Genomic DNA, 115366 nt, shown 5'->3' on the forward strand with positions numbered 1-115366 from the left:
CGTACACACTTGAGCCACAGGGGGGTAGCTATTTGCAGAATGAATTAATGAATGGATATGATACACACTCAGGGGTCTCAACCATTTTTTTTTTTATTTTACCACTTCACAGACTCAAAGGTTACCATCGATGAAAAACAGGAAAAAGAAGTTAAATGCAAAAAGAGCCAGAGACCATGCTCCCCATTGGATCTTGAGAATGAAGCTTGAAACCTCGTGGGCAATGGAGGGAAGTAGGAGCTAATGGAGGGATAGTGTCCGGGGAGGGATGGAGTCCTTAACACAAGGGACGAAGGCTCAGGGGCCCACCACCCAGACTGCCAGCAGTGTTTCTGAGCTTCCAAGTGACAAAGACCCATGATGGATGACTGATACTTCCACCCCAGCCCTTCCCCTAAATCTGGTGATATGTGATGGCACACCATCCAGGTGTGATGCCAGCATACCCCTCGATGGGGACTGATGTGTGTGAACCTGGCTTGGACAACATGCTGCACCTCTGAACATCACTACTGATGATGAGATGTGCATCCTCACGAGCATGCCATTCTCCGCACGACTGTCCTAACAGATTTGCATGAGCCTGCCGTGTCACTGGAAGCTGATGAAGGTGTCCTAATTCTTCTTCAGCGGAGGGAAGTGTACGCACCTAGAACATCAGGGCTTCTGCACGTCATGATGTGAACACGAAGATCTCAACGAAGCCCTTTGCAAACTGCCACATATAAGCATGCATCTCTGTCGCCTTGTGCGTGCATGTGCGTGTGTGTGTGCAGGGCCCTACATTGGGGACGTGCTTCTTGACGTAGAAGAGTCATTGTTTATTTCAAGGAGGAAGAGTTGATGCTTTCAGTTCATTTCGAGTCTTTAGGACACAAAGCAGGAGGTCCTCTGCCACAAAGCACTTTTACCGCAAAGTTAAAGCAAGCTCTCACATCAAAGCAGTTAAAACACTTTGTAAGGACGTTACAGTTGGCAAATTTCTACAAAAAAAAAAAAAAAACCCACAGAACAAGAGGGCAGTACCTGAATGCAGGGTGGTATCTGATGCAGGGGAGAATCTGAATCTACAGGAGTATCTGATGAAGAGGACTATCTGAATGTAGGGGAGTATCTGGATGCAGGGCAATAACGGATACTGGGAAGTATCTGATGTAGGTGAGTAGCTGAATTGCAGAGGAGTATCTGATGTAGCGGAGTGTCTGGAGGCAGAGAAGTATCTGAAACAGTGGAGTATCTAAGTATAGAGAAATATCTAATGCAGGGGAGTATCCGAATGTAGGGGGGGTATCTGAATACAGACAAGTATGCAATACAGGTGAGTATCTGAATGTACAGGAGTATCTGATCCAAGGGAATATATGAATGCATGGGAGTATCTAGACATGAGGGAGTATCTGAATACAGAGAAGGATGTAACCCAGGGGAGTATCTGAATGTCCTTGGTGTACCAGACCAGAGGAGGCAAATAGGCAGAGAAAGAAAATCCCGAAAATGCAGGGGGATGCTTCGGTCAATCAACTGTCTTACAGTCCCAGAAAAGGCACCACGGGGTCTATTCCACTACTCTCCACAGCCTCCTTTAAAGGTCACCCCATGGCAAGACATTTAAGTAAAAAGTACTTGGTTTTTTATTTTTTTATTAGTGTGGTGTGAAAAAAAATCTTACCCAATGAAGGAGGTTCTGAGGACACTAACTGAAGGCTTATGTCACTGTATCCAAGGGTCAATGCCAGGGGACGGTTGTGTTTAATTCACACGTTGTTGGTCACACGACCCAGAGTTCCGGGTGGGGGAACTTTGTGGGGTCAGCGTTGGATTGATGGGCTGACTGTGATGGACGATCGGCCTTTCACACCCCACGGGGAAACGCCTAACGGCCACGGATAGCGTGAGCGCCATTCCCCTCGGGATGCAACCCGCGGCACGAGTATCCCTCATCTACCCAGCGTGGTGCAAACAGGCACAACGCATGTCAAGGTCAAAAGAAAGAGTCTCAGCGTGAACAAAGGCATGGACAGGATGGGGCTGGATCCCGGCGTGGCTGGCTCTGCCCTGGTGCCTGCGTTTGTCGGGAGGACGCAGCAGGCCAGACTCGTCCTCCTGCGGGGATTGTCACAGAGTCGCATTTGTGGCCAAGCTTTTATTTTTCCAGAAGAGTCCACTGAACTGTCAAGGACAAACAGACAAGGAATGACTTCACACGGCATGCCCAGGTCTCCCGAAAACCCGCATGTCACCATCTGCGCCTCAAACACTTCAGACGCAGGTGACTCCCTCGCTGCGGAAGACGAATGCAGGCCAAACACATTGCCGACAGAAAGCAAACACCGACTCTAACCTCCCAGGGGAAACAGATTCAACAAATTTCAGAGTATGATCAACTCTAGCTAGAAAAAAAAAAAAAAAAAAAAAAAGATACCCCAGGAAAAGTAGGGAAAAAAATAGGAGAAAGCAATTTCTCCCAGCGACTTCTCTGACACGGCCAAAAACATCTGTGATCTGCCAAATCTCACCACACACAATTTTCTTAATCAGGTGCCGTGGTTTTTATTAATTTAAAATGATTTGGGACTACCATTTTTCTCATCAAGTCATTTACGGTGTAGAGGTCTACTGTGCATTTTTGGGGACTTTAACAATGATGCCTTGTGTGACACATCTCTCCCCATTTTGAAGTTGCCGCAAGTAAGACACGCACTTCCTAAAAGTGCCTATTTTTCAAATTCAAAATAAGTAAAAATCTCATGGAAAATTCATTTGCACACCAGCCGGCCTACCTCCCGAGCATGTAGTAGCCACGAGGGGGGCACCGCGGGCCAAGTCTCATCATTGATCGTTAAAGAGAGTCGGAGACAACAGTGGATGTCATCTGAAAGCCTCAAGCCCCAGAGCATCTACACAGCATCACTGGAGCCCGTCCCCTCAGAAACGTGGGTACAGAGAGGAACTCATGCAATGCCCTGCAGTGCGCCATGGAGCTGCGCAGAAGCACGGCGGGAGGACAGAAGATACAAGGGCTGGTGCCCGGCTGCTCACCTGGTTGCTCGGCGTTGGTGCTCTGCTGGTTTTTCGTGCTGGTGTCACCTTGGTCGGCTGAAAGGAAGCACAAAAGATGCCCCAAGGGGATGAATACTAAGAATGCACCCTAATGTCACTGTGATTGGAACCAGCTCCCCGCCCTCCTATCCACCCCCCACTATCAGTGGGGCCAGGAGGGACGGAGATGCAGACCCGCTCAGTGCAGCCCCATCCACAGGGAATCGAAGATTAACAGGACATCACAGGGTCCCGTTGGCTTGCTTTTGGGTTTTCTTGTTGTTATCTGTTGCTTTTTTTTTTTTAATTCTTAATTCTATTTTGAAATCTGCCAAACACACATCAGAGCAGACACGACCAAGGCCCCTAATCGTCCCTCCACCCCCAAGATCTACAGCACGAGTTGACCGAATTCAAGACAGCGGACAGATTTCACAGGCAAAGAGGCGTTTATTTCTCCATAGTGGTGTCGCTCAGGAACAGCGGCCGCAAAGGGGCCCGAGCAAACGACATCCAAGACCGTTCACAAAGCTCAAACTGTTATACAAAATACATTGCTTTTAGCGGGGTGGCGGGTGGGGGGAGAATCCTGTCATGAAAAGACACACCATGTGACTTCTGCTCCAGGTCACACAAGAACGGGTCCCAGTGGGCGTGCGAGAAAGCCCGTAATCTGTCCCCCGTCCCCCAGCCTCCAAAAAAGGAGACCCAGACGGTTGTAAGAGAGCCGTAAGTGCACACATGTTGGGTCTCGTGCTGGCAGGGCAGGTGGCGGCCATGGGAACACACAAAGTGTAGAGCGAGCACATGGCAACAGGACAGCTCATCCGGTGGCGACTGAGAACACAGCGGTACACGCCCGCGAGGAGCGACAAGATGGACTAATGGCCACATCCGTTGTGGCGGCAACACGTCAAAGGGCATCTTCTGATGCTTCTTGATGTTGCCGTCACACACCGCCAGCTTCCGAGGAGAACCTTCTGGAGGCAGCGGTGTAGGGAGGGTGCCGCGGAGCGAGCAGGTGGATGCTGCATGGTCCACGACCCGTGTACGTGCCCTCTGGGGAGAAGGACACAACCTGCGCTCCCCGGAATCAGCGTGCACGGGGGACAGAGCACTAACGCCAGCACCGTCGGGGTCAGTTGGCTGTGATTCAGACGTGGCTTTGCCCCCCAGGCGGTTCTCCCAGATTCTGCTGGTAATGCTGTTTGCTGGAGCGCCACACGGCCATTGGCAAGCGCCAACTCTTGAGAAGGACCCCAGCTGAGGTGCCCACCAGGGATACACAGCCAGATTCCCCGTCTCCCCAGAGGAGACCCATGCAAGCCCTCGAGACCCAACCACCCGTAGCCCCGTTGTGCCACAGGCTCTTACAGGGAGACCGGCCAGGTTCTGGGGAATCCACTCTGCATCCAAATGTAAAAACCCAAGCACACCGCATCTCAACATACACACAAAGGCAATGCGCGTGCTTTCCTGCGGCCCTAGGGACCACGTGTGGCTGCTAGAGCGGTTATGGAATTTGTAGCTTTCGCGGCTCTCCGTGCCTGGGGATTATTTAAGTATACACACAGCATGCATTTGGAGGCAAAACCATGGCCCTGGGGGACCACTGACCAGCAGCACCTCATCGTAGGCCACACTGAGGACTTGCTTCTCGGGGGCACACGGGTCCAAGTGCTAACCTGAGAGCAAGCGTCCTTTTATAAGAACTAAAACACACACACGCACATCATCCAAAGCACCAGTCAATGGCCACGGTGACAACTGAGGGGTGACCAGACTCAAGAAAAAACCATGCAGGGCCCCCATGACAGCTCACCTCCCCATCCACCAGCCATGCTAACCCCAGAGCCGGCCAGCAATCCAGCCCCGACATCACCACCACCCACCCCACCCCAGGCCGGAGGCGATGCCAAGTCTCTGCATGAGGTTGAGATGAGAAAAGCGATTTATATGCCCGAGGGAAGGAGATGCCCAGATGTACGCAGGGGTAGAAAAAACCTTTAGGAAAAAAAAATAATAAAGAAAAAGAAAAAACCTATAGGTGATTTTACGTTTACGGGGATTTCCAAGATGCACGGATTCTCACGTGTCGGCACAGCCACCCTGATGTCACCTAACTTCAAAATTCTCAGATCGTGACGTTTGTGGGTCATTCCTAAATAAGTGGATATTTTTCTTCCCCCCCTGGAGAAGTGGGATAGTCACCCATTTAATTAAAAAAAAACTGGTCAGAGAGACAGCAAGGACCTGCTTCGTGGGATGCGGCGTGTGGCGGGGAAGTCAGACGTTAAGGGCTGCGCTGCAGGATGAAACGGAGTAAGCGGTGGGCTTTGCGTCAGGAGGACGCGGCCAAGGCTCGCGGCTCCGGCGGCCCATTTGCGGAAACACGAACGCGGCAGCCAGGCGGGAACTCGAGGAACGCGGGGAAGCGCCCCACGTGCGCCACCCGCCACCATCTCTCTTCCCTTGGCTTTAAGTTTACTAGAAAATATTCTGCATTCCTCTTGGTGTCCTGAAGCTACGTATGCGTGAACGCCGTACGCGGGTAGGAGCTTCCGTGCATGTGGAAGGGGGACACGGTCGGCTGGGAGGCGTCCCAGCGCCACGGCAACAGCTAGCCACGGGGACGAGGGCAAGGGCCAGGCTTTGCTTTAGACTCTGCGTCTCAGCGGACAAGCCCTGATCGCACAGGAGCGGCTCCGGGCTTGCACACGGCTTTCTGCTTGTCCCTACATCTTCGGCTCATCTGAAACGAAAGGTTGAAAAATGAACAAAAAAAAAGAAAGAAAGAAAAGAAGAAAAGAAAAGAAAAGAAAGAAAAGAGAAGAGAAGAGAAGAGAAAAGAAGAGAAAAGAAAAGAAAAAAGAAAGAGAAAAGAGAAAAAAAGAAAAGGAAAAGAAAAAGAAAAAGGAAAAAAAGAAGAAAAAGAAAAAAAGAAAAAGAAAAAAGAAAAAACAAAAAGAAAGAAAAAAGAAAAAAGATAAAAGATAAAAGAAAAAGAAAACAAAACAGAAAGGAGGTAAACTTCGGAGAGGTCCACACATGTCCAAAGCCCAAGGCAGCAGCCGCCGCTGTTACAAAGGCACTCTTCGGGCAGGAGCAGAGCATGATTTTAGGATTTTCTCTTTTTTTCTTTTTTTTTTTTTTTTAAGCGATGCTGAAAGCCCGAAGTGCCATGGAGGAGCCAAGGAGAGATGAAAGCAAAATCAAGGAGGACAGGGAGGTGGAGATGGGGATGGATGCAGCTCACGCCAGCAACGCCTCAAGCATCCGCTGCGGACATCAGGCGGACAAGCCCGCAAGCAGCCAGAACCAGCCGAGACGACAGCGTCGTGCCCGCCAGGTGACAGCTCTGTGAAAGCAGGTCACCACCCACGCCATTTGCCGCTCAAACCGGTCACGTGGAGCCAGCACAGCAAACCACGCATCACGTCGGTGGGGAGCCCACGCCCCCAAACGGCTCTAACAGGCCAGCACGCGTCATTTGCAACAAAACCACGTTACACTCTTGGGGACACATCCAGACCTCCAGGAAGACAGGACACATCTACCAAATCCCATCGGCCACGGATGCCGGGCATCAGCTCGGAACGAGATACTCAAAGCGCTTCAGTACATTTACAGCAGGTCGGCTCGTATTTGCCGGATGCGTCTCGGGGCTGAGAGCGCGCCCCCGTTTGCGCCCAGTTGATGGCGCCCGGGTTAACAGACACCACAAAATTCAACGCAGTGACAAGGTCCTGGAAAACCACCCTCTTTATAAATAATCACTCTTCCAGAACAATGGTTTTCCCCCCAAAACCATGGTTCCTTCAAGCAGTGGGATGCGCCGTGGCCACACCCTTTTTAGGAAACGTCCAAGCTCGCAGCTACCCGTGGATGCGCACTTCTTGACCCCCATGAAGAAAACCCATCAATATTCCTATACAGATGCCCCGAAAGCTCTAGGATCTTCCAGGGCCCAATGCCCAGACCCAACACTTCATTTCTACCTCTGTTCATAACAACGCATCACGGAGACAAACACCGAGTTCCCCACTAACACAGGTCGAAAACACCAAAATATCAATTCCTGGACTCCAAAGAGATACTCACTGTCCCGCGTTAGCGTCTTGGGGTTTATAGAAAAAGAGCACCCGGTTTTCTTTATCTTAACGCTGGGCATTTTATGGCTACAGATAAAGGTCCTTAACAACTGATATCGGAACTACCAGCCTACTTACTTCCCTTCTTCCAATCCACCTCTTTTTTCCCACCAATTTTTTTTTTTTTTACTTTTTCTTTGTGTGTCTAAATCAGCTGAGATCCCCAACTCCAATAAAACCAGAAAGCAAATCGAGCTTATAAAGTTGGCCCCAATATCCAATTGGCTTATGCAGGAGAAACTGTACGAAATCCTGGGTAAATGAAGACTTTAGCTCGCTGCTCAGTAAGCATGTGTTGAGTTCCAGAGTGCCCTGAGCACATTCTTTTGGGAAGATGCTTTTATTTTTGAAATTTGTTAATTCGACTATTTCTACCTGGGGAATTTTCCGTTTTCACCCCATGTTAAGAACACGAATGCTTCAAAGACCAAAATACAGGAATGGGGTACAGGGGGATGGAGAACACTTGCTTTCCCAAGTTCCTAACCCCACTCCAAGTATCGGACAATGTCAAGTCCATTAAGATTTTTGGGTCCTTCCCCCAAACCGCTGTGACTTGGCATAGTGCCTTGGCATATGAATGTCAAATTGGCACCATAACATCCAAGGGGGGGGGGTGCGTATATCCCAAACACAAGGTGATATAAATGCCTTACAACTCCAGAATCCAACTGGATTTGGAGATCCAAATTGGGTTTGAAGTCACCTACAGATTTTCAGAAAATCATTGTGCCTGGACTTCCCATACCTCCTTCCCTAGCAGACGTGCCTTCCCCCTCTCTGGGCTGGGCATCATGCTCTGAGCTGAGCATCTTCAGAGAGGGGGCAGAAAAGAAGTCCATTTTGACACGTCCTTGACCTTGGTCATCTATTTGGGCACGTCCTTGACCTTGGTCATCTGTCCATTGGGCACGTCCTTGACCTTGGTCATCTGTCCATTTGGGCACGTCCTTGACCTTGGACATCTGTCCATTTGGGCACGTCCTTGACCTTGGTCATCTGTCCATTTGGACACATCCTTGACCTTGGACATCTGTCCATTTGGGCACGTCCTTGACCTTGGACATCTGTCCATTTGGGCACGTCCTTGACCTTGGTCATCTGTCCATTTGGGCACATCCTTGACCTTGGTCATCTGTCCATTGGGCACGTCCTTGACCTTGGTCATCTGTCCATTTGGACATGCTGGACGCTCAACATTCAGACAACCAAGCATGGTTTCCCAAGCAACTCTGATGGAAGGCACCCGGTCACATGTGGGAAATAGACATAATGAAGCACCCTTACCCTCAAAACAGCAGCTTATGTTAAATCTCTGAACCCATAAGCTCTTTGGGTTCAGGCTACAGATGGAGTCTGTGCATCTAAAAATCTCTAAAGATGGGACATTAAGGGCAGACTCCCTGCCTATAGTCAAATTTTGTATCACCATCTATTCAAATCTTTTTTTTCCCTAAGATTTCATTTATTTACTCATGAGAGGCAGAGGCAAAGGCAGAAGGAGATGCAGCCTCCCTGCAGGGAGCCCGATGCAGAACTCGATCCCAGGACCCCGGGATCACAACCTGAGCCAAAGGCAGACACTCAACTGCTGAGGCATCCAGGTGCCCCATCTTTTGTGTATTTCCCTAGAGTCCTCGGGCAGTGATCCATGAGAATGGAGCTCAATGGCTGAGTATGAATCTGGACTTGAAACCACAGGTAGGTTGAGACGTTCAGACACTGTGAGACTCCACCCACAGCCCAATAGGACCCCCATCGGAGTCCACCCCTCGTGTTCACCTTACAAGAGGAAAGTCAAAACTTTGAGCAACCCAGAGATGCATGAACACGAGCTATGTTCAAAATACAGCTAACTGACACCATGGCAAATCCTATGTAATCCAGGAACTCTTGCCTATCTTGTCTCAAAACAGCCAACGATGGAGTTCCAACCCCTATGTTGTTGGGTGTGACATCCTCCATATTCCCCTATAAATTTTATATCCTACCCAAAAACCCTCCCAAGCACTAGTGAGTACGGGGTTATACCAGAAAGGGAATCAGCTGCCCCACATTTTAATTCCCTTGGTTGGGGTATCCCGGGGTGGCTCAGCAGTTTACCACCTGCCTTCAGCCCAGGGTGTGATCCTGGGGACGCGGGATCGAGTCCCACGTCGGGCTCCCTGCACAGGGCCTGCTTCTCCCTCTGCCTGTGTCTCTGCCTCTCTCTCTCTGTGTGTGTCTCTCATGAATAAATAAATAAAATCTTAAAAAGAAAATTCCCTTGGTTGAGGCAAACAATATGGCGGCCATCCCAGCCATCACTCTTGTCATAAGGGTGATGAGGAATGACAGCGATTATAAATAAGGATGAATTAACATTTCCATGAGCTAACATTTCTTCAACCAACCTGTCAAAACTTTCACACACAACCTATGGATCCTCACAAAAGTCCTATGGTGTGTAGATGATCATCTCTCCCTTTATAGATGGAAACCCCAAAGACAGGGGTGGTTAGTGACTTGCAAAATCCACACAACTCCACCTGGGCGGCGCTGGAATGGAAGCTACAAACTCTGGTTCTAGTATTTCAGCGATCTCTTGGACTATCAGCGGCCTCACACAGGTCTCACGCCAATCAGACTTCTGGTGTGTTTTAGTTTTGAGAAAGCACAGATTTCAAGTTAGTAAGGCACAAACGAAAGGAAGCAGCCCCCAAAACCTTACCGTTTTCTTTGAAGCACAACTTTTTCTTCTGGTAGGCGATAAAGCTAGAAATCGCTCCGGCCACGGCCACCACGACAGCCCCAATGATGCCAGGGACTACCCCAGGGGAGTCAGCTGTGGGAAGAAGCACACGGCACCATGACTGGGGACACTCGTGGACAGCAGACCAGGCACAGGGCAGGTGGCTGGAGGCCCCGCTCACGGGAAAAAGGTGGGATTGAGTGTCAAGACATAGGGTCACAGGGTGACCGTGGAAGAAACCCCACTCCTGAGCCGTGTCCAACTCCCAACACCACATCCAATCCGTTTGCATGATACGAAGGGCCAGCCATACTGCTCCCCGAAAGTCACATCTGGAATCAGAATTCATTTGACTACGTGCGTGCACCGCTTCCAATGCAAAACTGGTTTCCCGTGGACGACACACCCTGCCTCCTCCGATCCCTATGGCCAGTGCAGGGGCCCTAACAGGTTGAGGTGGAAGCTCTGAGGCGAGGCAACATGGCCCACAGTGTGTGGTACCCACCTGGGACTACTCAGAGGCTGTGTGGCATCATTCTCACCATGTATTTTCTGAAAGCGAAAGCCGCTGACCCCCTTCGGTACTTTTGTTTGATTTACGCCACGATGGAGTTTCCATGCACCATCAGTAACTCTCACGCTAGGTGTAGCTGTGCCACGTTGACTTGACAGCTAGCAATTTCTCGGCATGGTGGGTACACAAGACGTCCCGCTCCATGAGTCGGTCAAGGATGGTGTGGTGGTTAATTGTGTCTACTTGACTGGGCTAAGTGGTGTCGCATGGCTAGAAAAACATGCCTTCCGGATGTGTCCGTAGGGATGCTCTCAGAAAAGCTAAATGTTTGTATCTACAGACTACGTGAAGCAGGTGGTCTTCACCAGTGAGGATGGGCAATGACCAATCCATAGGGGGCCTGAACAGAACAGAGTGCAGAGATGGGACATCCATCTTCGGCTGCCCTTGTGCACAGGCACTCCTGGTTCTTGGGATCTGAGACTCGGGCGGAGACTTGCACTCCTGGCTCTTCTGGTTTCCAGTCCAAAGTACTGGGACTGAACCACACCAGTGCCTCTCCTGGGTCTCCAGCTTGCAGGCAGCAGACCACGGGACTTCTCAGCCTCATAGTTATGTAGGACAATTCCGTATAATCAATCTCTTTCTGTACATCTATACCTATGTGTATCTATAGATAGATCCCGATGGTTCTGTTTCTCTGGGCAACCCAGGGTAATATAGATGGTATTCCTTCTTAGGGCACTATGGGAAGATGAGTCAACGTAACCTGTGGGTCACATCAAGACTCCCTTGCTGAGTCTCTTAAAGAACGTCAACCAGATACTCCAGCAGAGCGCTTGGGACATGGCCTGGCACAGAGCAATCGCACTTTGATGCTTCTCGCCATCATCTTTAGGATGACAGAGCCAATGCTACAGGTTTGGTCCTGACCACTGCATTCCACTTCTTCTCAACAGTGCATATAAGAAACCCAAGGCATCAGAAACCACGTGTACGTACCCTGCTCCTCCCCGTCGGGCCTTTGGCTTCCGCCGCCACCACCGCCACCGCCTCCTGCAAGGGAGGAACAGGCTTGCAGCAAGTTGCATTGGGAAGATTTTTGGTAAAGGAAATCTCGTAGCAAAGATCAACTCCTGGGACCTTGAGTTGTGAAGGGAGTCACAGAGTCCTTTGTTCCCTTTGTTGAGTCCCTGCTTTGCTAAACGTAATCATCGGACTTGTTCCCATTTACCTGACAGAGGGGCTCAGCTCCTGAGTCAGAGCACCCGTCCCATGGTAGGCTGCAGGAGACCCAGTAAGTCCTGGGTGCCTCAGGGATCCTGACTGCTCTTGGGAAGAATCCCATCCAGGGCCTTGGAACCCACCCATGGAGACGCGGCCCATGGCTATGAGGTGATCCGAGGGACATTCCTGTTGACTCTGAGGATATATACAAGTGACCCTTAAACAACAGAAGAGGATTAGGGGAGGCAACACCATACAGAGTCGAAAATCCAACTTTTGATTCCTCCCAAAACTTTACTACTTACTAAGAGCCTCTAAACTGCAAGGCTTCCCGATAACATAAATAGTTGATAACATATACGTGATGTGTTCTATGTGTTCTACGCTGTATTACTGTATTCTTACAATAAATTAAGCTAGAGAAAAGAAAACGTCATTAAGAAAATCGTAAGGGGGAGGCCTGGGTGGCTCAGCGGTTGAGCATCTGCTTTCGGCTCATTTCATGATCCAGGGATCTGGGGATCGAGGCCCACATCGGGCTCCCCGCAGGGAGCCTGCTTCTCCCTCTGCGTGTGTCTCTCATGAATAAATATATAAATCTTAAAAGAAAATCATAAGGAAGGGAAAATACATTGACAGGAGTGCATTGCATTCATTGAAATAAATGCACACGTAAGTGGACCCACGCAGACCAAATCTGTTTTGTTCAACGGTCAACTGCAATATACGTTAAGACAAATTATAAGTAAATATAATAAATAAATATAAATATATTCTAACTTCCATAAACACAGAAATCATTACATTTATCTTATGTGTATATTTTTATTGACTTATATTCTATGTATTATATGTAGCTTTGGACCCTAGTCTAACCTAAGATTTTAAAGAGAGAGTTAGGAAATCTGCTTTTTGAACTGTAATGCTGCCAACGAGGGTCACATGAGCTCATTCTCAGGGCTTTGATTTCTATGTTCATTAAATAATAGGACACGCCATTGGAGACACCCAACAGTCACTGAAAAAAACAAACAGGTGATCAGCAGTTCAGATGTCTGAGAAGTGCCCGATCAGCTGACCTCCAGCCCCATGGACATGGTGGGTAACTGAACCATTAACACAGCTCCTAGGGACCAGCCTCTCTGGGGCAGGTCTTACGGTCCCCACCCTTGATGCGTTTACAAATGCTGGAGATCCCAAGCGAATTCCAAGCAGCTGACTGTAACTTTGCTGACGGCTAAGGGTGTAGACCCTAATGTCATTGTGTTCAGCAGGCGGGTGATAGGGAGAAAAGAGAAGAAGTAGTAACTTTACCTCCATCTGAAGCTCCATCGACGAGATCGGAATCTGAAAAGCCACCTAGAAGATAAAAACACAGCATCATCTGCCATATTGGGGCTCTCGGGAGGGTCTCGATGTCTCGGAACGAAGAAAAACACTATCGGAATCTAAAGCAGATCTGTGGCAGGGGGAATCCAAGAGGGGCTCTACTTTATAGAAAAAAAAAATATTTCAAATATACAATGACAACTGAATTCCCAATTCTACTTTAAAACTCCTAAAATTGGGGATCCCTGGGTGGCTCAGTGGTTTAGCGCCTGCCTTTGGCCCAGGGCGCCGTCCTGGAGTCCCAGGATCGAGTCTCACATCGAGCTCCCGGCATGGAGCCTGCTTCTCCCTCTGCCTGTGTCTCTGCCTCTCTCTCTCTCTCTCTATGTCTATCATGAGTAAATAAATAAAATATTTTTTAAAAATAAAAAATAAAAAAAATAAATAAAACTCCTAAAATTAGTCTTACCGAAGACTTTGCTAGAAAACCTGAAAAAGATACCAAAAGAAATGGAAAGCATCCAGCAGTCTTTTGGGTGGAAAAAAATAAAATAACCTCCAAGGGACCTGTCTGGTATAGATTCAATGCCCTAAGGGCCCTCAGTCTTCACTCTCCTCATCTTGGTGGCATGTCGATTGCAAATGATTTTTTTTTTTTTGCAAATGATTTTTAAATCAGATGTATATGGATCTTTATATTCATATTTTTCTTTCCAGTTTTCTTGTATTTGAATCATTTTGCCTTGGCTAGAAGACCCATATTAAATTTCACCTGTCGATTCTGGACTCAGCCACGTGACTTACTCTGGACAATGGTAAGTCGGCAAAATGGGAGCCAGGTCAGCATCTTAAATTAGCCTCTGTTGGGGGTTGATGCTCTTGCCTCTTGAGAGGGACTCATTTAAAAGCTGGTAGTGGGGTGAAGGAGACACATAACGGTGACCTTAGTCATCCCAGCTGAGGTGACCCAAAAAAGCCAACCCCAGAAGACCCACCAGGTGACCACAGACACCTGACAGCCATGCCAAGGTCAACCAAGGCTCGCCTAGACTCGTGACACATACTAAACAAACTTTTTAAAATATTTTATTTATTTATTTTAGAGACTGAGAGAGAAAGAGAGCATGAGCGGAGGGTGGGGGGGAACACAGAGGGGGAAGGAGAGAGAATGTCAAGCAGACTCCATGTTGAGCACAGAGCCCCACGTGGGGCTTGATGTCACAACCCTGAGGCCCTGACTTCCGCTAAAACCAAAAGTCAGGTGCTCAACTGACTGAGCCACCCAGGCACCCTAAGACATAACAAGTTAAAAAATTTTAAACTACATTGGAAAAAAGAAAAAAGAAACTACATTGGGTTCAGGCACAGTGTATTAAGCAGCAGTAGGTAGCTGATACACGTCAGACTTAATCCGTCAGTTTAATAAAACCTATCATGACCCAGTATGATTTATTCCAGCAAGTCAAGGGTGTATTTTATAGTGAGACATCCTTCCATATACTTTGTCATATTCACGAGTTAAAAGAAAAAAATTGCTCATATGCATTGATGAGGACATGCACTTGATGAAATTTAATATGGGTCTTCTGGCCAAGGCAAAATGATTTAAATACAAGAAAACTGGAAAGAGAAAAATATAAAGATACATATACATATACATCTGATTAAAAATATATGAAAAATAATATCATAGTCTTTTCATAAATGCTGAACGAGGAACGTAAAATAATTAACAGGTAATAAGGATTCGTCGTTCAGCGGCTAGTGAGGAAAGATGGACGAAATTCACTTCTGTATCACAGAAAGAAGCAGGAAAAATAAAGGGCTTACAATGTGTTCACAGACAGAAATACAGACAGGGAAGAGCAAATCCAGAAATATGCTTATAGGAATAGCAACATGAAAGAAGCACAGAAAACTGAATCCAAAAGAAAAAAAAAAAAAAAAAAAGCTCCATTTTGCAGATAGTCGGTGCTCTCCAAATTGATTTCTTGTTGGAAAGCATTCAAATGAGAATAAAGACAGGGTTTTACTTCTTCCGAGAAGGATGAGGGACAATGAGTAAGCGATTGTTACATTAAAAGGAAAAATCAAAGAGCCGCAAAGAAGCGGGGGAAGCTGTTCAAGCATAAAAGACCCCAGGGGAAAACACACACATATACACACGCATTAAAAGACTCACTTGCCAAAAATCAAATAAATAAAAATAATCACTGCCAAAAATACTGAAATGCTAAAATGGGGGGGGGAATGTTTTCATAATAAAAGAATGAAAATAGGATCTCCAAGTGGATGAAGCAGGCTTCTCAATCAGGAAGGAGAGGCTGGTTATCCTCAAACGTAACCCAGAAGTGGAGACAGAAGCAACCACAAAAGAGAAACCATACGAGGCCAACAGAGACACCGAATTTATTTTCCTTAATTTGAGAAAGAAAGTCATGAAATAAGGGCCTGGGGCCATGCAGCTTTTCACATGATCCGTCTGGCAACCGTTTTCAGGCTCGGTGATGGTGTGCAGGAGGGATGCCCGTTTGCACAAACAGGTGGACCAGGGTGAACTGGTACAATTTGGACAATTTGGAGAAAAAAAGGTCAAAAACCAGAGCACACACTGACCTGAATATTTTGACTTCCAGAATCTCTTTTAAAAAATAAGAAACAGGGACACCTGGGTGGCTCAGTGGTTGAGCGTCTGCCTTCGGCTCAGGTCGTGACCCCGGGGTCCCAGGATCGAGTCCTGCATCGAGCTCCTTGCAGGGAGCCTGCTTCTCGCTCTGCCTGTGTCTCTGCCTCTCTCTGTCTCTCTCATGAATAGACTAATAAAATCTTAAAAAAATTAAAAATAAGAAACAAAATGTATTTTAACTTTATCCTTAAGAAAGAAGGCGTCTTAAGTTTGCTTTGGGAATCATCATTCTCCAGCATCAGAAGAAACCAACATTTTCGACATGAAGCATGTTCCAACAGTATGACCGTCATTAAAAGTCACACGATAAAAACGGCCAAACAGAATGGAACAAATTCTTATGAAATTTAATAAACAAACAACAAAATTAGGACAATACGAACAAAAGATTGACATTGGGACTTAGAATTCGGGGCATTTAAATTTACGCCTGAAACACTGGCGACCCAAACCACCAAAATCTTGGCGGTGGTATACAACATGGAGAATATGTGTATTTTTTCCATGTTAAAAATTAAACAAATCTGGGCAGCCCAGGTGGCTCGGCGGCTTAGTGCCGCCTTTGTCCCAGGGCCTGATCCTGGAGACCCGGGATCGAGTCCCATATTGGGCTCTCTGCATGGAGCCTGCCTCTCCCTCTGCCGGTGTCTCTGCCTCTCTCTCTCTCTCTCTCTCTGTGTCTCTCATGAATAGATAAATAAAATCTTTAAAAAAAAAAAAATTAAACAAATCTAAAGGAAGAAATGCACTCGGAATCGGAAGTCTTGACAGTCATTCAATTCAGAAAGCAGGTGGTAGTCAGATTATTCCAAGTATATCAGGATGTGTCAAAAAAAGGCAAAAGGGCTGAAAATCCACTAGCTACTCTAGAGAGAAACCAGGACCTCATACTTCTCTCCAAATCCATTCTATACACTGAGGGGCGCCTGGGTGGCTCAGGCGGTTGGGCGTCTCTGGATTTCGGCGCAGGTCATGATCTGCAGGTGGCGGGATCCAGCCCCACGTGGGGCTGTGCGCTCAGCGTGGAGTCTGCTTGGGATGCTCCCTCTCCTCTACCCCTCCCCGTGCTAAGCATGCTCGCTCCATCAAAAAAAATTATTTTTAACTGAAAAAATAAAATAAAATCTTCCATCGCATTTTTGAAAGAGTTCATGAGACCTCGCACGTCGATCGCAGGAAACCAAAAGGTCAAATCCTAACCAGAAATATCGTTTGGAAAACTGGTCTCCTGCTCCTGGAAAACCACCATGGCCTTGTGCCAGAGAGACCCCCACCCCCACCCCATGAAGCCCACGCTAATCTGAAATGACCTCTTCTTGACTGTAGCGTGAGACACGCACAGCACACCTCGCAGGGTAGGGGGTCTTACCAGAAGATCCAGGCTGGTTGGGGTTGGGATTAGGCTTCGGTTTGGGTGGATTAGGTGGCACTGGGTCATCTATTGGTAAAACACAAGCATTACCATGTATGTGTACTTTGCAGTCAGCAAAAAAGACCCTCAAAAAAACAAAAAACGAGCCAAAAAACCCAAAAACCCGCATCGGTTTGCCTACGGATGGTTTAGCAGACAGTAGACGTCGGTGGGAAGCCGTACACGGCCACTGCCCATTCTACGTGCCATGGCCCAGCTGCCCTACTTACACTTACCTTTGAGAAAATGGAACCTTTCTAATACTTCCACGCATTTCCGACAGAAATGAAAGCAGGTGTCTGGACCAGAATTGGAGGGACCCGGCTCCAAACCAAAACGCGGGGCCCCTCGTTCCAAGCGCACAGAGCATTTCAAGATGGCGGCAACAACACCCAAGGGAGCGACGGGCTCCTTGTGGGAGAGGGCACGGGTCCCACGGGCGGGGAAGGGTGCTCCCATTGACCTAATAAGTGGTTGCAAGGCCGACAAGCCTGGTTCTTTGTTGTTTTTTTTTTTTTTTTTAAATAAAAGCAAAAGCAGACCTGCAAAAGCCAGAAAGCCAACCACGGCCAACAAGACGCCACTCCCTCCGTGCGCGTGGTGGCCGCTAGCTCTTACTTCACACCTGCAAGGCTCTTGGGGATGATGACAGTCTGGTGATCACCAGCAGCTCAGCCACCCAGGAGACTTCCGAGAGGTACTTACTGTTTCCTCCGCCGCCGAGGGCGTCCTCCAGACTGAACCCGTCATCGTCTGCAAGGGAAGCAGGCCGTGAACACCCAGGAAAGGATTCGGGGCCCTAGACAGATGGAGGAGACCCTGCATCCCTGCCTCCCTAAACACTTCTCCGAGTATCTGACCCAAGTCCCAACACAAGAGTCAAGTCCCTGAAAGGAGCAATGGAGCAAAACAAAACCCACAAAACAGAAGGTCCCAATCCACGGCGCCATGCCTGCGGGCTGAGCTGCAGTTCCACGCTCCGCCTGCCAAGAATGTTATGGAAAAAAACCTATTAAATTAAGAACAAATTTTTTAAAAAAGCCAACAGTGGTAGATGTCCATGGTTTGGGCATCAGTTTTTGTCTGGGTGGCAAAGCAGGAGCGGATCAGACCCCCATTCCAGATTCCTGGCTTTCCTGAGAAAGACACGGGGACAAGGACTGGCAGGTGTGTCCTCGCAGTCGGCAATGGGGTTCACTCACGGGTTCTACGGGCATCTCAGCCCCGAAAATCGCTTCTCCTAGGAAACGAATATCCAAAAGCAGAGCGAAAGCAGGCAGAGGTGCTGCACAAGGGACCCGCGAAAGCATCCCCGAGGCACGTCAGCCCTGTGTTGCACAGAAGTCATGGGACTCTATGACCGGGTCACAATGTCCGTCCAGTAGGAACCAGTCTGCGTCCAGAGCCCCCGAAACCGCTCGTCTCTGTGCTTGTCTACGACTCGGGGCGAACAGGAGGGCACGCACCGCCGGGATCTCTCCCGTCCGTGCCACCCGCGTGTGCTTCTTACCAGGGCTGGGTTTCTTGGGGGGCGCCGTGGGCTTCTTGTCATTGTCTGCAGAGAAGAGACACAGAATCAGCAAGTCCTGCGGGTGGGAAGCGGTGCCAACTCTCAAGGAGTTGCTCAGATTGCTGCATGCAATTTGTAGAGTCGGCAAACGTCCAAAACACCACTTTCCCTGATTGCTCAGGCGGTGGCAGCGGTTGGAGCATGAATTCCGAGCCCGCCAGGACCCCCCATGGACAGGTGCGCAGGCGGACGTTGGCCCCGGTTTTCACTGAGACCAGGAGCGTGGGTGGGGGTTATCCCACCAGGAGGGTTAATATCTCCCACCCAGAGCGTCCGGATTTTCCTCGCCCTGTGTGACTCCATGAACTCCAGCACACGCGTCGCTATACCATGTTCTGATAAAACACTCATCCTCTGTTTTAAGTCAAGACTGTAACGGTTCACCTCCCATCTTATAAATAAATATTAAATTTTAAGAGGACTCACCGCCAAGGGCATCCGACAAATCGAAATCTTGACCTACGAGGACAAAGAGTGCAGTTAGAAATCGAGGACGTAAGAATGTAAAAATCAAGAAGAAAACACCCCAGAAAAGGGCCTAGGTTTCGTGATGCGTGTGGCATTGAGTCGCTCTTTAAAATGTATGGCGCAAAAAAAATAAATAAATAAAAATTAAAAATAAAAAAATAAAAAATAAAATGTATGACGCTTTCTAAAATATAGAGAATGTGTAATAGAACTCGTCATCTATCCGAGAGGCTCACGTCGACGGCGAAAATAAGACGCTAGTTCACGTCTGAATGATCTGGAAGTTCAGCAGCAGTGACGACAGTAGGAGAACGTGGTGATTTTGCCCGAGCGTCATTCGCGAGCAGCTGACGCTCTGAGATCATGAGTAACAATTTTCCATACGTGGTGGAAAAGACACACGAGCAGAAAAATCCCCTTTTACGACTGACTTCCCTGACTACACAACTAACACAGGTTCCTGCAGAACCACTAGACGACCCAAGAAATTTGGAGGAGTGTGCACGGGCTGTCTGGTCAGCGGCGAGGGCAGTGACCGCAGGCCGGACAGTAGCCGAGAGGACCAGACCCCAAGGGGGCAGCTTCCCCACCTCAGGGAGCGCTAGACGTTCAATACCCCACAAACGTGCCATGGGGCCACCTCCATGTGTTCAGGAAGGAACGTGCATGGGGCACGTTTCCGTGAGGCAGCAGGTGGAGAGTTTATCAACACCAAAGACCTCACTGGGCATGTGCATATACATGCGCGTGCACTGTGTGTGGGACTCCGTATGTGCCGTGGGTGTGAGCGTGTGCGTGCACTGCATGTGCGCATGCCTGTATATGTGCACACTGCACGTGAACCCTGCGTGTGTCTGCACTATGCACGTGCATCCATTTGCACTACAAGGGAGCACATACGTGTGCACTGCTGCATATGGGTGTGTGCACTGCACATGAGCCTGTTTGTGTGCATTGCCTACCAACACTATGTATGTACACTGCACTGAGCACACGTGTATACATGTGCACTTCACACGAGCATGTGTTTGTGTGTACTACATGAGCACATGTATGTGCACTGCACGTGAGCATGTGTGTACATGTGAACACTGTGTGCACTGCACGTAAGCACATGCGTATGTGTACATGTGAACACTATGTATGTGCACTGTGCGTGAACACATGTGCACGCATGTGCACTGCACGTGAGTACGTATGTGTGCACTCCACTGAGCACATGTGTATGTGTACTATGTGTGAACACTATGTATGTGCACTGCACATGAGCACACATGTATGCATGTGAACCGCATGTGAGCATGTATGTGTACATGTTAACACTGTGTATGCACTGCATGTGAGCACGTATATGTGTACATGTGAACACTTGTGTGTGCACTGCACGTGAACACGTGTGCACTGCACGTGAGCATGTGTGTGTGCACTGTACTGAGCATGTATGTGTACTGCATGTGAACACTGCACTGCACATGAGCATGTGTATGTGTACTACATGTGAACACTTGTGTGTGCACTGCATGTGAACACGTGTGAGCACTGAACGTGAGCATGCGTCTGTGCACTGTACTGAGAACATGTGTATGTGTACTACACGTGAACACTATGCACTGCACATGAGCACGTGTGTATGCGTACATGTGAACACTGTGTGTACACTGCACGTGAGCATGTGTGTACTACATGTGAACACCGTGTGCACTGCATGTAAGCACATGTGTATGTGTACATGTGAACACTATGTATGTGCACTGCAGTGAACACATGTGTATGTGTCTGCACTGCATGTGAGTACGTGTGTGTGCACTCCACTGAGCACATGTGTATGTGTATTACATGTGAGCACTGTGTGCACTGCACATGAGCACGTGTGTATGTGCGCTGCACTAAGCCCGAGTGTATGCGTACTACATGTGAACACTGTGTGTACACTGCACGTGAGCATGTATGTGTACATGTGAGCACTGTGTGCACTGTACGTGAGCACGTGTACACTGCACATGAGCATTTGTGTATGTGTACTACATGTGAACACTGCACGAGAGCACATGTGCATGCATGTTCACTGCATGTGAGCACGTGTGTGTGCACTGCACTGAACACGTGTGTGTGCACCACACATGAGCATGTGCACGTGGGCTGACCATGACCACTGACCTGGGACTCACTCTCCCTAAAACGTCCCCCTTGAGTCACCACAAGCAACCCGGAGCCCACTGTTCCCAGGACCCCCAGGTCAGCCAAGGGCAGCAGTGTCAGTGGCCCCCTCCTTCCCAGCCTCGTCCCCAACGCCTGCGTGACCCCGGAGGACGCGCTCGGCCCCACAGCAAGGGCTTGGCTTGCAGCCTGACCTGGGGGCTGGCGCCCCTGCAAGGTGGCCGTGGGCCGAGGTCACCATGCAAGACCCTGAAGCCTTCAGCTGGCATCATTGCAGCCTGGACCCCATGTCTCAGGATTCTCCCTGCCCCGTGCCCCTGGGGACCCCTGTGTCCTGGTCACGAAGCCACACCCTCATCACGTGCTCCCCACGAGGCTACAAAATCCCACCGCACCCTGCCCGTTGTGCGGATACCCGGAGGCCAGCTGCTCCAAGGCTGTGCCGACGTTTGCACCAGGGGTGCGCCACATCCTCATCAGCTGAAACCCCCCAGGGACAGTCAGGAAATCCAGTGATCCGACAGCAGGAAGCCCTCCCAATCTAGTTCTATCCGAATGCAACCTATCCGTCTACACAACTGGTCTACCCGTTGCAAGCCCAGACTGCTGACTCTGTGACATCAGGGGCGACCACGTCAGGGGACTCCCGGCTCCCCTGTACCCGCTGCTGCCCACACTGCCTCCTGGGGCCAACAGAGCCAGAGAAAACAGCACCAAACCACCCGGTTTGTCTGCCACCACCCAGACCCGGAGCCTGGGCCCCGTGTCCAGTGTGCAAGGCACGTAGCTCCCTGGTCCGGCTGCAAGTGGAGCCCTGTGCGCGGAAGCCTGTCCAGCCCCGTGGCTCCAACAGCCCTCCAAGCTGCAGATGTTCACGGGAACTCAGCGGTGAGTCACGCAGGGCGAGGCTCCCCCAGCCGAGCGGACACATGAGTCACCCTGATGGCACCACCTCTCCAGCAGCCCCTCCCGCCGTCTATCACCCAGTCATGCGGGGACACAGGCTGCGCCACGTGCCGTCCCCAAAACCCCCAGGGCGGGCGTGTGGGCGGGTACTCCGGACTGCAGATGCAGCCCTGCCTGGATCTCCATCCCCCCTGGATCCCTGTCTCCCCTGAACCCCCATCCCCCATGGATCCTCATACTTGCTGGATCCTCATACCCCCAATTTCCTTCCCCCTTGGATACCCATCCCCCTGAACCCCATTCCCCCCAATCTCCATCCTCCCAGATACCTGTCCCCCCTGAACCCCCATCGCCCCTGATCTCCATCCCTTCCTGGATCCCCATGCATGCTGGATCCCCATCCCCCCTGATCTCCATCCCCTCCTGGATCCCCATGCATGCTGGATCCCCATCCCCCCTGAATATCCATCCCCCCTGAACCTCCATCCCACCAATCTCCATCCCCCTGGATACCTGTCCCCCATGAACCCCCAACCCCCAATCTCCATCCCCCCAGATACCTGTCGCCTCTGAACCCGCATCCCCCCTGATCTCCATCCCCCTGGATACCTGTCGCCCCTAATCTCCATCCCTCCCAATCTCCATCCCCCCAATCTCCATCCTGCCAGATACCTGTCCCCCCTGAACCCCCGTCTACCCCGATCTCCATCCCCCCAGATACCCGTCCCCCCTGAACCCTCGTCCCCCCCGATCTCCATCCCCCCTGCATCTCCATCCCTCCTGGATCTCCACTCACCAGATCTCCATCCCCCTTGGATACCCATCCCCCCAGTTCCCCATCCCCCCACTCCGCACCTCCATCCTCCCCAGTCTCCGTCCCGCGAACCCAGCCAGAGTCGAGTCTCTCTGAAATTCTATCAGGACGGCGCACCATTGCAAACACAAAGCAGGACAGAGATAGTCGTAATAATAAATGACAGAAATGACAAATGACAGGATTCATATGAGGAACTTATGTGAATAATAATAGAAATAAACTATAGGTGTATATTCAGAAGAAATTATGTCTGTTTCATATATACAGAACAGAATCCTATATAGAACATGGAATAAAGAATAAAAATAAATAAATAAATAAATAAATAAATAAATAAATAAATAGGAAAAAAGAACATGGAATAAATGGTAGATATATATTTGGAATAAATAATATTTTTTCATATATAGAAAATATAATATTGTATGTAAAATATGGAATGAATTATAGACATACACGTAGATTATATTATGCATATTACATCTGATTATGATGTGCAGGATATTTATAATATGAACTCAGAAAACATCAGGTATGTAATGTTTTATAAGACTTATAATGTTTTAAAATAAATTGTGCAAATTGCTAATTATATAACTTACACAGGTCTTCTAAATCCTATAGATAAATTATAAGTCATAGAAATAAAATTTGAATAGGAACAAAATATCGGTGATGAATTATAGAAACTGTAAATCAGGTTATTTATGATCATACACAGAACTTACACATTTATAAATAATATGTAAAATGAAATACAAGTAATAGAAGTAAAATCAGAATACAAGTGAAACAAAGTATAACAGTTTCTGAAAGTCACTAATTATGCAACTTATAACCTATACACGGAATTCATAAACCATGTGAGAAACAAGTCATAGGATTAAAATATGATCATTTCTGATAAAGCACAGACGCTGGTTGCACGCGATCACGTGTTATCATTTGCACAGAGCTTATTAATTACATAAATACGTGAATAGAAATGAATTCCAGAAATACAAGGAGGACAAAACTCCACGACACATATTCACCGTAAAGGCTAGAAAGCGCCGATCGTGTCATTTGCGGACGTCACCCGTCCATGTAGACACAGACACCCAAGTCAGGGAAGGTGACGGGAGCAACAGCAAGGACGCAGGGAGGGGCTGCTCAGGTTTTCGCGCATTTCCTGGGAGGAGCAGCGTCGGTGAGTGTGCACAGTCGGTGGGTGTGCACAGACGGCCGCGGAGCCTCCTACAGGGAGGGGGGCCTCCCGGGTGACCACAGGGGCACAGGGAAGGCCCCAGGAGCGCAGACACCCCCCGAGTGCGCCCGTGTGAGCCCCGCAGCTCATGAGGGCGCAGGGCGTTGTGCCCCCGAACGGCACACGGTGTCACTTGACCTTCCCGCCTCGGGGACGCCCGGTCCCCCGGGCAGCGAAAGGCGCATCGCTTCGGAAACACCTCGGCGCACATCCCGCCCGTCCACCTGTCCTCAAGTATTCGCTGCAGACAGAAGGACAGCACGAGCGGGTGACGGCGGGTGACGGCGGGTGACGGCGGGCAGCGGGCAGCTCCCTCCCACGGCGTGAGCCAGCCCGTCCCCCGGGCGGAAAGCAACACTCGGGCGCTGAACCCACGGCGTCTCCCCGGCGCCCCCCACGCCGCCCCTACGGATCTATGAGTCCAGCTTCCCAGAGACACTCGAATTCACGACACCGCATGAACCGTCTTGCACAATGACTCAGTTGGCGGCCGCTGGCCGGTGAGCGATGAAGACCAAGGCGACCGGATACGGGCGACACCCCGACAGCGGCACGTGGGGCCCTGAGCACCCCGCGTGGCGCCGCTCAGCCGTGTCACCTCGCCGGCCGCACAGAAGCACCTGCCTCAGGACCCCCTGGCTCATCGTCTTGGGGACCCTCACAGCCCCGGGGGCCGGGCCGTGGCGGCTGTGCCAACATAGTCCTGATACGTGGGGCCGCCACCTGTGCACCTGCTTTTCTCACCATCTGGATGCCGCTGGCCCTGCCGGCCGGGACCCTCTGTGCCTGACACCCCAAAACACACCCGAACCTTCCGTTCACTCATTGCTGTGCCTCGTCATCGGTCACGGAAGGCACGTTCTACACATTGTCGGGATTGCTGCACACGGATGCTCCGCCGTCGCTCCTACGGGTACGGAGACATACGGGGTAAGGACCCCGCAGCCGTGGGTCGGTGCCCACCGGCGACTCGACCACAGCGCCTGGTTTTCTGCGTGTTCCGGCTTCATCACACCTCACTGATCGCTGTTGTTGACTCCTCGGCTCTGCCAAGCCCAGGGCACAAAAATGCAAAAGACGTGGCGCTGCGCAGACAATGGAGAGGACGCTCGTTGACGGCCCAGAGGCTGGGCGGTGACTTAGATACTCTGCACTTTCTGTGCCCGTCCCCGAACCCGGAGGGTCCTCATTTGGGAGCTCCAAATAAAGGTTAGCGGGCGGGCGAATTCACAAGGGTCGAATCCATCACTATGGAGGAAGCCCTGTCCGAACTTCTGTGACACCCAACACGTGTTGCTGTGTGTTCCTCAAACCTTTAAGCCCTACCCCCAACAAAGCCTGCCAGGACTCTGTGGGTCTGGAGTGAGAACCATAGCCTGAGATCACCTACAGTCCTCATTCGGATCCTCCCCTGCCCATACACGCCAATCCCTTCTTTGCATGCCAGGAAAACTCCTATTCATACCTCAAAGCCCCGGGGAAAATGCTGCCTCCTCTGGGAAGCCCTCTGTCATGCCTGCTGGACACCGAACCACGGACTTGCACGTCTAGCTTTGCTTTACAAAATCAACACCCCCAGCCTGAGAAGTCCTCTCTCCACTTTGTCAGGCTTCCACTGCTATGAAGGGCTGTCTATACATGGAAACTTGGTGGCCTTGGAGGTCCCACCTGCGAGGAGCCCTCTCTGACCCCCTGGGGGAGGGTGGTCGCTGCTCCCCTTCACCACAGTGCAGCAGAACAGATGTCTTGCTTGTTACTGCCCAGGAAGAGAAGAGAGGATGGGGGCCAGGTATCTCCTCCCCGGGCCCCCAGCACACAGCATGCAGAGAATTCAGATACCACCAGGAGTTCAATCTATGCTGCCTGAAGGCATGCGTGAGAGCCAGGGCCTGGGTGTGGGCATAAGCGCACAGATGGACAGGTGAGTGGGCTTGTGCGTAGATGCGAGAGTGGGTGGATGGATAGAGAGTAGACAGGCACATAAAGCTAGATAAAACAAAAAAAATGGTGTTAGTTATGAATAAATGATGGAGGATAGATGAAGCATGGGTGGACGGATAAATTAATAGATGGACAGGTAGGCAGATGGATGGGTGGGCAGATGGGTGGGTAGGTGGAAAATGGGTGGATGGATAGATGGATGGATGGATGGACTAATGGACAGATGGGTGGATGGATGGACAGATGGGTGGAGGGAGGGACAGGTGGATGGAAGGAGGAATGAATGGATGGATGGATGTGTGGATGGACTAATGGACAGATGGGTGGAGGGATGGATGGACAGATGGATGGATGGATGTGTGGATGGATGGATGGACTAATGGACAGATGGGTGGGTGGGTGGATGGATGGATGGATGGACGGATGGATGGATGGGTGGATGGATGGATGGAATAATGGACAGATGGGTGGAGGGATGGACGGATGGATGGATGGATGGATGGATGGATGGATGGATGGATGAGCTGATGGATGAGTGGGTGGATGGGTGGATGGATGGATGGATGGATGGATGGATTAATGCATGCACAGAGGGATGGATGGACAGAGCATGGAATCCATGAGGAGGTGAAGAAGCCTCAGTGACTGGTCTTGGGTACGCTGGCTACTAGGATTCAGAGTTCTGTTCCACGTGCAGTGCAGTTCCACTAAACATACAACAATCTCCTGTCTCCTCGTCAAGCCACATTACTGAGCGAGGCAGCTCCCTCTGTGGTCTACACAGCCCCACGTGGAGAGCTCCAAGCAGGTGCCAATGCCGGAGCCCAGTGGCCCCAAGGCCCAGGTCTGGCCATCCAACATAAATCTGACATCACAGGTAGGCCCGGGCAAGAGTGACTTCTCCAAGCTCCCAGGGGTCCCTGCTGTGGGGCCAGGCCCCAGAACTCGGATATAAGCCTCCAGTGGCCACTGAGGGCTCCTGAGCAGGTCTGCAATGGCAGCCATCGCCCAGGCAGCAGGACAGAGAGCAGAGGAGGGAGGCAGGCAGGGGGAGGATGAACAGCCCTGAGCCCAGGATCTTCTTCACCTGAACACTCAATAATTGGTTTAATATAACCAGTTTCCCCCACAACTTTATGCATTTTATCTTGAGCATTAAAAAACATGAAGTATTGTGAGGAGTAGTCCCCACAGCCGTCCTAAAAGCGCCTGATTTAAGTCCAGGGAAGACACTAGTTAAGGGCTGTTTCATTTATCTGAGAAAAAATGTCAGGGGTAGGGGTGTGAGTCTTGAAATAAAGAAAAGGGAAGGGGAAGGGAAAGAAATTACAAAGAAAAGGAAGAACGAAGAAAAAGAAAAAGGAGAGAAAGAAAAAAAAGAAAAGAAAACAAGGCAGAAATAGAGAAAGGAGCATGCATCGAGACTCAAAAAAAAAAAAAAAAAGAGAGACTCAGAAGATGAAATCAATAGGATCTGCTAATGGATGGACAGGGGGCGACGGAGCTGGCAGGACTGAAGGGTGGCTCTTCCTTCTGAGAGTCTGGGCAAATGGCCACATCAAAAAGACAGGAATGAAGGAGGAGGCGTAAGCCGAGGACAAAATAACGAGAAGTTCCAGATACAGAACATTGGAGACACCACGGGTGCAACCACATAGACCTGGATTAGGGGCTAACCTGGGGACAGTCAGGGCCGGGGCCTCAGGGGAGGGCGCACTGGCAGCCCAGGAGGTGGACGGGGAAGCTTCCTGACCTGTGGCAGGACACAGGGTGCCCAGCTAAGGCTCATCCTCCTCTCTGTCATGCCCGCTCCCCGACCCCTTCCCCGACTCCAGGCCAACTCCCTCTTGTCGGGAGGCAGAGAATCTGACCCACGCGTCACTCGGTGCTATGCTCATGACTCGCCAGGATGAGCCCAGCTGCTTTCAGAGCAAGGAGACATGTCCACCTCCTGGGGGCCATCTGGGACAGGCTGGGGCATCTGTCTCAGCTATGTGTCTAGCACCTGAGTCTCTGTCTGTCCATCCATCCTGTCTATGTATCGTCCATCCATCCATCGCTCCAATCTATTTATCATCTATCCATCTATTCATCATATCTATCATCCATCCACCTACCCACTCACCCATCCATCCTTCCAATCTATTTATCTATTATCCCTCTCTCCATCTACCCATCCACCCATTCTATCAATCAATCGATCATCTATCATCCATCCACCCACTCACCCATCTACCTACTTATCCACTCATCATATCTGTCTGTCCATCTATCTATCTATCCATCCATCCATCCCTACATCTATGTATCTATCCATCCATCCATCCATCTACCCGAACATCCATCTATCATATCTATCTGCGCATCTATCTAGGTAGCTAGCGATCCACTGTACCACCCATCTACCCATCTTATCTATCTATCCATGCATCCATTTCCCCATCTATGTATCTGTCCATCCATCCATCCACCAACCCATCCACCCATCCATCCACCATATCATCTATCTACCTGTGTACCTACCTATCCATTCTATCCATCCATCCATCTACCTACTTGCCTATTCATCTATTTATGAATCCATCCATCCATCCATCCATCCATCCATCCATCCATCTACCATCTATCTATTCCATCTATCACCTATCTCTCAGCATGTATTATCAACCTATCCATCCATCCACCCATCAAGTGTACTATCTCGATCACTTATCATCGACCTATCAGTCATCAGTCAATCCATCCTCTATCTCACCCTTCAAGTGCTACCTCTCTCCAGCCAGGCCACAAGTCCTCACGCAAGCCCCCCAGCAGGAAGGAGGAAGGGGCCACGGCCTCATCTTTCACGCAGCGTCCAGCCTGGATCTGAGCAAGAGTCAGCTGTTCACGATGACCTCCCGCTCGCTGGGACCCCAGCGTGTTGTTCCTTTCCTGCCACATCATGTGGTGCTGCCTCACATAGCCGACTCTTCCCCTTCCCATCTCCCTTCCTCCTGCTGGGGTGCCCTGGGCTACACTCTGTGCTGAGTTTGGGCCAAACACCACAGTTTCCATTCACACTGAGCACAGAACCCACACCTTCCTCTAAGAGAAGACAGCTAACAGCCTCAGAAGGAAACTGGCAATACCAACGTTCTTCCTTCATACTGACGAAATGGACCTGCCTCCAAGACCCTCTGCCCCCAAGACAACGTAATCTGTTTATTCTTTGTCCATGCATAACACGGGTCCACGGTGCACCCCGGCAGATGGATGCATCCTCCATTCTGCAGCCCTTACGCTTGCCAGGGAGCAGCAGACCAGCACTCAGAGCCTGTGGTAAATGCAGCAGCAAAGGGAAGCAGCCAGAAATCTCTGGCCGCATAGTCTCAGGATGAGTAATGCCTTGCAAAGCATCGGAATGCAGCCTCTCCTCCGGTACTTCAGCCGCCCTTCTCAGGGACGGCAGTTCATTTGAGAACTTAAAATCACTATTTCAGAAAGCACTTGCTTGGAGTGACTGTGTTGCCCCTCACGCAGATCCTGATACGCTGCAGTGTGAAGGCGCCTCTTGAAAACAGAGGGGACCATCCAGAACGTCCAAAGCAGAGGGGACCTACCCGAAACTTGCAGAACGGAGGGGAACCATCCAAAACTTGCAAAACAGTGGGGACCTGTCCAACACTTGCAAAACAGAGGAGACCTGTCCAAAATTTGCAAAATGGAGGGAACCTATGCAAAACTTCCCAAATGGAGGGGGCCTACCCAAAACTCCCAAAATAGACGAGACCTATCCAAGACCTCTAAAGCAGAGGGAACCTATCCAAAATGTCCAAGCAGAGAAAGGAACACGATTTGGAGGGGCTCTGGGTTGGCACGGGCGTTGAAGCACTGCTGCCTGCCCTCCAGGGCCACAAACGCAGGTGGTGTCTTGGCCCAGCCCACATGGACCCAGAGGAAAAACAAAAGCCTCAGAGATGCTTACTGGGCGGGGCCTGGGCGGGAACACACAGGTGCTTTCACCTCCAGGGAGTTTTCTTCATTTCAACGGTCTCAGGCCACACAGGGAACTCTTGCCCCGTTCCCCCACCCCCAACCCCCCGTGGGTCCCAAGGTGCCACCGGAGAAAACACCCTGGTTTGATGGCTCGCATCTGCCTCTCTCTGCCTCGGAGGTGGGGGGGGGGGGGTGCAGGAAAAAGGAAGTCTCTGGTTTCCTGCGTAGGGGATTTTAATAACCCCACTAGCCAGCGAGCAAGTGTGAGCACACCAGGGATAATAGCAGGGCTGAGTCATTCCGAGACAAAGCTGAAACACTCCCAGGTGCCATCTCCCCAAACTGGTCTAACGACCAGGCAACGGAAAAACAAGAAACTCGACAAAGACAAGTGCTCCGTCCCCCTTTGAATTCACTCAGTGTAATCAGGAACTTTGGAGAGTGACCATCTCTCATCCAACACACCCGCACACACGGGGAAGGGCGTCGCGTGTTGGGTGGCGAGCCACGTGAGGCGCCCAGAGCAACGCGGCGGGCCTCCCAACCTGGCCCGTCGCCCCCAGCGGGGCTTCCTGCCCCTCGTACCTCTGTCACAAAGCCGTCCCCGTGGGGAGAAGGCTTGTCGCCTCGTGACCACCACCCACGACACGTTTCCTGCCCCCTCACAGATTTCCCAACGGATGCCACCAGCAGGAAAGAGTGGGCAGGCACTTGTTCCGCGTGGACTTAACATGCTCCCTGGTAGCAATCCTGACTCGCGGTAGGCGTCCTCCCGAGACCTTTAAAAAACCATCCCTTGCAAGAATCAAAGGACGCCCCAGTGTCTGAACCAAGCACATGCAGACGCAGGGACATGTCTTGTGCCCCGTGTGTCTTTCCGACCCCCACAAAGGCCGGGCATCCTAAAAAGCACTCCTCCCACGTCTGGGCATCCAAATAATCCCACTTCGAGCCGAAATGATGACTTTTTAATTTTTAATTTTTTTTGAGGTAGGCCTTCTGTGGGTCGGATCTCAAACTCAGCCCTCCCCCTCCACCCCGATCGAGACCTGATTGCAGATCAAGAGTCAGATGCTCAACCAATGGAGCCAGCCAGGTGCCCCTGGGATGCTGAGTTAATTCTGTAGGAGTCTTGGGGCTCGCCGTATGTACCAATCTTTTCCCCCTTAAAGAAGCCACAGAGCGTTGGAAAAGCTCAGTAGGTGGAAACACTGCGACGCCCACGTGCGTGGGCTGCTCAGTGTCCCGCGGGGAAGACTTCTGCTGACAAAAGCGCCGGATTCCATGCGTGAAAACCAGCTCAGGTGGCATTGGTCACACGGCTCCCCGAGCCACATCCACTCCTGAACGAGACCAGGTGGCCAAGAGACAACCCAGATGAAGGGGGAAAATATCTACCAAGGTCAAGTGTTTGCATAGCTCGACATGCAAAAAAAATAAAACATAATAATAAAAGGAGGCGCCAGCCTCGTACACCGAGAACGGGAAAAGAGCCCAAGCACGGAGGCCAACAAAGCGCAATTAAAAGTTTTATCAGAGCCCAAAGGGCAGGCCCCTGCGGGCAAATAGGCGGACCCGAGGAACCCCATTTCCTGTGCCCGAGGGAGGGAGGGCAGAAATGGGCATGCAGGCTGCGGAGACCGGAGCCACCAGGACACTGCCGACGCCAAGGCCACGGCGTCCTGGGCGCTGCGGGCTGCTGAGCGGAGTCCCTGTCTCGGCTACCACAGGCCACTGGCAGCCCGCCCCCAGCTGTCCTAACTCAAAAAAATAAATAAAAAAATACATAAACAAGAAATAAAAATCCAAAAATAAATAAAATTAAACGACCCTAGGCACGTCCAAGTGAAACGTGAAATTGCCTCTTCCGGGTCGTTCCCTCTGGATCCCGCCTCCCATTCCCATGGGAATCTCTTGAGCAAGCCAGGAATCTCGGCCTGGGGGGTGGTGGGTCCCGAGGACTTTGAAATGCGCTCCTCCTGCTCCGGGCTGTTAAAAGCCAAGGTCTGTCCCCAGGCTCCAGAGGGCAGCATGCAAAGCGAGCCAAACACCTATTTCTGTAGGAAAGTGTGCTCGGAATTGAGCCGAGAACACACTTCCCTAATGGAAACCCGTTGGCATCCTTAGGGCACCTGATTCCTACCCCCCAGCCCCCCCAGGAGCACCAGGATGGTGGGTGAGCGGATGGCGTGTGCATCACCGCGTACTAAAGCTCCATCCTAAAAAAAATAAAAAATAAAAAATAAAAAATAAAGCTCCATCCTCCCACATTTCTCTGCTTTTTTTTGGGGGGGGGGGATGGCGTGTGCATCACCGCGTACTAAAGCTCCATCCTAAAAAAAAATAAAAAATAAAAAATAAAGCTCCATCCTCCCACATTTCTCTGCTTTTTTGGGGGGGACGAGGCTGGCTCGCCTCTCCTCCTGCCCTCACCCCACGGCCCCCAGCAATGTCACCCGTGTTGCACTATCTGCATAGAAATCAGGTAATTCCGGGATAACCAAGCTGCGGGTTTTTCTAAAATAATAATAATCATCATAATAATAATATAATAAAATCACGAAATGACTTCTGGGGCCCCCAAGGATATAGGGCTGCCCCAGATCTGTGATGCTTTTCCCTGGAACCCCGGCACACGAGTGGGGGGGGGGGGACGTGCTCAAAGAAAACCGCAGGAACAGACACCCAGACCGATGGGCGAAGGCGCATTGCAAAGAAAGCAGCACCGAGACCGCCTTACCAGGGACCAAAAAATTAATTAAGTTGTAATACGGTAAAATAAAAAGCAGCCAGGGCCAAAGGAAAAAGGGTATTTGCATAGGAGGAAAGAGGGAAACCGCAGAGCCAGCCGGGGTCCCCCCCGACAAGCGCCCTCCCCAGCAGCTGTGAAGTGCTGCAAGATGCTCCCCCCAGACCCACCACAGCGCGCGGGGCGTCCTGCGCATCCACACACCCTCCCTGCAACACCCAGGGAGCCAAGGGCGCCAAAGTCCAGGCCTCCCCCCGCGCCCCGCGCCCCGCCCTGACCTGGAGGTCCCCCAGAGCAGGAGCATGCCCAGCACCACCGGGCCTCCCGTCGGGGTGCGCGGCGGCACCATGTGTCCAGGTCCCAGCAAAGCTGTCCTGAAGCTCCCGCGCGCTGCGCAGCGCACCGTGTGGCCTGAGTCAGCGGGTGGGTGGCTGGCTGGGTGCACGGGGGGGGGGGGGGGGGGGTAGCGGGGGGGGGGGACAGAAGCCAACCCAGGGGCGGGGGCGGCTTGAGCCTTGCCACGCCCCGCACAATCTGAGCTTTCCTTTAGAGACGACAGAGAGAGAGGGAGAAAGGGGACGCCAACTTCCACTTAAAAAGGAGAGCGAGTGGACGAGGCGCAAGGCTCAGAAGCAGGCCCGGCTGCTGCGTGCGCAACGGGGGGGCCTCCCCTGCGCCTGGGGCGGGGGGGTCTGTGCCGGGGGCGGGGGCGCACGGGCAGGGCGGCCGCTCAGGACGCGGGTGTGCCCCGCGCGCGCACGGAGCCTCCCCCCCCCTCCCGCGGCCCCCGGCTCGGGCACCCGCCTGCGAGAACGTGCCCGGCGCTCGCGGCTGCCCCAGTCCCCCACCCCGCTGCCCGCTGCCCGCTCCCCGCTGCCAGGCCGCACAGCCTCGGCCAAATTTAGGCCGGGAACGCAGGGCGTGGCTGCGCGCGCTCCAACCCGGCCGGGGCGCGCGGAAGGGGGGCGCCGGGGGACGGGGGGCGCACCCGGGCCGCTGCAGGGGCGCCGAGGGGCGCGCGCGGGTCCCGGGGCCTCACTAGCACCAGCGCCCACGCGCGGCCCCAGCGCCGCCAGCTGTCGGAGCTGGCGACTTCGCAAAGACCCGCCCAGGAAAAAGTTGGAGGAGAGTTTAGGCCGCGTCCCCGGGGCGTTGGCTGCCCGCGGGCACGCGCGTCCCGGCCGCCCGGCCGCCGAGGGGAGGGCCCGGGGGTCCCCGGGCGCCCCCGGCCGCCCCCCCAGCGCGCCCCCGCGGCCCTCCCCGCCGAGCGCTGGCGCCGCGCGCGTCCCGAAGCGGGTCCCCGGGCCCCGCGCCCGCCCACGTGCGCCCCCAGACGCTCACCCCGGGCGGGCCGCAGGGTGCCCAGCAGGCCGAGCAGCAGCAGCGCCACGGCGGCCCGACGAGCCATGGTGCGCCCGGCGCCGCGCAGGACCGTCCCGGGAGTGGGGCGAGCGCTGGGCGGCGGCGGGAGGGCCCGCGGGGCGGGGCGGGGCCGGGCCGGCGGGGGGGCTGTGGGTCCCGCGGCCCCGCCCCCGGACGGCGCCGGGCGGGCCCCTCGGGGGAGGGGCGAGCGCGGGGGCGCGGCTACCCCGGGCGGCGCGGGGGCGGCCCGGGATCCCCTCCCCGCTCGCGCCCCAGGGCGGCCCGGGAGACGCCAAGACTCTGCTTCCTCCCTGCTGGGACACCGGGGGCCCCCCACCGACCCCAAGGACCCCACAGGGCCGGGCGGGGGCACGGGACCCCTCCCCGCTTGGAGAGTGCGGGTCCCCCCACCGCCCCAAACACCCCAGGGCGGCATGGGGAGGCCAAGACTTTCCTTCCTCCCTGCTGGGACACCGGGCCGCCTACCGCCCCCAAGGACCCCACAGGGCTGGGCGGGAGCACGGGCCCCCTCCCTGCTCAGGAGGTGGGGTCCCTGCCTGTGTCCACCTCCAGCGCCTGACGCTTCCCCCCCGCGTGGAAGAAGCAAAGAGAAAGGACACTGGGAGGACTTCCTCCCTGCTCCTAAGGGGTGGGGACAACGTGAAAGGCTCTCCTTTGCCGGGAAAGCTGCTCCCCTGCCCCCCCCCCCCCGTCGGTCCCCCCTCCCCTACCCCAACCCCAGTCTGACGGCACAGAGCCTGGAGCTCGGGTGGGGGCTTCGGGCCGGGGCAGTGGCCCACTCCCCAGCGTCAGGGGGGCTTCCCTGGGGGGCGTCCCAGAGCCTGTCCCCACCCGACCTGGGGTAGGTGGGGGTACGGAGGGGGGCCAGGAAGCCCCTCCCTTTCCCGTTGGGAGCAGCTGGCATGCAGAGGGACTCTGGCGGGGCCTGGCCGTGTCCACTATCCACGTTCTCCCGAGGCGTTGGCTCAGGTTGTGTCCGTGGGCCCTCAGGGTACAGAACGTGCCAGACCCAGGGGGCCATAGCCCAGACGGTTCCCGCGGGCCACCCTGCGCCCTACCCGCCTCCCCTCATGGCCGCCTGGCTGCACCCCGCAGGACCCCGGACCCCTGCTCTCCCCGGGCCTCCCCGCACCTGTCCAGCTGTGACCCACGGCCACCTACAAGGCGGCAGGCATCCTGCACCCCCCTGGGGCAACCACACGGACACTTACCTTTAAAGGGTGGCTGTCGGACCCTAGGCACCTGGCACCCGGAGGCCTTCTGACCCTATGAACCTGGGGGCCTTGGCCTTACACACCTGGAGGCCTTCTGACCACACACCTGGAGGCCTTCTGACCACACACCTAGAGGCCTTCTGACCACACACCTGGAGGCCGCCTGACCACACACACCTGGACTGGAGGCCTTCTGACTGTAGGCACTTGGAGGCCTTCTGCCCCACACCCGGAGGCCTTCTGACCCTATGAACCTGGGGGCCTTGGCCTTACACACCTGGAGGCCTTCTGACCACACACTTGTGGAATCCTTTTGACCGTACACACCTGGAGGCCTTCTGACCACACACCTGGAGGCCTTCTACCATACACACCTGGAGGCCGCCTGACCACACATACCTGGACTGGAGGCCTTCTGACTATAGGCACTTGGAGGCCTTCTGCCCCACACCTGGAGGCCTTCTAACCACACACTTGTGGAGGCCTTCTGACCACACACACCTGTAGGCCTTCTGGCCATACGCACCTGGAGGCCTTCAGGCCGTACGCACCTGGAGGCCTTCTGCCCCACACCTGGAGGCCTTCTGACCACACACCTGCGGAGGCCTTCTGACCGTAGACACCTAGAGGCCTTCTGACCACACACACCTGGAGGCACGGAGGTATCCTGTTTTCTAACAGCCAACGGAAACCCGGTGATAAGATTGTGCTTTCAGAACCATGAAGACAATGGAATCATTTCTCAGGAAAACCCAATAATCTGCCTCTGAAGTCAACCTGAGTTGACGCCCAGCCAGAGACCACCTGCCCTCAGCCCCCACGCCTGCCGTCTAGACACCTCTCTGCACCTGCCCCTCCATGCAGCCTGGACTCTGCCAGCGCGCACCTCCCTCCTCCCTGGCCACAGCCTTGGGACCCGTAGAGACTGTGTGGACCCCGGGCCACGGCAAACAGGAGGGTCTTCTGGAGCAGCAAGGGGCTGCTGGGGCTGCTGCAGCCATTCTGTCACCTTGAGGAGGGCAGCAGCATGAAGGAAACCACATGCTTTGTGCCAAAGTCAAAATCCAAAGAGCCCTCCCCAACCCAGGGAAGTTTCCAGTTCAGCCCTGTCACCTTCAGAATAGAACCTCAACCTGAACAATCTTTCACCTCTGTCCCTCGGGCCGCACCGCGGCTACAGCTGCCCTGTTCGCACCACCCTTAATGTTCCGGCACATTCTGCAGGCTGAGCGTCCGTTTTATCCCGGAGAGACTCGATCCCCATCACCAGCGAGAATAAATATGCTTTGTCACTTGCGCAGTGAATGCCAGGCCTTGACTTCCTTTCTTTCTTTTTTTTTTCATTAATTTATGTTCATACCCACAGGCATTCTGAAGACTTCTCTTTCTAATTCATGCAGTTGACTTTTGCCTTTTTTTTTTTTTTTAAGGGCTACCTTCCTTGGCTCAAAATAAAAATTTCCATCATTTTTTGCAGTTGCTCTGACATCCAGAAGCTCGAAGCTCCAGAATAAAGATGACATTGATTGAAGCGGCCTCGGGAGCTGTATGCAAGCACCACAGAGCACGTCTTTGAAGGTCGTAAGGTGTGATCTAGAGAGGGAGGGGGAGAGGGAGCGCCTTTGGAACGGGCTTCTTGCTCTGCCGAATGTGTCCTACTGATTCCAACTCGGGACAGGATGGAGGTCTTAGCATTTTGACAGTCCCCGTGCACACGCCTACGGACTAGCCCGTCTCCCACCTTCTAGGGAGGATCCTTTGCTGAGCACGGGGCTCTGTTTACTGACATGGAAAATGGGTCTCAACGGGACCCCAAGCACCCAACAGACGGAGAAAAGGAAACTTACAAAAGCAGAGCAGCAAAGACGGGATGCACGGAGGGCGTGAGGGCGGCAGAGAACCTCTGCGGTCAGAAGAAAAGTTTGCAGAAAGGGAAATCTGTCTAGGGAGGAGTCCCTAAAGGAGGCCTTTCTGGGGTTGCAGGAGACTGGGGGCTGTCCCCATCTCCTGGAGGGGGGAGACTCTGTCCCCACTGCAACCCAACATGGGGTGGTGCCTCCTTGGGGCCCAAGGAGCCAAAAGACACCACCAAGCCAAAGAACAGGAAAAGGAAGGGTTTTACTTGCAATTTCCCCAAGTGGTGTCTTCTCCAAACCCCAAACCCAAAACCCAAAACCCCAAAGCCAGGTGACTTTGAAGCTGGAGGTGCATGGATGATCACAGAAGGGATGAGGACCCGCTCACAAATGGGTTGTCGAGGGAGGGTCCCGGAAAGTGTGGACCGGGGAACGCAAGAGAAGGAGCTAAGCCAGGCGTTTGTGTTAGCTGGGGATGACTCTTAACCTCACCCCGCCAGACACTCTAGGGTGTGGACCGTACCTCTCAGAACCAAGAGGGCCAGCAGCTCTTTGTCCACTTGTGCCGCTCGCTCATTGGCCATAGCCCACATTGCACCCTAGGGAGTGGATATGGAGATACAGGTATAAATTTTTTTTAATTTTTATTTATTTATGATAGTCACACACAGAGAGAGAGACAGGCAGAGACATAAGCAGAGGGAGAAGCAGGCTCCATGCACCGGGAGCCCGATGTGGGATTCGATCCCGGGTCTCCAGGATCGTGCCCTGGGCCAAAGGCAGGTGCCAAACTGCTGCTGATCCCTTTTTTTTTTAATTTTTTTAAAATTTCTATTTATGAGATACAGGTATAATTGTTAGGGTTGGCAGCTCGCTTCCAGCCGGGAGACTTGTTTGGATGGGGCAGTTGTGAACTGTTAACAGCAGTGGGTGGATATTAGCAAAGCATTCAGGGTGTCCACCGCAAGACATCAAGGGACACCCGAGTGTGGTCACTAGCAAGCTGGGCTCCTTCAGAGCGAGGGGTTGCTCATCAAACTGTACTGTGCTGTTACTTAACTCATCTTGGACCTTTCCCAGTCTGTGAGCTGACACCGTGTGTTATGGGTTGTGGATTCCCCCCCAAAAGATATGTTGAAACCCCAGCACCTGGACATAATCCAGAGTACCTGTGAATAAGATGGAAAGAAAGAAGGATGCATATATGGATGGATGGGTGGTTGGATGGATGGATGGATGGATGGATGGTTGGATGGATGGATAGAAGGATGGATGGATGGATGGATGGATGGATGGATGGATGGATGGATGATGCACAGATGGATGGATGAATAGATGGAAGGATAGAGGGATGGATGGATGGAAGGATGGATGGATGAAGGATGGATGGATGGATGATGCACAGATGGATGAATGAATAGATGGAAGGATTTAGGGATGGATGGATGGATGGATGGATGGATGAATGGATAGAAGGATGGATGGATGGATGGATGGATGGATAGAAGGATGGATGGATGGATGGATGATGCACAGATGGATGAATGAATAGATGGAAGGATTTAGGGATGGATGGGTGGATGGATGGATGGATGATGCACAGATGGATGGATGAATAGATGGAAGGATAGAGGGATGGATGGATGGAAGGATGGATGGATGAAGGATGGATGGATGGATGATGCACAGATGGATGAATGAATAGATGGAAGGATTTAGGGATGGATGGATGGATGGATGGATGAATGGATAGAAGGATGGATGGATGGATGGATGGATGGATGGATGGATGATGCACAGATGGATGAATGAATAGATGGAAGGATTTAGGGATGGATGGGTGGATGGATGGATGGATGATGCACAGATGGATGGATGAATAGATGGAAGGATAGAGGGATGGATGGATGGATGATGGATGGGTGAATGGATGGATCTTCTTAGCTTCTAGTCACACCAAATCTTATCCACCAGACTATCTCCTAATATGTGAATTATTCCCGGTTAGTCAGTGAAAATCACACATTTGCAATCTGGTGCCTATAGATTACCCTGAATCACATCAGCTCCACTGCACTTTCAAACTTTAATTTTTGATCTCTGAGCCTGGGCAGCACTAGACCTTTGGGCCAGGTGCATTCACCAGGGCAAAGCCCCTCAGCATGTCCCTCCTCTGAATCCCCACCTACACAACTCCTGCTCCCGTCCTCAGCCTCGTCTCCCCCAAGCTCCTTGGGAGCCCTCTTCTCATTGATTCCTTAGCACACTCAGCCCCTCAACAACCACCTGAGGGCCCTCTCTAAGAGATGCAGCCGTGAAATCAAGCAGCTATGGCCCTGCCTCAGAGAGCAGTGTTTAGTTTTAATAGCCCTTGATTTACGTGTATTTATTTATGTTTATCAGAGTCTCCCCAAAGTCTTTGAGCAGTCTCATTTTTTATTCTATCTCAGCACCTGGCTGAGAGCCCAACACACAGAGGCTGCCTTTCAGATGCTTAATTACGTGATTGAATGCAAGCAAAACAAAAATGAGCTTGCCACGAGGGGCTGAGCATTTAGATAATGAAGCTTTCTTATCATTACCTTTATCCTACAAGGGCACATGCGCACACACAGACACGTGCACAGAGTACACATGGCTATAAATGTCCACACGTACGTTTGTATGTACACCTCCATCCATCCATCCATTGATCCATTCACCTTCTATACATGCAAGACTACACATTGTCCTTCCCATATCCCTTCTACATTTTTCCATAAGGGACTTTGATTTTATTGATGTTGGCAATATGGTAGCTAAAAGACAATTTCCTCATTCTCCCTTGCAGCTGGATATAGCCAAAAAGTAAGTTCTGCTCAAAAAAATAAATGTAAGCAGAAATTGTTGGAGAAAATGTCTGAAAAGTTCCTTAAAAGATGGATGGATGGATGGATGGATGGATGGATGGATGGATGGATGGCAAGGGGCCCTTTTAGTTCTCTCCCTGCTTTGTCTTGTCCTTGCCTGGAATACTAAAATGATACCTGTAGCCCCAGCAGCCAGCCTGGAGAAGGAGGTAACCTAGAAGATGGGAGCCCCTCTTGAAGGATGATACAACATAGAGGGAAAAAACAGCTGTGGTTGTTGGTCGCACTGCAGAATGGCCATACCAGCCCTAATCTGACTCTCTTGACTGCATTTATGGGAAAGAGAAGCAAATTCTCATCGTATCTTTTTTTAAAAGTCATATTTGCTTCAGTCTTATTTAAACCATTTTTTTTTCTTTCTGGCCTTTGTTACCAGAGGTCGAGCCCAGTCTATAGTGGAGACCTGCTATGAGTTCCTTACGGGCAAACAGCTAAGAGGTGTCTGGGCATCATACTTGGTACCTGTTGAACACATGTTCAAGAGAAATTTCCTGAGTCAGTAGAATGGTAGGTGGGAAGATGGGTAGATGGATGAGTGAGTGGATAGATGGGTGGGGGAATGGATGGATGGATGGATTGATGCATAAGTAGATGGATGGATAGATAGTTAAAGTGGATGGATGGATGGATGGATGGATGGATGGATGGATGGATGGCTCGATGGATTGATTGATGGATGGATGGCAAATGAAGGTAGTTGGTTGGGTGGATTGAACAATAGTTGGATGGATGGATGGATGGATGGATGGATGGATGGATGGAAGGCTCGATGGATTGATTGATGGATGGATGGCAAATGAAGGTGGTTGGGTAGATTGAACAGTCGATGGATGGATGGATGGATGGATGGATGGATGGATGGATGGATGACAAATGAAGATAGCTGGTTGGGTGGATTGAGCAGTGGTTGGTTGGATGGATGGATGGATGGATGGATGGATGGATGGAAGGCTCGATGGATCGATGGATGGACAAACAAGTGTACCTTTTACCAGACATCCTTGTGCCATATATATTATTACTTCCACACCAGGAAACAATGAAGTAGGGATATTGGACTGAATAGCCCACTTCAGTTGATGAGGAAACTGCCTGGGCCGGTGGAGCTCATGAGCGGTAGACTGGGATTAGAACCAAGACTTTTTGATTCTGAGTCCAGGCTGTTTGTACCTCACTACCTCTTGGCTGCCTCCAAACCACTGGCATTTTGCTCAGAATGTTCACAGCAGCCAAAGATAAACGATGTGTTGTAAACCAGAGTTTTTACGTTAGAAACTTCACGGTCTGTGCCCGTCCGTGGTCCATTCTATTTTAAAAACAGCAATTTAATTAATTTGGCAAAAAGTTCATGTGTGATCCTTAGGTGTATACACATTTTTCCCCTCTTAAATGTAGCGTAAGTTGGGTCCTCTGCAAAAATCAAAAGATGTAGTGAAGCTGCATAATGTAACAAACTTTGTCGAAGGAGCTAAAGCTCGTGGTTAGTCCATCTGGCTTAGAATAAAGAGCAAATCAATCTTCCGGAGGGGGGGGGCGGAGTATCCTCTCATCCCCAGGGGACACATTGCAAGGCTCCAAATGCATGCCTGAAACTGCAGATGGCACCAAACCCTACCGATGCTATATTTTTCCCTAAACATAACACCTTTGGTAAAGTTTATTGTATCGATCAGGCACAGTCTGAGGTTGAGAGGAACTAATCGGGGGCACCTAGGTGGCTCTATCCAACTCTTGAACTCAGCTCAGGTCCTAATCTGAGGATCGTGAATTCAAGCCCTCTGTTGAGCTCCACGCTGTGCGTACAACCGACTTAAAAAGCAAACAAAGGAAAAACGACGACAACAACAAAACCCAATAACTAATCCTAAAATAGGACAATTAGAACACCATGATAACAGGTAGGTGAACGTGGTCTTTCTCCCTCAAAATATCTTACTCTTCTGTACTCACCCTTCTCCTTCTAGGGATGACGTCAGAGGATACAATGTCCACGTGATGAAGTGATGTGGTCGACACAGGCGCTGTGACCTAGCGTCAGGCTACTGCTGACCTTCTGGTGATCCCTCCAGAAGATTATCTGCTTCCCAAAGTACAGATAAGGGGACAGTACTGAACTGCAGTGGAAGCATGAATCCTGTTTGTTTGTAGGTCTCATTCCGTGTGAGCTGCTAGCACTGCGTCTGGGACCTGGAGTGGGCTGTTCCCCATGACAAACATAGGCCATGATGGTCATGGGGATGGGCCAGACGGAGTTGTCCGACAGTTTCCCGAAACACAGACCATGGCACAAGAGCTGTTTGATTTAGGTCTCTTTATTTGTGTGTCTCCGAGTCTCTCCTAATAGGCTGTGAGCAGTGTCAATTATTATTGATATTTATTCTATGTCATGAATAAATAAATAAAATCTTAAAAAAAAAAAAAGAATTTCAAAAATGGCGGCAACCGAGCATTAAGCCAAGCATGGAGCCCCCTTCTGACAACAGGTCCAAGTGGACGGATTGCCAGCCCGTGCAATCGGCCCCAGCTGAGAAGTGTGAGGAGACGGTCACAGAGAGCACCTCCACGTGGCTTCCTCGCATGGTGACGGCTGGGTTCCAACAGTGAGCTTCTGGAAGGAGAGAGAGAAAACCAAGTCATCCCTTACACGGTGTCTCTTTGTGAAAGTAGCCACGAATACATGGCCAATTTCAAGAGATGGGGAATGGTAAGGTTCTGTAAGCGGACACGGGACAGAGACATCCGTAGCGTGTGCGGCACAGTGGCACGGCCGGCCCAAGCATGCTCCAGCATCTAATGCGAGACTGTGTGAAAGTTAGGTCCGTTTATCCAGCACACGTTAGTTGAGCACGTGGCACGTTGAGGATCTTGTTCTAGATCCTGAATATGTAAAGGTGAATTAATTACTTCACCTATCAGTAGATAACCCATTGGGCCTCTTGAAGGACACTAGACAACCCTCTACAGTCTACGCAATATGATGTTCTACAGATGGTGAGCACAGAGCATCACGGAAAGGAAGAGAAATTGAAGGCCGTGTCCGAGGGATTGGAAACGGCTCACCAAGGAGGTCACGTGTAAGCCATGTCTTGGAAGACTCTTGCGGGATTTCCAGATAAAGAAAGGGTGGGGATGCATTCTACAGAGTTTCCCTGCTTGAGCAACGACGTGGATGCTGGGGGGAGAAAAATCTATGGCACGCGATGAGTAGGAGAAAGGGTAGGAAGGTCTGGCTGGGAACGTAGCCGGGAACCAGATAGGGATGGACGTTGCATGTTTACCAAGCAGTGTCATCTTCATCTAGAAGCAAATGGAAACCCCAGAGACATTGTAAGGCAGATAAACGTCGGCTCGAATTTGGCTCAGACGGGTAGCTAACCGAAGGCAGAAAATAGGGGTGAGGGCTCGGGAACAGGAGGAAATTCTGGGAATCCCCCAGGTCTCTGCAGAGGGTGATTCTGAGAGCCTTCACTTGCAGCGTGGACAGAAGGGGATCCTTCCCAGAGAGCTTGAGAAGGGAGGAATTAAGTATCTCTTGTTCAGATCAGCATTCTTTGCGAGCCAAGTAAAGAACGTATTTCCAACTTTTTGCAATGTTTACGTCGTCCCTCTACCCCCTGAAACTAAAATCCTCATTTCTTCCTGACGGTTTTCTTGGTTTTTCCAGAATTCAGTAAAGCAATCGGCCTGGGATTGGTGTGTGTGTGGTCAGGGATGATGGCTGGTGAGAGCGGGCGGTTGTTGGTTGGAAGACCCTTCTACACCACAGGATGGCCATAAATCATTGATAAACCGGGTGGTTTCCTGCGATATGTCTTGTGGACAGGAAGGTTTTGACATGAGTACACAGGGAAAAACAACCCCTCTCGCCTTCTAACGGTGTCCTTCTGGGGTGTTCCTGGCTGGGGGGTACCAAGACCACACAAGTCTCTCTCCATCTCGCCGATAAACTCGTAAGAGTAAGACCAGCTGCTTACTGCAGATAAAGACATCCACAAGGATTGAGTGGACATTTACCTGAATATAAGCCACATCTTTCTCTTTTCCTGTTGTACTGGCAAATCCAAGTGGGATCCTGTCCAACTACACATTTGCGGTGCTTTTATTTTGGTCTTTTCACCAAATTAATTCCCCTATTATAAAAACCAAGAAAAGGGACCCACGGTGGTCGACTTGTAACTTGACGCTGAAAAAGCTCTTTTCTGAATGCACGTCTCCTCCTGGACAGTGAGCTGCTGACGCCTGGACATTCTGCTTCTGTGCTCTTTTGATCAGCGAGTCAATAAATGGCGATTCTAGCCATGAGTTCTGAGCTGTAAGTGTATTTACACACCCATTTGTTTATCCCAATCCCCTCATGGATTCTAGTAAATGGTTAACCCCGCTTTCAAAAAAACCAGGAAGCTCGCTACACACTGTTGTAGAACTGCCTCTTTTCTACAACCAATCGCTCTAAATCGACCTCAAAGATACACACACACACGGTGCTTTTTGGTGGCAGAGACGCGATTTCATGATTCCAAAGGGAGTTTCGATTCTCAAATCTACCACAAAATATAAAACATACTCCTTTTCCATCGTTTTCTGTGCAATGAAACACACACACACACACACACACACACACACAAAATACAACACTTTCTGTTTTAAAATAATTATGGACTCATGGAAAATTTGCAAGGACTGACGACTGGTGCCGGTCATCCTGTTTAAGCCAGCTGCCCCTCAACGGAGCCGTTTACCTTGAAGCTACAGTATAAAATCAAAACCAGGACATCAACACGTCTGCTCATGCAACAACGCGTCCCACCCGACTCCACACTCACCAAGTCAACGCACGGTGACGCGTGTCCGTCAACTCCTGTCTATGTGCAGCATGGCTGAGGGTTTATCGTCTACGCGCCAACCAAGAGATAGTTACGGAACGCCTGTTCTATACTAAGTTTTGTGACAAATACTGGATGGGTTCACGGTCCCCAATTCCCCCATGGCACTGGATGAATGAGCCCTTTGAGATTGATGCTCAAGAGTCTTCTTGCTTCATACCACACGGGGTAGGAATCCCAGCGCTGGCTTTCTAGGAATCCTTGAGGGACGAGAAGGGCTTCCATTGTTTCGGTTCATCTATGGGGTCAGAAAATGAGGGTGGATGTGAAAGCATTGAAGGCATCAAACCGGCCCCATCAGAACCACCCCATACCTGAAAATGTGTGAGGAATTGCTCTTAAGGATGAAGGTCCCCAGGAAAAAGAAGGAGCCAGGCCACGTAGCAGGAAACGTGTGGTCTACCAGTCGCCTCCCGTGGGGACAGAGATAAGGGAACGCAGCCAAGCGCCCCAGGTGTTAGCAGGGCTAGAAGACGCCGTGCAAGGATGGGGAAGCCAGGGATGGGCGCCTTGAGCCAGAGTGGCTGCAGGGGAGTGGACTCCAGGTCAGGAACTATGGCTGATGGGCCGAGGGTGGAAATGCAGCAGCCTGAGGCCTCAGGGAAGAGAGCACAGTTATATATGAGCTTCCTTGGGCAACGGTGACAAATTCCCACCAACTGGGGACTTACGATGACAGGAATCCATCCTCCCCCAGCTCTGGAGACCAGAGTCTAAGGTCGAGACTAAGGGCTGCTGAGCTCCAGATTGGGCAGGGCTGCGCTCTTTCCCGAGGCTCCGGGGAGGGTTCCTCCTGCGTCTTCCAGTGTCCCGGGCTGGTGGCCGTGTCCCTCCCGTGTCTGCCTCCATCCTCACATGGCTCCTCTGTGTCTGCATCTCCTCTTCTGTCTCTTACGAGGGAGGACCCCTGTCGTTGGACGTACGGCCACCTGGTCCAGGATGAGCTCAGCTCAGATCGTTCCCCTAATCCCATCTGCAAAGATCCTATTTCCAAACAAGGTCTCATCCTGGGTTCCGCCGGAGAGCACTGCTGGGGCGACACTGTATAACCCATAACGTGACTTTTGAAACTCCCCCAGGTTGGTCAACTTCTCCCAGAAGCCAGCAGGCCCAGGAGCACCTGACATAACCCCTACACGTCAATACCCAGAACAGACTGGAGGGTACAGAAGGTTAGAAGCAAAGTCTGGGGACCTGGGACATAGACTCAGCACACAAGCTACACCTGCCGGTCAGTGGGTGGCCTCGGAAGCCACAGGATGGTAACAGAAACCCCTTCCCCTGGGGCTTGCCCTTCAGACTTGTTGCATGAAGAAAACTCAACTCTTGACAATAGACGACTACTGGGGCCCCCGGGGGGCTCAGTCAGTGAAGCGTCTGCCTTTAGCTCAAGTTATGACCTCCAGGTCCTGGGATCGAGTCCCGCATCAGCCTCCCTGCTCAGCGGGGAATCTGCTTGTCCCACTGCTCCTCCCCATGCTCATGCTCTCTTGCACGTGCCCTCTTTCTCTCAAACAAATAAAATCTTAACAAAAAAATAGATGCCTATTAAAAAACCCACTTATTTCTTGTACTGATTTATACAATGTTGCTATTTTTTCTTTAAAAAATGTCAAATAAATAAATAAATAAATAAATAAATAAATAAAAATTAAAAATGTCAAACTAAAGCACTGACGGGGGCACTTGACGGGATGAGCACTGGGTGTTATTCTGTATGTTGGCAAATTGAACCCCGATAAAAAATAAATTTATTATTAAAAAATTTAAAAAATAAATAAAAATAAAACCATTACTTCAAGCCCTCTCAAATACTTTTGTGGAATAAGTAGGGCAGGAGTAGAGAACTATATGAATAAATAAAACATGACGTTAGCAGCAGGCGTGCTACACTTCAAGCTATGCTCAGGAGGAGTGAACACAAAACATGGAGAATTTGCAGGAATATTTCCCTCCCAAGTCAGGTTTTAGTGATTTTGCTATTTTTCTTTCTTTCTTTCTTTTTTTTGCTATTTTTCAACTGCACAGGGGAACTTGACAGGAACACAAACAACTTGATTTTCTTAGGCTCCGCGCTTCCTGTCGCTGCCAGTCCCTCCTTCCCCGCCTCTCTGCAGTGGAGCTGATGTCGTAAGCGTTACTTCTGGAAAAACTGAGCTTTAAAAAACAAATTGCAAAACAAAAACAAGAACAAAAAAGCAAAACAAACCCAAAAAGCCAAACTGCACGGGCGTTGGAAATATCCCATAAATACCTGAAATATTATCTTTTCTCAGCGGGTGGGGAGGGAGTGGTCGTGGGCAGATGTCACGGGAACGCCTTATGCAGGGACCTGTTTTGAGGACAGAACCGTCATTCTGTCCCGTTGGATGACACTGGCGGGGAGCGGAGATGGTCTTGGTTCTATATCTGAAAAGGCGCTTTGGGAAGATAAAGGCGTTTGATGTGACTTTTTGACGTTTTGAGAGACAGCGGAAAGCAAAAACAGGGATGCTCAGCTGGAGGCCTAGAGTGAGGCCCATGGGGTGGTGGTGGGGGCAGGTCCAGGCTTTTGGGAAGGCTCATGCAGCACCCCCGAACCTCCCCTGAGGTCTCCTGCAGCCTCGCCTGGTCCCCAGCATGCCACTTGGAGGTCCCGTCATCACTGCATTGCGCACTGATTAAACCACATGGCCCTGCTCCATGCAGGGGGGCCTCACCTCACGTGTTGAGGGCCGGACTTGAACCGAAAACGGTGGAGAATCAGGGATTTGCCATCTGTCTCGGCTGCAGCAGATCCATTTGTCTGGTCTTGTCACCCTTGCACGCGGAGCTCCGGGTCCTCAGGCCTTTGGATTCAGAGCAAATAACACCACTGGCTTTCCTGGGTCTCCATCTTCTGGATGCAGATGGTGGCAAGTGGTCTGCCTGCAGTATCACAGGAGCCGATATCGGCCTCTACCGACTGTCCTCTTGCATGAACTTACATGTCCTGTGTCCCGTGCAGAGCCCTGACTTAGGGGGTGCGGGTGTCGGCTAGCAGGTGCTCCAAGAAGACGTCTCCGAACACACGGGTGGTCTCCGAGGCCACAGGAATGGAGCAGAGCCCGTGGCATGGACGTATCGACCCCGAGAACCTCCATCCGTCCCCACGGATCCCTCCATTTCGGACTTGCGACTGCCAGCGCTCCGAGACAATAAATATCCGCTGTCTTGAGACCGTCCTCCGACCCCCAGCGCCGGTGTATGGTCCTGAGAAACAGACGCAAGAGACAAGCGGACAAGGACATCCCGTCTGCGCCCACCTGTTTCCTCCCATCACAGATGCTTCTGTGCAGGGTCAACGGGGAGGATGGAGCGGGTGGCCTGGGTGGAGAAAGCTCCCGAGTGCCGTTCCCGCTGGCTCGGCTGCGCGGTTGGCTCCTTCAGCAGCCATCCTGCAGCATCCATCACGTCTCTTCGTCGCAAGCGACGACACAATTTGCAATCGGGGTGCAAAAGCCACCTGTTATTTATTGCAAGGAGGTCTGGGTACTGGGGGATTTGCAAAGAGCGGGTGTGGCGCGCACAGATCGAGAGCGTGGGCGCTCGTGTCCGACCCCCCTGCGCTTGTGGGCGGGACCTGAGACGATTCTGCTTCTCATCCACACAATACGGCGGCCGGGATGGGAACCCACTGCCACGCGGGGCACAGGTGCCTCCCCGTGGGGCCTGTTCTGTGTCCTTCAGCAACGCCAGTCGAATTTCAATATCCGTGGACTAGAGTGTGAGAGGAGCACGGCCACACCCGTTCCTTTCTGTGCTGGGCCCCAGGGCTGGTTTGGTGAGTCATTGCAACAGATGGCCTGGCTGTCCCCTTGCACGTGTGGCCCCCCTCCTGCCCCCTGGCCTGGGGGGGAGGGACGAAGGGCACAGTCTTTCCAAGGAACAGAAGCAGACGCTCGGACGAGCTCACCCTTTTGCAAACCAGGCCACCTACTTGCACTTGTGGCAATTGCCCGCCTGTGACACTGTGATTTGTGCTAAGTGCATACCATTGGCGCCTACTCCCCGCAGCCTGGCCCTGGAGCTCCCCGAACCCTGCGTTGTCCTAAGGGCTGGGTCTTTGTATCGTTGTGTGGAGGAGGTGACTTTGGGGGAAGCCCTATGGGTGGCCGCTGGTTGCCTTATGCCTGGACGTTCGCAGCTTTCAGTCACTCCCGCAGGCCGTCGAATCCATCCCCCGATGGCCAGCGACGACTTCCTCGATCACGCCTGTGCTATGGAGCCTCCCCCACAAAAAAAAAAAAATCCCAAAGAAAAGGGGTTCAGAGGGACTGGAAAGACAGGAGGATCTGGGGAGGGAGGCCCACCAGGTGTGCATGCTCGGGTGCTTTGCGGGCCGGACCCCTGACTGTCCCCAGGGAGGGAGGGGTTACTGGCACCAGACTGGCGTCACCTGCTTTGGGGGCAGCCCAGCGCTGCCGGGAGGAGGGTCTGAGCAGCTCTAAGGCCTGACTCATCCTCCAGGGCCCCCCACGGGCCAGTTTCTAACACCCAGGATGACCTCGCTGTAGGCCAGACCCCGAGGGTCCACGTTGGGGGAACGTCACCCAAAATACCTCCTTCCTTCTTGCTCCAGAGCCCAGACCTTGTGGAGGGTGTGCAGCCGTGCTGTGCCCCAGAAGATGCGTCTGCACGGCAAAGTCACCCGCTCACCCCCGTTTCCTTCCTCCTGCTGGGCTGCCCGGGATGACTCACAGGGCGTGCACCCCACCCAGAGAGCACGCCCGCCCCAATTTCACACCCCGTCCCCAGCCAAACATCCCAGCTGCAGAATTCCTACAACACAAAGTCCTTGTTGGAGGATGAAAATCAGTGAGCAAGCGTCTCTGGGGCGGGGAGGGCGGGGGAAACCCTGTGCTTCCTCTTTCTTCTCCAGACTCTGTGTTGACAAGGGGGCGAGCATCCTCCCCTGGGTCGCACCGTCGCGCGGCGGGGGTTTTGCTTGTGTGCTCCACCACCACCAGCAAACGCCCCCAAGTCACCGAAAAGCAGGAAAACAGGAGGAACCACACCCAGATGTGACCCGCTGGGCCCCCCTCCAACGCCCTCACCCCGCCCGGCTCACGGGGTTTCTCTGCCTTGGTCTTGGGCCTCCCGGTGGAGACATTGCTCTGCGATTCTGGGAACCCGCTTCTTTAACCACAAAGCACGAGGCGCTGACGAGCAGCCCCGAGACGCACGGGTCTCTGGGAGGTTTTGCAAAAGCAAACGGTAATGGACCTAAAACTTGAAAAGGTATTTTCTTTGCAACATGTGTCTTTAGAAACTCTGCAATGCATGCTTTTAAGAAGTTTGCAACGCGTGTTTTTAAAGAAGCCAAGACAAGAGTCACTGGGCCAAGAGAAGCCTTCTGCGTGTCGTGTCGGCGGTGGAGACCACTTCATCTCCACCCCACTGGTCCGCGGGAGGACGACATGGCTGGTTCCTATTCCCAAGGGGACGGCCTCCCAGTAGACGAGACACACTCGGGAGTGGAAGGCTCTGTGAGTCTCCACGCCCACATCTCAAACCTCCGTGAAGTCGGACACAATCCGGGGCCTTGTGGGGCGTCAGGAGGAATCACAGGGACAGGGCGGCCCAGGTGGATGGGTTCGGGAATTCCGCGGGACAAGCTTGCTCAACTGCAGGCTCCGATTTCACCCATGTGGGACGTGGGGGCCATTTGGTGTCTCCAGCAAGCACCCCGGAGATGCAGCGGCCGCTGGCCGCAGGACCCCACCCGAGACAGCAACGTGGAGAAGATGGACCCCAAGAACCTGGTGAGGAGGGTCTGAACGTGCTCAGGAGCAGGGAGGCTGGATGTGTCGCAACCTGACGGATGTTGGAGTTTGCTCCCTGGAACGATGGACCGTGGCTGGTCCCGCGTGCGCCATGCTTACGTCACAGCAGAACTGCACGTGCAAAGAGGAAAGGTCATCGTGTCTGCTTGCTTGGTCCTCACCGTGTCTCCGAATGAGCAGCCGCCTCTGCAAACCACAGACACACTGAGGTGTGGACATCCTGAACGTTGATTCCAGCGACTTTGTCCGAGCAAGTGCTGGCACCGCAAGGCCTCAGCTGAGCTGTTTGCAGAGCCTGCTCCCATGGATAGACCCCATCTAGTTGGGGGTCCCCTGCCGTCCATCTGTACCCAGCTCCCCAGCTCCTGACTTGGTGGCGCTATGAGCTTCCCTTGACCTTGATGCCACGATTTTTTTTCAGCCAGCCGCCTGGCTCAGCTGGAGGCTCTGTGCTCTCCTCCCACATGAGGCCACGATGAATGGACAAAGACGGCCCTTGGTTATTTTCCATAGCCTTGCACCAGGTCCTACTGGTTGGTTCATCACCATAAGGGTCCCTTGTCACTTTGACACGCTCCAGTCCTCCAAGGAAATAACAAAACCTTGAGAGTTTTGGAATCTTCCTCTCTGGGCTGAGTCCGGTCTCTGACTCCTCCTCCATCATCAATGCTCCCTTGTTCCAAGGCCCCCCCTCCTGCTCAGGTCGGGCACCATGACCAAGCTCAATAGGCAAAGGGAGTTCATTGTGAGTTTCTGCACTAGACGCTCTTCTTTGCCTGAGTCATCCAGGGAGAGGATTTCCTACAGGTGTGCAGAGCTCCACCCCCAACACAGGGCATAAGACCCCCCCACACACTGCTTCTCACCTTAGCTGAGAAAATTGCGATGACCCAGAGAACGTTTACCTCAAGGACGCCAGCTGAAATCCAGGCATGATTAACGTGCCAAGAAAACACTACACCCTGGGGACTGTGAGTGGTGCCCCCTTGCAAAATGCGTGAGTGCCAGCCTCCACCTGTGGGCAACACGGAGCTGGACCATCCATCCCTGACCCCCATAGTGCTTGACAACCATCCGGAGAACAATGCATCATCTTCACAATATGGAAAACCCTCATTTCCATCATGCACCTCCACCAAACTGACGATGAACCGTTGGGGGAATCAGAGATGCCCCGGTAGGCGGGGGTGCCCACATTCTCACCAGAGAAGCTGACAGGTTAAGCAGAAGTGAGCTCAACAATGCATTCCTGTCTTCTCCACCCATTTTGTCCATCTTCTAATTTTTCTCCCCGCTGACAACCATCAGTGTGTTCTCTGCATTTATGGGTCTGTTTCTGCTTTTTTGTCTGTTTATTTGTTTTTAGATTCCACGTAAGAGTGAAACCATATAGTATCTGTCCTTCTCTGACTTATTTCAAGAAGGATAATACCCTCTAGGTCCATCCGTGTTGTCTCAAATAGCAAAATTTCATCCCTTTTTATGGCTGAATAATATTCCATTATATTGGAGAACCAAGGTGGCTCAGGTGGTTAAGCACCACCCTTCGGCTCAGGTCATGACCTCAGGGTCCTGGAATCAAACCCCACATCGGGCTCTCTGCTCAGTGGGGGTCTGCTTCTCACTCTGCCCCTCCCCCTGCTCATGCTCTCTTTCTCTCCCATTAATTAATTAATTAATTAGTTAATTAATAAATAAAATCTTTTCAAAAATTCCATTGTGTGCGTACACCATCTCTTCTTTATCCAGTCGTCTATGGATGGACACTTGGGTTGCTTCTATATTCTATATTTCTTTTTTTTTATTATAAATTTATTTTTTATTGGTGTTCAATTTGAGATCCTGCATTTCTGGCTCACAGGTAATCAATAGCATTTCTCTCCTATGGATATCCTGTGTGAAGCAGAAATAGAGATGCTCAGATAAATTTCTTTCTTTTTTTTTAAGACTTTATTTATTTATTTGAGAGAGAGCATATGAGAGAGCACAAGCGGGGAAACAGAGAGGAAGAAGCAGACTCCCCGCTCATCAGGAAGCCCGATGCGAGGCTCCATCCCAGAACCCCAGGATCATGACCTGAGCCAAGGGCAGGTGTTTAACAAACTGAGCCACCCAGGTGCCCCCTCAGATAGGTTTCTAATTTCTAAGAAGTGTTTTGATTTGATTATATTTTTGTGGGGGGACTTTTGACTGTAGATTTGGTTTTAATATGCCACATGGGTTTCCAGTGATTTGAGATCACAGTGTCAAGAGCACCGTCTCCACATATGCGCTAGGGTAAACTGGCTCTTCACAAAAGGTGATTCTATTTTAATGTATTTTGGTTCGTTCTTGAATTCAGACTGGTGTGTCCCCCTCAGGTCCAGCCAGATGGTTCCGGGTTGATTAGAGACTTTGGGTCAGTGAACAGTATCGATGATTCTCCCTCATTTGTAAAACAACACGTTAGTGCCTGTTAGAAACAGATATAAAATAAAGCAGAGGTGTAGACCTTGCAAAAGCAGCACCCAATGCTTCCATTCCTCCTCCAGTTTCACTGAGCATAGCAAAGAATTGCAAATTTTCACACGTACCCACACCCATTTACACAAACCCCTTGCCAAGACCATACATGTTTTGCCCCATTGTAAGATCCACCGACTGCTGGAAACCCATGTGATGTATTAAAACCAAATCTACGGTCAAAAGTCCCCCCACAAAAATACATGCGTCCTCTAAAAATCTGATAGAAGACCCGACTGGATTAACCCTCATGCGTAAAATGGCTTCTAAAAATCACAAATGACCTGCTCCGGCTGTCAGAAGTGATTCAATTCTCCCGGGCAATTGCTAAGTCAGTCCTTTATCTGGTGTCTGGCAAACACTACTATGCATTTAGATACATATCACATCAAAGGATCTGGAGGCAGGTCTCATGCTACCTTCTGGTAACTTTTAAATGAGGACGACCACACACGACGTTTAACGATATTTTCAGTGCCATGAAGAAAAACCCAACATGCCACGTAGGCACACAAGGGACAGGCGAGTAGCCATGTTCCTTTGGAAAGAGTATTTAAAAGCTAAATAAATGTATGGCAGAAACAATTGACACGAATCCTTTTTGATTCACCCCCACATGAGCGCAGACCTCACGTTTGCAGACCCTGGGTTGGAAGGGATCTGGCTTTGGATGAAAATGTCTATCAGATTGCGAGTGAATTGCAGGTAAAAACAGGAAAATGGTGTCTTCTGCGCTGAGGAAAGCCTCGGACTTTATGTCCGTCCCAGATGCGCATCCAGACCTATGTCGGTGAGATGCACCTGGAACCTGGATTCTTTCAGAGTTAAGCACGCTCTTTCTGCAAGATGCCATTAGTCCACGTCGATGGTGGGATGATTTGCTCCATCTTAGAATTGCTGGTCCAACCAAACTTGGCTCAATTTCTTCCTTCTTTTTAAAATTTAATTTAATTTAATTTAATTTAATGTTTCAATTTCTTTCTCGGAAGAGCACCGTTCTGTGCACATCCAAGGGCAGGCGTGAAATAAAATGTATTGAACAGAGCCTTTGACTGAGGCAGCTTGGATGTCGCCATAACTCTGATTCCACTGGAGCCATAATCACGTGGAGGAAACACCTATAGATGGATTGTTCTCTGCTGAAAACAATTAGGATTATCACAGCGAATGTGGTCCGTGCATCTTCTTTATGTTGCCTGAGTATCCATATGTTACGGTGAAGATAGTCAACGCCATGGAGTCCAGGTTGGAACAAGAGCAAACCAGAGCACGCGTTTGACGAAGGTCCCCATTCCAGTGTTTTAAATTCTAACCCACCTCTCTATCCTGTACTTTTCCCTTGTGTGAGGCCGCCTGGGGTGAGGTGGGAAGAGTATGAGCATGGTGACCTTCGACACAGATCTGGGCTCACCCCCAGTTCACACCAGTCCCCTGCACGGGTGATTCTGGAAGCAGAGGGTCTTCCTACCCAAGTGTCTCCAGCCCTTAGGGTCCTGACCCCACAATAAAGAAGCTGCTCCCAGACCTAACTGGAGGGGAGGGATGTGAGAGTGAAGGCAACACAGGCTGGTGTGGGGACCTGGGGAGACAAGAAGCGAGGCCCAAGATGGTGGTCAGAGATAGCATCTTCCAGAAGTTTCCAGAAGGCTTTGGAAGGTGACAGGTGGTAGAGACAGGGATGGTTCCCTGGAGAAGCTTCTAGGGAAGAGAGGGGCAGAAAGCAGCCATGGGTGGAGTTGTGCGGATGAAGGCGTGAGGTTGAGCACAATGAGCACGATGGGCCAGCAGCGTGGAGACAAAGCCAACGGTCAACGTCCTGCAAGCAAACAGCCTTTACCAAGAGTGTTGTGGATCACGAGCATGGCTCCACGGAGCTTGGGAGAGGCTGGGTCCACCATGCGCCTGACTTGTAAGCGGGCATGCCTGGGTGTTAGGATCTATTCTTTATTGGCGTAAAATTCACGTACTGTGACGTTCGGTATTTTGAAGTACACAATTAGCACATTCACCATGTCGTGCAGCCCCCACCGCGACCTGGTTCCAGAACATTCTCATCCCCCTGTCTCCATGAGCAAGCAGTCCCTCCCCATCCCCTCCTGCAGCTCTTGGGACCCACCAATCTACTTTCTGTCTGTGGACACACCTGGCATATAAGCAGAGTCTCACACAATGTGGCCTTTTGCGCGTCTGCTTCCTCCCTCACCGTCACGTCCTCAAGATCCATCCACATGGTAGCCGGTGTCAGAGCTCCGTTCCTTCTCATGGATGAGTAACATTCCCCTGTAAGGGGGAAAAGCACATTTTGCTCATGCCTTCACCCACTGATGGACACCTGTGTTGTTTCCACCTTTGTCATGCACGGTTCTGTGAACATGCGGGTGAAGGTATTTGAGTGAACACCCGTCTGTTGTTCCTTTGAGTTAACACACGTACGAGTGGGATGATGGGATCATAAGGACCATAGGGTAACTCTATGGGCATCTGTATGAGGAGCTGCCAAACTGATTCCTACAGCGGCTGCACCGTGTGACCTGCCCACCAGCAATGCAGGACGGTGCTTTCTCCACAACCTCGCCTCTATTCTTACTTTCCCTCTTCTTTTTTTTTTTTTTTTTTTACTTTCCCTCTTCTTTAAACGTTAACACCACCCTAGTGATACGTTAAAGCCTGAAAAGCTGCTCAGAACTCTGGTCCTGTACATCTAGAAGTGTAGAAAACAAAATTCAGCTATTTTTTTTTGTTTCTTTTCTTTTTTTTTTTTTTTTTCGGTCATATAATGAAGACTCAAAACATTGCACCATTACCAGACAGTGGAATGTATTTTTTCTCTTGCTAAATTTATACATCTTGCTAACATGCAACCCAAAGGCCTTGACAGGTAGGAGGAGACTGGTGCCCCGGGTTTGCAGTCAGCTGGAAGAAAGCCTGGTTCGAGCGTGACGAGAAAGACCCTATAGTTGGCAATTTATGCCTTCTCACACTTTTATGACCAGGTCTACAGATGGCGCATCCATCACGGCTGAAATTATAAGGCCGACAAGTAGACAAATCCGATAATGAGGACATGATTTCTGCAACCACCTCTGCAGCGAAATCCTTGTGGCTCATCGATCCTCCTGTTGTAATTATGCTTCTTTCAATGGTGAGCATCACTGGGGGAAAGAATACATATACAGCCAAAAGTGCTGAGTCTCCTGGTCCATGGATTGCCTTTGTCAGTGCGAGGTAGCTGATGCCCTGGGGACCAGCCAGAGGCAAATACATCCCACTTCCCCAGGGAAGAGGAAAGAACCAGAGTGCTCCAGAGAACCGGGTCATGAAAATGCCACCCATTGGGGTAGGAAGATGGCACCCAGTCCCTAACTATCCCTGTCCTTATAGCCTTGGGTCCAGCTCTGTTTCCCTGATGGTCAGTCCACGAATCAGCTGGCTGTAGCCCGAAGCACCAACTATCTAGCTTCCAGGAGTTGCCAAAGTCCCTGAGTCCTCCTTTTGGAGGAGGCATGTTTCCTGCCACCCCGTAGGCAGCATACACAGCCTTCCCACTGTGGCTGTAAAAAGGTCAAGACGGCATGTGCCCCATGGAGAGGAGGGAATGTATGAATGCATTTGCAGACAGGATGTGAAGGACCAAGAATTTCCATGACTTTTGAAAATATGCCCTGCAGTCATCTGTGCCCGGCCGGGTTCCCACTCAGGAGACGGTGCCTACTCAGCAAACCCCGAACAAGGCTTCTGTGTCAGGGAACAGCTGCTGCTGACCAGAGGCGGCTCACTGGGCATGAAGGACAACACAACATGGTGAGAGAAGGCATCGGCGGAGTGAAGGGTCCCACAAATGGTCCCAATAGAGGCAAACAAGCCCATTCTGGGGTTTCCAGCATGGTCCAGAGAGGCTTGGGTTGCCCAGCTGGGTGCCAGAGGACCATATATTACCAAGAAGGAGAAGACTAGAAGGTGCTGGTTGACAAAGGAGGAAAGAGAGACCCGGGACACTTCGAGGATTTGGTAAAGGTCACTGTGCAGAAGAGGCAGCTGGGCTCAGTGCCCAGGGCTACCCTACATCTGCACTGGGGTTTTCTCTGGACACCAAGACACTGGGAGGAGGGCACACCCTGACTCAAATGACACACGGCTGGGGATGTAATTCTCCCTTTCTGACCCCAAGAGGAAATCCTACCAGTCATTTTCTTCAACCTACCTTTCTCTCTTTATGTATCCATCCATCCATCCATCCATCCATCCATCCATCCATCCACTCAAACATCCATCCATCCATCCATCCATCCATCCATCCATCCACTCAAACATCCATCCATCCATCCATCCATCCATCCATCCATCCATCCATCCATCCACTCAAACATCCATCCATCCATCCATCCATCCATCCATCCATCCACTCAAACATCCATCCATCCATCCATCCATCCATCCATCCATCCATCCACTCAAACATCCATCCATCCATCCATCCATCCATCCATCCATCCATCCATCCACTCAGCCAGCCAGCCACCCAGCCACCCATCCATCCACTCAAACATCCATCCATCCATCCATCCATCCACCCAACCATCCATTCATTTAGGCACCTATCTACCCACCCATACATGTACTCAAACATCCCTCCGTCCATCCATGACTCCATCCATCCATCCATCCATCCATCCATCCATCCATCCACCCATATACTTGTTGCTGCCTATTTTTTCTTGTAATTTAAAAAGCACGACAGTCCAAAGCAGACGAGCTAAAATGGTGTGTGTGGCAGGTGAACAGCTCGCCTCGCACCTAGGATAGGCTGTCCCCAACACAATAGAGGGGCCAATGAAGCCTGTGTCCTTCATTTCAGACCTAGGAGAGTGGATGTAAGAGGTTTTTAGATTGCACCAAGCAGAATCCAGTCGCCCAAGAAAGGGAGCTTAAACGGTGTGAAGTCTATGCAGGGCTGCCAGGAAGGTAAACTGAGGCTGGCTCACCACCAGGATATCCTGGTTGCAAGCACAGACTTTAGAAGCATCAAGAAGGAAAATCCTTGGTATTGAAACTTGCTTCTGCCTTCAAAAAAAAAAAAAAATCATGCTATTGGAGACGCCCTGAGCTTCTTGGATTGAGAGTAACAAGCTACACACCCACTTTGTCCATGTCTGCGTCTGATAAACATCACACTCAAACAGTCTTAATCCGGACGAAATTCTCAGTAGGCTCAGCTCGTGCCGTTCACCCACAACAGACCCTGTCAGGCAGTTTGAGATCTTGCATGATTTCCTGGTCCGTGATGAATGCTCCTGACATTCGCACTGACAGGTCTTGGCGTGACGCCTTCACGGTGGAGAAGAAGGCGGATGAACATCCAACTATCGCTCTCAGCTTCTCTCCACACCCCGGGTTCCTTCTGCTTCTTTTGCTGATGCTGGAGCCATGTTCCCTCCTCAAGGAACACACCCGGGTCACTTCTCCGTGCACCCACAAGACTTCATCTGGTCACATCTGGTCACGCCGGCCCTGTCACACCTACTTAGTCCCTCAGGCTTTGGGGTCCTGCTCTGGGGGGGGGGTCCCGAACACTGATTCAAGCAGATCTCCTCAAGAAGGCGGCAGTGATTTGCAAGATCCAGCGGGCAGAGTTCCAGACACCTGTGGTCGGCACAATAATGAAATCGTAATAATGACAGAAATAATAATGTTGACACAAACAACAGCTTGTTCAACCTAATTAAGGGGGTGGGAGAAAACACACCCACTCATGGGACTGCGGCAGGCTGAATAATGCCCTCCCCCCCAAGAGTGTGCTGGGCAGTGGAGTCAAGATGAGCACAGCGAGGCCACGGCCAGTCACCAATCCTGAAAACGTCCCTTTGGCTGTCCCCAGGGGGCCATCGTTGCCTTCCATTCTGATTGCCTTCCCCCAGCTGCTCCCTGGGAGCTCCCTCCTGCCCCCAGCTGCCCATCTCTCTGCCTCTAGCTTGGGCTCTCACGTGGCTGCTCTGTCCCCGTTGCTAACGCCCTTCCCTGGACCCTTGAAGTGCAAAGTTCATTTTCCCATCACGAAAGGAGGCTCTGCTCAGTGTTGACAACCAGGACAACCAAAAGAGGGTGGTGGATGGAGAAACAGCACTGTGAATTCTCCGTGGAAGGAATCCAGTGACGCCGCTCTCAGCCAGCATCCTGAAGGCAACTTGTCCGTCGTGATCCTACTGTAGGGCATAGCTTTCCCTTCTGTGTGGATGGTGGGTTGGAGGCTCCCAGTCCTCTCTCTAAGCTCCTCAATGCACTGTGAAGATGCAGTAAGTGTCCACCAACCAACCAAGGCAGATGGCTTCTGGACACTGCAAAAGCCATGGAATTTCTTCCTCACCGGCAACGGCCCCACCAACAACCTATTTGACCTGGTAAAACCCAGACCCTACCTCTGGCCCCCAGAAATGCGAGATCATATATTCCCATCGTTTTAAGCTCTGGGAATAGTTAACAGAAGCAAAGAGAAACGAATGCACTCCACATACTCCACCCCTCCTCCTCCATCTGTGTGACATAAATCTGCAGAGTCTCCCTCTGGTTGGCAAGAATAGTGGAAGCCACAGAGCCCAGCCCTGACCTGGGAGCCAAAGGTCAAGCCCGGCCCTGCAATCACACCTGCTGATTTGCAATCTTATGCATCGGTAGCTCCTTACAAAAGGTGGAACACCTGGGGCAGGCAGGGTTTGGCCTTGGTTTTGGTTGTGTTAGGAACTGACTGCCCTGTCTGTTGAGCCTCCATGTGACCTCGGGAGCCTCCAAACCCCCACAAGGACAAGCAGAGACGGTGCATGGTTGGTTGGGCTTCCGGCAAGGCTTCATTGGAACGTGATGACAGATCCACATCACCGTGCTCACTGCTTCTGTTATTCCAAATGCAGAGTGTGGGTCTCTTAAAAAGTGCAAGGAAGGAAAAAAGTTTAAGTTGATGAAAAAAATAAGAGAAATGAGCTACAACATCAAGGTACCTTGGGACGAGGTGAGCATTTGCGCTAAATGCCATGAGATGCTTCCACTCACACCCACGAGGGACCGCGCCATGGAAGGCATTCCCGGTTTGCTCCCCTTAAGCCCACCGTGTCCTCCATCTGAGATTCCCCAGGGCGTTCTTCTAGCATTGCATCTGCTATGGCCTCTCATCTCTCCAGAAATTGAAGTCTGACCAACTCAAAGATGTGATTATTTGCTCTAAAGGCTTACAAATGAAGATAGTGGGAGGGATCTAATTTTAGCTAAGGATGCTAAGGAAAAAAAAAAACAAAAACCTTCTCCATCTGATGGGGAAAAATGTCTTAACAATAACACAGATGTGTCATCAAGGAAATCTTGCAGATTTATATCAGCTTGGCCCACGGTCACTCCCAGCCCTGCCCGGTTTTGACAGAATCACCTGGAGAGCTTGAAAAACACCAAAGCTGGGGTCACTCCTTGGCCTGGGACACGGATGCATTTGGTCTTGGGTGCAACTTCTTCACCAAACCTCCAGGGGTGGGATGTGTGAAATTTGGGAACTACAGTCTGGTTTAGGGCTAATTAATCAGCGTCCTGAGCTGACTGGCATTGGGGCTTAATTGCCATGCAGGCCAGTAAGGATGAATATTGGCTAATGATGGGGTGCAAAGACATCTTTCCTGTTTAGGGTCGTGGCTCTGGTGATACTTAATATTCCTAGTGAGTCATCAGAGGACCAACAAGATGGTGGGGGGAACAGCAAGCCCAGAAAAGCCCAACAGGATGGCGGCGGGGACAGCGCTCAGATTTGTCTGCTCGGGGTCTTCATGTACCTGAACGACTTGACCAGTTAATAGCCCCTCCCAGTGGACCATGGATTCCAACCCGATGATTCTGAACAGCTTTGCTTAACCTCTTGAACTTCTGGTGCCTCTGACAAGGGACGTGGCCGATGCAATCTCATTGTGCCTGGGGAGGATTCGATTGGATCTGTGTAAAGAGCCTGGTACTCTGGTGGCCTATTATGAACGTCAAGTATCACTCCTCTCTGGGCGCAATGTTCCCACTGTATGAGCTGGTGTCCTGAAGATGCACCTGATTTATCTCCCTACTTACACACCAAGGGGTGCAACACCTTGATTCACTTGCAAAGGGAATGACACACATCACAGAATTCTAAAAATTCTTGGTCACTGCAACGGTCTTGAGCGGGAGATGAGAAATGTATATGCTCCCAGTGCCCGACTCCTTCTCTGACTGTGGAGGGTATTAGCCCCAGGCCTTGAGAGTTTCTGACGTAGATCACAAAAATGTATCTCCTCAAGGCTTCCCGTTTAATTCCCCTGGGACCTGTGATCTACACTTTAATTTTAACCGTTATTGAATCTACATCTCTACCAGTGTGTTCATCTATTATCTACCCTCTGTCCATCTATCATCTATCCATCCATCTGACCGTTTATCTATCATCTATCCATCCATCCACCCATCTATCCATCCATCATCTATCTATACATCCATCCTATCTATCTAGTCATCCATCCTATGTATCCATTGTATCTACCCATCCAATCTATCTATCCATCCATCATGTCTAACTATCATCTATCATCTATCATATTCATCTATTCATCCATCCATCTATGTCATATCTCTCATATTTATCCATCCAGCAACCATCCAACCATCCATCCATCCATCCATCCATCCATCCATCTATCCCTATGTCATATCTATCACATTTATCCATCCAGCATCCATCCATCCAACTCAATGTCCTATCTATCTATCTATCTATCTATCTATCTATCTATCTATCATATTCATCCATCCATCCATCCATACATCCATCCCTATATCATATCTATCATATTTATTCATCCAGCAACCATCCATCCATCTCTATGTCCTATCTATCTATCTATCTATCTATCTATCTATCTATCTATCATCTATCTATACAAACATCTATCGATATTTAATAATTTACTGACTGTAGACAACACAGGCATGATTAACTCACACGTTTTCTGAGAGCAAATCTCAACTTGTCCCCCACAGCTGGCTGTCAGAATAAGGAAGAGAGTCTGAAACAGCAATGAAGAAAAAAGAACCCCTCTCTTCTGATGAGAGACCGCCCGGGCAGGGCAAAGTGCCTCAGGGCTGGAGACCGTCCCTGTGGTGAAGGCGAGGAGGCAGCAAGAGCATTGGCTTACCGGGGGATCCTTAAGTCACTCCACTGAGCACGTGGTCCTTCTTGTCCAATGTTCTCTGCACCTGCTTATCCTTGAAGGGTCACAACCAGAATCTCACTCAAGATGAACCGAATGAGGACGTTCTGTGGAGTCCCCTGTGTGGGAGCCGCCCCTGGGACAGGTGCCCTGTTTAGTTGGGTTTCTCCCCGATAGACCACACAGCCGCCCCAAAGACTCAACGGCCTGAAGCCAGCACTGAATATGAATTTCACCATTTACTTAATACATTACTTGAAAGCTTTAAAAATAAAATTCAATCAACAACCTGGCCAGAGGCAAACAAAACCACGGTTGTCTCTTCCTCCCCCAGATGCATCCCTTCAAAGTTTGTGTTTTTAATATAATGGAAATCATGACCATATTTCTAGAGGCTAATGAGGAGTCATGAGTTTCTTTATATTTTTAATATAAAAGGGAACATTCTTTGCCCCTGGGAAAATATTTATGAGAGACGTAACCGAATGAAGAATCCGCTTTCCCTTTTTATTTTCCTTTGGAGTCGTAGATTCTCCTGTTTGTTCGGAGAACTAATTAAATATTTAACGCAGTCATCCTGTAGAGATTTATCTTCGTAAATTGTTTCCATAAGCTGGGGGAAAAGTGGAGGGTGGGCTGCTACCTTCACGAGTCCACGGAGGAAGGACGTCTGCTAGGGTTGGAGGCACTTTGACGTGGTTGGCTTCATAGACGCTGGTAGTATCAGTGAGAAAATATGGAATTTCTAGGTTTATATTATCCAACTGCGCCTCGCCGCTGGCTCCCCGTGGTGTCCTGGGCCCTCAGAGCGCTCACCTGAGCAGGCCATGTTTCTTGCACGTGACCAAGGTGGCATCTCCTGTGGGCCGAGGAGCGGACAGGCCCCCTTCGAATGTGTTAAGAACGAAGCACTAAAAAGCACATTGTTGCTGCTAAGTACGACCTTCCCTTGAAAACGTGGTTCCGATATCTCCACCGCAGATCCCACCAGGAACACGACGCAACGTTCTTATCGACCACATGTCCCTCACCCACGTTTTCCTTCGGGTGGCTCAGATAGCCATGGTCAGCTGACCCTGAGATACGAAGCATTCTTCTCAGGAACGCGGCCAGTAAAATTCCATAGATCCCAACTCAGGGTCACAGGCCGCAGACAGAGTCAGGAGCGGGTCTCCCCCCCACACAGCTCCCGAGAGCCGTCGGCCAGCCTCCCTGCACAGCGAAAACACAGAATTGCTTATTCCAACGGACCAGTCTCTTTTTTTTTTTTTTTAAAGAATTTTTATTGATTTATTTTTTTTGAGAGAGAGAGAAAGCGAGAGCATGAGCACGGGGGGAGGCGGAGAAGCAGACTCCCCGCTGAGCTGTCAGTGTGGACCTTTTGTGCCTCCCAAAGACAAGAGCTGGAAATACACAGACGGCCCAAATCAGAGCTTGCCTGTGTCCCTCCCATCCTGCTCACACCCAGGAAAAGTGCAAGGGTCTGATGGGCAGGTGGGCGTAGAGCTCACAGGGGAGCTTGCATGGTGAACTGCGTCCCTGGAGCTGCCCACCAAACGACATTCCAGAAGGTGGATCCTATACACCAGGGACAAACTCCTCACCCAGTCCCTAAATGAAATGTGATTCGTTTCTTCATTTATAGCTTGTGCACATTCCTAATGGCTTAAAACGGGAATCTAGGCTTGTCTGGCTCTGGAGACCAGAAGTCTGTGCTCCCTCCAGAGGCTCTGGGGAGGGTCCCTCCCGCCTCTTCCGGTGTCTGAGGCCCCAGGCGTCCCCGGGCTGGTGGCCGCATCCCTCCCATCTCCGCCTCCATCCTCCTTTGCATCTGCGTCTCCTCCTCTGTCTCTTATGAGGACCCCTGTCATTGCCTGTAGGGCTCATCCTCATCCCGGATGAGCTCATCACTAGATCCTTACCTAATTACACCTGTAAAGACCCCATTTCCAAGTAACCCCCCCCCACCCTAGTTGGGATTAGGATAGGGCGGATCTGCCCTGAGGGCTGCTATTCACCCCCCGCGGGCGGGCGCTGATTGCATATTCACAGTATGCAGGCTCCTAGGCCATCCCTGCAGGCAAACAAGTGGCCGGTGATGTTTGCAGGCTGATGCAGCAAGAGGAGAAAAGGTAGGAAAGCAGGTCATCCTCATCCAGGAGGAGCTCATCTCAGCTCCTTCAAGTCATCCCATCTGCAAAGACCCTATTTCCAAATAAGGTCTGGACCACAGGCACCCCCCCCCACGTCACCTCCTTCCACATGCAAGCTCCGTTTAGGGTCTGTTTGTGGGAAAAGCAAAAAACGATGACACCTCTCCCTCCTCTGGAAAGCTCTGCTGGGCAGTGACTTCTAAGAGGCACAGAATGATTCACAACGTGCACTGGCAACATGTTCCCTTTCCCCGCTGGGCCTCTGCCGTCAGGCACCACAGATGCGTGACTAAGAAGGCATAAAACTGTGCCCCCACAGGGTTGACGAGGGCGAAACGAGCCAGAAAGTTTAAAACCTGTCTTTCAAAGAATTGCGTCTCCTGCATCAGCTATCGTGTCTCTCTGGGGCCCCACTAACCAACCCACGGGCTGTCTCTGCAGAAGCCTGGATTCGAGGTCAACTGATAGGGACACAGCTTAGGAACATTCCTTACCCGAGATAAGCAGCCCGAGCCCCCATCCAGTTGATACTAGTTCTGGGAGCGCGCCCAACACCGGTTCTTCTCTGTCCTAAGATAACCTCATGACTCAGCGGCTGAATTTTGCCTCATTCTGGGGTTAAGCGTCCGCCCCACGCGGACCACGGGATGTATGTTCCATGCACGTTAGCCCAATGCACATGCTCCACGTTTGCTCGTCAACAGTACACTTTCCTGCCCTGTTCATCAGTACGTGTGCAATCTCAACCCCCTACGATCATAAAACACTTGTTCTCGACCCCTTTGGGGACGTGGATTCAAGGTTTGCCCTCCCGGCTCCTCATCTGCCCGCCTCTCCAACAAACCCTTTGCTTCCTCTGCAAACCTCACGCCTCAATGATTGATTGTCATGCACACATGGACTTGGGTTTGCAAAAACCGCCTCACCTGCCCAGGTGGGCAGCACACGCAACGCCATCCCCATGACTGGATCTCAAGCTCCAGGCAGCTCCCGGTAGACTCACCAAGGGTGTCCCCAACGGCCACATTGGCCCACCCTCTTGCAAAAACAGGGGCCAGCTCCTTGCACCGTTGACTTTGCACGCTCGCAGGAAGCATCTACCAGGCTTCTTGTAAAGGAGACCGTGGGAAGCCCTGCACATCTCACTTTACGGCTCACAGAGAATCCCAGCAAGGGCCTGGAGATGGGGAGCTGGACTCGGACCAGTCACCCTCTCCTCTTAAACCCAACACCTCCATTCTCACGAGTCTCCTTCTCACAAATCCCTAGACGACAGGCATGGGGAAGGAACTCCCGGGAAGCACCGTCGTGCATTTTTATTCCGGGGGCTCCGCGTGGAAGCCCAGATAACGCACTCACCGTGTATGAATTCCAGAAGAGCGCGTTTCCCAATCTCCCGAACTCACTCAACCGCGACCAGGGGCAGCATCCAGTGATCCCGCAGCTCAGCACAGAAGTATCCATTCACAGCTCCCCCAACAGGACAGGTGCATGTCGTTTTGGAGATAAAGTTAATGCCGCTCCTTTCTGTTAGAGGCTCCGAATGCTTTGCTCAAAGGAGGGTCATTGTCACTCCTTATAATTCCTCTAAGGAAGAGGGAAGCGAGTCTGGTGAAATATAGTCTTGAATCCTCTCTAAAATCAGAACATCTCAGGGCCGTGGGGATTTTAGGGCTGAGCCCTGATTTTTCCTTGATGTCCAACTTGTGGGGTGTATTTGTGACCAAAGGGCATGTGCAGAAGGCGGCTCTGTAGCTCATCTCCCCGGGAGCATGAACATAAGGTCCCGACTTCGGACGGGGAAGCGCAGAATACCAAAGGGGTGCCTGTGAAGCAGAAGAGCAAGCATAGGTTAGACCCCAAGGGGTGGGGCCCTCGAGACCGCAGGAAACACAGAGTCAGGAAGCCACACCACGTGTCCGGGGAAAAAGGTGATGACCGTGACCATGGGGTCCTGACCCATTTGGGAACGTGCCAGGTGACGTGGAAATTCCAGGCGACTGTCAGGAAACCAACCCAAGGGTCATGGGCACCGAGGGATCCCAGGATGACACCTACCAGACAGTGGCGGGTGGCAGTGCCTGCTGGGCAAGTGGACATGGGTCCACCCTTCAAGAGACCAAGCCGTCCGCCTTGTCCCACAGAAGGTGACGCTCTTTATTTTCAACGGTGCTTCTGCCCCGCGTAGATCGCCGTTTGGCCAACGACGTGAGGGGTGGGAAATAAATTAGAGCTTAGGACCCGTTGCTTGCGTGGAGATGTCCTGAGGGAGACCGTGGTTTCTTTTAAGGCTGCTAAGGAAAGGGTTGCGTTGCTCTAGAGCGACATTCTCAACCAAGGGCAGAAGACGGGTGGGCCCTCTCCTGTTTGATGCTGGCCTGGAAATAGGTCAGGACAGGTCCAATGGGGCAGAGCCCCAAAACAAAGGGGATTTCTGGAGTTACTGTCTTTAGGGACAAGTAGAAACTACGTAGAAGGTGGGCCGGAAATTGTCAAGAGTCCCCCCCTGAGCCACTTTCCAAAAATCTTAAATCTATGGTTGCTGGGGTCATGGGGCAGCCGTAACCAAGTATGATAAACCCAGCGGCTGAGAACGGTTCATATCTATCAGCTCTGGAGACCAGAAGTCTGAGATCCATGTGGGGCAGGGCTGGGCTCCCTCTGGAAGCTCCATGGGACGGTCCTTCCTGGCTCTTCTGTGTCTCCTCCTCTGTCTCTTACAAGGACACTTGTCATTGGATTTAGGGTCACCTTCATAGGATGAGCCCATCTCAAGACCCCTCACTTAATGGCATCTTTGGCCACATCTTTCGTCATAAAAGATCATATTCACGGGACACGGGCATGAACACGTGGACCTGATTTTGAGCAAGCCACCGTCCATCCTACTATTTTCAACACATACGAGGGATCAAACCCATTATTACTTTATTATTGCCTAGGTGAACCCCACTTCTTAAAAGTCACAGTGAAACATTTGTGGAAAGGTTACTAAGCACCAGTTACGTGAACCGCGTCTATTTCCACCACGGCCTTAGGAAGTAGGTCCTTGGTCTGTACGATGTAGACTCAATGTGCGCATCCCTCCGAAATACGTATGTGGGATGGGATGTGGAGGTGGGGTCTGGGTCCACCCCGGTGGGAGAGGATTAGATCTTGAGGATGGAGCCCCATGATGGCGTGAGTGTTCTCAGAAGAACCCGGTTGACCCTTCCTCCGTGTCGGGACACAATGGGAAGATGTCTACCTGAGAACCGGGAAGTGGATTCACACATATTGAATCTGCACACTCCTTGATCTTGCATATCCAGGGTCTACAAGCATCAGGACTAAATATCGATTATTGATAAGCTCCCTAGCCTGTGGTGCCCTGTTAGAGCAGCCCCGGAAGTGGGCCACCATCACCATCCGCACGGAAGCCTTGTCCCCATGAAGCCATCTGTCCCCATTCCCCTCGACAGCCGCGGATGGACTCTCTGCAGATAGATTTGCCTTTTTCTCCACATTTCATGCAAATGGAATCACATGTGGGCTCTTGTATGTGGCTTCTTTTACTTAGCACAGTTTTGTGGGTTTTTTGTGGGGTTACTGTCTTTAGGGACAAGTGGAAACTATATAGAAGATGGGCCGGAAATTGTCAAGAGTCCCCCCCTGAGCCACTTTCCAAAAATTTTAAATCTAAGGTTGTTGGGGTCATGGGGCAGCCGTAACCAAGTATGATAAACCCAGCGGCTGATGGGAGCAGGCGTCAGAGCTTCTCTTTGTGGCCGAGTGATATGCCCCTGTGTGGACAGACCCCGTTCTGTTTATCCATTCATCCATCCACGGACATTTGGGTCGGTTCCGACGTTTAGCTGTTGGGACTGGTCTTGCTGTAAATATTACGTATTCGAGCATATGAGTTTTTGGGTAGACCTGTGTCTTGGGTATACACCTGGGAGAAAATTGGTGGGTCATACGGCACATTTATGATTAATCTTTTGAGGAATTGACAGGATCATTAAATCTTTGTACGCTTTTAATTTCAATTTAAAGGAATTTAGCTCTGACCCCTACACTAGGAAATGAATCTTCTTTACTTTCTCCTCCTCTTCCTCCTTTTTCTCCTCCTCCTCCTTCTTGTTCTTGTTGCTCTTCTTGTTCTTGCTCTTCTTGTTCTTCTCCTCCTCCTTCTCTTTCTTCTGCTTCTCCTTCTCCTCTTTCTTCTCCTCTTTCTTCTTCTTTTTCTTCTTCTTCTTCTTCTTCTTCTTCTTCTTTTTCTTCTTCTTCTTCTTCTTCTTCTTCTTTTTCTTCTTCTTCTTCTTCTTCTTCTTCTTCTTCTTCTTCTTCTTCTTTTTCTTCTTCTTCTTCTTCTTCTTCTTCTTCTTCTTCTTCCTCTTCTCCTTCTCCTTCTCCTTCATCTTCTTCATCTTCATCTTCTCCTTTCTTCTGCTTCTTCCACTTTTATTCTCCTTCTCCTCTTTCTTCTTCTTCTTCTTCTTCTTCTTCTTCTTCTTCTTCTTCTTCTTTCTTTTTCTTCTTTATCTTCATCTTTGTCTTCGTCTTCTTCTCCCTCTTCCTCTTTTTCTCCTTCTTCTCCTTCTCCTTCGGCTTCCCACTCCTCCCAAAGGTCTTCTAGACATTTGGGTCACGATGCATGTTCAGATGACTTGGAAAATGGTCCTTCCTCGTCCACGGTGGGGACTTCCCTGTCCACTTCCTGCATCTCCATGATAACCCCGGGGGATGCAAAGATCTGTGTCGAGACTGGACACCCAGGACCATGGACTCGAGCAGCCGGGCCAGCTGGTTGTGCACCAGAGCACCTGCTGCCTTTCCCTGGTGGAGAGCCGTTGGCGCTGGGAGCTGCCCATGCAGTCAGGGGTCCACGGTCACCGTAGTGTCCCGGCCACCTGGGAGCCCCTGCGCTGGACAATTCTGGAAGTGAGAAGCAAACATCTAGCACCTGACGCGACGGAAGCTTATACGGGTCGGCAGCTCATTTCATAACAATGGGCGTAGCAGGGAGGTTAAAGCAATGCCGTGTTGTTCTTTTGGGGCCGGAGCAGGGAGAGAACCTCCATTCGTCCCCCAACCCCTCCATCCCATCCCCTCAAGATCCCACCTCGACATCACCAGTCAGTTTACTTTGTGGTAGAAGCTTAAATGCTGAAATTCTGCGGGGGCAACCAATCTTCAAACGTGGAAACCCCGCCTGAACAGGGGTGGGCACGTCCTGTTTGGCAGGTGGCCCCACAGCACAGCGTCTGCGTGCAGGTGCGCAGGTGTGCACGCGCCTCCATCAGGGCTAACGACAGCCCCCCTCCAGCACCCGGGGACCAGACTGAAAGGGCAGGCAACCCACACCCTACGGGGCCGCTAGGTGGAGCCATCAGACAGGCGTAAACCCAACTGAGGCTGTAGCGCTGTCGCCTGCATGGGGACGCGTCCCACGAGCAGAAGAACCCACAGGACACCCTCAACCCCGGAGGGGAGGGGGGTCCCCGTCAGACCCCAAACCTCACGGTGATGATTCTGCAGAAGCGTCTCCCTATGGTCCTTCCCGTCCCGAAGGAAAGCAAGCTACGGTGCTGCCAACCAGCCAGACGAACGCCCCGGGGGAGGAGGCCGCCACCGTAAAAGCATCAAAGGACCCGCGCGTAAAGCATGAATCGGTGACCCTGGACGTGGCCGACAATATGCAACAATTGCCTTGATGCGTTTTTCTGGTACCCCCAAAGGAGCACACAAAATCTGCCTTTGTAACTTGAAAATGTAGGATTTGTGTTGAAGACGGGAGTTTTCCAAAAAAAGAGAGAGAGAGAGAGAGAGAGAGAAAATCACACTTCTGTTCTGACCCACATCTCATGCCTTTTTGGAGCTTAGGACATGATTCTGTAGGAACCCTGAATTATTCTGATGGCCGACCCCCCACGGGATGGCGGGGTTCAAACCTCACCGGTGACTCTGTCCTGCTGCCCCTGTTCCCCCCCAACACCCAGTTCAGCTCTCTGGTTGGAGAAGGGGCACAAAACTACCTACCTCGGAGGGATTGGCTCTATGGGACCTATTAGAACGCCCTCAAAATGCCACCAAAGAGTCACTGATTCATGCAAAGTATCTGCTTGTTGCCCCAAGTGCCCCACAACTGCATTTGCACCCCCTGTTGGCACGTCCCCACCTCCCGTCCATGCTGTCTGATGATTGAGGAGGCTGAGCATGCGGGGATTCCTACACCAAGGCATGCGACGTTTGCAAATGATGCAGGCTTGCTCGTTGCACACCCAAGTGACAAGGCCCTGGGACAGATGCCGTTTGCTCACCTGGCTTTCCCTGCTTTCTCTCTGGAAGGGCGGGGGCGGGCAGCTCTTCCAGACCTGGACACCGTTAGCACCGCTCTCCCCATGCACCATTTTTGGACGAGCTGTCCCTGAGGGCACGTCTGTGGTGTGTGGGGGACTGTGTTCCCCTCCGATTTTCACTCCGTGTCATCTTGTACTTGTGAGATCCTGTGAAAACACGACATATACATATGGACGCTACGTGACGGTTTCCTATAGAGCCATTTCAGAAGGGACTCCTCACGCACGTGGCCATCGGCCCTCGTTCCTCCAACACGTCTCATGGCCGTTGTCCAGTTTTCCCAAAACCTGCCAAGGGTCCCCATCGACCTGAGTCAACCTGACAACATGTGGATCAACCCCCATGCCTGACGTGTCATATTCGGAGAGCGCTGGACACGTCCAAGCCCACGGGAACACACCCCCCCCATTCTGCGCACGGCATCCTGGTGCGTGAAACATGATTGATCATTAGCTGTACCGAGCACAGAGTCTAAACGGGGACGCAGCGGGGGCACCTGGGGGGCCCAGTCGCTTGAGCTTTCCGTCTCTTGATTTCGGCTCAGGCCATGACCTCTGGGTCCTGGGAGGGAGCTCCGCTCAGCACAGAGTCTGCTTCTCCGTCTCCCTCTCCTCCTCCTCCTCCACCATCTCTTTCAAATAAATAAAAATCTTAAAAAAAAAAAAAACATAAAAAAATGGAGACCATGAACCCAATGAGTCGCGTGTAGGACGCCTGGCGTCCAAGCATCACGCTCTGCTGGGTGCTCCGGCGACGGAGTCGAGGGTTAAGGTGCATCTTCCCCGGGATTGGACGCAACCGCCGTGCTTTCTGGATTCCCCCAAGCGGCACAGAGAGATAGGTCAGGATGACTCATCCTTCCCAAATCGGGAAGGGCCCCTCGCATCCAAGACGTGGACCAACACGAACTTATGCTCAATGTGCATTTCAAGAACCCATCGCTCCAGAAAGGCAGCTCAGGGCCCTTCACAAAAACTGGGGGGGCGGGGGGGGAAGAGACATAACGAGATGCCAGCCTGATTCCAAAACTTGGGTTTCCTTTCGCAAAAATAAGCCCACGAGTGTACGTATTATTTCGTCTTTTTCATTACACAAAACGTCTCGTGCTATATAGACTCTTTGGGAATTTTGTTTTATTTCTTAATATTTTATTTTTGACGCCTTAGTGAAATTCAATCTGCCAACATCTCGTATGTCATTTTTTAAATGATTAAAAACGCCCTTTCCTGTGGTGTTTGTAGTCCGCTCTCAACCCATCGCTGCTGGGATGAAGTACAAAAATACAAGCGTGCACTGAACTCTGAAGGTGGCGTGAGCTCCATGAGCATATTACTCCCGTGATGATGCGGTGAGTGTCACGGATATGCGTTTGGGGACACAGCGGTGATCCCGAGAAGGTGAGGGATGCCTCCTTGTGTGAATGAGCCCGACCTACTCGGCCGACGGGCTACCTCCGCTTCCCTTTACGTGCAAATCCTTCTAGTGTCAGGCGCATCTGGCAGCAGACAAAAATGCGACCAACCAACCTAAACCGTGTGGGTTGAAATCCCCCGAGAGCCTGTCCGTAAAACCTTCGCTTGGAGCAAACAGCCGGCTTGCCCTCCTGGCCTTTCGGTTGGTTTTCACCATTTGCTTTGTGCGTCGCCCGGAAATACCACGTCCGTGCGCACCTGAGCCCGCGCGGAGCCTTCGCGTAACCAGCCATCGTCATCGTCACCACCGTCGTCGTCACTCGGGCATCGACCAAGAATAAAAATAACCCTGATTTCAACCTCCTCAGACCGCCCGTATCTACACGCTAACCAGCCGCATACAAACCGGAGGTTCGTGAATCCCGGTGTTTTGCAAATGATTCCTGCAGCCGGGAGCTGGAACCACGGCCTCCCCGAGTCGCAAGGGGGCTGAACGTTGGCTGACTGGGCGTGAAGACCCCGGGGAGACGAGAGCCCCGAGATCGGCCGTTCTCAAAAGAAAAAAAAAAAAAGCAACCGATGAGCAGAACTTGGCCAAGCTTCCTATGATTAAAAAAAAAAAAAAAAAAAAAGCAACACATTTTCGCGTTCAAAGGGAAGCTCGGGGAGGAGCAGTTATTATTGGATTACTCGAGGCCACTGAGGCAAGAGCCAGAGAAGACGCTGTCCAGAAACGCTCGGGAGCGCTGTGGAAGCTGCTCTGTAACACGCTGGACCCGGCCCAGCGCTGTGCAGGGTTCGCCTGAGGCGTTGAACGCGGCCCGGACACCGCGCAGGTGGCCGCACATACGCCTGAGGTCGGTCCACACTGCGTGCCCCACGCCCAGCCACGTCCCCACTCGCGAGTTTGTACGTGCAACCGTGCTCGGAGGTCAACACCAACCTGCTAGGCTGCTCTGCCTTCCTGTGTTAGGTAAAGACACGTGCTCGGGTCACCTTGCAGGACCTCCGACACCTGCCCACTTCCTTTTACCCGAAGGAACAGGCCTGGCTCCCCCGTCCATGCATCCCTGGGCGTCTACGGCTCTCCATGCCTCACCTGCCGCCTGGTGTTCTGCAAACACTTCTGACTCCCACGTGTCCGTCCCCAGCCAGCCCCGCGGCGTGCACATGCACGCACATCCCAGTGAGACGAGAGCTTCCAGCGCCATCCAAAGGCCCGCCTCACATCGGGCAGGCATCGCATTCTCTTCCACCCTAAAGCTCCAGTGCAGCGCGCACGCCCCGCAGGTCACAGGCCGCGACCACCCAGGAGACAGCGAGGCAGCACCGCGATCCGGCCCGCCGGTGCAGCTCCTGTTCCCTTCCGTTAGAACGCAAGGCCCATGGGGTAAGTGAGCCAGCGGGGTGCCTTTCCCGGGACGCCCGCCTGCACTGCACACCTGCACACCTGCACACCTGCGCGTGCTGTGTCGCTCCGGGCTCTGTCGTGGGCGCCCCGCAGGCTCTCTGCACCCAGAACCAGGTGGAATGCACCACGTCAGGGACTCTGGCTCCGCTCCCTGAGCGTACTTCTGAGGAGCAGGAGCTCTGAGCGTGCAGGAGACACAGAGACACCTGGGCCAAGGGGTGTTTCCACTCAACCAGCCTTTGCCTTCCAACCAACGAACAGCTGGAGGCTGGCAATGCTCGTGTGCAGAGGGAGAAGCTGGAGCCCCTCGAACATGCACCGTATTGGCACACCTGCCTCTGGCTCAGGGCACGACCCCGGGGCCCTGGGATCGAGTCCCGCATCGGGGTCCTGGCGCAAAGCCTGCTTCTCCCTCTGCCTGGGTCTCTACCTCTCTCTCTGGCTCTGTCAGGGATAAATAAATAAAATCCTTAAAAAAAAAAAAAAGGAAAAAAGAAAATGCACAGTATTGAGGCAGACACTTCATGGTGATACCAGCAGGCCACTGGACATGCCATATATATGGAATCGAATGGGACACGCATACATATGTATGTATATGGGATGCATATATATATATAGGAATATGTAAATATTCACTAGAGATGCATATATATACAGGATCTATATGGGAGATGCATATATATATGGGATCTATATGGGAGATGCATATGTACATACAGGATCTATATGGGAGATGCATATATATATACACATACGGGATGTACATGGGAGATGCATATATATGCAGGGTCTATATGGGAGATGCATATGTGTACGGGGTCTATATGGGAGATGCATATACATATATGGGATCTAGATGGGAGATGCATATATACAGAGAGAGAGAGAGAGAGAGAGATGGGACTGAAAGCCCCCTGACTACACGTCCTGCAGCTGGCTCATTTGTCTTGCAAGGATCTTTCCTGCCCTCCCGTTGCGGCCCACCTCCCTTTCCACAGCCTGCAGAGCCAAACACAAGCCCTTGGATCCGCCCTCCCGGCTGCTGCGTGTTGCCCATGTGGGGCTCCCCGTTTGCCCCTGGTGGGGAGGGGGGTGCCCTGCTTCCTAGGCCATCCTGGGGGGACAGCCCTGCCTGGGGTGCAAGCATCGGCCAGCAGGATAGGCACGGAGCCGGCAGGGCCGCTCTGGAGGCCACTCCTGACGAACGCGTCCCCACGCTGGACCCATGCAGCCCCCCAGTACCAGCTGTGGGCTCAGGGGGAGACCGTGTCCACCTGGGCCACGTGATGTCTTCCTTCTGCGAGGCTCTCAACGTCACACATGGTGCCTGTACCTACAGGGAGTCGGGCTCACACACAGGGTGTGCACCCCGGCTCCTTCTACCTCCCCAGGGACCCGGGGATGGGGTCCTCGCCTGCATTTCTGCAGGGCTCTCTGACTGCTGCTCAGCAGGTGCACGTGACAACTGCTCTCACACACGGTGGACCGGCCAGCCGCTGCTCCCTGGTGTCGGGGGTGGTGGAGACAGGACCCAGAGCATGCTGGGCCTGAACTCCGTGCCCTCCGGCTCCGGGGTTGATGTGCTGCTTGTCTGGCACGGAGTCCTCCCCTAGGCCCCACGTCCTGCACCCCCAATGCGCCACATCCGCATCCAGGACAGTGAAGCTTAAGGCCGCCCGGCTGGGTGGGTGGGTACCCCCTGCTTTTCCTACGACTTCTGCATAAGCCTTTGCGAGGGGGGGGGTGTCCCTCAGCATGTTCTGTTGACTCGTGGTCCTGGGAGTGGGCCCACCAGGCATCAGCCCTTCATGCAGCCCAGCCTGCAGGATAGGTGTGAGTGTGAGTGTGTGAGTGTGAGTGTAAGAAGGAGCTGGGGGCAAGGTCCCTGCTCTCCTCTCCATGGCCCAGGACGGGAGCCTCCTGCCACCGTGCGGAGGGGGCTTCCTATGGAGCCTCAGAAGGCTGCCATCCCCGCCCCCCTCCCCACATCCCGCGCTGGGGTCTTCATCTGTCCGTCACAGCACAGGGCGCCCCTCTCCCCCTCCCCCCGGCTCCTGACACCCTCTGCTCTCCAGCCGCATCGCCAAGCAGCTGCTTGGACGCAATCCCGCAGCCCCCTCCCCAGGAAGAAGAAGGAAGGGGGCGCCTTCCCTGCAGCCGCCCTCCAACCTCGCCATTCGTCTGAGCGCAGCGCAGCGTGCCAGCGGCGGCGGCAGGGGAGGGGGCTCCGCAAAAGGGCCAGAAGGGGACCCCCGGGAGGGGTGGGTGGCGCGCAGAGACGGACGCGGGGGGGCCCCCCTGCAGCCTGCCATGCGCCCCCCGGGGCGGCCTGGGGCGCAGGGGTCGCGCGCAGGAGCCCCGCAGCCGCAGCGCTCCACCCCCGCCTTGCGCTCGCCCCCGCGCCCCCCGCCGCCCGCGTTCGGCCGCGCGCTGCGCCCCGCGGGGCCGGGCTTCCACCTGTCACCGCGCGCCCGCCGCCTCGCCGCCGCCCAAGTTCGCGGGGACTTGTCGGGCGCGCCGCCTCCCGCTCCCCGCCCGCGCCCGCGTCCTCGCCCATGGCCGCCGCCCCCGCCCGCCCGCCGCCCGCGCCCCCCGCGCCGCCCGCCCAGCCCCGCGGCCGCCGGGCCCGGTGAGCCAGCAGCGCGGCCGAGCGCGGGCGCCCGTCCCCGGCACGGAGCACTGCGGATGCGGCGCGGGGCCGGCGCGGGGCTCCGGGCGCGCTCGGGGGTCGTGAGCGCCGCGCCCCGCGCCCCCGCGCGCCCCCCGCCCGCCCGCGCGCCCCGCCGGGGCCATGCAGTCGCTCATCTCGCCGGTGACCAAGGCGATCCTGGTGGCTCTGTTCATCTTCGCCATCCTGCTCATCCTCTACGTGATCCTCTGGTACATCTGCCGCGATGTGGACTGCGACCACGGCATCTGAGCCCCGCGGCGCCCGGGCCCCGCCGCGCTGAGGGCGCCCCGCCCCGAGGGCCGCCGCCGCGCCGGGCATGGGGGCCGCGCGCCCCCCGCCCCGGGCCCCGCCGCGCGCCCGCCGCCGCCTGCAGCTCCGCCACCACCGCCACCGCCACCTCCAGCGCCGCCGCCGGGCCGTGACCTTCAGGATCGGAGCGCCGAGAGCCGGTGAGTGCGCGCGGGCGGGGAGCCGCAACTTCGCCGGGGCGCCGCGCGCGCTGCGGGACCGGCCCCGGGTGGGCGCTGCGCCCCGACTCCCTCCCGGGCAGGCGCCGCCCGCGCCTGGGGTCCGAGGGCGCGCGGGCGCTCCAGCCGCGGGGCCACACCTGCGCCGCGCGCGCTGCCCGGTGCCGGGGCCTCGCCCGAGGGCGCGGGGACCCGGGCGCTCAGTTTCCCCCCCACCCCGGGCAGCCCTGCGCGGCGAGAGCTGCGATTGCAAACAACACTGCACAGATCGGTGGGGAGGTGGGTGCGCCCCACCGAGGAGGCCCCCCACGAGGGGGGTGCGCAGCTCAGGAAGGGGGCTTGCTTTGGAGTCCCCGCACCCCTGCCTACCTCCCCCCCCACACACACACACACGACAGACACCAATGGGACCAACGCGAAGCTTCGCCCTCCACCAAGCGCGCCCGAGCAAGTTTGTGACTTAAATAAATAGCTCGTTAGCTAGAGAGAGAGAGAAAAAAGAAAAAAAAAAAAATGCCTCCCTTGGAACGCGGGTGTGCACAGAGGACCTGCGAGGAAAAACAGCGCGTTTCAACCGGCTGCCGATGCATGCGTCTGCAGAGACTGGGGTGCCTTCCCGGGGAATCAGGGCGAGCAGGGGGTGTGGGTCCCCCTCTGCTGCACGGGCTGCCTGCACCTCACACGCCCCCCGGGGAGGGGGACCTTGCAAAGCCTGCCCTGTGCCACGCATTCCCCTCATGCTTTTTCCCCTCCACCACTTCCAGCCGCTTGAGGGTTAAGGAGAGCGGAAAAACGCAGAGACTCCTTGTCCCCGGGAACCTTGCGAAGCCCAAAGCGGGGACCAGACTGTCTGATGCGGCGTGTGTGGGGCGGGTAGGATTGGGGCTGGCGCCAGTGTGGTGGTGTTTCTCCTGTAGTTACCGCGGGTGTGCAGACGCTGAGTGATTTTGCAACACGGGAGGGCTTGTTTCCAGGATCCAGTGCGGGAGGACGCCGGGGAGGAGGAGGAGGAAGAGGCTGGAAGGCCCATTTCCAACATGAGGAAAGGGATTTGAGAAAGCGCAGAAAGGTTTGCAGAGCCCCCTGCGCACACACCCCTAACGCTGCCACTGGTGCAAGTGCATTATTCGGGGATTCTGGGGAGCTGCCCAGATAGAGCTCCTCCGAGATACAGGGTGCATGTCTACAAGGCCCTGCCCCGAACCCAAAATCTCCCCAGGGACCCCACGCACACCACACACACACACACACACACACACACACCTCCAGCTCCACTCTCCAAACACCAACTCCGTCCCAAACAACGCCGTGGTAACGGTGCACAGCTATCTGTGAGAGCTTTGGGAGGCAGCCCCGTGCCCCAGGCACCAGGTGAGATTAGGCAGCAAGCGGAGCGTAGACGCTGGAGGACCACCTCCCAGAATGCGGGGGCCTTGGAATGGCTCCCGCAGAGGAGGAAAGGCCACCGGAGCTCCACGCGTCTGCATCCCACGCACAGCACGTGAATCGAGATCCAAAATTATACCCAACACACACACACACACATGCACACAGACACACACCCTGTGGGCTAGTCAGTCGGGGAAAGCAAGGCGACCAACACGACATGGCGTGGGTCTCGGGTGAGCCTCCCCGAGAGGAAATTGTGGTGTGTGTGTGTGTCTCCGTGTGTGTGTCTGTGTGTGTGTGGTGCAGGGGGAGCTGGGTCACTCCCAGGGCACGTCTCGGAGGGACGAGAAAACACAGTTACAATGAAAATAGTCAAAAATTATATAAGTGGCAGCCTCCAGGATTTTTCCATGTGGCCGGGTGGTCGGTCCACGCGGCGAATGATGCGACGCCTGCTGCACACGCAGGAGTTGACGCTCTGCTGACATCCGGTGACTCCCGAGGTCCGTGCACCCTGCCCCTCCGCGGGAGGGTTTTGCTCACACGCCATGTCCATCGCAACAGAGTCGTGTTGATTCGGTTTCCCGGAGAACGCGTCCCCGTCCACGAGGGGCTCCCCGGCCGCACAGGGGGCGCCGTGAACGACTATTGAGCAAAATGTCCCCACGTGAGAGTCATGAGGACATGTGCTGGCAGGGTCATCACTGCCTGAGAACACAGCACAATTCAAATGGCAGAGGCACACGTGGTACCGGAGGCTCCTGCTACAGGAACGGGAGTCCCCACCCTACACGGACCCCCGAGGAGCCCGGGATACACCGACCGGAGCCCTACAGGCCAAAGGGATCAGAATAATTCACATTCCACAGAGCCCCTCTGGGGTCTGCAAACGCCCTTTGCAGGGGGTGGCCCTCTGGGTCTATGTCACCGTCCTGGGAAGAGGCCACCGTGTTGCAAGCATCCCCGACTCCGCTCCAAACCAAGGCAGGTGGAGGCGGTTTCCTGGCCAAGGTCACACGGCTGGGAAGTGCAGGGTCATCCCCGGTCAATGACGGATTTGCACCCAGAGCTTCCGGGCCGGAGACGGGGCGCATTTCTTTCACACGTCAGCCCTCTGTCTGCTTCTGTGCAATTAGTGCCCGGTTCCCCGTCGCGTCCGTCAGGGCTCATTCGGATCCACCGGCCCCCCGGTGAGCCTCTAGATCGTGCTGACCCCGTGGGTTATCTCGTGCCTAAAAAACAAAAACACAAGGAAATTTCATTTGTTTCAAAAAACACTTCACATCCCTTAAAAATCCGTCTTGGGTCCCGTAACATAAAGCCCGAATCCACGCAGAAGGATGATCCGGGAAAAGCCTAAACAGCGTGTCAAGACAGAAATATCTACAATCTCTCACCTTCCTCATTTTCTAACGGGCAAGCAGACACACGGTGGCTTGCACCACTGCCAAAGAAATAAAATTATAACCAAAAAAAAAAAAAAAAAACCCTAAAAAACAAAGCCCGGTTTCCCATAAATAACCACGATACCTCATATTTCAGAGCGAGGCCCTCGCGTACAGGACGTGAGGCGGAAAGGGTGTGCTTCCCACAGCGGCCTGCGGTCCTCGCGGCAACCGGGTACACTCATGATCCCGAGGACACGGAGCGGGAACGTGAGGCCACACCACGAGGTTATGTAACTTGCCCGGGATCGCCAGAAAATCGGCGATCGTCTCCAGGCCGCTGAGTGCACGCACGCACGCACGGCCGTGTGCAAGGGGTGTGTACCTGCGTGTGTAAACAAAATCTCACATCCGGGGCCTCTCCCCAAAGTTTTACATTGTGTTTCTGTTGTCAGCCACTGTTTCTCTGTTAAGTGGCTTTTTTAATGGGATACAAACAACCACTTACCATATATTTCTAAGTGTGCACACCCAGGCCTCAGTGGGGAAAAATAAACAACGTTGCACCGATTTCTTCATTAATATGGATAACCAGCATAGGAATGGGGGGGAAAAGATGGAATTCAGGAGGGTGGCCCCAATTTGGAAGCTGATTATTCACATTTAACAATAATATTTCTGTTTTAACTTTTTTTTACGGGTGACAAAATACTGTATATTTCTAAGTAGTGCACACGCAGGTTTTACTGGAAAAAATAGACAAGTTTGCACCAATTTCTTCATTAATATTGATGACCAGCATACAAATGGGGGGGGAAAAGAATGAATTCAATAGTGTGGCCACTTTTTTTAAGCTGCTTATTTGGGTTTAACAATAATATTTCTGTTTTAAGTTGTTTTTTTTTTTAATGGATGACACAATAACCACTCACTATATATTTCTAAGTAGTGCAGACGTAGGTTTCGGGGGGAAAAAATAAACAACTTTTCACCCATTTTTTAAAATAATATTGATAACCAACATACAATTGGGAGAAAAAAGAATGAATTCAGGAGTACAGCCAGGATTTGGGAGCTGCTTATTCGGGTTTAGCAATATTTCTCTATTAAGTTATTTTTTTTTATGGATGACAAAGTAACTACTTGGTATATATTTCCAAGAAGTGCACACTCAGGTCTCAGTGGGAAGAAATATACAACTTTGGACCCATTTCTTCGTTAATATTGATAACCAGCATACGAATGGGGAGAAAAAGAATGAATTCAGGAGTGTGGCCACGTTTTGTAAGCTGCTTATTTGGGTTTAGCAAAAACATTTCTCTTTTAAGTTTTTTTTTTTTTTTTTTGGTAGATGACAAAATACTGTACATTTCTAAGCAGTCCAGACATGGGTTTCAGTGGAAAAAAATAAACTTTTTACCCATTTCTTTGTTAATATTGATAACCAACGTACAAACGGGGGGAAAAAGAATGAATTCAGGAGTGCGGCCAGGATTTGGAAGCTGCTTATTCGGGTTTAGCAATAATATATATCTTTTAAGTTTTTTTAATGGGTGACAAAACAACTACTTACTACATATTTGTCAGTAGTTCCCCACCAGGTCTCAGCGGCAAAAAATATACAGGTTTTCACCCGTTTCTTCATTAATATTGATAACCAGCCTACGAATGGGGAAAAATAAGAATGAATTCAGGAGCGCAGCCAGGATCTGGAAGCTGCTCATTTGGGTTCAGCAATAATATTTGTCTTTTAAATTTTTTTATAGATGACAAAATAACTGCTTACTATATTTCTAAGTAGTGCACGTCCAGGTCTCAGTGGGAAGAAACACACAACTTTGCATCCATTTCTCCATTAATATTGATCCAGGATGGGGTTATTGTGCAGTTGCTAAACCCGAATCTCATTGCTAAAACTGATAACAAATAGGAAAAAAAAAAAAAGCCAATGAATTCAAGAGTGTAGCCACATTTGGGAACCTGGCGGTCATGGTCCTGGTGCCAGGGGAAAAAAAAATTGTTTTAGAGCAATGTTGTCTTAATGCTTTATGTTTTTGAACCTGAGAATGGGTTTATGAGCGCTGAGTGGATGGACTTTGGATCCTGTGTCGTTGACGGACGGTTCCCGGGACACCTGTCGTGTGGCTCCTGCGGCCTTGCTGCCCTGGAGGGTCTGCAACGGGGCAAAGAGGGGCGTCCTGCGATCCGCCACTTCTTGGGAAGGATCATTAATAGGAAGGAAGAGATTCCATGCGCTTGTGGAGATCAGAGGAAGGGAAGCAGGACACCGGGCATGCAGGAGGGGGCGTGCGTGACGCCAGCAGAGCGGCTGGCTGTCCTTCGGCGGAGAGAACGTCCTCAGTGTTACCATTCAAAGGTCGGGCCCAGGCTGCCCCACACGTGGCCAGGCGGTGCTCGCTTGTGGGGCCGTTGGCTGGGGCGTCACCCGGGGCAGGGGGCGCTCGGGGGCGAACAAGAGAGCGTGCATCCCAGCTCTTAGTCCCCGAAGCCCGCGGCCCACGCATCCCGGGTGCACGTCCCCGAGACACAGGACTCCTTGGCAGAAGCAAACGTTTTAGCATTCAACAGAAGTGACGTTGGGCGATTAAGAACACCCAGGACGTCTGATCTTTGCTTCCAAACCTCTTTTGAGTTAAAAAGAGGAGAAATAAAAAGGAATGCCACTCGGTCGGGGGAGGTGGACAGCTCTCACTCGTGTCTTCTCGCGCCGAGCGCTGCGGCCCAGATGCTCACGTTTCGGGGGCTGGGTTGCAGGTGCCTCTTAGAAAGTGGGGGGCGGGAGGGTGATGGCCAGCACGAAGGTGCGGGCCGAGGGGGGCAGCCAGCCCAGATGGGTCGTGTGGGTCACGCGGAGCTGCAAGGGGAACGTGCGACAGCGCGTGGACGTGTACGTGAACGTGGAAGGGTGCCGTCGGGCACGGGAGGCGGGAGGTGCCAGGGAGCCCGCGGCTGCCCATCTTGCCCATCCCCGAGGCCCCGGCAGCAGGAGCGGGAATGCGTCAAGGCTTGCAACGAGCAAAACCATCCCGTGCAACGAGACACACGCCTGGAGGGGACTTGCAGACAGGGGGTCCGTCCGTCCCCACGGGGACTCGCCGGCGCCCGTGCTCCCCGTCTCTGCCACGTGCGGTGGCATCTTTCAAGCCACGCCAGCCCTGCTGAGGCCCCCACACGCACGCGGTGCCTTCCGGGCGGACGCCAGGAGCTTTGGAAAAACCTCAGCCTCGTTGGTCGGAGCCAAGTCCGGGAGGGGAAGGAGTTTGCGAGCCAATTTAATAAATGTGGCTTTTAAGCTCAAAATAGTGTGAGCGTAAGGGGAGGGCTGGGCAGGGCGGGGAGGCCGTTCCAAAAGGCTTCCAAAAATACCGGGCTGCTTTGAATCTGCGGGCGGCCCCGAAGGGAAAGGTCAGCCACACTTGTGCGCAGGCCGGTTGTTCCCTACATTCTCTCCATTCACACTTTCCCTCCGAGTGGGGGCTGGGAGCGAGCGCCGCGGCGGGCTGGGCGCCTCCCGTGGCCCTGACTGTTGGCCGCGACTCTCACGCGAGCCCTGGGGTGAGCCGTCAGCTGGTTGTCCCCGCGCGGGTAGGAGCGCCGCGGTGGGAGCTGTGACCGTGGAGACCCGAGGGCCTGCGGCCAGGGGCCCCCCTGTGTGTCACCCACCCTCGGGCCAGACTCAACCTGGCGTTCCGTGCACCTTTGCCCCCGTGGGACCCAATGCGTGGCGATGGACCTGAGCCCGGAGGCGATCGTGGAGCATCACTCCCAGAAGACGTGCACCGCCGCCGCCCTGAGTGCCCCTGCCCCACGGAGCGAGTCTCAACAGGATGACCGTGTCGGGACGCTCAGCCGCCATCGACGGTGAAGCAGAAAAATTTGGAGACAACAAGCACGACAGGAAAAATCAAGTGCGTCGTAGCGTGGGGAAGATGGGGGGGCACACAGGTGGACGTGTGAGTGTAGACTTTTGCTGCGGGGAACAGGGTGGTAACAAACTGACACAGAGTGGCCACTAACTGGCGCCGAGTAGTAACAAACCGGCACAAAGTGGTAACAAATCGGCACACAAGCTTCCGTCTGAGAACTCGGAGACACGCCCTGAGCACGCTGGGGGATTTGTGTTTGCTCGTGTGCGGTTCATCTGCGAGAAATTCCGTGTGGGCCCACACAGCTGCACGCAGGTGGGCTGAGCAAAACACACACGTGCGCATGCACCTCTCTCATTGTGATTTCTGTCCACCCGGGACCGGCTGCCCTTCCCGGGTGCAGGTACGAGCTGCACACCCTCGGGATTTGTCCAAGCCCACGAACAGACGTGTCCGGGTACGCGGCCACGTGCATTCTAGTGCGTGCCCGTCTCTTGACGCACCGAGTACTGGCAAATCCGCGCTCATCCTTTGCTGAGATTCCTATTTCTTCCCCCGCCCCCCACCATGCATCGGTGACACATTTCTCCGGTATCATGACCCTAATGCCATGTCCCTGTAAACGATTTGGTCATTATTGCGGATTTGCGTGGCACCGTGATTCCAAGAAACACACACATCGCCTTCTTGCAGAACCGACCGACCCTACACACTTTCCTTTGTGTTGATTTATTTTGTTTTAATTTTCTGCTTCTTTTTTTTTTTTTTTCTTTTCTTTAGGCAGAGCCCCGGATCCTAATGCTCTGGAGAAGCTCACATGTCACTGTGCAAAACAGGAATTAGCGGTTTGAGGTTTTCCTCTGTCCGGGGGTTCTTTCTCTTTTTGTCATATCGTTGCGTTTCTAGGGTGCAGAGCCATGAGGAGGGGCTGTCTTATACCAAAGGAATTATATTTAGGAAATAATTATTCTTCTCCTGGAATAAAAAAGTCCCCTAGGCCGCGTCTCCAGCACTCGGGGTTTTATTTAGTCCAGCGTGCTATAAAGAGAAGCTGCTTCCTCTCCGAGCCGGGTGACCTGTTTTGAAGCCTACATTTCCCCACTCCTGGCGGCATCCCCAGTGGAGGGAACTTCAGCCAACCGCGTCTCTGTCTCCGAACAAAGCAAAAACGAGGGAGGTCCAGATACTAACCTAGAAATCATCTGGGGTGCCCCGTTTAGTCATTAGTTGCGTTCCGGAGTGATGGCTTGTCTGTCGATCCCAGGTGGCGGGCTCACCGGGTAAGGCGGGGCGGGGCCGGCCTTTGACCAAAGCTTCATTTTGCGCGGGATCACCCGTCATTGTCACCCAGGGGCAGTGTGTGTGCGTGTGTGTGCATGTGTGTGCGCGTGTCTTGAACCCTGTTGTTCGCGTGTTTGGACAAAGACAAAACAAAACTCGTGTGCACGTCAGAGGGATGGCAGCACGTGAACCGCGCTTATCTCCTTGGTCCGACGGTTATCTGAGGCCTCTGGGTCCCTATGCAATACTGCACTGAGATAATTTATCAAGAAATCAACGAAACACCCAGTTTGGAGGAAACGGTAGAACTGGGAATTGGGCAGTGGGGCCCCTGCTCCAGTGTTTAGCTCAGTGGAAACCGTGTCTCGTCGCTGCTGCGGTCCGTGGCTTCCAGACTGGAATCGGCACACCCGGGGCGGGGGGGGGGGGGGGGGGGGCGGGTGGTGAGGGGGCTGAGAGGAGCCCCCTGCCCGTATGCAACTCAGATGTTCTCAGGAGGAGGATCTTGCCCCAATTTGAGAGGCTGCCCCGATTCTGAGAGGTGCCGTTGAGACAAGGAGGTAACGGGAATAAAGTCAAGGTGCGGGCAGCCGGGTCCCTTACGGAAGTTCTGGAAGAGGATCCATGCTTGCCCCTTGCTGCCATCATTTCAGGATGGCGCAACCATCCCAGGGCCTTCTTCTGGGGACAGCTGGGAGGGGACCAGCTATTCGCAGGGCTTCCTTGAGGGTCAGAGGAGAGGAATCCAACCAAGAACAGGACGGGTGAGAACTCTAGACCTGCTCTGGCTGATACTGTAGCCCGCAGCCGCAGCGGCTACCAAGCACTTGGAGGTGGCTACACCCACCGAGCGCCCCGGGGTTTTAAATTGTGCTGAATTTTAATTGATTCCAGTGCCACTCCTCACGTGGCTTGTGGTCACCACCGAGGCCCCTCTCCTGGTCATGTAGACACCGTCTCCTCCTCGTGTCCTCACGTGGTCGTCCCTCTGTGCATCTCCATGTCCTCATCCCCTCTTCTTATAAGGACCCCAGTCCTATCAGATTAGGATCTATCCCCAGTGGCCTCATTTTGCCTTAATCCCCTCTTTAAAGCCCCCTATATCCCAACAGAGTCCCATTCTGAGGTCCTGGGGGTGAGGGCTTCAATACGTGACTTTTTGAGGGGGACACAATTCAGCCTATAGCAGTCACTTAAAACCTTTGCTGACCTCCTTCCCTGGTCCAGGAGCCGCAATATCTGCCAGATGTGGCTCATATTCCCTGAGTGTAAATTCCCGGTTGGGGAGACGGCAAGGTTATTTGATAATAGCGGTACATTTTGATCCACGCTGGAACAGAAGTCTGGGCAGGCTGCCATGAAACACCTGGTAGACAGACCGCTCAGTCTCTGTGCTACAGAAACATGGAGTTGGAACCCAAGTAGGGCCGGGGCGGGAAGTGGCGGCGAGGTTTCTCAGAGGACATGACCCCCGGTGGAGCCCTGAAGGGCAAAAAGCGGTCCTCCAGAGGGCCTTCCAGGTCGAGAGAGAGCGTGCACACGCACGCAGAGACGCGCATGCTGTGCCCGGGTCGGGAGGCGCTGCAGTAGTTTCTGCTCCACACGTCGTGGTCCGGAAGCCAGTGAGACCTCATCGTCATGCCCCACTTGGGAGCCCCCAGGCCCTGGGTCCGGCTTGGTCCTACAGGTTCAGAACATCCTATCTGGGAAAAACTTTGCGCCACTTTCTGTCCAAAGTGGAGGGGCTCGGGGTCAATGGGCATGAGAGGCACGGGGGTGGGCAGCTGCCTGTCTGGCCAAGTGACCTCAGAGAACATTATCAACCACCTCTACATGTGGTTGTTCTCTACATGTGATATTCCTGGCTGGGGGACGGGCCCATACAACGTGAGTGGGTTTACACATGACCAGAGGATCTGCTTCTTTGATGGATGGTTGCTTTTTGGGGTGGGAACCCCAAAAAAGAGATTAGCAGGGACTGGGAGTGCCCCACTAGGCTACACGGAATGTCTCCTAAGGCTTGAGATGGCCCAGATGGCCAGATCTTGGTTCCACTTGGTCCAACCATATGCAGAATAGAAACAATCCAAGAACGGAAAATTCTATTTATGAAGGCGCATGTCAAGCCCCCTCCTGCCTTTTTTGTGAAGGTAAATCCCAGACTTCTATTTGGGTGTCACTACTTCTAACCTAGTGCCCTTGACCTGCCCTGGGACCCATCCAGGACGCCATATTTCATTAGTTGTCATGTCTCCTTAGGTTCCTCTCGGCTGTGATGCTTCTTCGACAATTTCTTGAGGAATTCCTCATATTCCTTGTTCTTTTTTTTATTTTTTTTATTTTTTTTTCATATTCTTTGTTCTTGATGACCTTCACAGCTTTGAGCAGGACTGGTCAGGCTTCTTCTTTTTTTTTTTTTTTTTTTTTTTAAGGATGTCTTCTATGGGGATTTGTCTGAGGTTTTGGCCATGAGCAGACTGGGGTGATTGGTTTCTGAGGGGAGGACCACAGAAATGAAATGCCATTCTGGGCACATTTTATCAAAGGTACCTACTGTCAGCATGACTTACCGCTGTGGGTATTGATCGTCATCATCTGGCTGAGGTTCTATTGGTCCAATTTCTCCTCCTCTTCCCATACCTTTTGGAAGGAAGTCACTGTGTACAGCCCACACTTAAGGATTAGGAGTTTACCTTCTTGAGGGTGGAGGCCCTACGTCAGTTATTTGGAATTCTTCCGCACGGGACATTTGTCTCTTCTCCCTCATTTGTTGGTATGATGCAATCATGCAGGTGCATCGGTATGGGCTCCTGTGGATATTTATTTTACCTGTTGGGTGACAACCCAATGGCATTTCATTTTTATTCTCAAAGTGTCGCGGTGTTGGCCATTGGGCATCTCTTTCGGGGTGGCTTCTGCGTCCCTTTGACATGTCCCCAAACATTTTGGGTTTTGAGCGTCTCCTCGCTTTCTAGGACTACAAGATGCTCCAGGCACATCCTTCGTCTTTCAAGTGTGAGTCCTGGAGCTAGCCAGTTCTCCAGGGAGCCCCGGTTTCTTTGATTTGAGCTTGCGTTAGGAACCAAGATGTGGACACTGGGTGAAGTGGCTTCTCAGTAGCCATGAAGACTGCTCACCTGTTTTTCCTCTTACACATTTGTTTTCTTTCTTTCTCTTTCTGCCTGTTTAGGGCCCCTGAAGGGACGGAGAGCTCCGGTGGCTGTGGAGCCTTTGTTCACCTGTTCTCCAGGTACAAGTCAAGAGGTTATGAGAACATCTCCATCGTGGGCCACCGGCAGGCCAGGACTCCAATGTAGAGGGGTGGATCCCTGGAGGTCACTGCTCAGCCCTTTTCTGGAGACTGCCAACCAGCATGCCATCCCAGCTGCGTTGTGGGGGTGAAGGGTGGGGTGACCACCAGTGAGGGTGAAGGCCACCCCCCTGTCACTCATCTTGCCAAGCCATTACCAGGCGGTCAGGACTCATGGGCAGTGTCTCCTCCGGGGCCATGCTGGCATCTGTAACCTCCACACACCCCAGTGGTCCCATCCAGCCATCCCTGCCCACCCGCCTGGCCCACTCTGTTGTGAAGTTCTCATCAGCCTTCCCCTTGTGCATAGTCGTAACTCACAGGGGCTCCAACGCCCGTAGGGCAGCCCATCGGAAGTGTCTCCTCTTATTCCCGGCTAGAGACGTCCAGAGGACAATCAGCTTCAGATCATACCATCGGTAAGGTAGGTGCAACTGGGGCCTGACACACTTCATCTCAGAAGCAATCCATGCTGTAAAAAAAAAAAAAAAAAAAAGTACATGAACCGCCCCCAGTGCTTTCTGGCCTCCTCCTGTGTGCAGAGCAAATGCTCAAAGGAAGAGACACAAGGAACTCCCCATCCCCCTTGTTGCCAAGATATCCCAGATATCTTTGTCAGTCTGTTGCAAGGAGAAGGAACCGCGCTCTGGAAGAAACCGAGTGACCCCGTAAGACACAGACTGGAGATTTTGCACATGGAAGAAGAAGAGAGTTGTGGAAAATTCTAGAAACACGCCTAGCGTTAGTTACATTTGGACTCTCTACAATGCATCAGGCACTTTCTAAATGGCATCATGTGGCAAACGTTGCATTGCCCTCCGTCTGGCAGCCACGAAGGACTTTGAGGTCGTTTTCCTCTGCTTGGTTGAAAACCCGAGGGAAACCAGATGACAATTCAGGTGGGCCCTGCCACGCGGGGCGTGTACGCGTCTCCATGAATGTACTCGGCGGTGTGCAACCCGGCAACGCCCACCCCACCCCCCATCCTGTCCGTATGCACCCTGGTGAGCATTTTATACACTCTCCTCTAACGCTACCATCGTTCTGTCTCGCAGGTGTGATGTATGGCGCCTCCGTGTCGTCCTGTCATAGCTTCCGCCTCCCCACGCGGAGGGAGGCCACAAAGACAAAGCTGAGACATTATGGCTATTCCAGAAAATAAAATATTTTTGAAACCGCACGGCGTAGGTACAGATCTTTGTGTCATTGTGGTAACACAAGTGTGGCAACCGTGCCCGCCAGCACGGTAGCGCTTGGGACACGCAGAGAGAGGGTTCAGTGTCCCTGCAGACGGGCCAGGGCAGGAAGGCGTTGATCACATGAGGCTGGCATCGTCTAGTCTCTGCGTGCTTTGCAGAATGAGACACCTCCCGAGTGCTTCTGATAGGTGTGAAAGGGTGTTGTTTCTATTAAAACAACCAGGATGAAAAAGCAACGGCAGACACTTGGTTTTGAATTTAACACCAGAGCTCTTCTGAGGTCATCTTCCTAAATGAGGTCAGGTTTCCCCCGTATCTCAGGAGGGTTCAGGAAGCCCCTCACCTCTGGGCCTACAGAACCGCGCAGGCCCACTGCCCTCAGTTTTCACGGGGCGAGTGCCTGATTTCTGAGCTGCCCCTCTAGGGGACACATCCCCCCCATTAGACGCAAAGCAGGCCCTCAACGCGACCCAGAACAGGACGGAAACACATAACAAGTGCAATTATAATTGGGTGAGGAAAAAAAAAAACTAACGCTTCTGCTTAGAATGCATTCATTTTACTTTTAATCCAGAGAAGGAAAATATGGGAAAAGCTGGGCTAAGAGCTACTTTCTGTATCTACACCCATTCCCAACACAAGGATCCAGTGCTGGGAGGGGCTGGGTGGGGGCATCATGTTCCCTTTGGAAAGGGGGCTTCCTTGATGTGGAGCATGGCTCATGGAAGGCAGCAGGTGACGTGGTCATGAAGTGGCTGCCTCAGTGGTCACCTGGGGGATTTGTCAGGGGCTGAGCCTGGGGGATTTGTCAGGGGCTGAGCGCCCAGGCGCGGGGAGGAAAGGAGTCCTGACGTAGCCAGCCCGGCCCCCATGTTTTGGGATGTGCCCTACAAGACCCCCCGGGAGGCCTAAACGTGGAGAATCCTGAGTGGTGCCAGACATGTCATGACCCTAATGAGTTTCCCCTAATGTCACCGGGTGTGGGAGAAGGTGGGAAGACCCCCTGGGTTGGGGAGTCCTAGCTAAGAGCATGGTCTAGACTCAGGCTTCACCAGCTTGCAGTCAGATTTGAGCATCTCATCACTGGGACCCGATTAGAAAAGTGAAGATGGGGGTGGGTGGGGGATGGGGCAACCGGGCGATGGGCATGAAGGAAGGCACGGGATGCAATGAGACTGGGTTCTATGCAACTGATGAATCACTGACCTCTACTTCTGAAACTAATAATACACTATTAACTAAAGGAATCTAAATATAGAAAAATTTAAATAGATCAAACATTTATTTATTTATTTTTTAGACCAAAATTTTAAAAAGCCCACCAAGATACAATAACAGGAAGCCTACTGTATGTGGCCAGCGTGATAAGCATCTTCATGCACGTAGAATGTCGTTAACGACTACGGTGTACATTCTCCACGTGGGCCAGCGACTGTTATTTTTAACGTTTTCACTTCACCAAGGAACAAAGTTAGGACAAAAAAAAAAAAAAAAAGATGTTTGTGACCTTACGTGAGAGAAGCTTGTTGAATTAAGAGGGCAGGGTTATCTCATTAAGTCACAGGGTGTACGTTTATCCAGGCACGCTGGCTAAGAAGATAAGAATTTACAGTCCTCTCTGAAAACCTTATGTTAGAAAAAGACAAAGGATCGTAGACCTTGTCTAAAAATCTGAGCGGCAAAGGGACGTTTCTCGTTCTAAACGGAAACGGCCCCATCAGAGGCTGCAGTTGTGTTTGCCGTGGCAGCGGTGACGGGATGGGAAGACGGTTGTCTCCGAGATTCGCATGGAAACTCTTGGCTACAATAAATTCAGGACGCGCGCCAAAAGTTGTAGAAATGATGAAGCAAAAAAAAAAAAAAAAAAAAAAGAAGGTGATTATTGGTAAGTGTCTGGTGCTCGTCATATTGGTAGTTGCGAGAAAAATGTTTTCAGATCCAAAGCATCAGTACGTTTTGCAAAAGCTTAGCGTTCTGGGAGAACCCAGGAGAAGTCCCGCCCACACGTGCCTGCCTTCCTTTCCAAATGGAGACATGGAAGGATCCGTTCTCAGGACTCGATTCTAGGAGTCAGGGAGGCCATTAATCTGGCAGAAGCGTTGCTACTTAGCGCACGCGCTGTCCTAACACGTAGATGCATAAAAATATATCATCACTACGGTGTCCTAGCCGGCGCTGCCTCATTCACTCCCTCTGGCCCCTGCGAGGACGGAGGGGTGCTCTTGGTCCTTTACAGACTGGGGGAGCTGACGAACGGAAGTTGCTTGGTCCCAGGGAAGCGCAAGCCGGGAGCAGGCGTGATGCGAACTCCTGTGTGTCGCACTTGCAGGCCCCATGTGTTAACCCCCTACGACATTCTCGCTGGCTCTTTAGTTGATTTTGTGCGCCAGTGTGAGTGGGCACAGCCCACTGTTCTCGGGTTTTGCACACGGTTATCCGTCTTCCCCGTTTTGACTGACATACCACACTCCCTCCGTTGTGGGATCTTGTCCTGAGCTCTCACTACGCCGTGGGGACCCAGACTTCCTCACAAAGCCTTCAGGACAGTCCCGTGAGATAGGCACTGTGGATGTCTCTGCTTTAAGCATGTGACAGCGGAGGCACAGAGTGGTTGACTTGCATGCCCACGATAACACAGCTCATCCGTGGGGCCCCTGCCACAGCATACCTACGCATAGCCTCAGCAGACAGCCTGAAGGATGGAAGGGGATGGGCGGCAAGCCACGAAGTTGAGAATCTTTCACCTTTCCATCACCCACCCATCTACTCACCCAGCTGTGGATCCATTCAATTTATCCAGCCATCTTTCTATCCATCACTCATTTATTCTCCATCCACCCACCAGTCCATTTATCATCCATCCGCCCATGTATCCATCCATCTATCCATCCATCTTTCTATACATCACTCTATCCTTCCATCCACCCACCATCCACTCCTCCGTCCATTTATCCACCCATTTTCCATTCATCATCCATCCATCCATTCATCCATCTACCCACCAATCCATCCACCCACCAATCCATCCATCCATCCATCTACCCATCAGTCCACTTACCCATTTATCCATCCATCCATCCATCCATCCATCCATCCATCCATCCATCCACCCATTCCATCCATCCATTCATTCATCTACCCACCAATCCATCCACCCACCAATCCATTCATCTGTCTGTCCATCCATCCATCCATCCATCCATCCACCCATTTTTCCATTCATTGTCTATCCATCCATTCATCCATCTGCGCATCAATCCCATCTACCCACCAATCCATCCATCCACCCATCACTCCACTTACCCATTTATCCATCCATCCACTCATTTTTCCATTCATCATCCATCCATGCATTCATCCAACTACCCACCAATCCATCCACCCACCAATCCATCCATCCATCTACCCATCAGTCCACTTATCCATTTATCCATCCATCCACCAATTTTTCCATTCATCGTCCATCCATCCATTCATTCATCTACCCACCAATCCATCCACCCATCAATCCATCCATTTATCTGCCCATCCATCCATTTTTCTATCCATCATCAACCTGTGCTTCCTTCCATTCATCCACCTACCCACCAGTCCACTTACCCATCTATCCACCCTTTTATCTGTCCACATACCCACCCACCCCATCCATCCATGCACCCACCTATCCATCCTTTACTTTCTGAAATCAAACATTAATACCTATGTAATATCCAAACCTACTTCAACCCTTGCCATAGCCTAGGGAATCGATACTCATTAAATAATAAATGCACCCATCAATGAATGAATTGGCCTAATCTAGATCATTCTGCAGACTATTTATATGTGTATTCTTATTTTCACCAAGGAATAGACCCAGAGGAAGAGAATAACTTGGTTAGAAGAGACTTGTGTTCCCAGTTACACTGAGGGGAATCATACCCCTGGAGAGAAAGACAAGCTCGTGATGCAAAGAAATCACAAAACATCAGAAAGGGAGACAGAACATGAGAGACTCCTAACTCTGGGAAATGAACTAGGGGTGGTGGAAGGGGAGGTGGGCAGGGGGTGGGGGTGAATGGGTGACGGGCACTGAGGGGGGCACTTGACGGGATGAGCACTAGGTGTTATTCTATATGTTGGCAAATTGAACACCAATAAAAAATAAATTTATTAAAATAAAAAAAAAGAAATCACAAAACATATTCCGCACAGTATGTGTTGATCCCTTTACAGTTCTCTCTGCTTAGCTATGTGTTCCAGAGACAATTAGATTCCAAAGAGTTCCCATGACTTTATACACAAGAGATTACATTCTGGCCACGTGTAATTGGTTCAAAAGTTATGGTTCATAAATAACACTAAAGAGAAGGATTATATTCCCCTGATGGTTCAGGAAATTGGAAACGGCAGGTTGCAATACTGAATGTTATTCACTGTGTCGTCAGTGAGTAACATTCTCGGCCCGACAACTGAGCACGTCCTACTCTAGAAATCCGGAGAGCACAGGAGTCCTGTTTGTGGCTCCCATGTGGACAAACAACTGAACGGGTCTGAGATATTTTATATTCGAAACGTCGCTCATTTCACGATGCCTGGAAGGTCTCATGCCTTTTCTTTCTTATTTATCTTTATATTATCCACCTTACTGCACCTTTGACCAGGGTTTGCTGTATCAGTGAAAACAACCAATTATCCTGGATTAAATTAATTATTCCACACCACTGAGGTGGGCAGATGCAAGAAACACGGTGAAAGGTGGCCCTATTAGCGTGTAGATGCTGGAGAATTCCAGTATCCCCTACTAGCGTTGGCAAGCAACCAATCCAGACTTTTTCTTTTTAAAGCCGAGTCCTGAGCCCTCTGGGCAGATGCACTTTGCTCTGCGTAGAATCCGGCTCTGGATATCTTCCACAGAACTCCGCAGGGAGCACCCCACGCAGATTCTGCCTCTTTCAACAGCGAGTTCTAAAAACCGTCAGCTTCGTGAGACTCATTTTTAAAATTTAATGAAAAATGTAAAATTCCCTTTGTATCTTCGTTCGCTGTTTACATAACACGTTACTTAGCACCGATTTGTTTTTCCTTAAAGTTCCTTTTCCCTCCACGATTTACTAACGCCCGTTTTGTAACTGGTTTTCCCTGGTTTGATCTACGTCGGGGACACGCTACACACAATCACATGTAAGAAGGCGGGAAGATTGCTCAGGTGCATGATGTTGGTGGTTTCTGGGAATAGTAATGCATTTGAGCGACCCATCTGGGGTGCTCCCCCTGTCTTCTCTGTGATGCATCGCCTGGCCTTGTGCATTTCGCACTGCGGGTCAGTCAAGTGGCTTTCCCACATTCCATCCCCACCTCCCGGGTTAGGCGGGCCGGCCCGGCTTGTTTTCTGCAATGAGTTCCCACAAATAACCACCTCTATTGTGTAAAAGCTTTGCTCCAGGGAACGGGTCAAGAACGCATCAGACTTCTCTGCCCCTGAATTCCCAGTGAACTCGGAAATAGCTGGCCCTCCTGGCTGAAGGCGGAGATGCGAAGAAGCGACGTTCCAACGAGCAATGGTTCCATTGACGACTGGTGAGTTTAGGCGAAGAAACGGGACAGTCCTCCAAAGACCCAGGCTGAAAGGCAAATGAGCACCATGCAGTTTTGGGCAAGATGGTTCATCACAAAGTAATCTCTTATTTTCTGGGCTAGTTTGTGTTTGTTATTTCACGAGGTTGGGACAGGCTACATTTGCCTGACCCTTCACAGCTTCCAACATGGGGCTTGTCATTTGACTGCCCCATTAATCTTATTTTCTAGGCAAGGAAGTGTTCCCATTTCTAGTAGAAAGCATTGTGGCTCAGAGTCTGTAACTCTTACAAGACCAGTGAGTGGTTGAAATAGGGGAATTCTTTCTTTTTTTCAAGATTTTACTTATTTATTTGATAGAGAGTAGGGGGAGGAATAGAGGGAGGGACAGGGGGAGAATCTTGTATTCCCAACCTGGGGCTCCATCTCATGACCCTGAGATCATGACCTGAGCAGAAACCAAGAGTCAGATGTTCAAGCAAATGAGCCAACCTGGCGTCCTGAGCTAGGGCAACCATGATGAGCCCAGAACACACTTCTGAATTTCCAGAATCCCTGTTCTAAATGTGGAGGGGCAGGAAATCCTTTGTTGCCTCATTGGTAACCCAATGGCCTTGCCTTATGTGGTAGGGAGGATGATGGCCTCCAAAGCCTTCTATCTCCTGATCCCCGTATTGGAGATGGAATGATGTCCCCAAAGACGTCCATATCCTAATTCCCATGCGGTGGATGTGCTAATATCCCCAAAGATCAGTGCATTTTCATCTCAGTACGGTAGGCAGAATAATGTCCCCAAAGATTGCACATCCCGATCCACGTGTTGGGGACAGACTAATGTCCCCAAAGACATCCATGTCCCGATGCCCATGTGGTGGTCCTGTGATCCTGATTTTAGACTATTTTGACTTAAGCCACAAACTTGGTGATCATTTGTTACAACAGCCGTAGGAGACTAATAGATTTGTCTTCAACTTGAACGGACCAGAACAAACATCACTGCGGAGGCCGCCTTTTCAGGTCATAACACGCATGCAAATCACCCAGGGGTCTTGTTAACCACGGAGTCAGCCTGAGCAGGTCTGGACAGGCCAAGATGCTGTGTTTCCAACCAAGTCCCAGGCAATGCCGGCGCTGCTCGTCCGGGGACCGCACTTTGAGCTACAAAGCCAAAGGTGCGTTTCAGCACGGTTTTCATCCTTTGAAAAGTGTTGGACAGAATAACGTCCCCACGGTTCCTTGGGGTTTCTCAGGGCTGGCAGTCAAGGGAACCTCAATGGTAGACTCCAGACTCATTCACAGACACTGGTGAGTTTGTCCAGGTCTTGGAACACGCTTATTGTTTCCCCAAAATTTCTTGGACAACGTAACCACGAGAGGGAATGCCCCAGTTCCCTATTAATTGAAATTGGAGATATGCCCTGACGAGCAAAACGATTTGAAAATTAATTATTGGACGTCTTCCTTGGCTAGAGCCTACAATTTTCAGAGCGTGTCACACATTCCCCACATTTAATTTCTCCCAAAGACGGAGGTGCTGCGGGTTTTCCAATATCACCTGCATGTCTTCCAGAAATAGTGTGGTTCAGAGGGGGAAGCTATAGGACCATGTGTACCCCATGCATCATTTCTAGGACCTCCACACGGATTTAAAAGAAACCCCCTCAATCTCCTGTTCTCATTGTTCTTTTTTTTTTTTTTAGGATTTTATTTATTTATGCATGAGAGAGAGGCAGATCACTCAGTGATCTCAGGCAGAGGGAGAAGCAGGCTCCATGCAGGGAGCCCGACGCGGGACTCGATCCCGGGACTCCAGGATCACGCCCTGGGCGGAAGGCGGCGCTAAACCTCTGGGCCACCGGGGCTGCCCTCACTGTTATTTTAATTCAGTATCAGAAACATCTTTTTAAAAAATATTTTTATCTATTTATTTTGACAGAGGGAGAAGGGGCACGAGTTGGGGGAAGGGGCAGAGGATGAAGGAGAAGCGGGGAGCCTGACACGGGGCTCGATCCAAGACTCTGGATTCATGACCTGAGCTGAACCACAGAGGCTCAACCAACTGAGCCACCCAGGTGCCCCCAATGATCAGAAATACCTTAAGGAAGGGCCACAGTCTCTGTTGTAGGGACTTGCCGTCACGTATGTTTTCGTCACGAGGCTCCAGGCTGCACGTCCACACTTCCCTGGAAATCTGCGGTCTCAACACCACGCATCTAAACGTTGAGTGCAAACCTCATATCACGTGCTTAAGTATGCTGGACACATGCAAGACTTCCGCAGAGTCATAGAGACTTTTTTGTAGATGGAGAAGGATTTTCCTGGAGGGATGAAAGAAAGTCATTACTTCGGGAAAAATAACTCTGATAACACAAGATTTTAGCACATGAACAAGTGCGTATCTGTGATGCATGCGTTTGATGCGTGTCTGTCTTACACTCCACTTTCGGGCACGTGGCGTATGCGTATTTCACCTGCAACTTCCTTGGCAAAGGCCTTCTCCTCTTGCCCGATTAGCATCTACTCAACTATACGAGCCGTATTATTAGTCCACCAGGTAACCCGCTGAGGGTTTTAATGGTTTTATCCCCTGGGATCCAATCTGATCCAGATGTTAACGACATGACCCAAGCCAGGAAAGCATCCTGTAGTCAGGTACGTCGGGGAAAGCCGAGAACGGTACCGTAATATCCGTCCCTCAGGGAAGATTTCACTGCATTTTTGCAAATAAATATTGTATAAAGGAGACTTTTTGCTGCAGTGAAGACCTCAGCTCTTGTAGACCGGCGTTTCTTATGTATTTTGGCCCATAGAGCCTTTGTTACTTCCCACTGGCACCGCAATTAGCTTCCCGGGTGATTTGTTAGAAGGAATCACTCAACAGAGTTTGGAAAACACCGAAGTCAGTGAGAGACGATAATCTGGTAATCTGCACTGGAAAGTGTGAGCTCTCACTGGTGGTGCCCACTGACATGCTTCTTTCCGTGGACCACACCCCTTAGCCGGTCTACAACAGCCTGGTGCTAACAAGAGTCTTAGCCCTAGGTTTTATAAATACATATTTTTATTTGCAGAAGTTGCATGAGGCCGCTATCAAATAATGTACATTAAAATATTTAATAAACGTCCCCGTCTTTTTAAAGCACCCCATTTGTGCACTTACGTGTGACTCTGAAACATACCACCCTTGTTACTTAGAACCACGGGAGCACCATTGCATCTCCGAATTAATTTTTTATTTTTATTATTTTTTAAATATTCTATTTATTTATTCATGAGAGACACAGAGACAGAGAGGCAGAGACACCGGCAGAAGAAGAAACAGGCTCCATGCAGGGAACCCAATGCAGGACTCCATCCCGGGTCTCCAGGATCACACCCTTGGCTGAAGGCGATGCTAAACCCCTAAACCCAGGGTGCCCCAAATTAATTTTTATGCAATCTTGGAGAGTCACTGAATCCCCAAATCAAAATAAATGCCATTCTTCTTCTTCCTTTTTTGTCTTGCACAAAGCTTTCCTATGCCTTTACAGCTGAATGCAATTTCTGCCTTGACACAATTTTCTCACATAATTAGCTTATTAGTCTGGCTGACCAGATATACAGGTTTTGGCTAAGAATGACACATTTTCCTCCAACGAGAAGAGCATTACAAAGGAAAAAGCATGTGGGATCCAGAAGCCAATGCACAGTGACAGGTGTGGATGAAGCTCGTCTGTGACTTTATGGCGAGACTGGACACACGTGGTATGCCAACTCTCAGTTCTGTGACACCTTCTGGTGCAATTTAGCCTCACACGCTCTTAAATATTCCTCAGAGATGCTCACGGGCCACCACCTCTTCAGTCTCACAGAATTTTTCTAGGCAATGTCAAATCTCCTTCCAGTATTCTGACTCTGTTTTGCATCCACCGGTGGCCTCTGGACACAGCACCTGGGCTGATTTACCTGTGCTTACGTGGCTATGGTAACCCTGGGTGGCAGCTCCGGGCAGCCAGGTGGGAGCTCTGTCCAGCCCGGGGAGCATGTCCTGGTCATACTTTCTCCTTTGCGTCTCTTAACACAACCATGACCCTCTGCAAATCCTCACTCAAGTGGACATCCAAGGGAGTCTGTGCTGCTGGGGGGGTCACATCTCCTAATGTAATCATGACATTCCACAGCTTGTCACTCAACCCAACGGGCATCGGAGGGAGTCTGTGATGCTGGGGGTCACATGAGAGCTGAGGGGGTGATACCCATGCTTGCTTGCTTGGTGGCTCTGGAATAAATGTACTCATTGCCTATGAACGAGGAGGATTCCATCCACCACAAGGCATGGTTATCTAAAGAAGGGGCTTTTCACCCACCCAGATCAATGCATTATCTGTCTTTGGTGGATGAGGTTTTGCAAAATCCAAGTGGGTTGTCCCATCCCCACCCCCACCCCACGCTCGTGTATCATGAATGGTCCCAGAAAGCTTCTGAAACCTCAATGCATCTTTGCACAGGTCAGAGGGTACACCACCATGAGCTCTGCACCAATCGGAATGGGCGTGTGTTTTGGGGTAACTGAACGGAGTCTCCCGCATGGTGGATGTGCTCACATGGGGCTGAGGAGAGACTTTGGGTTTGCAGAGGATGCCTGTAGGGTCACTGGCAGAGAGCTGTGTTTGCAAAGACAAAGGTTCCAATTACCATATGTGCATATGAAAACCTTCTCAGGAAAGAGAACAAAGAAAGAAAAAGAAAAGAAAAGAAAAGAAAAGAAAAGAAAAGAAAAGAAAAGAAAAGAAAAGAAAAGAAAAGAAAAGAAAAGAAAAGAAAAGCGCTAGATGTGCAACCTGGGAAGAAATTCCAGGATCTTCAGGATCCAGGAAAGTTGTTATAGAGTCACAGGGTCTCCTGGGTCTAACTGGCTTCACTGTGGTAGAAGGACATCAAGCAAAAATAAACTTATTAAAATAATGAACAATTGATATTTCATATATAGGATTATTATATATTATTATCATATATAGGAATATTATGTATATTATCATATAATATACATAAATATACAAAAAATCCTAAATAAGAAATAGCTACCCAACCTTGTAGGACACCTCAAGAGCTTTGCACAGAATCCCAACGTTTGTGAAGGACCAGCCCAGCCCTGTAAGGACGTGAGTAAAAATCTCAAGCCAGAGGCGCCATCCAGGCAGCTTTTAACTGACAAAATTTCTGTGTGAAAAAAATGCCATGCTAGTACCATTGCCAATTTTCCCATCGCTGAAGGGACGGAAATATTTTGCAAACACCTGAATGCCTTATCAAGCCGAAACAGAGCTGCTGTACTATGTGAAAGCATTGGATTATTTCCAAAAAAAAGAATTTTTTTTTTTTTGGCCACCGAATTCTTCTAGCTAAAAATAAACGCATTTGGAGTAAAAAGGTACGATTTTGGTTCCAAAATATTTCTCCCCCGAGGGCAGAAGGATGGACGCCTCGTGCCTAATGTATTTACGACTAATAGAATTTGGTATCAATTATAAATTTGCCTTAGAAGTCAGGCTGGAAATGAAGTAAAGCCATCAGTGAGAAACACGGCTTGTAGTTTACTTTTAAATGTTTAAAATAGGGACGTGTGCTGAAAATAGGCGTCCGTGCATTCAAGTGTCCCCATTGGTTGTTTTGTTTTGTTTTTTTATGGATATTCTCTGTGATGGAGCATTAGCACGTTGTATAATTAATACATGGTGATTACAGTTGCTCAGTGAAGCAGATGAGAAAAAAAAAGTACATAAACCCGTCTGGGGATAGTCACTCGCCAGTGCTGTTGGAGCTCCATAAACCCACCAACACGTGGCATATATTGTACCTGCACAGGTTAGAAACTGAACCACAAAGAGAAGAAAAAGAAAGGAAAAAAAGGAGCATGTAACGTGCAAAACACAATGACACATCCATCATCACTGAGGCAGGCGCACCTTTCAACGAACCCTGCGGAACACAAGCTCAAAACCCAGCAGAGAAACCCCGAGAAAATGTGCATCCAGCTCCCGGTGCTTTTCCAGCAGTAAAATAATTCAAATAAATCGCTCATTTCTCCCCAAAGACACCTGGAAGCCTGCGTTTTCACGCAGCCTCAGGACGCAAGGAAAGCAAAACGTCTGTAGCCTGCTGCTGCCGCCAGATAGGGATCATCTGCAGCTCCCGGGTTCGTCGACTCGAAGATGCACACGTCTGCATCCATCCAGAGGATCATCCCTCCGTTCTAATTAAGGGACGTAGTAAATAATTCAAAACCGTGACTCAGAAGACGTGTGCCTGGCTTCTCGGGCGGATGCTTATTAGCAGCTATCAGGGATCTACAAGCACAATTACACTTTAAGAGCCGGTGTAGGGGGTCGGAGTTCTGTGACTAATAGGGTGACAGATGCCTGAAGGAGCAAATCTGGAATGGCGTGAGCACCTCTCAGTGGCTCAGTGTTGGGACCACCAGGCGCTCGGCGTAGGTCCTGCGTCTGCTCTCACCCTCCTCACCCACATGCTTGAAGTTTATAGCTATTAACCATCCGGGATTCTGGACCAAAGATCCCAAATGTTCTCCCATCGGGGAAATGAGGACCAGCCACATGCGGGTCACTTTGGACGACTCATGCGTAACCAGCTGCCTGGCACAAAATAACTCAAAGTGAAAAAAAAAAAAAAATCAGTGCAGCACAATGTGCTCAGTGCCGAGCAAACAAACAGGGGGTGAAACAGAGAACAGCATCCCTAAGGATTCATCCCCACGTTTTCCTACGGGAGTGGAAATTTCAGCCCCGTGGCTCCTTTTGGAAGCTAGGGAATGCTCCTTACATGTTTAAACCACGTCATCTGATTTTATTTTTGAAGATTTTATTAATCTGAGAGAAAGAGAGAGAGAACATGGGCAAGGGGAAGGGCACGGGGAGAAGCAGACTCCTCACTGAGCAGGGAGCCCGACATGGGGCTGGATCCCAGGACCCCGAGATCATGACCTGAGCTGAAGGTGGGCGTGTAACCGACTGAGCCACCAGGCGCCCCCCAAACTGTGCCGTTTTAAATGGAAGACATAACCCATATGGGATTCTCCACTGTCCTTCTTAGCCTACAAACTCTGAGAGATTGACTATCTGGTGTTTTTTTTTTTTTAAGGAAAAGTTTCTGAGTCCTACACTGGAGGAGCAGCCATTCCTGAAATCATTGGAAATGTGTTGTTTCGTTTTTGATTTTTTATTTGGACAATGTAATCACATGTTTTGATCCAGCACAGTAGACATCCAGGAACTCTCTGAGTCTGCCCAGGCCTCTCTAGATTCACCTGAGAAACACAGGAGAATGGAACCGTGTCCTAGGGCAAAGGAAGGAGCCACCATGGTGCCAAGAGTGTGCTGATGGAATAACAAGGCGGCTTTATGAGTGATGTTGGGGGTGGGAGGTCACAGAAATTAGGTGTTGAGCCAAGGGAGGTGGTTGGTATTGGCTCTGGGTCACTAGATAGGGTTTCAGGTACGAGATAACAGAATATCCTAGAGACAGAGAGTTATATTTGAGAGATGTTTTTTTTCAATATTTGAAGTGGATAAAGAACCAGAATGGTTAGGGGCAGCATGGCAGATTAGGGAATGCAAAGGTGTGCTGGTCAGGGTCTGCATGGAATCAATAAGATGGATGGGAGGATGGATGGATGGATGGATGGATGGATGGATGGATGGATGATGCACAGATGGATGGATGAATAGATGGAAGGATAGAGGGATGGATGGATACATGGATGGATGGATGGATGGATGGATGGATGGATGGACAGATGGATGGGTGGATGGATGGATAGATAGGTAAATGGATAGATGGATGGATAGATGAATGAATGGATAGATGGATAGATGGATGGATGGATGGATGGGTGGATGGGTGGATGGATGGGTGGATGGGTGGATGGATGGATATAGGTAGATGGATAGATGGATGGATAGATGGATGGATAGATGGATGGATGGATAGATAGGTGGATGGATGGATGGATGGATACATAGGTAGATGATGGATGGATGGATGGATGGATAAATGGACAGATAGGTAGATTGATGGATAGATGGATAGATGGATGGATGGATGGATAGATAGATAGATAGATAGATAGATAGATAGATATAGGTAGATGGATAGATGGATGGATAGATGGATGGATAGATGGATGGATGGATAGATGGGTGGATGGATAAATAGGTAGATAGATGGATGGATGGATAGACAGGTAGATGAATAGACAGATACATATTATAAGGAATCAGCACATGCAGTTATGGAAGTTGAGAAGTCCCAGGATCTGCCATCTGCAAGTGGGGACTGAGGAGTCTCTGGTGTAAGTGCCAATAAACAGCAGGAGAAGAAGACATATTTCCCAGCTCAAACACTCAGGTGGAAGGAGACTTTCCCCTTCTTTCTCCTTCTCCACCTCTTCAGACCTCACCTGATTAGACGAGGCCCACCCACATGGGGGAAGGCCCTCTGCTTTCCCGGCTCCACCTGTCCAATGGCTCATGTCATCCAAAAACACCCTCCCAGCCACACACCCAGAATCATGTTTATCCACGAATCTGGCCACCCCATGGCCCAGTCAAGCCGACACATGGAATCCACCCACACAAAAGGAGTGGGGAAGATCCCAAGCATTTGGCAGAAAAATGCTTCCTTGTGGTGAGCTTGGAGCAGGAGGTGAGCAGGGCTGGGATTCTGACCAGGATTTGGCAGGTCATGGTCACAGTGGAGGCAACGGGGTCTCATCTTGCAGGGAGAGAAGACAAGGAGCAAAGGATGCTGAGGTCTGGCTGATAAAGCAAAGTGTCTTCAGAAATCAAGGAAGGAGCCCGGGCTGCTGGCTCAGAGTGGGTGTCTTTGCACCTGGACCCCAGGCAACCCTGATTGCCTTCCACTTCCAGCCTGAAGTGGCAGCTGGTGTAGACAGTGGTGTGCTGGCTCCCGACCTCGAGTACGGCGCCCTCTGTCTGGACTCAGATGGGCTGAGCTGACACTTTGCTGAATCCCTTAACACCTGTGGTTGGCGCGCCGCATGTGTGTGTGCGTCTACAGTATTTTTCCACTTGCAAAACATCCCACCTCCTCTGCACATTTTTTTAAAACTAACAACCACCCGAAAAAGCCACAGACACACAAAAACAAACAAGAAGAGAAAACCACAACCCACCCATGAGTGTTAATGAGATGCCAAATTCAATTTTCCTGCTCAGGAGAAATCTGTGTCTTCCTGGGCTTGGAGGTAGGTGAGAGGGGCTGGCACGGGCTCACGGCCGCAGGCATCAGAGGCTGGGTCAGGACATCCGCTGACACTCATGTGCCCCAGGGGATGTCTGCTGGCGAACAGATAGCCCGAACCCAGAAACAGGCCCGATTGCACGAGACTCGTTTCAAACAGGCTGATGTACCGGACACAAAAGTGGGATCGATCTAAGTGCCTGCCTCCCACTCTGTACCATGGGACAGTCCCCCCAAGCAATCTCGGGAGGAGGCGTGGCGGCCAGCGTTGCGGGTTAGGGCCGCACCAAGGCCACTCGTGTGGAAAGCTTTCTTCCTTTGGGAAGATTTAATCCAGCGGAGAGCACTACGTGGGGATGTCTCTAGGGTCACACAATCTAGTGTGAGACTCCAAACATCACCCCCCCCCGCACACTACACCTGTCTTGCTCATCTATATGCACAACTAGACAACCTGAGTCTCTTTTCAAAAACCTGTAAGCGTCTGCCTTCAGCTCAGGTCATGACAGGGTCCTGGGACCAAGCCTTGCATTGGGCGCTCTGCTCGGCGAGAGTCTGCTTCTCCCTCTCTCTCTGCTCTCCCCCACTCGTGCTCTCTCTCAAATACATAAATAAAATCTTTAAGGAAAACATAACCTCCCCCCTCCCCGTATTTCCATTCCAAGCACCCGTACCTACGTGTGTGCATTAGTGATCTCTTGCCGAAGAGCAAATAACCCTCAAGCTTAGAGGCTTCACCAGCCTGCACCCGTGAGCTTCCTGGGCATCAGGGATGCAGACACAGCTTCAAGACGCAAGCACAGGAGCTAGGGCTGGGGGCGCCCCGAGATGTGTGGGCAGGAATCGCCTTGCAGCTCTGCTCACCAAGGGCTTCAGATCCACCCTGGCTGTCAGCTGCAGGTCACCCTGCATTCCCTGCAGTGAGGGCCTCTCTCCATTAACAGCTCACCCCAGGGCAGCTGGCTTCCATCAGAGCCAGCCAATGGGACAGTCTGCTAGTGAGACAGAAGCTATCACCCCGTGCAGTGCAATCATGGAGGTGACATCCCACCTCCCACCATCCCACATTGCCACAGTGTCCTCCCCTCCCCCATAGTCATGGGGACCAGATAGCACAGGGGTGTGCATATCACTACCTGGAGGTCCTAGGAGACCCTCCTAGAGGCTGCCCACTGCCAGGAAATCCTCCTGTAGTGGTCCTGCATGGAAATCTCCCTGCGGCTCCAATATCAAGCTTCTCCTAAATACCACGTTGGGGGGCGATGAACCCAACTGTTGGCTATTCTTGACTGCAAATGGCAGGGTAGAAAGGAGTAAGCCTGCCTGAATTCTCAGTAATTTTTAGCAGCTGCGTCTTAGGGCCATTCATCATGATCATTATTTGACTTTCCTTGTAGTTGACTTTATCCGTGATCCAAGGCAGGCTCGTCAAAGGACGAGCATGGAGGACAAACCAAGATGGCACCACGTGGGCTGGATTTGCAGCCATTTCCCCGCTCTTACCTCCCACGGGGGCACACACAGAAAAACAAGTGAATTCCATGCATGTAAAACTAAAGTAGGAAACCACACACCCGCGTCTGGTGTAGAGTCGGGCCAAATATTTACTCAGCAGAGGCCAGCTGAGTTCCTGACTCCGGAATGTGTCAGAGTCCCAAACAGAAAACAAAGAGGCAAGGTGGAAAACTGCAGGCGGAATAGAAGAGCAGGATCTAAGACTCAGTCAGGGGCCGGCCTGCAAGACACAAAGGCAGGACACGACTCAGGAACCAGCTGAAAACAATCCCATCCCAACGGCGGCAGGCGCAGCTGGATGTTGACGCAGTTGAAGGATTCACTGCAAGAGCAGCAGGGCTTCAAAGCGATAAATCCTAATGAAATGAAAATTCCTAAACAGACAGGCAAATTAAACACGACAAAAACACAGCTTAGGAGGAAGAAAAAAATAACGGACAAGAGCAAAGAAAATTAAAAAAAAAAAAAAGAAATAATGCTATAGGTGACAGAGAAAGACTCCACCAGAGGAGGCATTCAAGACATCTGCAATAAGACATGTCTTAGGTTTTATATTTGAAAAAGGAGTAAATGCAAATGCAAAAAGTCCTTCTATTTGAAGGATGAGATACGAAGGGATCACACCAAAGACTTTCACGAGTTTATTCTCGAGTTTATAAAGCCAAGCTTTGTATTACAAGGGTTTCAAAAGTTGAATTAATAATGCATTCAAACGGTAACACATTATTAAACTATCAATAGATAGCAGACCAACAGGGACCTGCTTTAGTCAGTAGAATAAAATGAATTATAATTAGCTTTTCAAATAATGTCTCATTCTAGTTGGTTTTTCTTAAAATTTTAAAAAGAGTCTACAGAAGTCAAGTTAATTTTAAATCTCTCTCCTAGTTCTTATAAAACTGACCAAGGCTCCATTTTCTCCACACAGGTACGCAGGACGATGATGGGATGCTCTGAACAGCCGGGGATCGTGTCGAAAATGAAAAATAAAAATTAAGCCGCCATGTTGGAATTTCAATGGGATGGTTTTGTCAGCTAATCTTTTCAGAGCAAGATAGTTGGTGAACTTGTTAGTAGGCTGAAGATGTAAGACCGGTTTCTGATTCTAACTCTGCAAAACAAGGCCCGCCCCCTCCCAGTTCCATATTCCATTCACGCCATACAAAACCAAGTGTGAATGACATGTGATACCATGGATTGGAACCATAGTCAAGGCGACTTTACATATCCAGTCAGGGGAAGATAGAATTCACAATATGACACACACAACGGTCTCTTAAATGAGTGCACACGGGAAATGCTGGCAACTCATCCTCAGTGACTGTCTTAGAAAACAAACCCCTTTGGATGGACGCCCCTACTTGGTCTCAGAGAGAGGAAAGCCCACGATGAATACAAAATGGCGGGCAGGTCAGGCTCATGTAGGGTTTCCAACAAAGGTCTCGAAGTCATTCCCTTGAATAAGTTGCAGAGCCCAGTGGCAAACACACCAACTGAATGGAAGGTCTCCCTCGATTGAGACAGAAGCCACTTGAAATTCAGTATTGCTAAAGATGGAAAGAATCTGGATCCAAAGCTTGCTGAGGAATAAAATAAAAATGTTTAAATGGCAGCGAAAGGGAAAGCCTGCTTGCATTCATTGAATTTTCTTCCACATTTTAGGCTCTGTGCCAGGCACTCTGCATGCTGTAGTGTCTCATTTCAATTGTCACGGTAACTATAGTGTTAGAGTTAAAATCTGTGGTTCTGGGCAAAGGACTAAGATCTGTCAGGGTAAAACCCAAGAAAAGTCGTACTGATCAAATCCTTACACAAAGGACCATTCCAGAGAAATGATGGCCTCTCCCCCGCTTGCCAATGACCTCCCCATGGAATTGTGCAAGCCATTTGCCAGCTGCAAAGGTAAACATTCAATCTCATCCTTTTGAGCTGGGGGTACCCAGAAGGCATGAAACGCTGAGAAATTCAATGTTGGCCGTGTCAACAACTTGAGTTCCTTGACAAATGGTAGAAGGGGTGGGAATAACTCTCTGGGCTCATGGTCCAGAAGCCCAGTGCCCTTAATTCTGGAGAAAGGGCATCCAGTTGGGGGACCTCCATTTCTAACCCATTCCTGAATTCTTCCATTGGTTGGAGACACCCGAGATTTCCTCACTAAAATTAGGACAGACTTATATATCCACCTCCTCTGGGACAAGTATCTTTGGTTCTTCAGAGATGTTGGCAGAGGGGAATCCTTATTCTGCTTCCTCACCCATGGTGCTGACATGATACCACTCTCTGCATCCTTCACTTATGTTTTCAGAGCCCCTGGTATGCCAGGCATGGTGGGCACTGGGATAAAACAGGGACTGGAGAGAGATGAAACTTCCTGCTTCCTTGGATTCTGAGTCTACTTGGCACGATAGACATAACTGCACAACTGCACTTGCAAGCCTCTTTGACTCTACTCTTAACTTTAGGACTGGAATAATCTGCTCGTTTAGCCAACTCAGCACACATGTGTTGAATGCCTACTCGGCACCATGACAAGTCCTGTGAAGACAAAGAAAGATCGGCATCTTCACTCTTACAGGGTTCACAGTCTGGTGGGACAAGACAATGAGAGGATCACTAACGGGAGGAGTGCTGCCATGACTCCATTAGAAGATGGACATCACTTCTATCCCAGGATCCAGGCCTGTCATGAACTCCCTCTGTCATCGATGAGCAGGAGCCTTGACTCCAGGGCATCCCTTTCAGTTGCTTACCTTCTCATCACTGAGTTCCTTCTTCCTTCCTTCTTTTGGAAATCATTAAGACATTTCCATCGCTAACACCCCATGCTTACCGACATCCTACTCCATGCATGGGCTGAGGTAGACGCTGTGCTTATAGATCTGCAGTGGAAACAGTGTTTCAGATGCAAAATATAGAGAAATAGAGGTATGTATACAGGGATACAGATATAGAAGGAGAGGCTCAGACGTACATATATATGTCAATGGAGGTGGGGTAAAGGTATAGAGATACAGACAAGAGAGATGGAGACAGAGGTATAGCCATAGATCCAGTATAGGTGTATATTGTAGAGGTGTGGCTAAAGAGGTACAGGTGCAACTGTAAGTGTACAGTGATAGAGGTATAGCATCACTGTAGGGGCAGAAGTATGAACATATAGGGATAGTTACAAACATGAGTACAGAATCATAAATATATAGTACAGGTACGGGTGGAGAAGTAAAAGTCTATGGATATAGGGACGCCTGAGTGGCTCAGCGGTTGAGCGTCTGCCTTCGGCTCAGGGCGTGATCCCGGAATCCTGGGATTGAGTCCCACATTGGGCTCCCCGCGGGGAGCCTGCTTCTCCCTCTGCCTGTGTCTCTGTCTCTCTCTCTCTGTGTCTCTCGTGAATACATCAATAAAGAAAGTCTTTTAAAAAAGTCTATGGACATAGATAAAGCTATACGGAGACAGATGTAGGGATATAGATGAAGTACAGATAGAAGCATGTAGTTGATGTATAGAGTAGAGGTTCCTAGAAAGGCATATGAGTAAAAGTCTGGATGCAGGTATATCCACATAAGCCCAGGTATATAGACATAGGTAAAGGTATGTACATGTACGTATATATAAATGGATGTAGGTAAAGGTATAGGTACAGCTACAGGCATATGCCTGTCAGCATAGGAAGAGATGTGTAGACACAGGTATAGTACAGGTGTAGGTGTACAGGTAAGGGCATAGAGATAAAGGTCTAGCCATGCACATGGGCAGTAGATATGTACCTCAAGAAAGGTAAGAAAGAAGATCAAGGGAATGGAGAGGAGGGGCCAGCCAGCCCTCTGGGAGGACCAGGTGCAGCACCCTGACAGAGGGAAGAGAGGCCCATTTGGTGTGGCCCAGAGGGTTTTCCTCAGCACCCAGGAAGGACAAGAGGGGATTCCCAGTGGGGTCCTCATGCAAATGGCAGGACGAATCCAGTCTCTTCAAGCCATGAACGGGGTAGAAGGCAGCTGTGAGCTGGGACATGACCCTGGGTCACCTTATCTGGGTTCTGAACGCCATTATGGTCTTTGCCCATTAGGGAATGAGGAGACCATGGGGGCTCATGCATCTCGTGAAGCCCAGCCTCCTCCCTCTGGATTTACTTCTCCCCTTCATGCTGCCGTATCTCAAAGACCTGAGTGTGTCACCTTCACCTGGAAGACCTACCATTGCTTTTGGTGCCATGGAGGCCAGAAGATGGTGGTCCCTTGGGGGAAGCACCAAGAGATTCCAGAAGATGACGACCCCAATCCCTGGGACAGTGGTTGTAGCGTGGATGACACCCTGGTCTCCACCACCCATTGAGCTACCATTGACCGCTCAGCATGACTTCTTTCTTCAGGGACTCCATCAAGGAGGGGTCTTTGCTTCTGCTTCCTTCCTGCACAGCTTCTACCAGACACAGAGCAGATGCACCTGTTCCTTGCACCTGCTCTGGGTCGAGGCAAGTCCTGACTTCTGAGCCCCCTCGGCACCTGCTCCTCCTGCCCCCGAACTCCCAGAGCCTTTGGCTCATCTGCATCCTTGGTACAATTTTCTGGATGCACATCCAGGGCAAAACACATAGAACTCAGGACATGGCCCCCAAAAGGCACAGGTTCAGTGATGTCCTTTCATAAAAATGTGAATGAAACGATCTGACATGATGAACCAGCAACATCATCTGATGGTCAGGAGATGAAAATTACCCCCGGAACGTGTTCTGTTTCTACATCAAGGGTGGGTTCCAAGACAGATTTGATTTTCTTGTTCTTTTTCTTCTTTTTCTTTACACAGCAAGAGATACACCAACAGGAACCAGCCTTCAGGATGTCAAAATATTTTTGCAGCTTCCCTGTGAGCAACAGAACCTTTTTAAAAAAATTTTTATCTGGTGCTGTGCCACATTGGATGGTAAAGTTCCATGGTTTATTCTCAACATAAGAAGGCTCGTTGTCTCTTTAGCATTCGAGTGGGGGGGGGGCTCTGTGTGCTTAAACATCCAACCGGAATTTGAGGGGTTGTGTCCACGTGTACATATCCTTCCAAAATAGAAGATTTAAATGCGCAAAAACTGAGGCGAGCATCAAGTCTGGACTCGCCGTTTCAGCGGGAAGGCAGGGACTACTGATTTGGCAGTCAGATCTGTTACATAAATTAGCTTTTAGCTTTCATCTGCCTCCATAAAAACACTCAGAACAGGAAATAAGCTAAGATGAATAATTTATTTGTTCAATTAAAAAAATTGAGCCCTCTGCACACATGCCCTAGAGACCAAGCTCAAATAATTAACACAGTGATAAGTCAAATATCACACGAAGCAGGAGAGTGAATTCCAGACTTATAAAATCCACAGGCAGATTTTGTAGTCTCTCCGTAAGCTTCCTGGTTCTTATGGGTTGAATGATAAGTCCCTTCAAGCTACTTATTGATTAAAAAAAAAAAAAGTCTCACATACATCTCGGCTAAATTCTGCGTTTGTCCCAAATATGGAAAATCAATGATTGTGTTTTATTCTTTTAAATTATTTTTTAAAAATTGGAGTATAGTTGATGCACAATGATCCAGTGATTTTAAAATGAAGACTGGCTGCCATGACCCATTGGAAGCATAGCTCTCAACCTCATCTTTGAAATTCATTCTTCTGCAGTCCACGATCAACCCCGGCCAGAGCGCATGGCTGGAGAGACGTGCTTCTCCAATGGACGGTGCCATTGTAAACCTGCTTTTGAGGCCATCTTCCCTGGTATATATGGGGGGGGGGGCGGGGGACACCTTACTCTCTGTCCCTCTTGTACCTGGAGGATTTTGAGCATTACAGCATTGCATGGGATTGGTGCTTATTTAGAAGTCTCTATTTTTGTGTGTGACTTTTCCTTGGTTCTAAGAGGGCCAGAGAGTTCAATGAGTTTAATGGGTTGTAGTTCTCAACGGGGGTGATTCTGTCCCCCAAGGAACACTAGGTAATGTCTGGAGACATTTTGGATTCTCACAACTTAGGGGTGGGATATATTACTGGCATTAAGTGGATGGAGAACAGAGATGCTGCTCCAACATCCTACCATGTACAGAAGGCCCTCCCACCGTAAAGAGTTATCTGGCCCTAAATATCAATACTGCTGAGCTTGAGACTCTGGACAGGGTCCATGAACTATAACAGCATCCTGTAGTAATTTCCTAGAGCTGCCATAGCAAATGCCCACAAAGTGGATGGCATCAAAACATTGGAAATGTATTTGCTGATAGTTCTGAAGTCCAGAAGCCAAGGTGAAGGTGCCAGAGGTGTTGGTTCCATCTGTAGGTCCAAGGGGAAAAAAATGTTTTGCCTCTCTCTCAGCTTCTGATGTTGCCCATGATCCTTGACACGCCTTGGCTTATCCACACATCACTCCAATGTCTGATCTGCTGTCACATGGACAACTTCCCTTGGTCCACAAATGTCTTTTTTTAAGGCCACTGGTTGTTGGATTTAGGACCCATCCTAACCCCATGGGACTACATTCTACTAAGCTCATTATATCTTCAAAGACCCTATTTCCAAACAAGTCACACTCATGGGTTCTGGGGGTCGGAGCATCAAAATATCTTGGAGGGAGACACAATTCAACCCATCACACATTATTCACTTGTCAAATATTTCATTAACACTTAGTACGTGACAAGCTCTGTTCTTCTCAAAGGAACATGGTGAAAACCTCAGAATAAGCAAAGTCCTCCTGGGATTTCCACCTCTGTGTGTGTGTATGTGTGCACAGACCAGACATTAAACAAGTCGAATGCTCAGTATTCCCCAGAGCAGCTATGAGGTGCTGTGTGCACACATACAGACGTAGAAACATCAGGACACATCTTAGTACAAACACAAACAGAATGTGAATGTTGGGCAAATCTCAAAGGTCAAATGTCCACCCTGTTCATTGTGTAGATAACAAAGTCGAGGCCACACAGGGGGCATGGCCCACCAGGTATCACGTGGACGGTGCTGAACTTTGAGTATCACATCCAGGGACCTTGAAACCACCACACAAAAGAGGCCAAAAGACAAGAAAAAAAAAAGTAGCAACTTCCTAGAGCTTTAAAGATTTCTCTCTGTTGGTCTTTTTAAAGTCGGGGCTGGCCGTGCAGAGCTTTGAATGCAGATTCTGGACACTTAAAATAATGACCTTATTTCCAACAGGTGTCTAGTTATTGTTTCGCAGATGCTATTCATTTGTCTCTTGTGGAAACTTTGCTTGTGATTTATCAAGTCATTTGCATGTGCCAGCCCTCCCCAGATCCTACCTAGTTTGCAAGAGTGGCAATCACCATTTTATTTGAATACCGCCCACGCCCCCCCCCCCAACTCGTTGTGCAATGAATTCCCTTGAGTCAACTCATGGACCATAAAGAATGGTGGGAACCAGGTAACATCAGCAGATTTCAGAGTAAATCACCTGGACTCGAACAGAGTTCAGGCAGAGCCATGTGTAGCACCAAAAAAATCAAGCATAATGAAAGAACATTCGGCTCATTCAAGTCTTGTCCAACCTGAACCTTTTTTTTCTGTGTTGAAGGAAAACCTGTTACCTTTCTTGACCTTCCTGGCCCCAAAATCATGTCCGGGGAAGAAGTTTTCCATAACAGGTGGAAGGAGAACTCATGACCAGGTGGTGTGAGTCCCCACCTGCATGATTGCTCAGCTCGATGGAGATCGTCTCAGTACCTGGGAAGAATATCTCAAAGGCAGCTTTCTTGGAGGATGTCAATGGCAGGCATCTCTCACACGTGAAGCCAGCTCACCTGACTGCAGGTAGGCTCCACTTGGTGACAGCTTATGGCGACAGGGGGAAACTGAGTCTTCCCAAGTCTGATTTGCTATAAGCTGAGGTTGGCCAACTTCCTCCAAACTCCAGCTCCCCGGACTTGGAGCTGATATGATCTGCATGCTTTTGCACAGACATAACTATGGACGTGCACGATGAGCGCATCCTTTCATGGCCTATGGGATCACCGGGGTGGGAAGCACCCAGTCTCCCATTCCTCCACGAAGAACCTTCTTGCTGTTTCAAGACCAGTGAGAGGCAACATTGTCTCTGCAGCCTTGGGGCCGTCATCTGTGTCAATGCTATCAGCGTGGCAATGCCCTGAGGCAGGAAAGTAGAAAGGAAATAAGACATTTTGGCATGCTTTCTTCCAAAGATTCGCTCTGGTGCAAGGCTGTGTGAGACCCCTTGACTGGAGAGTCTGAGGATGGTTTGGGGGGACACCCTGACCGCTCAGTTACAATTTAAATTGATAGCAGTCATGGAGGGGATCATTCCCTCTTGACTCTTTGGCAAGCTTGCTGCAGTATGTATCTGGCTGGGATTTGTTTTCAAATGCTTAGTGAGCATTAAGGGAGGTCCCACTCTGTTGAGGACACACTCAACAAAACTAATGTGGACCGTTGCAACGGACTGTTGGTCCAACCCAGCAGGGATAGCTGGTCTAATCCCGGAGAACGATCCAGTCTTCCCTTCTTTTTCTCAGTAGCCTCGCCCTCATGACGCGCACCCTTCATCATCACCAGTCCTTGGCCATCGCTCCCGGATCACGTGTAACAGAACCTCCCCTAATGCAAAGATTCACCTAAGTCGGCCCAGAAATGGCTTCACTTGAAGGATAGTTTGTGTTTCTGCATTTCTGGAAGAAATTTTGCAAAGGAAAGCCATTGCTTTAGAAATAACTCCTCGGGGGACACCTGGGTGGTTCGGCGGTTGAGCGCCTGCCTTCATCTCAGGGTGTGATCCTGGGGACCTGGGATCCAGTCTCACATCGAATTCCCTATGGGGAGCCTGCTTCTCCCTCTGCCTGTGTCTCTGCCTCTCCTCTCTCTCTCTCTCTCTCTTTCTCTCTCTGTGTCTCTCATGAATAAATACATAAATAAATAGATAAATAAATCTTACAAAAAATAACTCATGGAAAGTGGCCAAGGCATGGGTGTCAGATGAGGCATAATCTGAGGAACATTCACCAAACTCACCCACAGGACTTCCACATCCTCAGGTTGCAGATGCTTTGAAAAATCAGAAAGTGTGTGTAAAACAAACAAACAAAAGTGGTAGACATTATTTGCAGCCATCAATGCCCTGATCATTTTGGAAGAAAGTAGGGGCACATACTATGGAGAGACACATCAACAAACACTGTTTGGTGACTGAGCTGAGTCAGGAAACACACCTCGGCTTCCTAGGTTGGTATCTGATAAGGAAGGGAGAACGATGCTGAGCATTTTTGCAGCCACACCGACCATGCAACCCCTTCAACGTGCTGTTCTTCCCCAAAAAGTGATAGCAAACTTAATTTGCATAAATACCAATACCTTTCTCTGAGGAAATGCAGACTGACATCCAAAAAATACATGGAATCGCCACTCCTGGAGTGTGTGTATTCACATGGGTGGTGGGTATCTGAGCATGCATGCATTGCATT

General features: G+C 51.1%; 1 protein-coding gene and 2 long non-coding RNA genes across 6 annotated transcripts; 1 reads left to right on the forward strand and 2 right to left on the reverse strand.

Annotated features, from left to right (window-relative positions):
- Nucleotides 1–1623: 1623 nt before the first annotated feature.
- Nucleotides 1624–34399, reverse strand: LOC140627639 (CD99 antigen-like). 2 transcript variants are annotated; one of them, XM_072816072.1, is made up of 10 exons: nt 34259–34399; nt 19085–19117; nt 18599–18643; nt 17794–17841; nt 17047–17115; nt 12977–13021; nt 11438–11491; nt 9901–10014; nt 3040–3096; nt 1624–2169 (listed from the first exon to the last, which is right to left on the reverse strand). In XM_072816072.1, the coding sequence occupies exons 1-10, from the start codon at nt 34323–34325 to the stop codon at nt 2144–2146; spliced, it is 558 nt and encodes a 185-aa protein (XP_072672173.1). In that variant the 5' UTR covers nt 34326–34399; the 3' UTR covers nt 1624–2143. The 2 variants fall into 2 exon arrangements, with proteins under 2 accessions (XP_072672173.1, XP_072672174.1); XM_072816073.1 differs by lacking the exons at nt 1624–2169; nt 3040–3096 and adding an exon at nt 3470–5791.
- A 2207-nt stretch (nt 34400–36606) lies between these two features.
- Nucleotides 36607–75997, reverse strand: LOC140627640 (uncharacterized). 3 transcript variants are annotated; one of them, XR_012026288.1, is made up of 7 exons: nt 72985–75997; nt 71127–71312; nt 66184–66650; nt 55612–55748; nt 42230–42887; nt 37894–37969; nt 36607–37107 (listed from the first exon to the last, which is right to left on the reverse strand). It is a non-coding gene; the product is annotated as an uncharacterized lncRNA (long non-coding RNA). The 3 variants fall into 3 exon arrangements; XR_012026289.1 differs by lacking the exons at nt 36607–37107; nt 37894–37969; nt 42230–42887 and adding an exon at nt 52926–53418; XR_012026290.1 differs by lacking the exons at nt 36607–37107; nt 37894–37969; nt 42230–42887 and adding an exon at nt 55120–55284.
- Nucleotides 75998–76625: 628 nt separating this feature from the next.
- Nucleotides 76626–89562, forward strand: LOC140628234 (uncharacterized). Its single transcript, XR_012026564.1, has 2 exons — nt 76626–77112; nt 88263–89562. It is a non-coding gene; the product is annotated as an uncharacterized lncRNA (long non-coding RNA).
- Nucleotides 89563–115366: the final 25804 nt, after the last annotated feature.

Source organism: Canis lupus, chromosome X (genome assembly GCF_048164855.1).
Source record: "Canis lupus baileyi chromosome X, mCanLup2.hap1, whole genome shotgun sequence".
In the NCBI taxonomy this organism is placed as follows: Eukaryota; Metazoa; Chordata; class Mammalia; order Carnivora; family Canidae; genus Canis; species Canis lupus.

Excerpts from the sequence above, each read along its gene's own strand:
- LOC140627639 (XM_072816072.1), bottom strand. The coding sequence starts at position 34,325 with ATGGCTCGTCGGGCCGCCGTGGCGCTGCTGCTGCTCGGCCTGCTGGGC. Across the intron at positions 10,015-11,437 it reads GCCCGACGGGGAGGAGCAGG|CTGACTCCCCTGGGGTAGTC; the intron begins GTACGTACACGT and ends TTCTTCCCACAG. Across the intron at positions 2,170-3,039 it reads CACCAACGCCGAGCAACCAG|TTCAGTGGACTCTTCTGGAA; the intron begins GTGAGCAGCCGG and ends TGTCCTTGACAG.